The sequence below is a fragment of the Clarias gariepinus genome, unplaced genomic scaffold (assembly GCF_024256425.1).
Source record: "Clarias gariepinus isolate MV-2021 ecotype Netherlands unplaced genomic scaffold, CGAR_prim_01v2 scaffold_29, whole genome shotgun sequence".
Lineage (NCBI taxonomy): Eukaryota > Metazoa > Chordata > Actinopteri > Siluriformes > Clariidae > Clarias > Clarias gariepinus.
The window spans coordinates 1,093,388-1,223,568 of NW_026520996.1; the positions used below are offsets into that span (position 1 = coordinate 1,093,388).

At 41.7% G+C, this 130,181-nt stretch overlaps 2 protein-coding genes and 35 non-coding genes across 37 annotated transcripts; 16 read left to right on the forward strand and 21 right to left on the reverse strand.

Moving 5' to 3' along the window:
- Nucleotides 1-9,137: 9,137 nt before the first annotated feature.
- LOC128516589 (hatching enzyme 1.2) lies at nt 9,138-29,543 on the forward strand. The gene is made up of 8 exons (XM_053490570.1): nt 9,138-9,191; nt 9,288-9,339; nt 9,526-9,588; nt 9,780-9,929; nt 10,076-10,193; nt 10,384-10,562; nt 17,163-17,244; nt 29,401-29,543. The coding sequence occupies exons 1-8, from the start codon at nt 9,138-9,140 to the stop codon at nt 29,528-29,530; spliced, it is 828 nt and encodes a 275-aa protein (XP_053346545.1). The 3' UTR covers nt 29,531-29,543.
- Nucleotides 29,544-59,154: 29,611 nt separating this feature from the next.
- Nucleotides 59,155-61,139, reverse strand: LOC128516584 (zinc finger BED domain-containing protein 4-like). Its single transcript, XM_053490566.1, has 2 exons — nt 59,937-61,139; nt 59,155-59,703 (listed from the first exon to the last, which is right to left on the reverse strand). The coding sequence occupies exons 1-2, from the start codon at nt 60,971-60,973 to the stop codon at nt 59,160-59,162; spliced, it is 1,581 nt and encodes a 526-aa protein (XP_053346541.1). The 5' UTR covers nt 60,974-61,139; the 3' UTR covers nt 59,155-59,159.
- A 4,235-nt stretch (nt 61,140-65,374) lies between these two features.
- Nucleotides 65,375-65,448, reverse strand: trnai-aau (transfer RNA isoleucine (anticodon AAU)). Its single transcript has one exon. It is a non-coding gene; the product is annotated as a tRNA-Ile (tRNA).
- Nucleotides 65,449-66,642: 1,194 nt separating this feature from the next.
- trnaa-agc (transfer RNA alanine (anticodon AGC)) lies at nt 66,643-66,715 on the forward strand. The gene has a single exon. It is a non-coding gene; the product is annotated as a tRNA-Ala (tRNA).
- Nucleotides 66,716-68,009: 1,294 nt separating this feature from the next.
- Nucleotides 68,010-68,083, reverse strand: trnai-aau (transfer RNA isoleucine (anticodon AAU)). The gene has a single exon. It is a non-coding gene; the product is annotated as a tRNA-Ile (tRNA).
- A 1,070-nt stretch (nt 68,084-69,153) lies between these two features.
- Nucleotides 69,154-69,227, reverse strand: trnai-aau (transfer RNA isoleucine (anticodon AAU)). The gene has a single exon. It is a non-coding gene; the product is annotated as a tRNA-Ile (tRNA).
- An 847-nt stretch (nt 69,228-70,074) lies between these two features.
- Nucleotides 70,075-70,147, forward strand: trnaa-agc (transfer RNA alanine (anticodon AGC)). The gene has a single exon. It is a non-coding gene; the product is annotated as a tRNA-Ala (tRNA).
- A 150-nt stretch (nt 70,148-70,297) lies between these two features.
- Nucleotides 70,298-70,371, reverse strand: trnai-aau (transfer RNA isoleucine (anticodon AAU)). Its single transcript has one exon. It is a non-coding gene; the product is annotated as a tRNA-Ile (tRNA).
- Nucleotides 70,372-71,218: 847 nt separating this feature from the next.
- On the forward strand, nt 71,219-71,291 carry trnaa-agc (transfer RNA alanine (anticodon AGC)). Its single transcript has one exon. It is a non-coding gene; the product is annotated as a tRNA-Ala (tRNA).
- A 1,294-nt stretch (nt 71,292-72,585) lies between these two features.
- trnai-aau (transfer RNA isoleucine (anticodon AAU)) lies at nt 72,586-72,659 on the reverse strand. The gene has a single exon. It is a non-coding gene; the product is annotated as a tRNA-Ile (tRNA).
- A 1,070-nt stretch (nt 72,660-73,729) lies between these two features.
- Nucleotides 73,730-73,803, reverse strand: trnai-aau (transfer RNA isoleucine (anticodon AAU)). The gene has a single exon. It is a non-coding gene; the product is annotated as a tRNA-Ile (tRNA).
- A 1,062-nt stretch (nt 73,804-74,865) lies between these two features.
- Nucleotides 74,866-74,939, reverse strand: trnai-aau (transfer RNA isoleucine (anticodon AAU)). The gene has a single exon. It is a non-coding gene; the product is annotated as a tRNA-Ile (tRNA).
- A 1,283-nt stretch (nt 74,940-76,222) lies between these two features.
- trnai-aau (transfer RNA isoleucine (anticodon AAU)) lies at nt 76,223-76,296 on the reverse strand. Its single transcript has one exon. It is a non-coding gene; the product is annotated as a tRNA-Ile (tRNA).
- A 1,013-nt stretch (nt 76,297-77,309) lies between these two features.
- Nucleotides 77,310-77,383, reverse strand: trnai-aau (transfer RNA isoleucine (anticodon AAU)). The gene has a single exon. It is a non-coding gene; the product is annotated as a tRNA-Ile (tRNA).
- Nucleotides 77,384-78,019: 636 nt separating this feature from the next.
- On the forward strand, nt 78,020-78,092 carry trnaa-agc (transfer RNA alanine (anticodon AGC)). Its single transcript has one exon. It is a non-coding gene; the product is annotated as a tRNA-Ala (tRNA).
- Nucleotides 78,093-84,017: 5,925 nt separating this feature from the next.
- trnaa-agc (transfer RNA alanine (anticodon AGC)) lies at nt 84,018-84,090 on the forward strand. Its single transcript has one exon. It is a non-coding gene; the product is annotated as a tRNA-Ala (tRNA).
- Nucleotides 84,091-84,240: 150 nt separating this feature from the next.
- Nucleotides 84,241-84,314, reverse strand: trnai-aau (transfer RNA isoleucine (anticodon AAU)). Its single transcript has one exon. It is a non-coding gene; the product is annotated as a tRNA-Ile (tRNA).
- A 1,070-nt stretch (nt 84,315-85,384) lies between these two features.
- trnai-aau (transfer RNA isoleucine (anticodon AAU)) lies at nt 85,385-85,458 on the reverse strand. Its single transcript has one exon. It is a non-coding gene; the product is annotated as a tRNA-Ile (tRNA).
- Nucleotides 85,459-86,528: 1,070 nt separating this feature from the next.
- trnai-aau (transfer RNA isoleucine (anticodon AAU)) lies at nt 86,529-86,602 on the reverse strand. The gene has a single exon. It is a non-coding gene; the product is annotated as a tRNA-Ile (tRNA).
- An 847-nt stretch (nt 86,603-87,449) lies between these two features.
- trnaa-agc (transfer RNA alanine (anticodon AGC)) lies at nt 87,450-87,522 on the forward strand. Its single transcript has one exon. It is a non-coding gene; the product is annotated as a tRNA-Ala (tRNA).
- Nucleotides 87,523-87,672: 150 nt separating this feature from the next.
- trnai-aau (transfer RNA isoleucine (anticodon AAU)) lies at nt 87,673-87,746 on the reverse strand. The gene has a single exon. It is a non-coding gene; the product is annotated as a tRNA-Ile (tRNA).
- Nucleotides 87,747-89,029: 1,283 nt separating this feature from the next.
- trnai-aau (transfer RNA isoleucine (anticodon AAU)) lies at nt 89,030-89,103 on the reverse strand. The gene has a single exon. It is a non-coding gene; the product is annotated as a tRNA-Ile (tRNA).
- A 1,013-nt stretch (nt 89,104-90,116) lies between these two features.
- Nucleotides 90,117-90,190, reverse strand: trnai-aau (transfer RNA isoleucine (anticodon AAU)). Its single transcript has one exon. It is a non-coding gene; the product is annotated as a tRNA-Ile (tRNA).
- Nucleotides 90,191-90,826: 636 nt separating this feature from the next.
- trnaa-agc (transfer RNA alanine (anticodon AGC)) lies at nt 90,827-90,899 on the forward strand. The gene has a single exon. It is a non-coding gene; the product is annotated as a tRNA-Ala (tRNA).
- A 2,419-nt stretch (nt 90,900-93,318) lies between these two features.
- Nucleotides 93,319-93,391, forward strand: trnaa-agc (transfer RNA alanine (anticodon AGC)). Its single transcript has one exon. It is a non-coding gene; the product is annotated as a tRNA-Ala (tRNA).
- A 150-nt stretch (nt 93,392-93,541) lies between these two features.
- On the reverse strand, nt 93,542-93,615 carry trnai-aau (transfer RNA isoleucine (anticodon AAU)). The gene has a single exon. It is a non-coding gene; the product is annotated as a tRNA-Ile (tRNA).
- Nucleotides 93,616-94,675: 1,060 nt separating this feature from the next.
- Nucleotides 94,676-94,748, forward strand: trnaa-agc (transfer RNA alanine (anticodon AGC)). Its single transcript has one exon. It is a non-coding gene; the product is annotated as a tRNA-Ala (tRNA).
- A 1,071-nt stretch (nt 94,749-95,819) lies between these two features.
- On the forward strand, nt 95,820-95,892 carry trnaa-agc (transfer RNA alanine (anticodon AGC)). Its single transcript has one exon. It is a non-coding gene; the product is annotated as a tRNA-Ala (tRNA).
- Nucleotides 95,893-96,042: 150 nt separating this feature from the next.
- On the reverse strand, nt 96,043-96,116 carry trnai-aau (transfer RNA isoleucine (anticodon AAU)). The gene has a single exon. It is a non-coding gene; the product is annotated as a tRNA-Ile (tRNA).
- Nucleotides 96,117-98,115: 1,999 nt separating this feature from the next.
- trnaa-agc (transfer RNA alanine (anticodon AGC)) lies at nt 98,116-98,188 on the forward strand. Its single transcript has one exon. It is a non-coding gene; the product is annotated as a tRNA-Ala (tRNA).
- A 150-nt stretch (nt 98,189-98,338) lies between these two features.
- trnai-aau (transfer RNA isoleucine (anticodon AAU)) lies at nt 98,339-98,412 on the reverse strand. Its single transcript has one exon. It is a non-coding gene; the product is annotated as a tRNA-Ile (tRNA).
- A 636-nt stretch (nt 98,413-99,048) lies between these two features.
- On the forward strand, nt 99,049-99,121 carry trnaa-agc (transfer RNA alanine (anticodon AGC)). The gene has a single exon. It is a non-coding gene; the product is annotated as a tRNA-Ala (tRNA).
- A 1,294-nt stretch (nt 99,122-100,415) lies between these two features.
- On the reverse strand, nt 100,416-100,489 carry trnai-aau (transfer RNA isoleucine (anticodon AAU)). Its single transcript has one exon. It is a non-coding gene; the product is annotated as a tRNA-Ile (tRNA).
- Nucleotides 100,490-102,488: 1,999 nt separating this feature from the next.
- On the forward strand, nt 102,489-102,561 carry trnaa-agc (transfer RNA alanine (anticodon AGC)). The gene has a single exon. It is a non-coding gene; the product is annotated as a tRNA-Ala (tRNA).
- A 150-nt stretch (nt 102,562-102,711) lies between these two features.
- On the reverse strand, nt 102,712-102,785 carry trnai-aau (transfer RNA isoleucine (anticodon AAU)). Its single transcript has one exon. It is a non-coding gene; the product is annotated as a tRNA-Ile (tRNA).
- A 636-nt stretch (nt 102,786-103,421) lies between these two features.
- On the forward strand, nt 103,422-103,494 carry trnaa-agc (transfer RNA alanine (anticodon AGC)). Its single transcript has one exon. It is a non-coding gene; the product is annotated as a tRNA-Ala (tRNA).
- An 11,649-nt stretch (nt 103,495-115,143) lies between these two features.
- trnaa-agc (transfer RNA alanine (anticodon AGC)) lies at nt 115,144-115,216 on the forward strand. Its single transcript has one exon. It is a non-coding gene; the product is annotated as a tRNA-Ala (tRNA).
- The last annotated feature ends 14,965 nt before the right edge of the window (nt 115,217-130,181 follow it).

Here is a 130,181-nt window from a genome sequence, read left to right on the forward strand (position 1 = left end):
CAACTCAGTTCAGGTGTAAGTAAATGGATAGAAGGTAAATGTCTGTGCTGTTTGGGGGAGGGACGTGCTAATGATTTGGTCGGCTCTGTGTGTGTGTGAGAGAGAGAGAGGGGTGTCGCGGTCGTTTTCAGTGAAACAAAGGCTCAGCTGAAAAATGTTAGGCACATCAGTCACTTAACCCCCAATAAAAGGTATTTGAGTGTTATGATAGTTGTAATATAACAGATGCGCACTGAATACTAAACCCAAACCAGGCACGGAGATTAATGAACCAAGATAGCCCCCATACCCGTTTAAAAAAAAAAAAAATAATAATAATAATATTGTGTATAGACTGATTAAAAACCATGCAATTTATGCTATCATAAGGAAAATAAGTTCTTCCATTCCAATGATTAAAAAAGGTAACAATGTCAACTTTAGAATCTAGAATCCAGGAGATTAAAATTACACAAATTGAAATCACTGAAAGTCTCCAGAAGAGCCTCAGATTCAAGAGGTTTTTAAAGTGGGGAGAAGTGCATTTCAGTTCCTCTGAATGTATAGGTGAGAACAGCCGATTCACACCTGGGGAGGGTGAATCATTTGTATTTGAATGTTGTCTGGCATTGTAAAGCACTATAATGACACTAAAAGAACAACCCAGGATTAATAGGAATTCTTATACTGCATAAACATTATTTAGCACAAAAAACTTCCTCGCGCTCGGGAAAACTATGCGTGCGGTTGAGCGCTGGTTAGACTATAGGGATATACTATTAAATCGGAGGGTTTTTATTTAGACTATTAACAAAATAAGGCGTGCCAGCTGCCACTTTTTAGTTAGAAGTTTTCACAAAGCTTATAATGCCCACATGACATGACGGAATAAGGCACGGCTGGTGATGATTGGGGTTTGTTGGGTTACAGTGGATTTTACTACGCGGTGTGAGTGCAATGGCCATCCGTCTGCTCGCGCTGACTCTGCTCTCCGCGGATGGCCGTACCGCCCCCCTCCCTCCTCTCGCTCCTTTGAAGTCCCCGGGGCGCGTTCCATTTGCCCTGCTTGCATGCCGCACTTCCGCGTTGTTGCACGCGCGCTGCATACACAGCGCGTAGTAAAATCCACTGTAGCCCAACAAACCCCGAGTATTTTATAGCGCGGGGTGCAAGCCCGGGCAACGATAGCAATGATAGCTCACCAGTCGTGTGTAATTCTGCGGTCCCGCTGCTTCGCATGTCTGAAGGGGAGGACGCCTAACTAGTGAGCGAGGAGCGATATTGATTTGGGCGCACGCCGTGACAGGCTGAAAAAACTGTCAGATTAATGTGCAAAAACTATATAATAAAACTATATAAGACTACATGCCTTTATAAGAATCAACTTTTATTTAAGCGCACTCACAATAACGAAAAAACTTTGTGATTTTGTAAGTGTTGTGATTTTGTTAGTGTTGTAAGCTGCGCTGCTCTGTATTGTTTTTGGTGAACTTTCAGCGCGTCAGAAAATGAACTCAAACGTTTTTTTAAATGGTCAGAGTCAGTCTGCTTGCTGTTTTCCCGACGCGTTCATATTCATTAGTCTACTTCTGCCGGTGCGCTCTGGAAAACTCCATGCATGCGGCTGAGCACTGATTAAAACTATTGAGTAAATTAAAGAGGAGAATCACGATGCTGAGTCGAAGTCCTGAGCCCAAACCTCATTTAAATTAAATTAACAAATATTATAAGTAAAAAAACAAAAGCCCACGTTTAGAAACCGTTTATAAATTCTTTCCGACATTGGGCCGGTGTTATGCGCAGAGCGCCGGGAGATTTTCTGAAGCTCAGAAATCACTGGGCATGTTTTCTAAATAGCCGCTATCTTTAATAACTGATGGAGGTTTTGAGCTGTATACACACGCATTCCTGCCTAAACAACTCTTAAAACTACACCTGTAACACAATAAACAGTAATATTTCAAACATTCTGCAGGCTGATATTTGGAGAAAGGAAAGAATAATGAATAAACCAGTTGTTGGGTCAAAATAATCCAACCAGGTGTTCATTTGTAAACTACATCTCATATGAGCCAACATGAGCAACCCAACAATGTGTTTAAAGTACCTGAAATAATCCAGAACTTAAATAACAATAAACAGATACAGAGATACGCTGTATAACGGTCACTGTTGTATTTACGGCAACGAGCGAAAATGTCACTTTGCGCCACCTGGCGGCCATTTTACGAATGACTTTGAAATGCAACTGATTTATTTTGGCCGCTGACGTTTTTACGCGGCGGTGAGCGCGACGGTAATAACCATTCCAATTGATCAACTACTGTATACAAAATATATACAAATATAAACAATGTGTATGGTGTATGCGGGTGTGTGAGTGCGTGTATGATTGTCCAGAGTCAATGTTATTGCAGTGTGTGAAATGATGCACGGGAGAGATTGGCTCGGCCTCACCGGTATTGATGACAAATCTGGGAGCTCGAGCAACGGAACGAGAGGTGAATTGTTAGTGTCTATGAGGAATAATCCGACCGGGGAAAAGTACTCCTTCAGAACCATCCAACAAACTCTCTCTCAGAAAAAACAGCGCGCTAGGTAAATCTCTCCGTCCCGAGCCACTTGCCGGTTCCGGCTTTATACCGGCACACGTGACCCGACTCCGCTTCCGGGTTCTCTCGCGCTGCGATCGCGCATGCTCGCGGGAGCTTACCCTGTGACCAACACTGTCAATGGGGACAAATAAAACCAGATCGGGCAATTTTACGAGCACAGGTGAGCAGCATTAGCTCCTTAATCCATTTCCCTGTTAGTTAAAATGCCCTTTTATGTGGCTGCGCTACATAGACCCCCCCCCCCCCCAAGCCTCCGGCGTCTGAGGAGAACGTCCGTAAAAGCGCTTCAGATTAACCACGATAATTATATCAGTTTTTTGTGGATTTCCCCAAGACACAGTGTAGTTAATTGGTCCCTTTTTGTTTTTTATTTCTGCTGGTCCCTCCCACTTGGGCGCTAGCTTGGCAGAAAATCTTTTCGCTGCGGAGGAGAGTGGGTGAGTTTTTATCCAAACTAGATTTCCCGGTTTAAAGTGCGCATCTTTTCTCCGAGCATTGTAGTATCTAGCTTGTTTGGACTATTGTTGTTTTACTCTTTGTCTCACCTCCTCCATGATAAGTCGTTGTCTGTCCAGTAGTGAGTAGGCGGTGTGATCAGGTGTTCGAGGGTGATTCATGAGCCTTTCGAGTGGCCCTTTTAGTTGCCGACCCAGTGTGAGTTCTGCAGGCGTCTTTCCAGTAGTTTCCTGTTGGGCTGTATTGATGGCGAATCTGAGCTCTGGTAACCATGGGTCCCAGTTTTGGTGATGGTCCCCGACGTATGAAGCGATCATTGTCTTCAGAGTTCGGTTAACTCGTTCCGTCAGGTTCGTTTGTGGGTGGTAGCTCGTAGTTAGCTTTTGGACGCTCCCCCAGGTTTGGCAGAGGTGTGCCAGTAGCTGAGACGTAAACTGGGGACCTCGATCGGAAACTAGATATTTGGGGACTCCCCATCTAGTAAAGATCTCCTCTCTTAGGACCTTCACCAGTTTTGGCGTCTTTACATCCCTGAGGGGAAACATCTCCACCCATTTGGTGAAATAATCTACCACAACTAAAAGATATTCATTTTGCCTTTTACTTCGGGGAAAAGGACCCATGATGTCCAATCCCACGGTGTGTCCTGGCTCTGGAACCTCCGTGCTCTGTAGTAGCCCACTAGGTCTAGTGTTTTCTGTTTTATACTGTTGACACATGCTGCAAGTTCTCACATAGTGCCAGACGTCTTTCCGCACCGTAGGCCACCATGCTACATCTAGTAACCTCAGCAGGGTTTTTAGTTGCCCCAGGTGTCCTCCCAAGGGATTGTCATGATAGTAGTGTAAAAAGTTTTTTATTAATGACTGGGGGACAACTAGTTGAAATTTTTCTCCGTGTCTTACCGGTACCCGGCGATATAACGCCCCTTGGTGATGTTCGAAAGAGACCCTCTGCTCTCTTGTGCTTCGTGGCTGGTCTTTCGAGAGCAGCTTCGTGATGGTGGGGTCCTCATGTTGGGCTTGAGTTATCTCGCACAGGTCGTTTGGTAAGTCGGATGAACATTTAGAGGTTGTGATGGCAAGACATGGAGCGGTGCCCACTTTTATCGGCGGGGGCGCCCGGGATAGTGCATCTGGTCCCAGATTTAAGCAGCCTTTTCTATGATGTACTGTAAAAACGAACTGTTGTAGGCGTAACGTCCATCGGGTGAGACGAGAGCTGGTTTTCGGGCAGTTGAAGGCCCATGACAGGGCGGCATGGTCGGTAAAGACCTCGAAAGCGCGACCTTCTAGATAGTGCCTCCATTTTTCTACAGCCCAGACCACGGCCAAACACTCCTTTTCTGACGTGGAGTAATTCTGCTCAGCTCCTCTCAACATTCGTGAGGCGTAAGCTACTGCTCGTTCTCCTTCTGCTGAAGTTTGGGTGAGGATGGCTCCCAGGCCCACTTTGCTGGCGTCGGTGTGCAATTGGAATGGCAGATTTAGGTTCGGTTGTATTAGTACTGGTGGGTTTTGAAGTGCGTGTTTGATGACATCCATACTGTTCTGGCATTCTTCGGTCCACTCCCATTTTACTCCCTTCCTTTTTAAATTATTTAATGGAGCTGTTATGTCGGCAAAGTGGGGAATGAACTTGTGATACCAGCCGGCGAGACCCAGAAAACGTTGAAGAGATTTTAAGTCTTGAGGAGGAGGATATTCTGCCACCGCCTTTGTTTTCTCCGGGTCTAACTGCACACCTTCTTCAGAGATGACATGACCAAGGAACTTCAGCCGCCTTTTGAAGAAATGACACTTCTTCATGTTGAGGGAGAGATTGGCTTGGGTGAGTCTGGAAAATACTGCGTTGAGATGCATCCTATGTTGTTCTAGTGATTGTGAGTAGATAATGATGTCATCTATATAGACAAAGCAATATTTTCCTCTTAGATCCGCCAAAACTTTCTCCATCAGTCGTTGGAACGTTGCAGCTGCGTTTCTGAGTCCGTAGGGCATGGACCGGAATTGAAACAGACCTTTGGTAGTGATGAAGGCGGTCTTCTCACAGCTGTCTCTCTCCATCTCCACCTGCCAGTAACCAGATTGCAGATCCAACGTTGAGAACCAGGAGGCGCCATCCAGTGATTCAATGATGTCGTGTATTAAAGGCATTGGATATGCATCAGGTTTGGTCTTGCTGTTCAATTTTCTAAAATCTACACAGAAACGGTAAGTCCCATCGGGTTTAGGTACTAAAACAACAGGTGACGACCATGACGAACATGAAGGTTCGATGATGTTGTCCTTCAGCATCTGGTCGACTTGATCTTCTATAATCTTTTTCTTTAAGGGTGATACTCGGTACGCTCTGGATCTAAATGGGGAGTCGTCATATAAAGTGATTTTGTGTCTCTCTAATGCTGTTTTGCCCAAGAGGTTGGAGGTGGTGCGGGGCCAAGCGGCCATTAGTTTCAGCAGCTCCTCTTCATTGTCGGTGTCCCATGATGTCACACTTTTTGAGTTTTCCTCCGCACATAGGAGATCATCAGGAGTCACAGGTAAGGCTAGATACAGGTTAGCTGTAGCTGGGAGATGAGTGTGTCTCCTTTGAGCAGACTTAGATGGCGCAGAGTGGGGTTGGGACATTATGAAGGGATGATAAGTGACTCCCTTCTCTGTTTTCAGCCCGTACTCCCCGCGTGCGACGTTCAAGGTGGCTCCTGTGGCTTTTAAGAAGTCCAGCCCCACGATCAGAGGGAAAGCCAGGTGAGAGTTGCTCATGACGTATGTGTCCAGCTCCCACTCGATAGTGTGCCAGATGTAATGAAGCCTTCTCTGGGTTTGCGCCTAGTGTGTTTTCCCATCAGCCATAACAAACTTCTGAGGAGAAGGAACATCACACCTGACTTCCTGTTCGCAGAGCTGCCTCCATAGATGTTCCCTCATCAGCGTGTAGGAGCTTCCTGTATCGACCACAGCATTCACCTTCCTTCCTTGCACTGTTACTGGAACCAGGAGAAGCGAAGGAGTTGCCAGAGGTTGAGCAATGGAGAGTCCCGCTGCGTGCTTTGAAAGAACTCGCTCACCTGCCTTCTTATGACTCTTTTCCTTGTTGTGCTGGGAGTCCACCTTCTGCCAGTAGTCTTTGGAGCTCTTGCAGTCTTTTTCCACCCTAGAACCTATCTTCACCAGCTGTTCCACGGTGTTCACTGTTCCTCTCAGACATCCTGCCACTCTTGGGTTGATGTTGTTCAGGATTCGACCCACTAGTTCTTCCTCGGAGATATCAGGCTTCCACTTCATACAGAGGGCGCGGTAGTCATAGGCGAAGTCTCTAAGGCGTTGACTGGGCTGCTGTACCAGAGACCTTAAGTTTTCTTCCACTTCTGTGAGGTAGTCATCCGGTAAGAAAGCCGCCATAAATGCCTGTTTAAAAGACTTCCAGTCCTTCACCTTGCCTTTCTCTGCCTTCCACCAGCTCACAGCAGGTCCTCGTAGCACCGTGCTGAGGGTTCCTAACAGTTCTGGGCTGGGCAGTGGTCTGATCTCCAGATAGTTTTCACACTGTTCGATGAAGTTAAGAACATCCGCCGTCTCTGAAGCGTCGCCAAAGGCTGGAAACTCCAGGCGGATGGGTGGTCGGCCATAAAAGGAAGAAGAAGAGGGTGAAACTGAGGAGGTAAGCTGAGCAGAAGCGTGTGGTTGTACACAAGGAGGAATGTTGTATGTTTCATGACTGCTTATGTGCTGTACCTTTGCTGTAGATGCTGTGATTGCAGTGCTGGGAGAATGTAGAACAGGAGATTGGGGAGATGCAGGGGTGTAGGCCTTTAACCTTTGGATGGTGGGCGTACTTGTAAGCCGTAGTTTTTTCACCTGGTTTTCCCAGATTACGTCACGTCGCAGAAAACAGTCAGTGACAGCTCTTTCCAGTTTCTCCAGGGCCTCTTGGCAGTAGCGCTCCAGCCCTTCTAGGCTAGCGTCCACTGCGTCCCGAAAACTGCTTTCTCTGTTCAGACTGCTGTTTACGGATTGTCTAAAATCCTGCTCCAACGTGTTCACTTTGTCAGTAAGCTCCCCCATATCCTCCTTGCATTGATTCAGTTCAGTTTGCAATGTATGCACAACATTAATATCAGACACAACATCATCATCATCATCATGTCTGTCAGATATATATAGTGAACTAATCAATGAGGTTATTTCTGCTGTAGGGTTACGGCGTGTAACAAATGCATCATCTACATCCTCCAGCACATTATTAGCTACAGCAAGGTCGGCCTGCACGGCACCACTAGCATTAGCATTAGCAATGTTAGCATCCATTTTGTTCTGCCAAGACACACAAAACCGGAAAATACCCGAAAATACCGATTCCCCGTACGTACGGGCCACCACTATGTAACACTTGGATTTAATTAAACCACTAGTTACTTTGCTACGGGGTCGAGAATCAAAATACGGGTTTTTAAACAACACTTCCGGTATTGCGCAATCAAGACAGGACAAGTAAAGACGCGACACAATAACTATGTATAAACCAAAACAAAGTGTATTAAACCAAACAAACCAACAAACAAACAAACAAGGTGCACCAAAACCAATATATACAAAATATATACAAATATAAACAATGTGTATGGTGTATGCGGGTGTGTGAGTGCGTGTATGATTGTCCAGAGTTAATGTTATTGCAGTGTGTGAAATGATGCACGGGAGGGATTGGCTCGGCCTCACCGGTATTGATGACAAATCTGGGAGCTCGAGCAACGGAACGAGAGGTGAATTGTTAGTGTCTATGAGGAATAATCCGACCGGGGAAAAGTACTCCTTCAGAACCATCCAACAAACTCTCTCTCAGAAAAAACAGCGCGCTAGGTAAATCTCTCCGTCCCGAGCCACTTGCCGGTTCCGGCTTTATACCGGCACACGTGACCCGACGCCGCTTCCAGGTTCTCTCGCGCTGCGATCACGCATGCTCGCGAGAGCTTACCCTGTGACCAACACTGTCAATGGGGACAAATAAAACCAGATCGGGCAATTTTACGAGCACAGGTGAGCAGCATCAGCTCCTTAATCCATTTCCCTGTTAGTTAAAATGCCCTTTTATGTGGCTGCGCTACAGGTTTAATCACATTCATTGAGTAAAAATGTTCAAAGTACTTCTCAAGTTTAAACTTAAGAAAACTTGTACTTTTGGGATCATATAATGTCTAATTATTGTTCAAGTAAAACATTTAGATTGTAAACTTGTATTTACAGTGATTCTGGTTGTGCATTAATTTTAGTGTATGTTATTGTATGTTAGATCATCTTAGCAATAAACACAATACATAGTATCTAAGTCATAAGTATTTAATAACACTGTGAGTTTCAGGAAAAAATACTAATAGAGGGAATACTAGAGGGGTAACTAATAGAGGAGTTACCGGAGTTACAGCCCTGAAGGTGAATATTTCCATATAACAGCAATATTTGTACTAATATATAATACTTCTTGAAATTAACCCTTTACAGGGTACTCATTGAAATACTTGAAAATTAAAATTTTCTACATTTCAACACTTACCCACCCCCAATATATTTTTTATACTTATTTTCTACAAATGTTTTTTTTTTTTTTTTTTTTGTATGGTACCATGGACAACTACTGCAGAAGCTACCAAATGTGGTCGTTTGCCTGAGTTAGGGTTAAAAAGAACAAAATCACAGCTTGTCATGTTACTAAAAAATGGCCTCTGTTAAAAAGCACTGAAAGTGGAGACTCTGGAGAAATTTCATATCAGTGATAAAACTTTTTCTGATTAGACCCAGAATTCTATTGAATAATAAACTGATTCAAGTACATAAAACATTAACACATTTTACAGACATAACAACACTCTAAAACCCTAAAATCTAAAGTGCAAGACTCCATTTGCTGTATGTTATTTTAGTTGTCTACAGAGTTGCCTGGTATTTGCTTATGGAACGTTTAGGTAATTCAGACACACTAATAGCAGGTTATTAGGGACATTATGAACCTAATAATCAGGTTGTAGTAAAAACCTTTAATAGCAGATTATAAAGTGAAGCTGCACGCAGGAGTGGATGTTTACTCATCATGAGACACGCAGAGATCATCCTCCTGTTACAGGGGTTTATGCTGCTCCTTCAGGTACAATCTTATTTTAAACAAAAGTTTATTATTTTTATGTTTTTTTCCAATTTGTTCAGTAATTGATTGGAAAGGAAACTGGTTTGAACATTACAGCATGCCACCGGATCCGAGTTCAGAAATGTGAGATACAGAAGTAGTTATGCAGGTATTTTTACTTTCTGCCATATTTTACCAAATATTTACCAGCAGATCTGTAATTATATTTTTACAATATACTGGATGTAGGTTTATATTTAATACAGATGTTCAGATTCATGCATTAAGGCTGAATATTCACAATATTTTCTCATAATGCTGGATTGTAAACTCTTTTTCATGAGTTTATCTTCAGATTATGTACAAGAAAATGCAAGAACAGCAATGGACACAATTATGGACATCAATGACTATGAAGGTAAAGTAAATATTAGTTTTAATGATGAAGCTTCTATAATAATGTAGCTGTATTGTACATTATGAAGGGGTTTTATAGGTTTAAACAATGTGGTGTAGGTTTAGCTTTATCCAAGATTATCAAAGAAGTCATGATGATCATTCTCTACAAAATATCTAGCTGAAATAACTTGTTTTTACTGCTTGTTGTAGCAGTGAATGCGGCGGATGGAGTGAAACTCAGAGAGGGAGATATTGCCGTGTCGAGCAGAAGTGAGAAAAGCTGCTTTGCCCAAAGCTGTTTATGGTCCAGATCTGTAGATGGACACATTTACATTGCATACACACTCTCATCTGAGTACAGTAAGTTTGGTTTTATTGTGCACACACACACACACACACACACACACACACACACACACACACACACACACACACAGACACACACATGCAAACAAACAAACAAAAAAAAAACACACTCTACATCACATTTTCTACATTTTCTTTAGCTGAAGTGGATCGTCAAACGATAAAACAAGGTATGAGACTGATTCAGAGAAACACGTGTGTGCGCTTTGTGCCCAGAACACACCAAAGAGACTTCTTGGACATTCAGCCTAAAACTGGGTAAGAAAATAAATTATCATTAAAATGCATGGTATCGTACAATAATTATCATACATGATGAAGAAAAAACTGCATGTAAGGCAAATAAACCTGAATAGTTTATAGTAAATTGTGATCATACATAAAGCCGAAAGTAAAAAGCAGAGGCCCTCTCATGTTCAGTCATGTTAAGTGTTAGTGTTTATTGCAGGTGTTGGTCATATTTGGGTTCAAGCGGAGGCAGGCAGACTCTCTCCTTGCAAAGTCCTGAGTGTGTGAGCTCTGGAGTTGTGTCTCATCAGCTCATGCATGCGCTTGGATTTGTACATGAACAGTCGCGTCCTGACCGTGATCAATATGTCACCATCATGTGGTCCAAAATTGGGAAAGGTAAATACACACACACACACACACACACACACACACACACACACACACAGAGCTCTTATAAACATATAAACAGTATATTTAACTATATATTATTGTATTTAATTATGTATTCATAATACATAATTAAATACTAAAATTAAATATTATTAAATGTTGCAAATATTGCTTTGCAACAATAACCATTGTTCAATTACATTCACAAACTGAATTGACTTGAAATGGATAACATAATTAACAAATTAACAGAGATTTTGTTAATACTGCCCATAATTCAATTCAATTTTGTTTATATAGTGCTTGTAACAGTGGTCATTGTTACAAAGCTGCTTTACAGAATCAAACGAGTCAAATAAAGTAGGCTTTTATTGTAATTTTAACCAAGTACACAACAAAACGTTTCTCCAGGACCAAGGTACAGCTAATTTTTTTCTCACTCATATACACTTCCATAAATTTTCTTTTCATTTTGTAAAGCTGCTTTGAGACAATGACAATTGTTAAAAGCGCTATATAAATAAAATTGAATGGAATATGTTCTAAATTCAAGATAAATTAATTCAATTCAATTCAATTTTTTATTCAATTTTATTTGTATAGCGCTTTTAACAATTGTCATTGTCGCAAAACAGCTTTACACAATAAAAATAATTATTTAAGTTTGTATGGAATGTGAATGTGTATGAATCAGAATTAACAACATAACCCTTTCATACATGGGGTCACTACAGTGGGCAGCTATTCAAAAGCTGTTCTCTTGTGTATACAGGGAGTGCGCCATACCATACACTGTCACCTATTGGCCAATCATGATAAGTGCAATTTACTTTTCTTCCAACCCAAATCCAAGATGGCCAACAGGAAGTCAGAAATGCAATTAAGTTTATCTCCACTAAATTGGACGCAAGTATCACTGGCTGTGTTTTAACTGCAATTTATACTATTACTGTCACTTCATTGTTCTTTATAATTCAAATTCAAATTTTATTTGTCACATACACAGTCATACACAGTACGAAATGTATTGAAATGCTTATACGACTGCCAGTGACCCTAAAAGAGAATTAAAGTTTACAATAAGAAATAAATATGAATAAAAGAAATACGATAGAAAAATTAAATAGAAAAATTTAATTAAACTAGGAAAAATAGAACTAAAAATAAAAATAAAAATATGCTAGGAAAAATAGAACCAAAAATAAAAATAGAAATATAATGTACATAAAATAGAAATATACTGTACAAATTGAAATATACTGTACTGGGTGTGCAAATATGCATAAAACAAAGTGTCTTTGTGCAAAGGTTATTAAAGTGTCTTTGTGCACTGGTCCAGGATGTAAACGTAAACATGTAGTGTAGTTGGGAAGGTAGGTTTGCAAAGTTATTAAAGTGTCATTGTGCAATGTTCCAGGATGTAAACGTACAACATGTAGTGTAGATATAAAGGAAGATGTGCTTGTAATTGTCCATAGTGTCCATGGATGTAAAAAGATTGATTGATTGATCAATTATGAAAAGATTATGTTAGTTCTGCATAGTGGTGTAGTTGAGAGACCTTATCGCCTGCGGGAAGAAGCTCCTCCTCGGTCTCTCTGTGTTGGCCCTTAGGGAGCGGAATCGCTTCCCAGACCGCAACAGAGTGAACAGTCCGTTGTTGGGGTGGCTGAGGTCCTTCACAATCTTCCTGGCCTTGGTCAAGCACCGCTTGCTGTAGATCGAGTCCAGGTCAGGGAGCTCGATGCGGATGATGCGCTCAGCTGATCGCACCACTCTCTGTAGAGCTCGTCTGTCCTGCATGGTGCTGTTCCCGAACCAGGTCGTGATATTTTTTCGTCAGGATGCTCTCTATGGTGCATGCTGCTTTGCGGCAATGAAAATTGCTAAAAGCGCTATACAAATAAAATTGAATTGAATTGAATTGAATAGCCTTCCAAATAGTGTTCGGGACTCAGACACAGTCTCAGTGTTTAAGTCCAGGCTAAAAACCTATTTATTTAGCCAAGCATTTTTATAAATAGATTAGCCTTAGGTAAAGGAGCAGATCTGGGGGACTCATGGACGTAGAGTATGACAATAAACTGGTATGTTTAGATGCTGTCTTCCCCACTCTCATTGATCACTTAGGTTTGTTGATGGTGAGGTAATCGTTTGCTTTACATCTCAGGGAGCCCTCATGTCTGTGTTTCCTTCTGGCCTTCCCTTTTAGTTATGCTGTTATATTTAGTTCTGCCAGAGTCTCTGCTTGCACTCTACACTAAATATACATTCACATTATACATTACAGTGGAACCTCGGATTATGAGCATAATTCGTTCCGGAAGTGGGCTTGTATACCAAAACACTCGTAAACCAAATAAAATTTTCCCATAAGAAATAATGGAAACCTAAATTATTCATTCTACAGCCCAAACTCAATATCACGTAAAAATAAAACAAATTAACCTGCAACTTAACTTTCAAAAAAGTAAAAAATAAATCCCGGCAGATAAGTGATCTGAAACCCTTTTTGCAAGCAGGCGCTGTGGCCTGTGTGTGTGTGAGAGAGAGAGAGAGGCTGGAGTAAGTGGAGACTCTTGCTTTCAGCCCCTCCTGTCTCCAGCCTCCTCATCTTACACATTAAAACTTTCTCCTCTCGTTTAAACACACTTACACACACATTAACGAAAAGACTGTTGTTCTCTCTTAATGTTGCTTGCGACAGGGTAACAGCCCATCAATTTATGCCTGTTTAATGATGAGATGGACAAACTGGTCGATGCCCGTTCTTTTATTTTCTGCATTGCTGGTTATAGTACACACTTTCGGGTGCATTTAAATCCATCTAAAAAACTACTGAAGAACAAAACTCAGGCTTTATATCCTAGCTTACATCTCGCATTCGTGTTCACACACACCGGACTGCATTACCCACAATGCATCTCCCGCACTGGACTACACTTCCGTATACAGCGGTCATAAATTAACGTCTCTTACCTGCTACACTGTTTTTTATCTGAAATTAGCAGTAAACATCGCTAAAGACACTTGTGTGAGCGCAAACTAACAGAATCACTGCTGTAAAGTAAAACAAACAAATGAAACAGCCCCTTACCTCTGAAAAGATTTGTGACAGAGTTTCTTTGGAGAGCAAAGTGTGTGTCTCTGTGCGCATGTGTGTGTTTGTGAACACACAGCCAGCACAGTGTCAAATTACGCTCGCGTGCACACATTCACACCGCAATGAGGAAGAAAAAAGATTTTTAACCTCTGTATTGAGAATTTCTTTTGCCTTACTCGCGCGCACACATGTGTGTTATAAGAAACAGTACCCGCGCTGTACACACGCACTTCCGAACACAAAATAAAATATGTTTTACACACACGGGGTTACAGTGTTATAGTAAACAGTACATGCGTGCACGGATGTTGATTATACCAGTAGGAGACGAGCACTAAGACCCAGCAGGGGAGACGATTTCGCAGCGCAAGAGAGAGAAAAACCGTTGGCTCAGTTGTGATCATGTGATGCTCTGCGTCAAAACAAGAAGCACATGTCATTCTTGAGCTGGCTTGCTCGGCTTGCTCACCAGGGACAAACTGACCGTTTTGATTCATACACATTCACATTTCATACAAACTTAAATAATTCTTTTGATTGTGTAAAGCTGCTTTGCGGCAATGAAAATTGCTAAAAGCACTATACAAATAAAATTTAATTGAATTGAATCAGCAAACTTGATGGTGTTGGTAGAGTTGGTAATGGCCATGCAGTCGTGGGTGTAAAATGAGTACAGCAGGGGACTCCAGTGCTGAGGGTTAGGGCGGCTGACACATGTCTGCCCATCCTTACTGCCTGTGGCCTGCAATTTAGAAAAGTCCACTGCCACAGAGATGTTCCTAGGTGCTCTGGAGTGTGGAAGGAATTATAGTGTTAAACGCTGAGCTGTAGTCGACAAAGAGCATTTTACCATAATTTCCATTTCCAGTCTCCAGGTGGATAAGTGATGTATGAAGGAGGTAGGAAATGGCATCATCAGTTGAACTGTTGAGACGGTATGCAAACTTTAGTATATTCAGTATGTCATAGTGAAGAGATGATAATGTCTCTGACAAGCTGTTCAAAGCACTTCATCACTACTGAGGTCAAGCCTACAGGGTGGTAGTCATTGAGGAAAGCAGGATGGGGACTCTTTTTACTTTTTTTTTGGGGGGGGGTGGATTCCCAACTGGGTTAAGAAGAGGTTGAATATTTCTGTGAACACAGGTGCAGCGTGTGCAGGCCAGAGATATGTCCGTGTTTGTCATATGTCGTGGATGGTTTTATCCACCCACAACCGCTTCCATAACATATTGATGTCTTCAGAGCTGCGCCAGAAAATGGTCCTGTCTGCATCATCGAGTGTGTCCTGTAAAGCAGCCACCAATTGGTCCGTCCAGCGCGTGACTTCCCTCTGACTTGGAACTTTCAGCTTGAGCCTTTGTTTATATTTTTGCATAAAAAAGATGGCCAAGTGGTCAGATTGCGCAAACAGGGAACAAGATTGGGCCTTAATTGACAATGGTCCAGTGTCTTTTTACCCCTGGCGGGGCAGGTGATGTGCTGATAAAAGTTTGGTGCTGCACGTTTGAGGTTAGAGCTGTTAAAGTCCCCCACAACAATAAGAACAGTGTCCCGGTATTGTGTGTGGTGCTGTGTGAGTGCCTCGTGCAGCTCAAATAAGGAAGTGACTGTGTCAGTCTAAGGTGGAATATAAACTATTTTAATTATTACAAATGTAAGCTCCAGAGGAAGGTAAAAAGGATGACATTTGATAGGCAGTTGGGTAAGCAGAAACAATGCTTGCGCTGTTGCACTAGCTGCACACGCCACTTCGCCTTGACTTCCCGGAGTCCTGTGTTCTGTCCTTGTGGTAAACTGAGAAAAACACAGCCGGCTGGATGGCGTGGTCCAGCACCGCAGGGTTCAGCCATGTCTCAGTGAAGTGGAGGAAATTCCAGTCCCAAATGTCTTTCTGGAACTTTACCTGAGGTCATCAAGCTTGTTTTCCAGCAACTGGATGAAACCTTGAGAGGAACCAGACTCAACAGGGAACCCATCCTAATTGAAGTGATATGGATAGCAGGGATTGATCTGCAGTCATACTGTGTTAGGCCGCTGGCAGTTCAACATAACAGTTGATGTCTTTAAGTTAATATGTCCTGTTTGTTATTGAAGCCTCAGGTAGACTTGTAGGAAATTCTAGTTCTGAACTATCGAGCGACTACAGTCACAAGTCTTCAGAGAACAGATGTCTGCATCAACCGAGGCCAGGACCATCTTCGTGCTAAAGTGGAACCACCCCAGTCACCACATGCATCGCGGTCAACAGGGGCATCCATGAGACGAGTTCTCCAACCAGAAGCGGGGCACCAGAACAAGTAATACAGGTCCAGAGTGCAGAGGGGGTCTTGATCACTGGCAGCTTGGGAGCTACATGTGTAGCTTGACAGGGAGAGGGAAAGAGAGAGAGGGAGAGAGGAGATGTCTGTAAGAACAGCTGTTCAATCTCTGAGCACACTGCCAGGGATATTGTCAGGTCCAGCTTATTTACGTGGGTTTAGCTTTACATTAAGACCACATTACGTGGCCACTTTGTCCCCCACTCTGAAAGTGGGGTCTCGGGTCTTCAGACGTGCACGCATCTCTGCAGTAATCCACAGTTTCTGGTTGGGGCATGAGATGATGTTTATGGCGACAGTGATGTTATTGATGCATTTGTTGATATAGCTGGCCACTTATGGCATGTACTTCTACAAGTTGTTAAAGATGCTGTAAGGTGCAGCCTCCCTTAACATGGTCTTCTTAAACAGTCCTGAAGTTGAGTTCGGCCTTTATTCATCACATACATTACTGCACGGTAAAATTATTTATCTCCTTTAGGGGTCAGAACGCAGGGTCAGCCATTTCACGGCACCCCTGGAGCAGGCAGGGGTAAGGGTTATAGTGTTAAGGACCCAACAGCGGCAACCTGCCGGAGCTGCGGCTCGAACTGCAGATTTTCCAGTCTGATTTTCTGGCCTTAACACACTGAGCCAACACTGCCCCCACCATAGCTCCTGCTGGTCAGGTTTTCTGCCTCAGAACTGGTTTTGATCATTTCATCAGTGGTCTGTATGCTAAAATTAACATAACAGAGATGTGGTCTGAGTAGCCGGTGGTGAGGGTGGGGCTCTGCCTAATATGTGCCAGGGATGTTTATGTAAACAAGATCCAGCGTGTTTTATCCTTATGTTGCAAAGTCCACATACTGATGAAATCCTTTGTACATGGGCATACTTTTCTTGTGGACAGACATTATTTTATTAATTGAATCAGTATTTTAAATTAAAGTCTTGTAAAACTGTCTACATGTTTTACACAAAGTATAATTTCTTGTCTTTAGTATCTTGTGGCTTTATATAGTTGTGTGCACAACAAGTACCTCTTGGGTATGAAATGAAATGTGATAAAATAATAGATTTTTTGATAAGTGATTATTGTAATAATTACAAATAGGACTTGATTGGCAGGAATATATTTACCACGTAATGGACTCCTAAACAACTTCTATAAGGTGCTGAATAATATGTTTGGGTTTGCAGATCATTTGAGGAACTTTGCGAAGTTTAAGATGAACAACATGGACATGCCTTACGACTATGGCTCCATCATGCACTTTGGAAAGTATGTTATTTATTTTAATGTTATTTACTTGTATATTATTAAATTTGTTAATCACCCCTTTAAACAATTTTAACACACTATTATTTACCATAATATAACAAAAAGATTTTTTCTGTAACATTACATTTCGTATACTGGAGGACCCGAAACCAGTCTCAGACAATTTTCTGTCTGTCTGTATGTCTGTCCAGCCAGATCTGCTCACAGCATCACAAAAAAACTGGCTAGACAGAATTTAATGAAACTTTTGCTGTACTTGGATATCTGCCTGATAAGCACACCATAAATGAAATCAAAATATTGAGTAAAAACCATGTTATAAACAGTTATGTGTCAGATTTAATAATCTACTCTAAAATAAGCTACTAATAATATTTGCTCAATGTAAAAAAAACAATCTGCACCAATAGATATTGATTAGAAAATTAAAATGGAATATTTTACCAGGATTAGTTAAAATGTTCACCACTAAAATAACAGCACTGGAGTGGTAAAATTTTTTGGTAAAAGAGTAAATATAGGACAAATTTTAATCTCAATTTTAATTTTAATCTCCAATCCACTTTTTAAATTTCACCCTTCGATTACCAAATAGGGAGTGTATTTGGCTAATGATGAAAGAAGTACATCTTAGGGCAAAGATGGCACAAACAAACTTTTCTATATTCTCTTTTTCCTATTGATTTTAATAAAATGAAATGACAGTAATTACAGATAAAAAAAAGATATTGAACTTTGCTGCAGGCAGACATCGGCTTCACCCTTAAATGATGATATCACTGATTACATTAAAGCTGATTAGCTTATTTTTTGCATTTATTAGTTTCTACAAACTTTTTTTCTTAGGCTTGTACAATTACACTTTGGATTATGAGCATCTCGGGTTACTTTGCTGTGACCCTGTTCCCTGAAAAAGCGGGAACGAGATGCTGCGCGACAGCGCTATGGGAAACGATTCCTCGTGACCGGTTCTGACTCGAGGACCTGCGAGCCTGGCATCCTCCTATGAAGCCTGACCGATGTCTTGCCGCATGCCATGCTTGGAAGCCCCTCTTGCTGGAGCAATAGATGAGGCAAGCTTCCTGGTCGAACGGCCCTAATCACTAGAGGCGAAGTATGCCACGCACCTTATAGGCTAGAGCACTAGCATCTCTAACCCAACTCGTCTAATGGCGGCTGCCCTTCGGCCGCGGGCCCAAGACGTATGAAACCCTGCTCTAGTTTATGGCCCTGGCTAATGCGGAGGTGCACTGTAAATTGAAGAGCATGAGTTGGGCACAGCGAATGAAGTCTTAATGCTCCGGAGCTAATGGCGGAGGACAGAAGGCTTCAACTGTGGAAGATAGTTGGGTAAGAATGCAGAACAGCTTTTCCTAGCCTGTTGGCAAAGCCTAAGCACACTAAGGGGTGCTTTTCACCAGCCCTCTCAGTCAGGATGTAGGCGAGAAGTGGCTACGTATGTTCTGAGTGTAAAAGGGCAAAAGCCCGAGGTCAGCTTTCTTACAGAAGCTCCAGCACTGAAGCGGTTCGACAGTGGACTGGGTCTGCATGTTTCGCCATGTCCTAGAATGTAAATGATCTTGAAGGACAGAATTTGTCCTGTCCTCAAAACAGAACCTAGTGCGCTAGTCTTCCTAGCGGCGCGAGCTTAGTCTGCCCAGGCAATATTTACAAGACTGCCGTAGTGTCTGCGCTAGGACATGATAACCTCTTGACTGCTGGAGGGAGTATTTCAGGGCCAGAAATAGAGTCATCTTTTCGGGACAATTGATGTGCCACACGAGAAAATGACCTCTCCAGATCTCTTGGGCTGGGCGGCCATCTAAGGCCGCACTCCGGCCCCTAAGGGGAAAACGTCTGCCGTTAGCAACTTGCGACTCACAGGACGGACCTAGAGTGGGACCCAGGGTCAAGGATGAGGCTCTGAACCACATAAAAAGGGTACGAAGCTCCCGGCGCATATCCCTTATTACCTCTGGGCATTGGCCCTTGGATAAAATCCCCAGGCACTTAGCCACCACAGAAGCGGTGAAAGTTATTTCCTGCTTAGCTTAAACTCCTTTAGAGTGTTCAAAATGGACTCGACGCGCGCAGGAGACAGCTGTGCCCGCATTGCGGTCGGATCTCACATGACACTCAATGTATGCTTTGTGTAGGAAAGAGAACGCTTTCCGTGGCGTTAAGACTCGATCCTAAAGAAAACGAGGTAAGCTACAACAACATGTCAATGTTGAGGCGCTAGCTCCATGGAGAGGGTACGAAGCTCTCAGCGCGTAACCCCTGTTGCCTCTCAGTTGCTGGAGGGAGTATTTCAGGGCCAGAAATAGAGTCATCGTTTCGGGGCAATTGATGTGCCACACAAGAAGATGACCTCTCCAGCTCCCTTGGGCTGGGTGGCCATCTAAGGTCGTGCTCCAGCCCCTAAGGGAAAAACGTCTGCTGTTAGCAACTCGCGACGACAGCATTTACCTAGAGTGGGACCTAAAGTCAAGGACGAGGGTCTGAACCACATAGAAAGGATACGAAGCTCCTAGCGTGTAACCCTTGTTGCCTCTGGGCATTGGCCCTTGGATAAAATCCCCCGGCATTAGAACATAGAAGGAAGGGACCGAACACCTAACGATTCACTGGAGACCGCTGCTCTCTGAAACACCAGTGGTGGCGGAGATTGAACCACGGCCTCCTAAGGATGCTGGTCCTCTTCATTGCTCCATACCTAAAAAGACATAGCTGGCAGTAGGTTCCCCGCTGCCGGCCTCTCTAAGAGGTGCAGCTCTCAGTAGGTCAGTCTGGTATGCCTGCAAAGCCATTGTGTGCAGGGCTGCACCAGGCTGACCCGCTGCCTGAAAAATCTTCTCCCACCAACGAAGATGTTAGTCTACACGCTTGGTGGGGAGTGGGGATTTTTCCCAAGAGGATGAGCTTCCAGGAGAGAGATAGCCCGTGGCGTCTCTCTGATTATATCATCATAAAGGACCGCGCTTTCATCCATGACATTGGAACAAATACAATGTCAATAGCACAAAAATACAGGATAAATACGGCTTATTTTTCATCATTGAGGCCCTCCTCCTCCGGCCACCCGACAGGCACCTGTCAGCTGACCTTGAGCGTTTGGGAAATTTATTTTATTTATTTATTTTTACCGCGAATCGAGGTGTACGCGTTAGACCGCGCGTTACCATCTTTAACATTAACTAACACACTGGCTCATCACTAGAGGAGCGCTTTGAAGTGATAGTTTCCATCTCCGCTGAAAGCGCACTGGAGAAGTGGAAGGTAAAAGACTTATGATCCGGCGAGAGAGCGAGAGGAAAGGAAAATACTGTCTCGTGCGCCTCCGGCAGATTTGCACGCAAGAAATCGCTGCGGGTCGCGGTTTCGCTTTAAGACGGCGAACCCGAGCGCGCGGGACTTTAATAGGGAAAAAATCGCAATACTTACCTGCTCCCTGAAGCCCCAGGATAGCGTGCTCTTCCCCCAAACACTCAAACAGAAAATGCGAAGATCGCCCTCAGCGAGATATTCTTCTACACGGAGGGACGGACTCGTGTCTATCCCTGCCATCTTTCTGGTGAGTAGTAAGACACTTTCTATTTTTCGCTTTCTGTTAAAAAATGAACACGAACACACACAACATGGATCCTGAAGAGAAAATGATCTGAGGGTGTTTCCGGTTCATGCCTATTTATAACCTCCAGGTGCACCTCATCGGTTGACGTCACCTGCCTGAGTTTATACATTCCAAAATATTTGGCTTGTTTGACACACACGTGTTTCACAACCGGTCACGAGAAATCATTTCCCATAGCGCTGTCGCGCAGCATTGAGTGTAGCTTTTGAAAGGGAACATAAATTATTCCTCAAGCGTGCTTGTATATCAAAACACTCATATATTAAAGAGAATTTCCCCTGATGATTCATTAAACAACCCAAAAGTATTCATATAAAAATAATGAAAACTAAATTAAACTAAATGTACGTGCATGTTATTCACAAGTTCTGACGCATCTTTCGTTACACAGTTTCACTGACGACCCCAGACGTTTCGTTGATTTCTTTGTCTCTTGTTTATTTTCAACATCAAAGTACAACGGTTGTTACAGTCTCTTGCATAAATCCACTGTAGTCACGACAAGTCGCTTGCTGTGTTCTGTAGCTTCGATAGATTACAGTTACAACAACTCTTTTTACTGTATTCCTTTTACCTTACTGTCTCACGGTCAAAAGCTTGTGTGCTCCACACCTTTCTGTATCCTTCCATGTCTTAACAACAACAACAACTTACGTGCGTGATAGACATGAAACTGCATAACTGTGGGATGATGTCACAGAACAACTCATGAAATGATGTCACAATACAAATTATGGGTATGATACTTAATGCTTAATGCTTAACTAATAAACTGAAATAATATAAACATAACAACAAATCACAAGAATGAAATATGGCCCTTACATTTCCAGCCCCTAATTGACAGGCAGGAAGACTGACAATTACACACATTTTTTTGTTTTGTTGTTTTTTCCTTTTTTTTATAGTTGGGCCACAACATTTACTATTGGATTAAAATTTGAATTAACTTTCTTAACACTTTAAACATTTGTTAACGGTTTAACTTAAGGTATTCATATCGCTGCGTACCAAATGAAAGGAACATGACTACTTTATAAGGTAATTAACAGGCCATTTCACATATGAGTCACAGCTTATCGATGGGTTTTTTAAGGGTGCTGGTTTTAGTTTTGACCAGTACACGTCTCACAAGTCCTTTTTTATCAGGGAACACTTTCGTGATCCGTCCGACGACCCATGAATTTCTTGGAGAAGACTCATCAATTATTAGAACTACGTCTCCAATCGAGAGGTTTTTTCTCACCTGAGACCATTTTTGGCGCTCCTGAAGCAAGGGCAAGTATTCACGCACCCATCGCTTCCAGAATAGGTCGGCAAGGTACTGACTTTGCCTCCACTTGCGACGTGCGTAAGTTTCCTCCTTTTTGAAAAGTCCAGGAGGCAAGTTTCAGGGGCTCCAGGTCTGTGGGATCGTTTGTAGCAGTGGTAAGGGGACGGTCATTCATTATAGCTTCCACCTCACACAGGAATGTATGCAAGCTTTCATCGTTTAGTGTTTGTTCTTTTAGTACGGACCTCAAGATTTTTTTAACTGATCTTATCTGCCTTTCCCATATTCCACCGAAGTGAGACCCAGCAGGAGGATTAAATATCCATTGTATCTCCTTTTGCATGAGGACGCCTTCAATTTTAGACTGATTCCACTGTTGGATAGCTTTACGTAATTCAGTCTCAGCGCCTATGAAGTTTGTTCCATTATCACTTCTCATAACTGACACCTGGCCTCTTCTGCACATGAAGCGTCGAATAGCATTTAAGCAGGAGTCTGTATCTAAAGACTGCGCGACTTCAATGTGCACGGCTCTTGTTGTCAGACAAGTAAACAATACGCCATATCTTTTAACATTACTTCTACCCCGTTTGACCTCGAAGGGTCCAAAATAGTCTACCCCTACTTTAGTAAACGGTGGATGATCTGGTGTTATTCTATCACGTGGCAGTTCTGACATTTTTTGTTCACTATTCTTTGCTCTGATCTTTCTGCATGTCACGCAACTGGACAGAAACTTTCTCACAAGGGAATTTGCAGTCGGAATCCAGTATTTCTGCCGCAATTTTGAAAGCATATAATTCCTTCCACAATGTCCAACCTGTTCGTGAATGTTTCTTAAGATTAAAGTTGTAATGTGTGAGTCTTTGGGTATAATGACAGGGTGTTTTGCATGCTCAGGCATTGCAGACCTACCAAGACGTCCTCCAACTCTTAGCACTCCATCCTGCAGTACTGGATGTAGTTTGGAGAGACAACTGTTTCTTTTTACGGATGCATTACCCTTTTGTAACATGGAAATTTCATCTTTGAATTTTTGGTTTTGAACGAACTTAATAACTTCGTTTTCTGCCATTGAATTCTGCCCTTAATCCTTTTTGTTCTCTGTTTCAGCATGTCTTTAACGCAAAGAATCCAGGCAATGGATATTTTCAGCTTGTACCAGTAAGAGTGATAGTTAATTAATTTACTCACGGCATCTGTGCTCTCTGTAGTCTTTACGAGATTCACTGAGGCTGAGTGTTTAATCTTAATGTCATCCTCTTGCGTCGACAGATCAGTCACAGTGTGTGAGTCCATCAGCATGTACTAACTTAATATATGAGACAACTCCATATCCCATTTCACTTGCATCTGAGAAGTGGTGCAGTTGTGCTGTATTTGTAACTCCAAAGTCAACTGGTTTTACGCATCTTGCTACACTAAACTCAGACAATTGATGCAACTCTTGTAGCCAGGCCCTCCATCTTTTTATAAATTGTTCAGGAATGTCATCGTCCCACGCGAGTCTCTCTTTACACAACTGCTGCATTAAGATCTTAGCTGGCAGTATGACTGGTGCAAGGAAGCCTAAGGGGTCATAAATTGAACTAGTGACTGACAAGATTCCTCTTCTAGTCACAGGCGGCTCTTTTAAACTAATCTTAAACTTGAGCGTGTCTGAATTAATAGACCACAACACCCCTAGAGCTCTCTCAACAGGGAGTGCGTCTTTACTCAACTCTAAGTCCCTCATGTACCCTTAGCTTTTTCTTTTGAGGATGGTATACACCATGGTGAGGTATATACCACACTTGCCCGTCCTGTCAACTTAGGTGAGATGTGGGGACCTTGACTGCATGACCCTTTTCAAACATGTCGTTCATGAAGTTTGAATACTGAAAGGAGCGGTTATTTTTAAACTTCCGTTGGAGGTTCAGTGCGCGCTGCATGGCTGCGCTTCGGTTGTTGGGCATTTGAATAGCTGCTTTCTTAAATGGTAGGCTAATGTAGAAGTGATTGTCAGTGAACTGCAGGGAGTTAGTTACATAGTCTAAAAACTGATAATCCTCTTGTGACAACTCAGCTTTGTCATCACAGTTCCGTTCAGGAAAATCGTGGTTGTACTGTTGTATCAGCATTTGTTCTACACTGTCGATGGAAACTCTGTTGACTGCAACGCTCACTTGCTCATTGTCACACGTGCCTTCCTTGACCGACTCTCGAAAAAGTCCATTTATGGTCCGTCCAAGAGCGGTCTTTACTGCATATGGCCCATTGTGCCTGCTGTTGATTACTCGCCATGGTTCTAGGAGCCTATGCTCTTTGTTACCTATGAGAATTTTAACTCTAGCATTAATCTGAGGCAATTTTACTTTGCTGAGGTATGGCCACTTATCAATGTCGTGCTGTTGTGGAATGTTTTCCACTGAGACAGGGATACTCTTTTGTGTGAACACTTTGGGGAGTTCAACAAAGGTGTTTTCTTCCAGACCACTAACCTCTAAGTCAGTAAGCACGTAACTTTCTACTTGTTTCCTCGCATTCATGGTGCTTAACATGATGTCAATTTTTTTACGTGTACGTTTAATCGCCTCGCTAATGACTCTGTACAAAAAGTAGCAGAACTACCTGGGTCCATAAAGGCGTACACTTCTACTGTCTTATTACCTTTCTTGGACTTTATTTTAACAGGTACTATGGAGAGAATACAGTCATCTCCAGCCCCAGTACACGTGCTCGTTTCATGACTCACTGTAACAGGCAGTGTTTTAACTGGTACAGTTTCGTCGGCTTTTACGATCGCTTGAGCTGTGTCTTGTGCTGCAATATGTAGCATGCGAGGATGTTTCTTTGAGCACAACTGACATGTGATTTTCTTTGTGCAGTCTCTGCTTAGGTGTCCTTTTACTAAACAACCAAAGCAGAATCCATTCCTTTTCAAAAAGTCCAATTTGTCCCTATATGTCTTATCGTTAAACTGGTAGGGCATTCCTCTAGGGTATGATCTTTCATGCAGAATGCACAAGGTTTAGTGAAGGTACTAATAACTAATGCACTACTACTCTTTACTGTAGTTAAGTCTTTGTGATTTTCACCAACCTGTTTAATGCCGGTTGCAAAGCTGCTACCCCTTTTTCCTTCCCTTTTTTGCTTGAATCCTGGACGGGATTTGTTGCGGTGTTTTTTATCACTAGTCGAAACGTTCAGGTCTCCATTAAAGTGGATTGGACATTACCTTTGCTTCTCGTTCTACGAATTTCATCAGCTGCACAAACTTAGCTCTTTTCTGATTGCGCTCCTCGTACTCGTATACATGGCTTCTCTATTTTTCACGCAATTTGTAGGGCAGTTTTAAGGCAATACCCTTCAAGTTGGTAGCATTGTCTAGCTCATCCATGTAATCGATGCTTGACAAGGTATTGTAACACTTTACTAGAAACAGGGAGAAAGTTGTCAGCGACTTTCCGTCCTCTGACTTTATTTCCGGCCAGTTGAGTGCCTTTTGCATTAGCGTTGTAGCGTTTATTTGTTTGTTTCCAAACTTGTCATGTAACAGCCTCATAGCTTCTGCATAGCCGCGATGTTCTGGCATGAGCTGGCAGCTTGTTACAAGGTCCCTAGGCTGTCCTTTAGTATACTGCTCAAGAAAGAACAGCCCATCCAGATTGTTATCGGTTTTGGTTTGGATGACATGTTTAAAGGCTCTTACAAAGGACGTGAACTCAAGAGGGTCACCATCAAATGAAGGAATGTCGCGCGGAGGTAAGGAAAGTTGCCTCTGACTCTTCGCAAACATTTCTGTAAGATCTGCCTGAAGTAGCATCCTACCCTGAGGCTCCACTATGTCAGTGTTGTAAAGTGAGTGTTCGTTACCTTGGGTAGGCCGTTCCATTAGGGTGCTTGACAATATGGGTTTGGCACTCACGGGCATGCTTAAATGGGTTGCTCGGAGGTGTGATGGCAGTTCAAGGTATTCCGTTGTCGAACTGTGGTCGTAGTGGTCGGGGGGGCATGCACCACTCATTTCGACGACCACGCTCCGTCTTGTAGGATGTTGTTTTTTACGGTTCTGGTAAGAATTTAGTTTAGCTTCGGCTATTGCAAGCGCCGTTTCCATTTCCAGCCTTTCCTTTTGTGCCTTTAATTGTGCTTGTTTAGCCTTTAGTTGTGCTTCCTCCAGTTCCAGCGCCTGCCAATTTCTCAAAGTTGCTGCTTTAGCCAGCAAAGCTGCTCTGTTGGCTTCTGCTCTTTGTAGTCTAGCTTCGGATGCTGCTGACGTTAAGGACCTCTTGGATGCCGCTGACGTTACGCTTCCGTGCCTTTGGGGGGCGGGCGTCTTGTGCTCCAGCATTGACACACTGTCATTTGGCGAAACTCTATCGTCAACTGTTTGGGGCAACTTAAAGCGATTACTAGTTTCTGCGATCCACAACTTCACTCTTACCATGAACTCTGAGCAGCGCGTCAATCTAGGGTAGTACCAGTGGTGCTGATCGGTTTCATGCTCTTCATCCTTTGCGCACGATCGCACTGTTACATTGCTTTCAATAAAGTCATTGAGCAGCCCTTCGTATTGGCGGCGCTTGGCTTTAACGTCATGCAAATTACAAGCATTGTCCATAAGCGCCTCTAGTTCATTTATAATACAGTCAACTGACTCCACTTGCCTTCTCTGGCATTCTTCAGTTTGTGAAGCTTGTCTGGAGAATCGTTTTCGTCAAGCACCATCACCCGCTCAGATTCGACGTTAGCGACGTTGTCCTCGCCGTGTGACATGGTGAAGTTTAAAGCAGGCAAGTCCTCTTGTCGCTTTCGTTTTCAGTTGCTCGTTGGCAGTCGATGCGCGTTTTTAAAATCGCACGCGTGCTCTTCACTCCACGTTCACACTCTTAAATCACTTATCTTCATTTTTGCAGCTGAGCAAGCTTTTGACTTTACATGTACGTGCATTTTATTCACAAGTTCTGACGCGTGTCTTTCGTTACACAGTTTCACTGACGACCCCAGACGTTTTGTTGATTTCTTTGTCTCTTGTTTATTTTCAACATCAAAGTACAACGGTTGTTACAGTTTCTTGCATAAATCCACTGTAGTCACGACAAGTCGCTTGCTGTGTTCTGTAGCTTCGATAGATTACAGTTACAACAACTCTTTTTACTGTATTCCTTTTAGCTTACTGTCTCACGGTCAAAAGCTTGTGTGCTCCACACCTTTCTGTATCCTTCTTAACAACAACAACAACTTACATGCGTGATAGACATGAAACTGCATAACTGTGGGATGATGTCACAGAACAACTCATGAAATGATGTCATAATACAAATTATGAGTATGATACTTAATGCTTAATGCTTAACTAATAAACTGAAATAAGATAAACATAACAACAAATCACAAGAATGAAATATGGCCCTTACACTAAATTTAATTGCAAGCAATGATGATGGGCCCAAACACCCTGTGCCATCGCCAACCTGGGGGCACCGCATAACCTGTGTGTTATTTAAGGGTGTTAAGGCCTCAAAAAAAAAAGCCATCGCTACCGGTTGCACCGCACAACTTGCACAAATCACAGACTATACAGGGCTAACGTCAGTTTGAACCCTAACTATTTGTTGAGTGCGCTAGTGTGTGTGTGTGCGTGAGTGAGAGAGTGAGAGAGAGAGGTGTGTGTGTATTTGTGTGTGACGAGTAAATATGTTTTTGCATGTTTGTGTGTGTGGTGTGTGTTTGTGTTAACATTTGTGATGTGTGTGTTAGTATGTGTGTGATGTCTTTGTGTGTGTGTTTTTGTAATTTGTAATGTGTGATATATGAGTGAATTTGTTCATATGTGCGTGCATGCATCTGTGTGTGTGTGTGTGTGTGTGTCTGTTAACATTTGTGATTTGTATGTGTGTTGAATAGGCCACAAATGCTGGAAAATTAACATCACACTATGATGTTACTCAATGTGATGTCACTGAACGTGATGTCACTGAACGTGATGTCACTGAATATAATGTCAATCAATCCAAGGCCACACAGAAAGTTATTAATCATTTTTTAGCATAAGTTTAAGCATATCACAGCTGACCAGTTTAAGATATCAAAAATCCCTCTGCAATTTTGTGTCTTCAGTGTCTTAAGATCACATCGGCCCAGTTAAGTGGCGATTCTATAAATTTCCTAGGAGGAGTATACCAAAATCTATTGGGTGCGTTTTTGCAAACAACCCTAAATAACCTCCTAGCCTCCTAGGTTTAGCCTAGGACATGCAGTGCGAGAGTTGTTCAGACTCTCAGGCATCCGAATGGCAGCAGATTCCAACCTGTCTGCCAATTTTCATGAGTTTTTGCCCTCAAATGCTCAAAAGGTTGAAAAAAAAGCTTAAGAAAACAAGAGGGTCCTGCGCACCCTATAGTGCTTGGGCCCTAATTAACCTGCATTTTACCTTTGAAAAAAATCATGGCTGTAGTAATTAAGAACAGAGGGAAAAGAAGAGGGGGGGCTGCTATGTAAGACTAACACACACACACACACACACACACTAGTTTATTGATAGACTCTTACTCAACCAAGCGCGCACGCACACATGGAAACACACACCAACTAGCCTGCAAACAGGGGGGTTCTATTTGGTAAACTGGTGTTTGTGAAAATTGTATTACACACACATACAAACACAAAACAAAATATGCTTTATGCACACACACACACACGCACGGTCACAATGTTATAGTGAAAACAGTGCATGCACGCACAGATGTTAATTATACAAGTGAGAGACGCGCACAAAGACCGAGCATGGAAGACAAATACCCACAATTCCGCAGGGTGAAAGAGAGAAGAACCATTGGCTCGGTGTCAAAGCAAGAAGCGCATGCGTGCCACATGATACTCGATGATACTTGGTACTTATTTTCAAGTCAAAATTTATTGAAAAGCTTTGCTCGTCTTGCGGAATGCTTGCAAACCGGGTTACATACAATCCGAGGTTTCACTGTAATAAAAAAAATTTAAGTTATATAATGAAACTTTAAGATTGATCTACTAGTTTTAAGTTGGGAATAACGGACAGCATTTTGTTATTACACACCATTCAATGTTTTTTTTAATGCACTTCACGCAGGATTTGACATGCATTTCAATACATCATTTGGTGAATCCATTTAATCTTAATAACTACTGTGAAAAAATTAAATCAAGTAAAGAACATGTCTTAAAAATTATTTATATTTTATAGTAAACGAGTGAATAAGGGATCAAATTTTTTATGTGTTTGCAGGTATGCCTACTCTAAGGATGGTGATGCTACTATTGTGCCAAAACGAAGCTGGAATATTAAACTGGGACAAAGATTTGGTCCAAGTGAACTTGATCTCATAAAAATCAACAAAATTTACAAATGTTCCTAAAAAATCTTTTGAAGCATTTTTTAGGCATTAAAAAAAAAATGCTTAGCACAATTCATACCTAATTTATTAGCATTTACATTTAGGTGCATCAAGAATGAAAACTTAACACCATCCATTGAAGAACTTAAAACTTTATATATAAACAATTTATCTACACATACATAAATTAATTAATTAATTGTATTTTATGAATAAATAAATCTGTTCTCTTATACAGTGTTACAGTGTGGTTTGTAAATCCAAAAACACATTTTTTCTAAAAATGATCATGATCAGAGGTTATGATTGTGCCATAATTATTTAAGTTGGGATCAACTGTCAGTCATTTCAGGCTTCATTTAAAGCAGATGGGCGCAGTTTTATTTAATTTTATCATTGAAGGTTTTCAGTCCAACTGTTGGAACAGCAGAAAACACACATGGCTATGAGTGAGAGCCCGAATAAAAATGGGGCCCATGGTTTGATCATGAATTGAACATGAGTTTTTCCTTCTTCTTCTTTGTCTTTCGGCTGTTTCCTTTCAGGGTCGCCACAGCAAATCATTTGCCTCCATCTTACTCTATCCTCTTTGGATCTCCTCTTTGGCCTTCCTCTTGACCTCCTGTCTGGCAGTTCCAACCTTAGCATCCTTCTACCGATATGCTCACAATCTCTCCTCTAAACATGTCCAAACCACCTTAATCAGGCCTCTCTGACTTATCTTCAGAACATCTAACATGGGTTGTCCCTTTGATAAATTCATTCTTGATCCTATCCATCCTTGTCACTCCCAAAGAGAACCTCAACATCTTCAGTTCTGCTACCTCCAGCTCTGCCTCCTGTCTTTTCTTTAGTGCCACTGTCTCTAAGCTGTAGAACATTGCTGGTCTCACCACTGTCCTGTACACCTTTCCTTTTATTCTCACTGATACTCTTGTCACATAATGCACCTGACACCTTTATCCACTCTTTCCAACCTGCCTGTACCCACCTTTTCACCTCCTTTCCACACTCTCCATTGCTCCTGGATCGTTGACCCTAAGTACTTAAGGGGTCATATAGGCATACATGCACTTTTTAAAGCTGTTTGGACTGAACCATGTGTTTGGAGAGTGTGTACACAACCACTCTACGATGATAAAGAGCCGCCCAGTGGTTTTCTTTTCATTTATTACAATAACATGCCCCTTCTGAAATCAGGCCAATCGCAAATGCCTGTCGATGTGACGCCACACCACAAGAGGCCGCTCCTACACTAGTTGATTGACACTGGTGTTTTAGCAAAGACCCGCCCCGAGTGAGAAGAAGCTGTCGGCCATTGTTTTTTCGCCGCTGGAGCAAAATGGCGCCTAAGCGAGTGTGGTGTACAGTTGTTTGGTGTAATAGCGAACACAGCAGTCGTCATTCACTACCTAGGGTTAGTGACCTAGGGTACCTACCTAGGGTTAGGTATCTGAGCCACTGAGGACGCAGTGGCTGAATTTAGTTTTTAAAGCTAACGTCCCCGCCGATTTACCTAAATGCGTTCATGTTTGCGATAATCATTTTTCACCAGACTGCTTTATAAACGCGGGTCAATATAAAGCAGGTTTTACTAGGAAGCTGCTCCTAAAAAATGGATCTGTACTAACGCTTCGTGTTCCTGCTTCATCTTCACCAGGCTCGGTGAGTGTAATTTATTTTTCTATGACTCTTTGCAGATCGCCTTTTCTAATAATCACGATATATGCGGAGTGTAAGTTAACTTATACTCTCATAGAACATGGTTATGGCTTCTTCTCTGTGTACATCCGTCTCTATATAATCCCTAATCGCCCTTTTATAATAAACAATGCATTAAGGTGATTGTCTAGTTGCAAACTGTGTACGTAGTAGGAAAACTATATTATGCTTACCTTTGTTACGTTAGATGGTTTATAACGATGTCTGCCGAAGATTAAGAAGTCATGTAAACACATCAGTAAACACATCGCGTCCGTATCTCTCTCAGTAAGATGTCACTAACATAGAGATTTTAACTCAAAGTGATGATATCACAGATCATCACCTCCTGATATATACTCTACCCGTAGAACAGATTAGCTGTGTCTCTCCACGTTATCGATTTGTTAGAAATATGAATCCGACTACTAAAGACAGATTCACAAGTAATCTACCGGATCTGTCCCAAATTCTTATTAGACCCCTAAATGCAGACGATCTAGACGAAGTGACCAGCAGCATGGGTACTATTTTTAGCAGTACATTAGACACTGTTGCTCCCATCAGATTAAAAAAAGTCAGAGATAAAACACTTGCTCCTTGGTACAATAGTCATACTCGCGCCCTAAAGAGAGCAACCCGTAACCTTGAGCGAAAATGGAGAAAAACTAAATTAGAAGTTTTTCGAATTGCGTTTAAAGACAGTATGTGCAGCTATAGACGGGCTCTAAAAACCGCTAGGACCGAGCATCTTAGCCAACTGATAGCAAGAAACCAAAACAATCCCAAGTTCTTATTTAGTACAGTAGCCTGCCTAACAAAACCTAAGATGCCTGCAGAGAGTACTCCACAACATTTTAGTAGTGAAGATTTTATGGACTTCTTTAATGAAAAAATCGATAGCATAAGGAAGAAAATAACAGAGGTTCAACCTCTAATAGCATCTCATGATCTAGTTCAGCCAAGAGCTTCACATTTAGATTTTCAGTGCTTTACAGGTATAGGACAGGAAGAGCTGTATAAACTTATCACCTCAGCTAAATCAACAACATGCCTGTTAGACCCAATACCAACCAGATTTTTAAAAGAAGTGATGCTTACAGTTGGAGAGCCAATTCTAAACATTATTAATTCTTCATTATATCTAGGTCACGTCCCTAAACCTTTGAAGCTGGCAGTTATTAAGCCGCTTCTTAAAAAATCTAATTTGGACGCGAATGAAATAACAAATTATAGACCGATTTCAAACCTTCCGTTCATATCAAAAATATTAGAAAAAGTAGTATCAGCTCAAATATGCACATTCTTGCAGGAAAACAACATCCTAGAAGAATTTCAGTCAGGTTTCAGGCCACATCATAGTACAGAAACTGCACTAGTTAAGATTGCAAACGACTTGTTTTTAGCTTCAGACCAAGGCTGCATCTCAATATTAGTCTTACTTGATCTAAGTGCTGCATTCGACACCATAGATCATAATATTCTCATAGACCGCCTACAAAATCATATAGGTATTCAGGGGCAGGCATTAAAATGGTTTAGATCATACCTGTCTGATCGATACCATTTTGTAGATCTAAATGGAGTACCGTCCGATGTAATGCCAGTGAAATATGGTGTCCCACAAGGGTCAGTTTTAGGACCTCTCCTGTTCTCAATTTACATGCTTCCCCTGGGAAACATCATTAGAAGGCATGGGATTAGTTTCCATTGTTATGCTGATGATACCCAATTATACATCTCAACAAAACCAGATGAAATACCCAAGTTGTCTAGATTAACAGAGTGTGTCCAGGACATAAAAGATTGGATGACCAATAACTTTCTTTTACTAAATTCAGATAAGACAGAGATATTGCTCATCGGCCCAAAAACCAGCACACAACAGCTTTCACAATTCAGCCTGCGTTTAGAAGGATGTACTGTTACTACTAGCTCAACAGTAAAAGACCTGGGCGTGATATTAGACAGCAACTTGTCTTTTGAAAATCATATTTCCAATATCACAAAAACAGCCTTTTTCCATCTTAGAAATATTGCCAAACTTAGGAGTATCCTATCCGTATCTGATGCAGAAAAGCTAGTTCATGCATTCATGACCTCCAGACTGGACTATTGTAATGCACTACTAGGTGGTTGTCCTGCATCCTCAATAAACAAGCTACAGTTAGTCCAAAATGCAGCCGCCAGGGTTCTCACTAGATCCAGAAAATATGATCATATAACACCTATATTATCATCCCTGCACTGGCTACCTGTTCAATTTAGAATTAATTACAAAATAGTACTACTTACATACAAGGCTTTAAATGGTTTAGCTCCCTCATACCTAACCAGTCTTTTGATACGCTATAATCCACCACGTCCCTTAAGATCACAAAACTCCGGACTTCTGGTAATTCCCAGAATTTTAAAATCTACAAAAGGGGGCAGGGCATTTTCATATTTGGCTCCAAAGCTTTGGAATAGCCTTCCAGACACTGTTCGGGGAGCAGACACGGTTTCCCAATTCAAAAGTAGGCTCAAGACGCATCTCTTTAATCTGGCATACGCGTAACTCAACCCATAACCTCATACTCCATTACACTTATCCTGAATGGCAACTACGCTAATTCTCTCCATCTTTTCTGTATTTTTCTACCCATCCTGAGACATCTGGAGATTGTGCCAGCTTCAGTAGACAAAGGCCAACCCTGCGAGGTTTCTAAAGCATCTTGAGAAGGACCTGCTCCAGCTAGATTCTGCTTTATGATGGCTGGAGCTACACATCCTGCTCCTGTGCTTGCAGTGATCTGACCCCATCTGCCCTCTGCACCTACTGCTGAACTGAATCTACACAACTTTTGATATATTGAACTTTCACCTGCACAACACACTTGATGTTATTTCTATCTGTTATCACCCAGATGAGGATGGGTTCCCTGTTGAGTCTGGTTCCTCTCAAGGTTTCTTCCTATTGCCATCTCAGGGAGTTTTTCCTTGCCACTGTCGCCGTCACCCTTGGCTTGCTCATCAGAGACATTTCATTCATCATTCATTCATTTAATTATTATCTAGACACATTTTTCTCACACATACACACTTCCAAATATTTTCTTTTCTTTTCTTTCTTAAAAAAAAAAAAAAAAAAAAACTTTCATTTTTTTTTCTTGTGAAGCTGCTTTGGGACAATGACCATTGTTAAAAGCGCTATATAAATAAAATAAAATTGAATTGAATTGAATTGAGTAAGCTTCTCCGCTTTATGTTGTTGTTGCTCGCGGCAGCGCAACAGCCCGTTAATTCATGCCCATGCAGTGATGAGAAAGACAAATCGAGTCGATGCATGTCCATTCTTTTAATTTCTGCATTGTCAGGCGATAATACAAACTTCCGCGTAGGTTCCGTACTTAAATCAAACCAAAAACGACTGAAGAAAACAGGCTCAGGCTCCATATTCCAGCGTTTTCCAGTTTGGACTGCGTTGTGGGCAATGCTTTGTGGGTAATGCAGTCCAAAGCATTGCCCGCACTGGACTACACTTCCGTGGCTATACGGTTGTGAAGACACGCCCCACAGAACTGGGGGGGGCGGGCTCAGCAGAGGTCATGAGCATTTAAATTAGCATGTACTGAAACAGGTTGCTGAGAACAGAGCTAGTTTTTACCAGGTAAAAGTAGTGTTTTTTTTACACAATCCTTTTGAATTTTTAATTAACGTATAATATAAACTTTTCATTAGGACCCTAAAGATCATATTAACATTTAATGAAAAATGGGATGTGTAGGACCTTTAAAGTCCTGTACCTTCTTTACCTCTGCTCCCTGTAACCTTACCGTTCCACTTAGGTTCCTCCCATTCACATACATGTATTCCGTCTTGCTATGGCTAACCTTTTGCTTTGAGACAATGACCATTGTACCTCCACCTCTCTAGATTTTCTTCCACCTGTTCCCTGCTCTCGCTACAAAGCACAATGTCATCAGCAAACATCATAGTCCATAGAGACTCCTATCTAACCTCATCTGTCATCCTGGCCATCACCAGAGCAAACAAGAAGGGGCGCAGAGCCGATCCTTGATGCAGACCCACCTCCACCATGAATTCTTCTGTCACACCTACCGCACATCTTACCACTGTCTTACAGCTCTCATACATGTCCTGCACCACTCTACAAGGACACAATGCAACTCCATATTACCTTCTCTGTACTTCTTCACCAGCATCCTCAATGCAAATACTGCATCTGATGTACTCTTTCTAGGCATGAAACCATATTTCTGCTCACAAACGCTAACCTCTGTCCTTAACCTACTGTAGGTGGACAAGCGGTATTCAACTTTTACCGTCGCGGCGCATGGCGACAGCATTTGGGTTTGTGCGTTTGCTGGCTTTTCCCACTGAGTGGCGCTATATAACTACAGACTGACGCCTCAGGCCTTAGTTCGTCCTATCCAGGATTAATGAGTCGCAGCTCGGCTAGAGCTGCATGTAGTTCAAGTAAACCATTGTATTTAAACAAATTCAGGATCACAGTAGTAACATTACAGTACAAATTTATAATTTAAATTAAATTAAATATTTTTAGCATCGAATTTAAGCAATGTACTAAATGTGAGCCTTTAGATTTTATGTGTAATTAAAAAAACTATGCGTGCATGGTCTTGTCATCTTATATTTTGTGTCCTTTAAATTTGTTGTAGATTTATTAACTGAAATAAATGAAACCAACTGACCATAAAATAAAAAAAATTGTCAGATTAATGTAAAGTAAAACTATATAAGCCACATAGCCTTTATAAGAGACTACTTTTATTTAGATGCGCTCACAATGATGAAATGATTATGATTTTGATTATGATTTTGTAAAATAAAAAAAGTAAACAGGGTGCGCTAATCTGTATTGTTTTCGGTGAACTTGAGCACGTCAGAAAATGAACCGAAACTCTGTGTATGCTCGCCTTACAGACGTGAAAAATCTATACTTATAAGACTGCTTTTATATAAAATAATGAAAAACGACGGATGGAGACAACAAGATGACATTCAATTCAATTTTATTTGTATAGCGCTTTTAACAATTGGCAAAGCAGCTTTACACAATCAAAATAATTATTTAAGTTTGTATGGAATTTGAATGTGTATGAATCAAAATGGTAAGATAGTCCCTGGTGAGCAAGCCGAGGGCGACAGTGGCAAGCAAAAACTCCCTGAGATGGTAGTAGAAGGAAACCTTGAGAGGAACCAGACTGAACAGGGAACCCATCCTCATTTGGGTAAGAGAGCAGGAATTGATCTGCATTCATACTGTGTGTTAGTTGGCAGGCAGTTCAGCATAACAGTTGATGTTAATTTATGTTAATATGGAGTCCAGTTAGTTATTGAAATCCAGGTAGACTTGTATGAAGTTCCAGTCCTGAACCATCGAACGGTCAAGTCCTCAGAGAAACAGCTGCCAACACCAGTCGTGGCCAGAACCGTCTTCTAGGTATAGAGAACCATCCCCAGACACAAGACGCATCCCAAAGAGACACACAGGGCATCCATGTGACGAGATCTCCAACCAGAAGCGGGACACCAGGATGGGTCAGACAGGTCCGGAGGGCAGAGGGAGTCTGGATCACTGGCAGCTCAGGAACGTCATGTGTAGCTCGACAGAGAGAGGGAAAGAGAGGGGGAGAGAGGGAAGAGAAAGAGCAGGAGAGATAGCAGTAAAGAAGTGATAACAGTTAGGTCTGGTCACAGTCATATAATGTATAATGTAAATGTATATTTACTGTAGAGTGCAAGTAGAGACTCCGGCAGGACTAACTATGACAGCATAACTAAAAGGGAGAGCCAGAAGGAATCATATGAGGGCTCCCTGAGATGTAAAGCAAACAATTACCTCACCGTCAACAAACCTGAGTGATCAATGAGAGTGAGGAAGACAGCATCTAAACATACCAGTTCACCATAATACTCTACATCCATGAGTCCCCCAGATCTGCTCCTTTACCTAAGGTTAATCTATTTATAAAAATGCTTGGCTAAATAAATAGGTTTTTAGCCTGGACTTAAACACTGAGACTGTGTCTGAGTCCCGAACACTATTTGGACTATTCCATAATTTTGACATTATCACCTTCAGCACCGCCGAAACCAAAGAAATCACAAATTTTTATTTATTAAAATTGTCAGAGTGAGTTTCCTTGCTGTTTTCCCGACGCATTCATAATCATTACTCTACTTCTGCCGGTGCGCTCTGGAAAACTTTATTCGTGTGGGTGAGTGCTGATTAGGCTACGTAGGAAATTAAAGAGCAGGATCACGATGCTCAACGCCCCGAGCCCAAACCTCATTTAAACTAAATTAACAAATTTTTGAAGTAGATAACAATAGCCCACATTATTAAAAGCATTTTTATTTAGACCATAAAAAATAATCCTGCATTTATTTTTAGGTGTGCCAGCTGCCACTGTTCTTATACGGCTCTTTATCAGAGTAAATCATTCAGTAACAAGGCTGTAACTTTCCATGTAAAACAGCTACATTTGTATAAATAAATTGTTGTGTCATGTGTCATATTGATCAGTGATTTATGTAAACGACTCAGTTTAGATGTAAGTAAATACTCATTGCTGCGCTATTTGGGGGAGGGACATGCTTTCGTTGTGTGTTTGTGTGTGTGTCTGTGTGTGTTGAGAGGTGTTAATAGCAGATTATTCAGTGAAACAGAAGCTCTGCTAAAAAAAGTTAGGCACATCAGTCACTTTACCCCAAATAAAAGGGGGTAAAATGAATAAACCGAGATGCATGTTTCTTAGCCCCACCCCTAAGTTCTCTGCGTATTCAGAGAAAAGCATGCCCATGAGAGGTTGTGCACGGACCACTCAGCTTCTGCAGATTTTAAAATTGACATTGTTACTGTTTTTTAATTGCTGGAATGGAAGAGATAGGAAGTTTTCTCATTATAACATGCCTTGTATTGTTTTTAATCACAACCCGGGATTTTGATGCTATTCTAGAGATGGGAAATACAAATGGAATCTTTTTTTTATTTTAATTTTTTATAAAATATTAACTTTCAATACTTTATAAAAACACCAAAGAAAATGATTGTGTATGGAGTGATTACAACCAGTACAATTTCTGTTATGATAAGGAAAATCTCCATTTATTCTATTCCAGTAAAACAGTAATTATGTCAATTTTAAAATCTAGAAACCAGAAGATGAAATTTGCAGAAATTTAAAAAGAGGCCTGAATAACTGCAGGTCTTCAGAATCCAGGTCTTAAAGTGGGGAGGGGTGCATTTCAGTTTCTCCGAATGTATAGGTGAGAACAGCTGATTCACACCTGGGGAGGGAGAATAATTTGCATTTGAGTGTTGTCTGCCATTGTAAAGCACACACAGTAACACTAAAAGAACAACATCCCAGGACAAATAGGAATAACCCTAACCCTAAGAGCCCCTGATTATAGGGCATAAATATAATTAAATTAAATATTACAACAACATTCCTCCACGCTTGGGAAAACTTTATGCGTGCGGTTGAGCACTGATTAGACTTTATAGGACATTAAAGAGGAGATCAAACAACAATAGCCCACATTTAGAAAAGCAGTTTTATTAAGACTATATAAAATAATCCTGCATCTATTTTTAGGCATCACAATGACGAAAAAAAAATTATGATTTTGTAAAATAAGTAAAGCAAACAGGGTGCACTATTCTGTATTGTTTTCGGGGGAACTTGAGCGCGTCAGAAAATGAACCGAAACTCTGTGTATACGTGAATTATTAAAATGGTCAGAGTCAGTCTCCTTGCTGTTTTTTCCCTAAGGAAGGGGAAGTACGTGATGCAGTGGAGCAGGACAGAGTGACATGCGAGTGGGGCGATGTGACGCGCCCCAGGGACTTCCAGGGACTGGAATTCCGCCCATTGTTCCTTGTGCAGACGCGCTGCCTCTGTGTCCTCCGTTCTGCCACTCTGCCCACCGCCACCTTTCGCCAGCTGTGTGCCTGAGCCAAATAGGCTGTAACCCGTTACAGATACTAATCCCAATCCCAAACCTAATTTAAATTTAATTAACAAATATTGTAAGTAAACAACAATAGCCCATGTTTAGAAATTCTTTCCGAGGCTGCATTGGGCTGGTGTTATGCGCAGAGTGCCGGGAGATTACCTGAAGCTCAAATCAAAAACTACACTTGTGGAGCAAGCTACAGCTCCGTGCGCCGTCAGCCGGCGAAGCGACCTGCAGCTGTGCATACCTTTTGTAGAACTGTAGAAATGCAGCTCCTGTGCGGCTACATCCGAGATCCCTTGCATAAGCCTAACAAAAGCTGCGTGAGATGGCCGATTTGGGCGTCATAGAGCCAGCGTCCGGACCATGGTCTTCACCGGTTGTGCTCGTGCGTAAAAAGGACGAGTCGTGGCGGTTTTGTGTTTTTTATCGGCGGATAAACGAGGTAACCCGTAGGGTTCTTATCCGTTACCGCAAATAGATGATGCGCTGGAACACGTTGCGGGCCCTGACCACCACGGCTTGAGTGCTGGTGGATAAAGTGTTCAGCCGATTCGGCGCCCCGGAGCAGTTACATAGCGTTCAGGGGCGCAACTTCGAGGCCGAGGTGTTTGCGGCGGTGTGCAAGCACCTCGGGGTAAAAAAGACCCGCACCACGCCCCTTCACCCGCAAAGTGACAGCCTCGTGGAACGTTTTAATCGGACACTCACCACACAACTCACCATGCTTACCAGCGACCGGGAGAAGGATTGGGATGAACATTTGCCTCTCGTGCTATGGGCATATCACACAGCAGTGCAGGAGTCCTCACAGCTGACGCCAGCTGCCATAATGTTCGGCCGCGAGTTGCGCACTCTTGTGGATTTTGTGTTCGGGCCACCTCCACAATTGGATTTACCCACCGAAGCCTGGGTTGGATAATTTTTGTTCCTTAAAAGACCAGTTGTTCCGTGTTCATGAGTTGGTGCGTAAACACTTGGTGGACGCCGGGTTTAAGCAGCGCCGTGTGTATGATACTCACAGCCGGGGGCGAGACTTTGCTACTGGGGAGCAGGTTTGGGTGTATTCCCCCGGAAGGAAAAGGGGGCTCTCACCTAAGCTTATGTCTCACTGGGTGGGCCCCTGCATGGTAATTGCCCAGCTATCCGATATAGTCTACCGGGTGCAGTTGACGGGGCGGTCGCGAGTGGTCGTGCTCCACCGGGACCGTCTCGCTCCCTATCAGCCCCACGCCAGCGAAACATCGAACTCTGTGGAGTCTGGTCCACCTCAGGGAGAGGGTTGCGCCCCTCCTTCCCCTGCAAAAAGACTCCGGCGTTCACAACGCCAGCGCCGACCACCATCAAGCCTCCAAGACTGAGTTTGTCATGGTGACCGGGGACGTTCACAGCTCGGGTGGGGGCAGTGTGGTGTGGGCGGGGTTTCGACTGGCAACCATCATGCTTTGCGGGAGGGGTTGCTGTGTGTTTACCCTGTTGGGAAAATGTGTTTGAGTTAGTGGCTTCGGTCATGTTGTGTGTGTGTGTGTTAGGTGTGTGTGTTCTATTGAATGTTGATTTATTGCTGAGGCTAAAGTTAATGTGGTTCATGCTATACAGTGCTGTGCTCAATAAAGTACTCCCAGCCATTTGCATTGGGCAGCAAGGAAGCTCACTCGTCTCTCCAAGTTCTTAGCAGTAAAAAAACGCTACAGTATTTTTAAAAATAACAATAAACAGATACAAACAGAGATATAACAGTTCATTCTTTGTACAAATAAACTTATCAGCTAGTGAACTTGATCATCTGTCCAAACAACATTTAACAAATGTTTTTTTTTTTACTCATTGTTATACAATAAAATATCAATATCTCTGGTTTAGATTTTTCATTTTCGCTGTATAAAGATGTTCTCAGATGTGAAAATTACAGTCACTGGAGTATTTCTTTGATACAACATATTGTTAAGACTTTTTTATGATTTAATTATATTTAAGTGAAAAATGTCACTTTGCGCCACCTGGCGGTCATTTCACAAATGACTTCAAAATGCAACTGATTTATTTTGGCTGCTGCTGTTTTCCCACAGCGGTGTGTGCGACGATAATAGGCATTCTGGTTGTCTACCTACTGTAGCTTCCACTACTCTTTCTCAAAGCTTCATTGTATGGCTTATTACAGATCTGGCCTTTAAAAACGCACGTTTTTCGGAAAAGGGATCCCACGACTTGCCGCGAGTGCGCGCGGCAAGCTGTGAAAATGCCCTTCAATACCTGTAGGGGGCAGTCGTGTTTCAGTCTAAAGTATTGTGTGTCTACTGAAGCCGAAAAATGTTATGTCTCTTAGGCGCCCATTGACGGCAAGCGACAGAGCTCATAAACGTGTCAAGCTCAAACTGATATGTATTTATTCTTCATTTTCATTCAGAATTATTATTATTAGTAGTAGTAGTTCTCCAAATTTATTATTATTATTATTATTATTGTATGACATTAGCCTATAAACGCTTTAAACGCAGACGGGTAATGGTGGCTCAGTGGTAGGTGATTCGCCCGCCATGCGCGAGACCCGGGTTCGATTCCCGGCCAGTGCTTAAAATTCGCTAAAATACCGTGATATAGCCATTACATTATCAAGTTATGCTTCAGTACTAAATGCATGTTTGCAATTGAGAATTTTTTTTTCTTAAGCTATGAAACACATTAGCACTCACCTCACAGTTGCTGTAATTTAATGATTATCATAAGCAAAAAGTGTAAAACAAAGGATTCACATTTATTACATTTTCACCCAGAGCGGGATTCGAACCAGGGTCTGGACGATTTTATAGGATATACGGATATTATACAGATATTATTTAAGCAACGCCACACCACGTGGAAAGCAACAAAAATGCTTCAATTTCATTGGCTGTCACTGAGTGTCAGCTATTCACGACTGGCCCCCCGCGGAACACAGAATCCCCGGGCTTTGACTGCGCTTTCTCCATTCGTTATTACAGGGGCGGACTGGGACCAAAAAGTGGCCCTGGACTTCCTGGCCCATAGCAGCCCACACCATAATACATTGGCTCATTAATGTAGAGATACATTTTTAACACCAGTTACTAGTATAATATAACACAATCCAGAAATCAATGCTATTTAAACATCTTATTTGAAGTATCACTGAACATATATTGGGTCAAAGAAACGAAAAAAAAAGAACATCAAGACAAACATCTATCTATAAAGACAATATTTTAAAAGGAATGGCAATAAAACTGAACAGGTAAGCTGAAATAAAATCAGTAGCAGCAGTAGCTCACGCTAGTAAACTAGTTACTTATTTTAATTATTAGGGTAGTCAATATTAACACGAAATAATGCTGAGAAACATTATTTCAATCAATATTGACCACCATTATAATAACTAGCACAAGTTAGTGCTGCTACTAATTTTATTCTGTTTGATTGCCATTCTTTTTACTTGGCTCTGGTAGATCAGGGGTACGGAAGCTCATTGCATTCACAAAAGAAAAAAAAAATCACGGGACTATGTCATAATTATGACTTAATATCTCATAATTATGACATCCTGATCTCATAATTATGACTTACTAACTCATAATTATGACTTACTAACTCATAATTATGACTTAATATCTCATAATTATGAGATAATATCTCATAATTATGACTTACTATCTCATAATTATGACATCCTGATCTCATAATTATGACTTACTAACTCATAATTATGACTTAATATCTCATAATTATGACATCCTCATCTCATAATTATGACTTACTATCTCATAATTATGACTTACTATCTCATAATTATGACATCCTGATCTCATAATTATGACTCACTAACTCATAATCATGACTTACTAACTCATAATTATGACTTAATATCTCATAATTATGACATACTGATCTCATAATTATGACTTACTAACTCATAATTATGACTTAATATCTCATAATTATGACTTAGTATCTCATAATTATGACTTATTATCACATATAATTATTGGGGTTAGGTCATTGCTTCTGAGAAGACAGGGACAATGGAACAAATATTGCCAAATTTAATTCGCTTTTATTTCTTTCTTGGATTGAGACACTGGGAGATATTAATGTCATTGAGTAATTTGGATGATATTATCATTAGTATGTCAACACTGCGTAGGTATCTAAAGTGCTTAGGACTGTTCAGGAGGAAAGCACATTCTGACCTTCTCGAAGTGGCTCTCTTCCTTCAGGAGCAGCTAAACCAATATGGAATGCTTCATGGATACAAAATCATGCATTTGAAATGCATCCAAGCTGGCTTTGTGGTATCTCAGAGAACTATCAGGCACTTGCTTAAAATTCTGGATCCTCGTGGAGTTCACCTGAGGCGCCGAAATCGTCTAAGACGACGTCTTTACAGAAACCCAGGCCCCAACTTTTTGTGGCACCTAGATTTCTACGATAAACTCAAACCATATGGAATATGTATTAATGGCGCAATTGATGGGTTTTCACGCATGATTATATGGCTCCATGCTTACTCCACAAATAGCAATCCGAAAGTTATTGCTGGTTATTTCATTGATGAAGTAGAAAATAGGAAGGGCACTGCTATACGAATCAGGGCAGACTTGGGAACAGAAAACTGTTTAGTCGAACAGATGCAGTTATTTTTAAGAGGTAACCATGATGATGTGTTTTCAGAGAGATGCTACATTACTGGCTCAAGTAATCATAACCAAAGGATTGAACAGTGGTGGGGATTTTTAAGAAAACAGCATGCACAGTACTGGATGAATGTCTTCTAAGATTTAAAGGACATGGATTACTTCTCAGGGGACATCCTTGACAAAAATCTAATACAGTTTACATGTCTGGAAATAATTGAGGTAAGACTTCTTTATTTTTATTTTAATTAAGAAAACTTCTTGAATTCATAACAGTGTGTTTTATGGGATGGCACTGTGGTTTAGTGGTTAGCACTGTCACTTTGCACTTCCAAGGGTGATGGTTCAATTCCCACCGCAGTTTTGTGTCCATGGAGGTTGCATGTTCTCCCCATGCATGGTGGGTTTCCTCCAGGTGCTCCGATTTCTTCCCACAGTCCAAAGACATGCATATTAGGCTAATTGGCATTCCCAAATTACCTATAGTGTGTTAATGAGCATGTGAATTATATATATATGTGTGTGTGGCCTGCGATGGATTGGCACCCTGTCCAGGGTGTACCCCGTCTGGATAGTCTACAGGCCACCTGTGACCCTGTATACAGGATAAAGCAGTTTAGAAGATGAGTCTATGAGTAAGTGGGTGGGTGTTTTTATGATTATGTGCGTTTTTCATTGGTTAAAGGCTACTTCGAGTGTTTTGTTTTCAGTCATTACTATTCATACCCATGGTTGCATACTGGAATAGAATAGCTATTGGATGCTTAATCATTCTTACTGTTCATATTGTCCTTATTTTCTGACGCAATTGTAATGTAAGTAATAAGCACCAACAGTGCAATTAATTTACAAAAATAAATTCCATGGTTCATCGGAAGCTAAAAGAGACTTCAGTGGTTTTTAAGACAAATCAAGTAGTTGTTCTTTTGTACGTTTCTACAGTATTTCCAATGTTTTGCTGGAATTATTAGTATATTGATCTTATTTGCTTGTTTGCTGAATTATCTATGTTTTAATGTCTCTTGTCTCTCTGCCTCTTAATTTGTGTGACTTTTCTAATCTCTTAAACATTCCCATTTTTTTCCTCCAGAGGGAGCTGCATGAAGTTGCTTATCTGTGGAACTGCCACAGAATTCGCCCCAGCAGGAATGCAGTTTCTCCAAGTGGACGACCACTAATGATGTACACACTTCCTCGCCTCTTTGGCACTACAGACTACCTGAAGACTGTATCACATCAACAAGTACAGGCTTGTAGAGAGGAATGCCTGCCAAGAGGGCCAAATCCATGTGATGAGACTGTTTTTGACATTTGTTGCCTAGTAATGTCAGAAAATTATCTAAACCCACCCACTACTCCAGAAGAAGCAATTGAACTTTACCTTTTTTTACGAGCCTACCTGCATATTCTTTTAGAGCTTTAACAATAAGTGCTCATACTCATGAGTACCAAAGGCTGCCTGTCCTTTCCCACAAATCCCACTGTGTGCTGACACTGGATCCTTTAGGTTGTGGGATAGGGGCTCTGTGGCTCAGACTTGTTTGTTGTGTTGTGGTTGATTAATGTGTGTGTATATATACACTGTATACAGTATATACAGTACCAGTCAACAAAGTTTGTACACACCTTCTAATTCAGTGTTTTTACTTTAGTGTTTTCTTTTCTATATTCTGGAACAATACTGGAGATTTAAAAAATATAAAATAACACATATGGCATTAGGTAATTAAGTAACAACAACAACAACAGTCAGTTGTTATTTTAAGACATTAAGGTCAGCTGTTCTGGAACAGTTCTTACAAGAACAATGTTGTGTCAAGTGTATTTGTAAAACCCATCAAGCTCCATGATGAAACTGTCTCTCATGAAGACCTTCCCAGGAAATCAAGACCAAAACGTTATCTCTGCTGCAGAGGAGTTCATTTAAAGTCACCAGCCTCAGAAATCACAAATTAACAACCAGCACCTCAGATTAGATCTGTTATGAAGCTTTACAGAGCAGAAGTAGCAGATATACATCTCAATATCAACTGTTCAAAGGAGATTATTTTGTATTTTGCATGCCTTTAGCATTGTTTCTCTTTTTTTTAAAGAAATAAAAAATAGGAAAGACCATGGAATTAGAAGCTGTGTCTCAACTGTTGACTGATGTGTGTGTGTGTGTGTACGTATGTGCGTGTATATATACTGTGTATATATATATATACACACCTAAATAATTATACAGTAATGTATAAGAGTACCTATTTTAAGTGAGTGTTTTAAAGTGGGATTTTCACCCATAAAAAATTATCCTTTTGAAGTATGTTTTATATTAGCTTAATACATACATATATTAACTAAAATACCGGTTGCCCACACGACAGTGAATTTACACAAACTGCAAATAAGACAGGACTTTTATTATATAACAGTTCACTTAACCAGCAGTGAAACATAACATTATTTTTGGAACCTTTTACAGCAACCACTGCAATATTCGCCTTACATATGACAATTTTACATTTAAAAAACCTTTTGCCTAGACACAGTGAACACAAACTTAACACCCAAGTAACAATGACCTCTCCAAGATTATATATATAAACATTAGTATCTAACATTTCTGTTGCTCGTAAATCTTAATGAAAATAGAGGCGAAAGTATAAACAGAAAATTAAGTCATTGTTATTGATCTATGCACTGCTGGGTCTTCTTAAGTGATGAAGTGATGCTAGCCATCTCAACTGGACACCGCCATCACCTCACTACACAGATTACTACAACCCCCCCAAAAAAAAACTCTGTGGAAATCTGTGGAAAACTTTAAAGACATGCATCTACTTTTATCATGCTGCTGTATCTCTAAGAAATAAAAATATAAACTATGATTGTAGTGCTAACATTAACTATATTTACATATGCTACTCTTTTTGGAATTTAAGAGCTATTTCAGGCAAATGAATCCTTGTTTGCAACACTGTTCTTTTTACTTATACTATACTGTTTAAATGATTATCTATATGACTGGAAATTGTTTCTGTAAATAATGTAAATAAAATTGCCTTTGTGCATAAATGAACTTCGTTTTAAAATTTTTAACTAATGTTTCACAACAAACTATGAAAAAAACAAAACAAAATAAACAGTTGTTCTTTGGAAGTAGCTACATGCAATGTGCAATGATAATTAATTGTGTTACTTCCAGAAATTACTGGTACCACAAATGCTATAATACTACTTTTGGAAACATGAGCAATTCTGACTTATATCAAACAAGTTTGTCCAAGCAAACTCAGCATAACATTTTAAATCCACTTCTACCTAATCTTACAAATATTTAAGAGTTAAAACATTCAAAATTGTACAGCTACTTCCTGCTGTGTACTGTATGTGCATTGTCTCACTACACAATATCCATAGTGTAGTAGTTGCTGGTTAGTACATTCTCCATTTCTACACATAGCTCTGGGTAGGAGTTGTATGTACAAGATAACTCCAAAACAGCTCCACAGGTGTGTGCAACTGGTCGACGTGCAAGTCCATCCAAAGTTGTAAATACAACTTGAATTTTTGTAACACAGATGACATCTGACCCTGTCACAAATCTCAGCATTCTTCTAAGACCCACCTGATCCAATCCACGTATGTACTGCTGTAGAAATTTGAAGGCTTGGTTCTCAGCTGGTGTTGTTGGACTTGCTTCAATCAGCTTTAGGACTTTTCTGGAAGTTGGTTTCTTGTCATCATACATGGTCTGTATCTTTGCTGGTGTGGTCAGTGTGGTCCTCAGGGGTTGGGCTGCAACTGCTGACATGTTATCGAGAGCATATTTAGGTTGCTGAATTATTTGTTTGTGTGCTACTTGAATTAGGACTGATTTAAGGTTATCTTGTGATGGGACTGTTTTTACTCCTAGGCGATCCAGCAGATCTAATAACTCATCCTGACCATCACTGTCAAGGTCCTGCTGTAAAGCAGTAGTTATTAGATCTCTCTCACATTGACTCAGATACAACAGCAATGACTGATACAGTAAATCAGTAGATACAGCATGTTCTCCGAAAATCAGTGCAGTGGTAAATGCTGGGGCAATGCGCAATGGAAAGTAGCCTTGGTCTAGGAAACCCTTGGCCAATATTTTCCCCACAGCTTTCCATTCATCCTCTTGCCATTTTGGTGACAGAGATGGCACTCTCATTTCTGCCCCCTCGGCTGCACAATCTAAAAATTCTGTCCAAAATGCAGCATAGACATCCCTCGACACACCGTCTGCATCATGGCCTTTTTCATTAATAAAGCTGTACTTTAAGGGGTAGTTAAGAATTAACTCATCTTTGAATTGACAAATCATTTCCTCTAACAGATTTACTCTATAAAGTTTGATACTCATTGTAAGTAGCTCATAGTTTGCATCAATGTTTGAACGAGCAATGTCATCCTCTACAAAAAGAGTGGACGTGGATGGGACAATACTGATAACTTCCTCTGTGGGAGAGAAAACTTGAAAAGGCTCAATCAGATGGGTTTCAGAAAGCAGCTCATAGTCTGCATTGCCAATTGAACGGATATTACGTTCAACATGATCTACTAATACAGGAGTGGAGGTAGACAAGGCAACATTAATGACTTCTGTGGATGAAGCAATTGGAACAGTGTCATCTAGAGGGCTTGCAGATGATACATCTTCTATGCCACCTACGATCACCTCTGAATCATACGATAGAGAAGTAAGATCAATGACACCAACAACAGATAAATGGGCACTGGAGGTTTCATGGTTACACTGTTTAACTGTATCAGATGGTTTGGTTTGTGGATTATTTACACCAAGAGGCTTTTCTAGGTGTTGATCATGATTAATGCACTGTGCTGTCTTCTGCTGCTCTCCTAGAGAGCCACTATGTCTGTCCTTTTCATTGTCCACTTCTGTGTCAGATTTGTCTATGTGCCACGTCGTATGTAAATAAAAGCGTAAAATACCAAATTTTGAGAGTGTGTACAGCTCACCAACAGTAACGCTGTCTTCAAGTTCTGATTTCGTAAAGTCATAAATACTATGAGTGAATTCTTCCCATTTTCCTTTTTTTGATTCACCGTGTGGAAAAAATAGTTCCTTGGCATGAGACATAAGGTCTTTCTTGGTTGAGTCCTTGGATATATCAAGAATTCTGGTTCCCCCACCACAGCGTTTCCTGACTTGCTTTCCCTCATGAATCCACCCCAATTCGATTTTTCTTGAAGACTTGGTAGCATTTCTTTTATAGCTTCCTTTTTTCGTTGGCCTACTTTCCTCTGTAGTTTCCTCATCAAGGCTTGTTGTTGTTGTCCTCATTTTCTTTCTCAGTTTTTCAAGAAGGGACATCTTCGAGCAGTTATCTTCTTTTCGTTTTTGTTTGTCCAGACAGTACCGCCTTGTAGCAATCCTGTCTCCATACAGTGGTATGTAGCGTGCAAGACAGGCGTCATCTAGTTCTCTGACAACTGCTGTATCAATCTGTAAATTAAAAACTTAGCAAAGTTAGTTTTAAAGGAATGTGTCAGTTTGTTTTGAAGTATACTTTACAATGTTTATAATAATGGCTTTTGCTATTTTTTTTCTACAATTACATTTCACAATTTTACCAAAAAAAGAAGCCTATGTAGGTGAGATACCTTAGAAATTTACATGTAAGTAAACCAAAAGGAAAAGTAAAACATAAAATTTCATATTCTTTAGCAAAAAAACAAAAAAAAAAGGTAAATGAATTGTATTGAGCCCTTATTAAACTGTATTGTCTCTTTAATACTGACAGTATGTACAGTATGTATTTATCTAAATTTGAGTCTTGAGAACCTTATTACTGAGAACACTGGCAGTGCCGATGTCAATGTACAGGACAGTTGATTGATTCTTTGTAGTGGATTATGTAATTGTACGTACAATATACAATAATAATTACTAGTGTTTTTAATACATAATACTTTGGGACTATTTTTGTCACAAAATTACCCTGTCCTGTTGCATTTGGTCAATATGTTCTTCAGGAACACCCCTCTTACGAAGAAAATCCCACAGACCAGCATCCTCATTAGTATGTTGCTGATGTGGAGCTAGAGCTGTCATTTCCTCCAATTCCAGTTGCAGTGAACACACTGGAAAAAGGATAACAGTTACAGTTACACCAAAAATTCTTGCAAAGTAAGCATGTGTTAGCTTCCATAACATCGCAGGGCACACACTCACATGCTCATTCACATATATGGGCAATTTGGAGATGCCAGTTTACCTAATCAGCATGTCTTTGGTCTGTGGGCGGAAACTGAAATACCCAGAGGAAACCCACCAAGCACAGGGGGAACATGTAAACTCCAAGCACACAGATGCTGAGGCAGGAATCAATCCCAGAACTTGGAGGAGCAATATGACAGTGCTAAGCACTAAGCCACCCTTCATGTTTTTTGTTTGGGTTGCCATGTTGCCTGGCAAGTGGTGACAGTTGGTGCTCATTTATAAATGATAATTTTACAAAGCTCACACCTGTTTGGTGGTGGGAAGTTACTTAGGAAGTTACTTACTTGGAAAGATTAAAAGGACAAACAACAAACAGTGGAGTGTGTGTCTGCATGCGTGTGTCAGGGGAATGGAGAGATTTTTAAAGTGGGGGACTAAGCTTTGACAAATGTTCATAATTCGGCTATGACATGGCTATGACATAATGTAGGCTAATGGTTTAACACTGTTTAAGATCATGGTCAAGGTCAAGGTTTGAGTTTTTATAAGCCATGAACAATCAAGTCAGCACTGGTCAACACATGCCTAATTTACATGATTAGCACTTGTCATCATACAGTACATGATCAAATTTGTACTTTATTACTGGTATGGAGTAGCACAGTTACAACCTAAACAACAATGAAAGAGGACATATTAACTTAAACACCTTCCCCATTATAATTATAATTTATACATGCTACAGATTCCTTATTTTGATTATGTTAGGACACAGTGATATATCTATTTCTTTATTTTAACAAGGATATACTTTTATACTTTTTATATGATTTTTTCAGACTGTACAGGTATTTATTGTGATTAAATCTGTGACAGGCACAATTGTTTAGTTTCCAGCTTCAAGTTATTGCCCAAAACAGAAGAGGCATACAGTATTCAGAGAAGCAACATTTAGGCCTACATGTTTTAATATAAGCTATTTAATAAATGTTCTAAAAATTATATTACGTGAGTTGTTTATTCGTGTTTGCATTGGTAAGAAAATATTTAGGTAATAACAGTGCGTACAGTCCACAGTGTGTAGAGAAAGGAAGAGCAGGCGGACTTTACCGACGCGAGTAGACTAGTTCATGAGATGCTACAGTACATATCCCCCGCCATCTGCTGTGTGTGTGTGTGTGTGTGTGTCAGTTAAAATCGCTGAGAAGTGAATGCGGTGCGGGGAAAAGTAAAAAGCCCGAATCATTTAAAATATTGTTTTCCACAGAGCTATCCTTGTTATATTGTGATTTAATATATTTAGGTGATAAATCTATTTTATAAAGTTGTGAGATCAATACTGTATCCACTATTGCAGTAAGTTAATTACTGATATGTCCACTTTTCACATTATTAACGGTTGTAATGAGCACATCGGGAGCGCTGTATTGGTCCGACCTGCCGAGAGATTATTTCAGCCAGCAGCCCAATGAATAACTCGAATTTTGATCAAGTTGATGTGCAGTCCGAATGTGTAACATATATTAGTACTAAATGTTTAAATATAACAACAACAACAAATACGATTTTATGCCCCGTATCTATAAATTAAAGCAAAACTTACCTTAACTGAATAGCAGGAGGGGCAGGTCAGTAAGGAAATGTTCAGTAGTTAATTCACCTACTGTACAATCATCGAGCTAAACAATAGGATGGTACTACATCTCCATGGGTCTGCATTGAGGCGCTTCCGAGCAAAAGGACGCAGTAACTTTCGTTTCCGATGTCATGTGCTAAAATGGCCCCCGCCACAAACTGCTCCCCCTTATCTCATAATTATGAGATAGTAAGTCATAATTATGAGATAAGGATGTCATAATTATGAGATAGTAAGTCATAATTATGAGATCAGGATGTCATAATTATGAGATACTAAGTCATAATTATGAGATAAGGATGTCATAATTATGAGATAGTAAGTCATAATTATGAGTTAGTAAGTCATAATTATGAGATCAGGATGTCATAATTATGAGATAGTAAGTCATAATTATGAGATATTAAGTCATAATTATGAGATAAGGATGTCATAATTATGAGATAGTAAGTCATAATTATGAGATATTATCTCATAATTATGAGATATTAAGTCATAATTATGAGATAAGGATGTCATAATTATGAGATAGTAAGTCATAATTATGAGATCAGGATGTCATAATTATGAGATCAGGATGTCATAATTATGAGATATTATCTCATAATTATGAGATAGTAAGTCATAATTATGACATAAGTCCCGTGATTTCTTTTTCTTTTGTGAATGCAATGAGCTTCCGTACAGGGGAGACGTGTTGGTCATCATCAGCATGTATTATGATGTGGGATGTGGTGCGCTGCTGGGTCCAGCCTCACTGTCCCTGACCTGTTATAGGCAGAATCTGTTCATTTGAAGCATTTTCCACATTTACCTCTAAAGCTTTTTCTTATTTTCGCGTAACCTTTTCTTCTTCCTGCTTTTCATTCATGGAAATTATTATTAATTTGCTCAGAAAATTCGCTGCATCGAGAAAGGATCAATATCTAAAAATTTAAAGATGCCCACATGTGTGGACAAAGAATACAAGAGTGTATAATCTTTAATAAAGTTAGCCTAATACAATATTGTTTCCAATGCTGAAGCAAACATGATTTTGTTTTAGTCTATTCATTGAATACAACGCGACAGCGCGTGAAGCGCACCCACAGTTACTGTAATCCCCCATCTCACCTTTACAACAGGTGTGAAGTCATCAAACTGGTTTCGCTGCTGGGGGAATTCACAGAATTGGGGGTTTTAAAACAAATTAACAAGACCAAGCAGACTTCAGACAGGGGGTTTGGTTGGTTAGAAGTGGCGCTGACGGGGGGCGGGAGGGAGTCTCGCCCGCGGAGCAATTCAGTGTAGACCCGCGACTGCCTATTTTCCACCACATCACGTACTTCCCTGATCTCCATCTCCGCGCTTTGCTTTTATAATGTGGAGCAAGCCCGAGATCATATTAACGTAGAATTCATCATTCAAAGTTATTCATATCAGTGTATAGTAAGTGTGATTTAAAAAGTGCTATAACTCCACCTGCTACAGTTTCAGCCCAGTGGAACAATCTGACTACATGTGAAGTGCCATGAAAAAGTATTTGCCCCTTCCTATTTTTTTTCTTTGCATATTTGTCACACTTGTATAGGTGGAATTTTACCTAAACACTTTAGGTGAGAACGTATAGGTTAATATGTATAGGTGAGAACAGCTGATTCACAATTGGGGAGAGTGAATAATTTGCATTTGAATGTTGTCTGGCATTGTAAGCACACGCAGTGACACTAAAAGAACAATAGGATTAATAGGAATAGGAGGCACTAAAGAGGAGGATTTTAATTTAGACTATAAAAAAATTAACCTGCGTCTATTTTTAGGCGTGCCAGCTGCCACTTTTTAGTCTTATAATGCCCACATGACATGCTGGTACAGAGCTGGACATAGCTCATCCATGCCAATGATCTCGGGCTTGCACCCTGCGCTATAAAATACGAATACGACGGCCATCCGCGGACAGCAGCTCCTGCCTCCGTCCGCTTGCGCTTGCTCTTCTTTGAAGTCCCTGGGGCGCGTTCCAATTGCCCCGTTTGCATGCCGCACTTCTGCGTTGTGTGCGCGCGTCTCACTCACACCGCGTAGTAAAATCCACTGTAAACCAACAAACCCCGAGTATTTTATAGCGCGGATTGGAGACCCGTGATCTTTAGCAAGGAGAGCTCTTCTTCACGATTCGTGCCTAATTCTGCAGCCCTGCTTCTTTGCATATCTGAAGGAGAGGCCGCCTAACTAGTGAGCGAGGAGCGATATTGATTTGGGCGCACGCCGTGACAGGCTGAAAAAAACTATTGTCCTCAAAAATGTAACAGATGAGGACTCTGATTAATGTGCAAAAACTATATAATAAAACTATATAAGACTACATGCCTTTATAAGACTCAACTTTTATTTAAGCGCACTCACAATAACAAAAAAACGTGATTTTATAAATGTTTGAAAGCAAATAAGCTGCGCTGCTCTGTATTGTTTTTGGTGAACTTGAGCGCGTCAGAAAATGAACGCAAACGTTTTTTTAAATGGTCAGAGTCAGTCTGCTTGCTGTTTTCCCGACGCGTTCATAATCATTAGTCTACTCCTGCCAGTGCGCTCTGGAAAACTCTATGCATGCGGCTGAGCGCTGATTAAAACTATGTAGTAAATTAAAGAGGAGAATCACAATGCCGAATCGAAGTCCTGAGCCCAAACCTCATTTAAATTAAAATATTATAAGTAAAAAACAATAGCCCACATTTAGAAACAGTTTATAAATTCTTTTCGACATGAGTTGGCCTGGTGTTATGCGCAGAGCGCCGGGAGATTTCCTGAAGCTCTGAAATCACTGGGGCATTTTTTCTAAATAGATGCTATTGTTAATAACTGATGGAGGTTTGGGGCTGTATAAACACACATTTTTGAGGGGTTTAAAACGAATTAGTCCGAGCAGACCTACATGAAAGGTGAGAAGTGAGTAACTGCGCGCGCTGTCGCGGTGTATATACTGTACAACACACGTTTATCAACCTACATAAAAACGCTGCCTTTAAAAAACGCTTTATAAAAATGCTGCCTTTTGTAAAGTGAAAGTACTTTAGAAAAGACAAACTGCTTTATTTCAGTCATGAATTCACAATCACATCACATTCCAGCTATTATTTCCAGCCGTGGTTAAATAATGTATGAAATAATTATTAAATGCTGGACACAAACAGCAAATATGATGATTATTATAAAATGCCAGAAGAAGCTCGTGGTCATAAAATAATATTTACTTAATAATATAATATATATATTTCATTCATGTCTTCTGATGATGTCGACACATTTTTTACGTTTTAAATAAGATATGTTGGCATATTCACGAATCAGGACATTCGCATAGTTAAGACTATCAGATAGCCTACTATCAGGAAATTAAATTAATTTCAACACCATGTAAACCGAGACATTGCCATGTCTTTTACTGTTTTGTCCCTGTTAAAACATTACAAAAAATATATAAGAAACTTATTAAGAATTTTAAAGCACGAATTTGGGCATCTCATTTCATCATTATGAAAAAAATATGAAGCACATATACACACATTTATCATGAAAGATCTGTTGTAAAGCAAAATAAAATTCATGTTTGCTTCAGCATTGGGAACAATATTGTTTTAGACTAAATAATTATACACAATTCTTCGTTGTACAATACTTGGTCCAGCATTTAAATAAAGTCCTTCCATGCGCCATCTGGCGGATATTCAGTGAAGCACAACACATTTATTTAAATTCCTGAATGTAGCTTACGGCAAGTCGCGGCGCGCCGCGCGCTAAATTGAGGCATCCCGCGGGAAAACACGCGCAGTCTTAATGACCACATCTGTAGCTTTATTCCTCTGTAGTTGCCACAGCTCTGCACATCTCCCTTGTTCTTAATGATCTGCACTAATACACATCTCCTCCATTCCTCTGGGATCCTCTCACTCTTCAAAATATTGTACTTCTACTCTTCGTTCTCTTTCATTTTCCTCATTCATCAACTCTTCATTTTCCCATCACCCTCCTGGCACCTGTCTCTTTGCTTCGTCAACCTGTACAGGTCTACAGATCCTCATAGCCTTTTTTGTTTGGCCTTTTCCACATCTACAGTAGTTAGTCAAGGGGAATGTCTATTACCGCCACGCTCTCTGTGGCGGCAAAACGGCAACGTGCAAAATAAATCAGTCTCATTTTGTGTCATTCATGAAACGATCGCCAGGTGGCGCAAAATGAAATTTTCATTCTTTGCAGTTTTTAAGTATGATTTGAGCTTAAGTCATAAAAAAGTCATATTTTGTATCCAGAAATACTAGTGATTGTAATTTCAACATCAGAGTACTTTATACTGCAAACATGAAAAATTAGTACCAGGTTTATTCACATTTATTGTACAATAATGAGTTTTTAAAAAATGGTTAAATTTTGTTTAGACAAACAAGTTTACTAGCTAACAATTTTATTTGTACAAAGAATTAACTGTTATATAGCCTCTATTTGTATCAGTTTATTGTTAGTATTTTTTTAAACATATGTTGCATTTTAAGACATCAAACTTTAAATATAGAAGAAAATGGAAAAATAGACTTTCAGAACAAAACATTAGAATAACTCAAAGAATACACTTTAAAAAAATGCTGGGTTGTTCTGGTTGGGTTATTTTGACCCAACAACTGTTTTATTCTTTATTCTCTAGTTTCTCCAAACATCCTGCAAAATGTTAAAAACATTACTGTTATTGTGTCACAAAGTGTAGATTTAAGAGTTGTTTTTTTGTGAGAATGCATGTGTGTACAGCTTAAAAGCTCCATTGGTTATTAAACATAATACAAAAGCAAGAGAGAAAAACCTCCCATTGACTTCCACACTGTAACAGTGTGCGTGTAACAATAAACACAGTATATTAAAAAACTCACAGTACAAAATAATGTTTCCTGATAATGGCAGAGTTTAAACGAGATGTCCCTCCGTGTGTATAATCCATATCGGAGGGCGATCTCTACACTTTACTGCTTCAATTAAGTGCTACGCGCGCGCCTCGCATTTCTTGAGAAGCGTTGAGTCGCAGCGCATTCCTGGGGCTTGAACTCGTGCATCCGGCAGAGCAGTGAGAGACGGATTTAAAAACTTCTTTCTTTCGCGTTCTCATCGGATCGGGAAATTCCTCTGTCCTCTCTCAAGCGCACCCTGGCGCTTCTTGTGAATGGGCAAGGATAAACATCCTTCTCTGCTTCCGCGGAGATGGTAATAGCCTCTAAGCACTTAAAAATAAATAAATTAAAATAAATAAATAAAAACATAGACGACAGATTCTGTCGGGTGGCCGGGGGGCGGAGCCTCAACGATGCTCTCTCCCCTTTCTTAGCAATCTCCATATGAGTTAACCCTTTCATGGAGTAAGCTGTATTTATCCTGTGTTTTCTTGCCATCAACTTATTTATTTATTTAAATATAGTTGAGGTAGAAGCGCGGAGTTATATCATGACACCCAAATAGAAGAGACGCTTTCAGGCTATCTCTCTTCTGGGACATCATCCTTCCTGAAAAGCTATTACTTCCTTTTAAGCTGTGTAGACTTTTTATCTTCCCTGGAGGGAAAAGCTTTTCAGGCAGCAGGTCAGGTTGGTGCTCCATTGCACACCATGGCGGTTTTGCACGCCTACCAGGTTGACCTGCTGAGAGACTTGAGTACTGGCGGGGCTCTGCAAGGTAAGGCGTATTGGACTTACGCCGGGCCACAGACTTGTCTCTTCGTGCAACAAAGCAGACGGCTCGTGCTATCGGCCATTTTATGCCTGCTATGGTCTCCGCGGAGAGGCACTTGTGGTTGAATCTCAGGGTCATCAAGGAGAAGAATCGTGTATTCGTCCTTGATGCCCCATCTCGCCTCCCGGCCTATTTGGCGATGTCGTTAACTCGGTCGCCACTAGGTTCATGAGGCGAAGTTATATAACAAGCCTTCGGGAAGTTCCTTCCTTGCTCAAGAGTCGGGACTGTCGGCCACCCAGTCTCGACCGGTTATGACTGTTGCGAGGCGTGAAACACACAAGGAGAGTGTTTTTGAGCTGGGCACCCCCTCGCAAGATTGGGGTGCGTCACGCAATCCGCCTCAAAAGAGGTCAGACTGGCATATTGTCTTCACAAAGAAGCCCTGAGGTTCATGTGCCCAGGACCGTGGGGGGTGGCCCCCCAATGGGGAGAGGCACGCAGAATTCCTTTTAAAGAATGAAGTGTTCTCCCTGGCACCCCCAGGAGGTTGGTGTTCTTGCTCCGCCACCACTGGTGTTTCGAGCAACTCCAGTCTCCAATAAAATGTTAGTTCTTCTGTTTTTTTCCTGCCATGTTTCAGGATGCCGAACATCTAACATCCCCCCCGTTTAACCAAGCCGATAGCCTTTGCCCCTTTCTGAGAAACTGGCAGCGTGGAAGCTACTGCCAAGTATATCTCCTTGGGTACTAAGCACTGTACAGAGAAACTACAGGATTCAGTTCTTACATCACCCTCCGCGTTTCAATGGCGTGGTCTCCACTTCCATGAAACCGTAAAGTGCAAGAGGAACGGGGGGGTGCGTCCAATTTTTTAGATTTTGCGGGCTTACCGCTATCTAAAAATAAATCAATAGAAATATTGCCACAACACAGAAGGTTCCTGAGGTTCGCTTTCGGGGGCGAAGCTTACCAGTATTGTAGGGCTGTTTTCGACTAAGGATTTTTATAGTCAAATCTGATTCGTTCGATTTTGCCGTAGTCGACTGATAGTCAAAACTTTTTTTTTTTTTTTTTTAGATAGCAGCTAGATTTTTTCCATTTCTAACAAAAGAGTTAAAAAAAACTAAAAGAAAAACATGGTGTGTAACAAATACCTTTTATTCATTTATAGCTAGATGAACAAAACATATCACACATATATCAAACATCAGAAAAGTTAAAATAGGAAAAAAAAATTTCAAAAACAACAACGTGCCAAAACATGCCTTTATCTCTCACTTATGAACCTATTTCTTGGCTTTTAATTCACAGTTCACACTCGGGAATCGGGATAAAATAAATAAATAAAATTAAACTTAGCGCAACAGCCTGGCACTAGTCCAAAATGTCATAAACTTTTTTCAAAATACAATGAACCTGTCTGAATAAATAAAAACAATACCACAACAACGAAAATAAACATAGGCCACAGTTCACACTCGGGAATCGGGATAAAATAAATAAATAAAATTAAACTTAGCGCACCACCTGGCACTAGTCCAAATTCAAAATGTCATAAACATTTTTCAAAATACAATAAACCTGCCTGAATAAATAAAAACAATTACACAACAACGAAAATAAATATAGGTCTAATAAGTCATAATCGAATGGGCTTCAGAAAGTGCAAATGCAGCAAAAAAAAGAAAAAAAGGAAAAGGAAAAGATGTCTTCGTTGCTGCGCTTCGCGCGCAGCCTTCACATTGTCCCAAAAGAAAAAGAAAAAAAAATAACTTCTTCACATATGAAACGTGTTCTAGGCTACAGCACCTGTGGTTGTCTAATTCTTCTGAAGTTGTGTGCAAGGAAAACCAGCTTGTTCACGTTGGTCGGGAAAAGGGCGCTCCTTGATTTATTGGCAATGAAACCCGCCTTTGAAAAAATCCTCTCTGATGGCGTGGAAGTGGAGGGGATGCTGTGAAATCTCTTAGCAACTCTTGACAACTTGGGATATCTATCCTTGTTTTTCTTCCACCATTCCAGGGGGCCTCCGTTGCATTTAGTGAAGTCCTTCAAATAGACCTTCATCTCGCTCGTCTCATCTTGTTCCTCCTCATCTTCATCACTGGCCAGCAGCATAGCCATTACAGCGTCCTGTTTTGGGGCAGTAGGCCCAGGATCCACCGTGTCACTTTCCTCCTGGCAAGACCTGTCAGTTAGACTTTCAGCTAGTTCTGCCACCACTGAATATGCCTCATCTCTTTGGTCATCGGAGAGAAAGGAGAGCTTCTTGAAGCGCGGGTCAAGCACCGCTGCACTGATGTAAACACTTATTTCCAGTCCTGGCCCTTTAAGCTCCCATCGCCTGTCATCTCATCGGACAGCGTAGTCTTGATGATCTTTGTGGTTCGACTGTCGTCCTCATGCACCACCAAATGTCTTTTTTTAATATTCATAAGCATGGGGACAGTGGCAGACAGGGATGCATTATTTTCTTGGGACAAAAGCTCTGTCAGAGTGATCATCGGTTTAAGAACAGCGACAATTTCCTCTGCTGTGCGCCACTGTGATGTGGATAGCTCCAGGTCACGATCGGACCGTTTGCTCACACTCTCATTTGTGAGCACGGCTGAAACTGGCCCCTTCTGTTCTATCAAGCGATCGAGCATCAAATAAACAGAGTTCCAACGGGTAACAACATCCTGCACCAGTTTATGCTGGGGCACATTCTGTTGTTTCTGTTGATCTTGTAGTGCTGTGGTGGCCTTTGCGCTTTTTTTAAAATAAGAAACCAAGCGCCTTGCTGCAGCAACGGTGCGGCAAATGGGGTCCTGCTTCAGAGCGCTGTTTATGCAAAGTTGTAATGTGTGGCCCGCGCAGCGCACTCCTTTCATCTTTCCCCAGCGGGGCTGCTGGACCAACTGGTTGGTGCACGCAACCATGTTTGCTGCGTTATCATGAACCACAGAAACGATCTTGCTACTTGGAATGTCCCACTCACAAATGATCTCCGTCAGTTCTCGTGCAATGTGATCAGCTGTGTGACTGTCCTCCATTTTTTTTGTTTCTAAAACGAAACTCTCCAGTCGCCAGTCTCCGGTGATGAAATGTGACGTGACTGTGAGATAAGCCTCCATCTGAAGTGAGGTCCAGATATCAGTTGTGAAACTGACAGCTTCACAGTCCTGTATAGCCATGTAAATGTCTGACCGTATCGATAGATATTTTGTGTGCACGACATCCATCACTGTAGCTCTTGTAGGGACGGTGTAGCCTGGCTCAAGTGTGCGCAAGAGTTCTTTAAATCCCTCACCCTCAACAATGCGCACGGGCCTCATATCAAGTGCCACAAACTCCGCAATCTTTTCAGTAATTTCCTTTTTTCTCTTCTCTGAAAGTGGTGGTCTCAAATCAATTTTTTTTTGCGTTAATCTCGGGGCCGCCGCTGATGCAGACGTGCTGCCTGAGCTGTCGTCATGAAACTGCGGGTGTAACCGTTTCAAATGATAAGCCATGTTGGTTGTCGTCGTGTGATATGAAAGAAGCTGCTGACACAACTTGCACTTAACTTTCTTTGGGTCATCTTTAACCTTCTCGAAATACTCCCACACTTTTGATGATTTTTTAGAAGCCATTGTGAGCCAATAAATCCGTAAATGCTAACAAATGCGGTCCGGACGTTACAGGCCTGTAGTGTGCTGCTTCTCATTGGTTACATAACACTTTCCTACTATTCGACTATGAGGTTCATAGTCGAATCAGACGTCTACGAATCGAATCGTCGAATCCTCGACTATTAGAAGTCAGCCCAACAGTATTGGGTCCTTCCAATTGGTCTGGCTTTTTTGCCCGCACATACACAAAATTCATGGATGTAGTTCTGGCTCTTACGACTCCAGAGCATCCGTATTGAATTACATGACTGGCTGGCCCAGTCTCAGTAGCTAGCGCTTTAACATCGGCATGTCGTCCTAGCTAATCTTTGTTTCCTAGGATTGAGATCCAATGCCATGAAAGCATGCTCTTTCCTGTTTAAAGGACAACAATTTTGGGTGTCACAAGGAATTTAAGCGTAAGCGGGCACAGCTGTCTCCCGCTCGTGTCGAATCCATTCTCAACACCGTCAAAGAAATCAAGCTAGACCAGAAAGTGACCATCACTTTCAGAGATCTTAGCTCTCATGGCAGCTGCGGGTGGACACCTAAGGAACATCACCTAGTCCTGCATTTTCACAAGGGGATCAAATGACCACCAATATGAACATAACTAGTCTATGAACTACACTAGAAGTAATTGACCTTACTTGCTAGAATAGTCCACTATTAAGCAACCTTTAACCAACTGTTCTACCTCAACAACCAAACATCTTGAACAAAAGCATTAAAAAATTCCACCTTCTCATATTTTGACACACTGACATGAAAATTCCACAGTCAGTTCTAAAAGTGTGAACCATGCTGTAAGCTCCTGAGCCTCCCTCCTGTTTCTGTTACAATTGGGGTGTCAAAACCCAAGTATCTGCTAGAATAGACCACTGTTAAGCAACCTTTAACCAACGGTTCTACCTCAACAACCAAACATCAAATTGCTGCAACTGAAGAGGGGGTTGAAGGGCATGCAGTTAGATGAGGTCATTTGTAGGAGTCAAATTCGAGTGAACATGTAATCTTAGTCTTACACTTGAGTATTAAAGTTGCATGATCTGCTCTTGAAGAGCACTGTTAACCACAGTCAGTTCTAAAAGTGTGAGCTATGCTGTAAGCTCCTGAGCTTACCTACTGTTGCTGTTACAATTGGGGTGTCAAAACCCAAGCATCTGCTAGAATAGTCCACTATTAAGCAACCTTTAACCAACTGTTCTACCTCAACAACCAAACATTATGAACAAAAGCATTAAAAATTCCACCTTCTCATATTTTGACACACTGACATGAAAATTCCACAGTCAGTTCTAAAAGTGTGAACCATGCTGTAAGCTCCTGAGCCTTCCTCCTGTTTCTGTTACAATTGGGGTGTCAAAACCCAAGCATCTGCTATAATAGACCACTGTTAAGCAACCTTTAACCAACGGTTCTACCTCAACAACCAAACATCAAATTGCTGCAACTGAAGAGGGGGTTGAAGGGCATGCAGTAGGACTCAAATTCGAGTGAACATGTAATCTTAGTCTTACACTTGAGTATGAAAGTTGCATAATCCGCTCTTGAAGAGCACTGTTAACCTTGTCTAATGCACTGCTTGTCTAATGCACAGAATAAAAACTTTTAGAACCCATGGAGCCAGCGTGCTAAGGGGAATTAGCTCCAGTGGTAGAGAGCTCGCTTAGCATGCGAGAGGTAGCGGGATCGATGCCCACGTTCTCCAGTGTGACCACACAGCCAGACGCTGGGTGCTGTCTATTGTTTTCAGCAGTGACTGGGTTATAGCCCTCCTCTTAGGGAGCAAAAACATATTTTCAACTGCAGTTTGAAAATTTTTGAAAAAAGTTCAATGTTAGCATCTTTCTTGCTAACATTGAAAACTGTGGCTATAGCCCGTACGGGGATCGAACCAGCGACCTTGGCGTTATGAGCACCACGCTCTAACCAGCTGAGCTAACCGGCCAAGACAATGAACCCATGGTTTTTCTCAGATCACAAATTACCTAAGGAACATCACCTAGTCCTGCATTTTCACAAGGGGATCAAATGACCACCAATATTAACATAACTAGTCTATGAACTACACTAGAAGTAATTGACCTTACTTGCTAGAGTAGTCCACTATTAAGCAACCTTTAACCAACTGTTCTACCTCAACAACCAAACATCTTAAACAAAAGCATTAAAAAATCCACCTTCTCATATTTTGACACACTGACATGAAAATTCCACAGTCAGTTCTAAAAGTGTGAGCCATGCTGTAAGCTCCTGAGCTTACCTACTGTTGCTGTTACAATTGGGGTGTTAAAAACCCAAGCATCTGCTAGAATAGTCCACTATTAAGCAACCTTTAACCAACGGTTCTACCTCAACAACCAAACATTATGAACAAAAGCATTAAAAATTCCACCTTCTCATATTTTGACACACTGACATGAAAATTCCACAGTCAGTTCTAAAAGTGTGAACCATGCTGTAAGCTCCTGAGCCTCCCTCCTGTTTCTGTTACAATTGGGGTGTCAAAACCCAAGCATCTGCTAGAATAGACCACTGTTAAGCAACCTTTAACCAACGGTTCTACCTCAACAACCAAAGATGAAATTGCTGCAACTGAAGAGGGGGTTGAAGGGCATGCAGTTAGATGAGGTCATTTGTAGGAGTCAAATTCGAGTGAACATGTAATCTTAGTCTTACACTTGAGTATGAAAGTTGCCTGATCCGCTCTTGAAGAGCACTGTTAACCTTGTCTAATGACCTGCTTGTCTAATGCACAGAATAAAAAATTTTACAACCCACGGAGCCAGCGTGATAAGGGGAATTAGCTCAAGTGGTAGAGCGCTCCCTTAGCATGCGAGAGGTAGCGGGATCGATGCCCGCATTCTCCAGTGTGACCACACAGCCAGACGCTGGGTGCTGTCTATTGTTTCCAGCAGTGACTGGGTTATAGCCCTCCTCTTAGGGAGCAAAAACATATTTTCAACTGCAGTTTAGGTCAGGAGCACCATCTTTCTTGCTAACATTGTAAACTGGGGCAATGGCCCGTACGGGGATCGAACCAGCGACCTTGGCGTTATTAGCACCACGCTCTAACCAGCTGAGCTAACCGGCCAAGACAATGAACCCATGGTTTTTATCAGATCACAATTTACCTAAGGAACATCACCTAGTCCTGCATTTTCACAAGGGGATCAAATGACCACCAATATTAACATAACTAGTCTATGAACTACACTAGAAGTAATTGACCTTACTTGCTAGAATAGTCCACTATTAAGCAACCTTTAACCAACTGTTCTACCTCAACAACCAAACATCTTGAACAAAAGCATTAAAAAATCCACCTTCTCATATGTGTATGACACACTGACATGAAAATTCCACAGTCAGTTCTAAAAGTGTGAGCCATTCTGTAAGCTCCTGAGCTTCCCTACTGTTTTGTTACAATTGGGGTGTCAAAACCCAAGCATCTGCTAGAATAGTCCACTATTAAGCAACCTTTAACCAACTGTTCTACCTCAACAACCAAACATTATGAACAAAATCATTTAAAATTCCACCTTCTCATATTTTGACACACTGACATGAAAATTCCACAGTCAGTTCTAAAAGTGTGAGCCATTCTGTAAGCTCCTGAGCTTCCCTACTGTTTTGTTACAATTGGGGAGTCAAAACCCAAGCATCTGCTAGAATAGTCCACTATTAAGCAACCTTTAACCAACTGTTCTACCTCAACAACCAAACATTATGAACAAAATCATTAAAAATTCCACCTTCTCATATTTTGACACACTGACATGAAAATTCCACAGTCAGTTCTAAAAGTGTGAGCCATTCTGTAAGCTCCTGAGCCTCGCTCCTGTTTCTGTTACAATTGGGGTGTCAAAACCCAAGCATCTGCTAAAATAGACCACTGTTAAGCAACCTTTAACCAACGGTTCTACCTCAACAACCAAACATCATATTGCTGCAACTGAAGAGGGGGTTGAAGGGCATGCAGTTAGATGAGGTCATTTGTAGGACTCAAATTCGAGTGAACATGTAATCTTAGTCTTACACTTGAGTATGAAAGTTGCATGATCCGCTCTTGAAGAGCACTTTTAACCTTGTCTAATGCACTGCTTGTCTAATGCACAGAATAAAAAAATTTACAACCCACGAACCCAGCGTGCTAAGGGGAATTAGCTCAAGTGGTAGAGCGCTTGCTTAGCATGCGAGAGGTAGCGTGATCGATGCCCGCATTCTCCAGTGTGACCACACAGCCAGACGCTGGTTGCTGTCTATTGTTTCCCGCGGTGACTGGGTTATAGACCTTCTCGTAGGGAGCAAAAACATATTTTCAACTGCAGTTTAGGTCAGGAGCACCATCTTTCTTGCTAACATTGAAAACTGTGGCAATGGCCCGTACGGGGATCGAACCCGCGACCTTGGCGTTATTAGCACCACGCTCTAACCAGCTGAGCTAACCGGCCAAGACAATGAACTGTTGGTTTTTCTCAGATCACAAATTACCTAAGGAACATCACCTAGTCCTGCATTTTCACAAGGGGATCAAATGACCACCAATATTAACATAACTAGTCTATGAACTACACTAGAAGTAATTGACCTTACTTGCTAGAGTAGTCCACTATTAAGCAACCTTTAACCAACTGTTCTACCTCAACAACCAAACATCTTGAACAAAAGCATTAAAAAATCCACCTTCTCATATTTTGACACACTGACATGAAAATTCCACAGTCAGTTCTAAAAGTGTGAGCCATTCTGTAAGCTCCTGAGCTTCCCTACTGTTTTGTTACAATTGGGGTGTCAACACCCAAGCATCTGCTAGAATAGTCCACTATTAAGCAACCTTTAACCAACTGTTCTACCTCAACAACCAAACATTATGAACAAAATCATTTAAAATTCCACCTTCTCATATTTTGACACACTGACATGAAAATTCCACAGTCAGTTCTAAAAGTGTGAGCCATTCTGCAAGCTCCTGAGCTTCCCTACTGTTTTGTTACAATTGGGGAGTCAAAACCCAAGCATCTGCTAGAATAGTCCACTATTAAGCAACCTTTAACCAACTGTTCTACCTCAACAACCAAACATTATGAACAAAATCATTAAAAATTCCGCCTTCTCATATTTTGACACACTGACATGAAAATTCCACAGTCAGTTCTAAAAGTGTGAGCCATTCTGTAAGCTCCTGAGCCTCCCTCCTGTTTCTGTTACAATTGGGGTGTCAAAACCCAAGCATCTGCTATATTCTATTCTATTCTATTTTCACTGACATGAAAATTCCACAGTCAGTTCTAAAAGTGTGAACCATGCTGTAAGCTCCTGAGCCTCCCTCCTGTTTCTTTTACAATTGGGGTGTCAAAACCCAAGCATCTGCTAGAATAGACCACTGTTAAGCAACCTTTAACCAACGGTTCTACCTCAACAACCAAACATCAAATTGCTGCAACTGAAGAGGGGGTTGAAGGGCATGCAGTTAGATGAGGTCATTTGTAGGACTCAAATTTGAGTGAACATGTAATCTTAGTCTTACACTTGAGTATGAAAGTTGCATGATCCGCTCTTGAAGAGCACTGTTAACCTTGTCTAATGCACTGCTTGTCTAATGCACAGAATAAAAAATTTTACAACCCACTGAGCCAGTGTGCTAAGGGGAATTAGCTCAAGTGGTAGAGCGCTCGCTTAGCATGCGAGAGGTAGCGGGATCGATGCCCGCATTCTCCAGTGTGACCACACAGCCAGACGCTGGGTGCTGTCTATTGTTTCCAGCAGTGACTGGGTTATAGGCCTCCTCTTAGGGAGCAAAAACATGTTTTCAACTGCAGTTCAGGTCAGGAGCACCATCTTTCTTGCTAACATTGAAAATTGTGGTAATGGCCCGTACGGGGATCGAACCCGCGACCTTGGCATTATTAGCACCACACTCTAACCAGCTGAGCTAACCGGCCAAGACAATGGACAGTTGGTTTTTCTCAGATCACAAATTACCTAAGGAACATCACCAAGTTCTGCATTTTCACAAGGGGATCAAATGACCACCAATATTAACATAACTAGTCTAGGAACTACACTAGAAGTAATTGACCTTACTTGCTAAAGTAGTGCACTATTAAGCAACCTTTAACCAACTGTTCTACCTCAACAACCAAACATTATGAACAAAATCATTTAAAATTCCACCTTCTCATATTTTGACACACTGACATGAAAATTCCACAGTCAGTTCTAAAAGTGTGAGCCATTCTGTAAGCTCCTGAGCTTCCCTACTGTTTTGTTACAATTGGGGTGTTAAAACCCAAGCATCTGCTAGAATAGTCCACTATTAAGCAACCTTTAACCAACTGTTCTACCTCAACAACCAAACATCATGAACAAAAGCATTTAAAATTCCACCTTCTCATATTTTGACACACTGACATGAAAATTCCACAGTCAGTTCTAAAAGTGTGAACCATGCTGTAAGCTCCTGAGCCTCCCTCCTGTTTCTTTTACAATTGGGGTGTCAAAACCCAAGCATCTGCTAGAATAGACCACTGTTAAGCAACCTTTAACCAACGGTTCTACCTCAACAACCAAACATCAAATTGCTGCAACTGAAGAGGGGGTTGAAGGGCATGCAGTTAGATGAGGTCATTTGTAGGACTCAAATTTGAGTGAACATGTAATCTTAGTCTTACACTTGAGTATGAAAGTTGCATGATCCGCTCTTGAAGAGCACTGTTACCCTTGTCTAATGCACTGCTTGTCTAATGCACAGAATAAAAAATTTTACAACCCACTGAGCCAGTGTGCTAAGGGGAATTAGCTCAAGTGGTAGAGCGCTCGCTTAGCATGCGAGAGGTAGCGGGATTGATGCCCGCATTCTCCAGTGTGACCACACAGCCAGACGCTGGGTGCTGTCTATTGTTTCCAGCAGTGACTGGGTTATAGCCCTCCTCTTAGGGAGCAAAAACATGTTTTCAACTGCAGTTTAGGTCAGGAGCACCATCTTTCTTGCTAACATTGAAAACTGTGGTAATGGCCCGTACGGGGATCGAACCCGCGACCTTGGCGTTATTAGCACCACGCTCTAACCAGCTGAGCTAACCGGCCAAGACAATGGACTGTTGGTTTTTCTCAGATCACAAATTACCTAAGGAACATCACCTAGTCCTGCATTTTCACAAGGGGATCAAATGACCACCAATATTAACATAACTAGTCTATGAACTACACTAGAAGTAATTGACCTTACTTGCTAGAGTAGTCCACTATTAAGCAACCTTTAACCAACTGTTCTACCTCAACAACCAAACATCTTGAACAAAAGCATTAAAAAATCCACCTTCTCATATTTTGACACACTGACTTGAAAATTCCACAGTCAGTTCTAAAAGTGTGAGCCATTCTGTAAGCTCCTGAGCTTCCCTACTGTTTTGTTACAATTGGGGTGTTAAAACCCAAGCATCTGCTAGAATAGTCCACTATTAAGCAACCTTTAACCAACTGTTCTACCTCAACAACCAAACATTATGAACAAAAGCATTTAAAATTCCACCTTCTCATATTTTGACACACTGACATGAAAATTCCACAGTCAGTTCTAAAAGTGTGAACCATGCTGTAAGCTCCTGAGCCTCCCTCCTGTTTCTTTTACAATTGGGGTGTCAAAACCCAAGCATCTGCTAGAATAGACCACTGTTAAGCAACCTTTAACCAACGGTTCTACCTCAACAACCAAACATCAAATTGCTGCAACTGAAGAGGGGGTTGAAGGGCATGCAGTTAGATGAGGTCATTTGTAGGACTCAAATTTGAGTGAACATGTAATCTTAGTCTTACACTTGAGTATGAAAGTTGCATGATCCGCTCTTGAAGAGCACTGTTAACCATGTCTAATGCACTGCTTGTCTAATGCACAGAATAAAAAAATTTACAACCCACTGAGCCAGTGTGCTAAGGGGAATTAGCTCAAGTGGTAGAGCGCTCGCTTAGCATGCGAGAGGTAGCGGGATTGATGCCCGCATTCTCCAGTGTGACCACACAGCCAGACGCTGGGTGCTGTCTATTGTTTCCAGCAGTGACTGGGTTATAGCCCTCCTCTTAGGGAGCAAAAACATGTTTTCAACTGCAGTTTAGGTCAGGAGCACCATCTTTCTTGCTAACATTGAAAACTGTGGTAATGGCCCGTACGGGGATCGAACCCGCGACCTTGGCGTTATTAGCACCACGCTCTAACCAGCTGAGCTAACCGGCCAAGACAATGGACTGTTGGTTTTTCTCAGATCACAAATTACCTAAGGAACATCACCTAGTCCTGCATTTTCACAAGGGGATCAAATGACCACCAATATTAACATAACTAGTCTATGAACTACACTAGAAGTAATTGACCTTACTTGCTAGAGTAGTCCACTATTAAGCAACCTTTAACCAACTGTTCTACCTCAACAACCAAACATCTTGAACAAAAGCATTAAAAAATCCACCTTCTCATATTTTGACACACTGACTTGAAAATTCCACAGTCAGTTCTAAAAGTGTGAGCCATTCTGTAAGCTCCTGAGCTTCCCTACTGTTTTGTTACAATTGGGGTGTTAAAACCCAAGCATCTGCTAGAATAGTCCACTATTAAGCAACCTTTAACCAACTGTTCTACCTCAACAACCAAACATTATGAACAAAAGCATTTAAAATTCCACCTTCTCATATTTTGACACACTGACATGAAAATTCCACAGTCAGTTCTAAAAGTGTGAACCATGCTGTAAGCTCCTGAGCCTCCCTCCTGTTTCTTTTACAATTGGGGTGTCAAAACCCAAGCATCTGCTAGAATAGACCACTGTTAAGCAACCTTTAACCAACGGTTCTACCTCAACAACCAAACATCAAATTGCTGCAACTGAAGAGGGGGTTGAAGGGCATGCAGTTAGATGAGGTCATTTGTAGGACTCAAATTTGAGTGAACATGTAATCTTAGTCTTACACTTGAGTATGAAAGTTGCATGATCCGCTCTTGAAGAGCACTGTTACCCTTGTCTAATGCACTGCTTGTCTAATGCACAGAATAAAAAATTTTACAACCCACTGAGCCAGTGTGCTAAGGGGAATTAGCTCAAGTGGTAGAGCGCTCGCTTAGCATGCGAGAGGTAGCGGGATCGATGCCCGCATTCTCCAGTGTGACCACACAGCCAGACGCTGGGTGCTGTCTATTGTTTCCAGCAGTGACTGGGTTATAGCCCTCCTCTTAGGGAGCAAAAACATGTTTTCAACTGCAGTTTAGGTCAGGAGCACCATCTTTCTTGCTAACATTGAAAACTGTGGTAATGGCCCGTACGGGGATCGAACCCGCGACCTTGGCGTTATTAGCACCACGCTCTAACCAGCTGAGCTAACCGGCCAAGACGATGGACTGTTGGTTTTTCTCAGATCACAAATTACCTAAGGAACATCACCTAGTCCTGCATTTTCACAAGGGGATCAAATGACCACCAATATTAACATAACTAGTCTATGAACTACACTAGAAGTAATTGACCTTACTTGCTAGAGTAGTCCACTATTAAGCAACCTTTAACCAACTGTTCTACCTCAACAACCAAACATCTTGAACAAAAGCATTAAAAAATCCACCTTCTCATATTTTGACACACTGACATGAAAATTCCACAGTCAGTTCTAAAAGTGTGAGCCATTCTGTAAGCTCCTGAGCTTCCCTACTGTTTTGTTACAATTGGGGTGTTAAAACCCAAGCATCTGCTAGAATAGTCCACTATTAAGCAACCTTTAACCAACTGTTCTACCTCAACAACCAAACATTATGAACAAAAGCATTTAAAATTCCACCTTCTCATATTTTGACACACTGACATGAAAATTCCACAGTCAGTTCTAAAAGTGTGAACCATGCTGTAAGCTCCTGAGCCTCCCTCCTGTTTCTTTTACAATTGGGGTGTCAAAACCCAAGCATCTGCTAGAATAGACCACTGTTAAGCAACCTTTAACCAACGGTTCTACCTCAACAACCAAACATCAAATTGCTGCAACTGAAGAGGGGGTTGAAGGGCATGCAGTTAGATGAGGTCATTTGTAGGACTCAAATTTGAGTGAACATGTAATCTTAGTCTTACACTTGAGTATGAAAGTTGCATGATCCGCTCTTGAAGAGCACTGTTACCCTTGTCTAATGCACTGCTTGTCTAATGCACAGAATAAAAAATTTTACAACCCACTGAGCCAGTGTGCTAAGGGGAATTAGCTCAAGTGGTAGAGCGCTCGCTTAGCATGCGAGAGGTAGCGGGATCGATGCCCGCATTCTCCAGTGTGACCACACAGCCAGACGCTGGGTGCTGTCTATTGTTTCCAGCAGTGACTGGGTTATAGCCCTCCTCTTAGGGAGCAAAAACATGTTTTCAACTGCAGTTTAGGTCAGGAGCACCATCTTTCTTGCTAACATTGAAAACTGTGGTAATGGCCCGTACGGGGATCGAACCCGCGACCTTGGCATTATTAGCACCACGCTCTAACCAGCTGAGCTAAACGGCCAAGACGATGGACTGTTGGTTTTTCTCAGATCACAAATTACCTAAGGAACATCACCTAGTCCTGCATTTTCACAAGGGGATCAAATGACCACCAATATTAACATAACTAGTCTATGAACTACACTAGAAGTAATTGACCTTACTTGCTAGAGTAGTCCACTATTAAGCAACCTTTAACCAACTGTTCTACCTCAACAACCAAACATCTTGAACAAAAGCATTAAAAAATCCACCTTCTCATATTTTGACACACTGACATGAAAATTCCACAGTCAGGTCTAAAAGTGTGAGCCATTCTGTAAGCTCCTGAGCTTCCCTACTGTTTTGTTACAATTGGGGTGTTAAAACCCAAGCATCAGCTAGAATAGTCCACTATTAAGCAACCTTTAACCAACTGTTCTACCTCAACAACCAAACATTATGAACAAAAGCATTTAAAATTCCACCTTCTCATATTTTGACACACTGACATGAAAATTCCACAGTCAGTTCTAAAAGTGTGAACCATGCTGTAAGCTCCTGAGCCTCCCTCCTGTTTCTTTTACAATTGGGGTGTCAAAACCCAAGCATCTGCTAGAATAGACCACTGTTAAGCAACCTTTAACCAACGGTTCTACCTCAACAACCAAACATCAAATTGCTGCAACTGAAGAGGGGGTTGAAGGGCATGCAGTTAGATGAGGTCATTTGTAGGACTCAAATTTGAGTGAACATGTAATCTTAGTCTTACACTTGAGTATGAAAGTTGCATGATCCGCTCTTGAAGAGCACTGTTACCCTTGTCTAATGCACTGCTTGTCTAATGCACAGAATAAAAAATTTTACAACCCACTGAGCCAGTGTGCTAAGGGGAATTAGCTCAAGTGGTAGAGCGCTCGCTTAGCATGCGAGAGGTAGCGGGATCGATGCCCCCATTCTCCAGTGTGACCACACAGCCAGACGCTGGGTGCTGTCTATTGTTTCCAGCAGTGACTGGGTTATAGCCCTCCTCTTAGGGAGCAAAAACATGTTTTCAACTGCAGTTTAGGTCAGGAGCACCATCTTTCTTGCTAACATTGAAAACTGTGGTAATGGCCCGTACGGGGATCGAACCCGCGACCTTGGCATTATTAGCACCACGCTCTAACCAGCTGAGCTAACCGGCCAAGACGATGGACTCTTGGTTTTTCTCAGATCACAAATTACCTAAGGAACATCACCTAGTCCTGCATTTTCACAAGGGGATCAAATGACCACCAATATTAACATAACTAGTCTATGAACTACACTAGAAGTAATTGACCTTACTTGCTAGAGTAGTCCACTATTAAGCAACCTTTAACCAACTGTTCTACCTCAACAACCAAACATCTTGAACAAAAGCATTAAAAAATCCACCTTCTCATATTTTGACACACTGACATGAAAATTCCACAGTCAGTTCTAAAAGTGTGAGCCATTCTGTAAGCTCCTGAGCTTCCCTACTGTTTTGTTACAATTGGGGTGTTAAAACCCAAGCATCTGCTAGAATAGTCCACTATTAAGCAACCTTTAACCAACTCTTCTACCTCAACAACCAAACATCATGAACAAAAGCATTTAAAATTCCACCTTCTCATATTTTGACACACTGACATGAAAATTCCACAGTCAGTTCTAAAAGTGTGAACCATGCTGTAAGCTCCTGAGCCTCCCTCCTGTTTCTTTTACAATTGGGGTGTCAAAACCCAAGCATCTGCTAGAATAGACCACTGTTAAGCAACCTTTAACCAACGGTTCTACCTCAACAACCAAACATAAAATTGCTGCAACTGAAGAGGGGGTTGAAGGGCATGCAGTTAGATGAGGTCATTTGTAGGACTCAAATTTGAGTGAACATGTAATCTTAGTCTTACACATGAGTATGAAAGTTGCATGATCCGCTCTTGAAGAGCACTGTTACCCTTGTCTAATGCACTGCTTGTCTAATGCACAGAATAAAAAATTTTACAACCCACTGAGCCAGTGTGCTAAGGGGAGTTAGCCCAAGTGAGAGAGCGCTCGCTTAGCATGCGAGAGGTAGCGGGATCGATGCCCGCATTCTCCAGTGTGACCACACAGCCAGACGCTGGGTGCTGTCTATTGTTTCCAGCAGTGACTGGGTTATAGCCCTCCTCTTAGGGAGCAAAAACATGTTTTCAACTGCAGTTTAGGTCAGGAGCACCATCTTTCTTGCTAACATTGAAAACTGTGGTAATGGCCCGTACGGGGATCGAACCCGCGACCTTGGCGTTATTAGCACCACGCTCTAACCAGCTGAGCTAACCGGCCAAGACAATGGACTGTTGGTTTTTCTCAGATCACAAATTACCTAAGGAACATCACCTAGTCCTGCATTTTCACAAGGGGATCAAATGACCACCAATATTAACATAACTAGTCTATGAACTACACTAGAAGTAATTGACCTTACTTGCTAGAGTAGTCCACTATTAAGCAACCTTTAACCAACTGTTCTACCTCAACAACCAAACATCTTGAACAAAAGCATTAAAAAATCCACCTTCTCATATTTTGACACACTGACATGAAAATTCCACAGTCAGTTCTAAAAGTGTGAGCCATTCTGTAAGCTCCTGAGCTTCCCTACTGTTTTGTTACAATTGGGGTGTTAAAACCCAAGCATCTGCTAGAATAGTCCACTATTAAGCAACCTTTAACCAACTGTTCTACCTCAACAACCAAACATCATGAACAAAAGCATTTAAAATTCCACCTTCTCATATTTTGACACACTGACATGAAAATTCCACAGTCAGTTCTAAAAGTGTGAACCATGCTGTAAGCTCCTGAGCCTCCCTCCTGTTTCTTTTACAATTGGGGTGTCAAAACCCAAGCATCTGCTAGAATAGACCACTGTTAAGCAACCTTTAACCAACGGTTCTACCTCAACAACCAAACATCAAATTGCTGCAACTGAAGAGGGGGTTGAAGGGCATGCAGTTAGATGAGGTCATTTGTAGGACTCAAATTTGAGTGAACATGTAATCTTAGTCTTACACTTGAGTATGAAAGTTGCATGATCCGCTCTTGAAGAGCACTGTTACCCTTGTCTAATGCACTGCTTGTCTAATGCACAGAATAAAAAATTTTACAACCCACTGAGTTAAGGGGAGTTAGCCCAAGTGGTAGAGCGCTCGCTTAGCATGCGAGAGGTAGCGGGATCGATGCCCGCATTCTCCAGTGTGACCACACAGCCAGACGCTGGGTGCTGTCTATTGTTTCCAGCAGTGACTGGGTTATAGCCCTCCTCTTAGGGAGCAAAAACATGTTTTCAACTGCAGTTTAGGTCAGGAGCACCATCTTTCTTGCTAACATTGAAAACTGTGGTAATGACCCGTACGGGGATCGAACCCGCGACCTTGGCGTTATTAGCACCACGCTCTAACCAGCTGAGCTAACCGGCCAAGACAATGGACTGTTGGTTTTTCTCAGATCACAAATTACCTAAGGAACACCACCTAGTCCTGCATTTTCACAAGGGGATCAAATGACCACCAATATTAACATAACTAGTCTATGAACTACACTAGAAGTAATTGACCTTACTTGCTAGAGTAGTCCACTATTAAGCAACCTTTAAACAACTGTTCTACCTCAACAACCAAACATCTTGAACAAAAGCATTAAAAAATCCACCTTCTCATATTTTGACACACTGACTTGAAAATTCCACAGTCAGTTCTAAAAGTGTGAGCCATTCTGTGAGCTCCTGAGCTTCCCTACTGTTTTGTTACAATTGGGGTGTTAAAACCCAAGCATCTGCTAGAATAGTCCACTATTAAGCAACCTTTAACCAACTGTTCTACCTCAACAACCAAACATCTTGAACAAAAGCATTAAAAAATCCACCTTCTCATATTTTGACACACTGACATGAAAATTCCACAGTCAGTTCTAAAAGTGTGAGCCATTCTGTAAGCTCCTGAGCTTCCCTACTGTTTTGTTACAATTGGGGTGTTAAAACCCAAGCATCTGCTAGAATAGTCCACTATTAAGCAACCTTTAACCAACTGTTCTACCTCAACAACCAAACATCATGAACAAAAGCATTTAAAATTCCACCTTCTCATATTTTGACACACTGACATGAAAATTCCACAGTCAGTTCTAAAAGTGTGAACCATGCTGTAAGCTCCTGAGCCTCCCTCCTGTTTCTTTTACAATTGGGGTGACAAAACCCAAGCATCTGCTAGAATAGACCACTGTTAAGCAACCTTTAACCAACGGTTCTACCTCAACAACCAAACATCAAATTGCTGCAACTGAAGAGGGGGTTGAAGGGCATGCAGTTAGATGAGGTCATTTGTAGGACTCAAATTTGAGTGAACATGTAATCTTAGTCTTACACTTGAGTATGAAAGTTGCATGATCCGCTCTTGAAGAGCACTGTTACCCTTGTCTAATGCACTGCTTGTCTAATGCACAGAATAAAAATTTTTACAACCCACTGAGCCAGTGTGCTAAGGGGAATTAGCCCAAGTGGTAGAGCGCTCGCTTAGCATGCGAGAGGTAGCGGGATCGATGCCCGCATTCTCCAGTGTGACCACACAGCCAGACGCTGGGTGCTGTCTATTGTTTCCAGCAGTGACTGGGTTATAGCCCTCCTCTTAGGGAGCAAAAACATGTTTTCAACTGCAGTTTAGGTCAGGAGCACCATCTTTCTTGCTAACATTGAAAACTGTGGTAATGGCCCGTACGGGGATCGAACCCGCGACCTTGGCGTTATTAGCACCACGCTCTAACCAGCTGAGCTAACCGGCCAAGACAATGGACTGTTGGTTTTTCTCAGATCACAAATTACCTAAGGAACATCACCTAGTCCTGCATTTTCACAAGGGGATCAAATGACCACCAATATTAACATAACTAGTCTATGAACTACACTAGAAGTAATTGACCTTACTTGCTAGAGTAGTCCACTATTAAGCAACCTTTAACCAACTGTTCTACCTCAACAACCAAACATCTTGAACAAAAGCATTAAAAAATCCACCTTCTCATATTTTGACACACTGACTTGAAAATTCCACAGTCAGTTCTAAAAGTGTGAGCCATTCTGTAAGCTCCTGAGCTTCCCTACTGTTTTGTTACAATTGGGGTGTTAAAACCCAAGCATCTGCTAGAATAGTCCACTATTAAGCAACCTTTAACCAACTGTTCTACCTCAACAACCAAACATTATGAACAAAAGCATTTAAAATTCCACCTTCTCATATTTTGACACACTGACATGAAAATTCCACAGTCAGTTCTAAAAGTGTGAACCATGCTGTAAGCTCCTGAGCCTCCCTCCTGTTTCTTTTACAATTGGGGTGTCAAAACCCAAGCATCTGCTAGAATAGACCACTGTTAAGCAACCTTTAACCAACGGTTCTACCTCAACAACCAAACATCAAATTGCTGCAACTGAAGAGGGGGTTGAAGGGCATGCAGTTAGATGAGGTCATTTGTAGGACTCAAATTTGAGTGAACATGTAATCTTAGTCTTACACTTGAGTATGAAAGTTGCATGATCCGCTCTTGAAGAGCACTGTTAACCTTGTCTAATGCACTGCTTGTCTAATGCACAGAATAGCACTCGCTTAGCATGCGAGAGGTAGCGGGATCGATGCCCGCATTCTCCAGTGTGACCACACAGCCAGACGCTGGGTGCTGTCTATTGTTTCCAGCAGTGACTGGGTTATAGGCCTCCTCTTAGGGAGCAAAAACATGTTTTCAACTGCAGTTCAGGTCAGGAGCACCATCTTTCTTGCTAACATTGAAAATTGTGGTAATGGCCCGTACGGGGATCGAACCCGCGACCTTGGCGTTATTAGCACCACGCTCTAACCAGCTGAGCTAACCGGCCAAGACAATGGACAGTTGGTTTTTCTCAGATCACAAATTACCTAAGGAACATCACCTAGTTCTGCATTTTCACAAGGGGATCAAATGACCACCAATATTAACATAACTAGTCTAGGAACTACACTAGAAGTAATTGACCTTACTTGCTAAAGTAGTGCACTATTAAGCAACCTTTAACCAAATGTTCTACCTCAACAACCAAACATCTTGAACAAAAGCATTAAAAAATCCACCTTCTCATATTTTTTCACACACTGACATGAAAATTCCACAGTCAGTTCTAAAAGTGTGAACCATGCTGTAAGCTCCTGAGCCTCCCTCCTGTTTCTGTTACAATTGGGGTGTTAAAAACCAAGCATCTGCTAGAATAGACCACTGTTAAGCAACCTTTAACCAACGGTTCTACCTCAACAACCAAACATCAAATTGCTGCAACTGAAGAGGGGGTTGAAAGGCATGCAGTTAGATGAGGTCATTTGTAGGACTCAAATTCGAGTGAACATGTAATCTTAGTCTTACACTTGAGTATGAAAGTTGCATGATCCGCTCTTGAAGAGCACTGGTAACCTTGTCTAATGCACAGCTTGTCTAATGCACAGAATAAAAAATTTTACAACCCACTGAGCCAGTGTGCTAAGGGGAATTAGCTCAAGTGGTAGAGCGCTCGCTTAGCATGCGAGAGGTAGCGGGATCGATGCCCGCATTCTCCAGTGTGACCACACAGCCAGACGCTGGGTGCTGTCTATTGTTTCCAGCAGTGACTGGGTTATAGCCCTCCTCTTAGGGAGCAAAAACTTGTTTTCAACTGCAGTTTAGGTCAGGAGCACCATCTTTCTTGCTAACATTGAAAACTGTGGCAATGGCCCATACGGGGATTGAACTTGCGACCTTGGTGTTATTAGCACCACGCTCTAACCAGCTGAGCTAACCGGCCAAGACAATGGACTGTTGGTTTTTCTCAGATCACAAATTACCTAAGGAACATCACCTAGTCCTGCATTTTCACAAGGGGATCAAATGACCACCAATATTAACATAACTAGTCTATGAACTACACTAGAAGTAATTGACCTTACTTGCTAGAGTAGTCCACTATTAAGCAACCTTTAACCAACTGTTCTACCTCAACAACCAAACATCTTGAACAAAAGCATTAAAAAATCCACCTTCTCATATTTTGACACACTGACATGAAAATTCCACAGTCAGTTCTAAAAGTGTGAGCCATTCTGTAAGCTCCTGAGCTTCCCTACTGTTTTGTTACAATTGGGGTGTTAAAACCCAAGCATCTGCTAGAATAGTCCACTATTAAGCAACCTTTAACCAACTGTTCTACCTCAACAACCAAACATCATGAACAAAAGCATTTAAAATTCCACCTTCTCATATTTTGACACACTGACATGAAAATTCCACAGTCAGTTCTAAAAGTGTGAACCATGCTGTAAGCTCCTGAGCCTCCCTCCTGTTTCTTTTACAATTGGGGTGTCAAAACCCAAGCATCTGCTAGAATAGACCACTGTTAAGCAACCTTTAACCAACGGTTCTACCTCAACAACCAAACATCAAATTGCTGCAACTGAAGAGGGGGTTAAAGGGCATGCAGTTAGATGAGGTCATTTGTAGGACTCAAATTTGAGTGAACATGTAATCTTAGTCTTACACTTGAGTATGAAAGTTGCATGATCCGCTCTTGAAGAGCACTGTTACCCTTGTCTAATGCACCTGTTGTCTCCAGGGCCGTACTCGCAATTTCTTAGTGAATTTGCAGATTTCCTCTCAAACCTAGTCGTTTCTGTAGACAAAATGTTAATTGCTGGAGATTTTAATATTCATTTTGAAAACCCAGAAGACCCTCTGAGAACTGCATTTATGTCTATACTGGACTCGGTAGGAGTAAATCAGTGTGTAGTAGGACCCACTCATAAAGCAGGTCACACTTTAGATTTAATAATATTATTTGGATTAAGTATAAAAAATTTATTCACAATACCACTATCTGAAGTTATCTCAGATCACTATCTTGTCTCAATTCAAGTGTGTCACAATAATAATGTACACACAGCGCCGCGCTACCGTATAAAACGTACATTCACATCAACTACCAAACAGAGTTTTATCAGTAATCTCCCAGAGTTCCCAACTACAATTAGATCACCGTCTGACCCCACAGAACTCGATCAGGCGACTGAATATTTAGAGTCGACATTTCGCTATACCCTAGATAATGTAGCTCCAGTTAAGAGAAAAATTATTAGAGATAAAAAACTTGCTCCCTGGTATAACGATCACACGCGCACTCTAAAACAGACCGCTCGGAAATTAGAACGTAAATGGCGTCAAACTAAATTACTAGTATTTCAAATAGCATGGAAGGAGAGCATCCTGAACTATAGAAAAGCTCTTAGTGTAGCTAGATCAACATATCTCTCCACTCTTATAGAAAATAACAAAAATAATCCTAGATTCTTATTTAATGCTGTAGCCAAATTAACCAGAAATAAGACCACTGCAGAAATCTCCACAACAACATCATGCAATAGTGAGGACTTCATGAACTTTTTTAATAATAAAATTGTAAATATTAGGCATAAAATTGAGGTTTTGAAACCGAACAATGTAATTGATGCAGATGTTAATCTAGCCATGTCAGACCAGAACCTAGAATACTTTACTCCCCTTGAAGAGAATGAACTAATTTCACTCATCTCTTCTTCAAATTCATCAACCTGTATATTAGATCCTGTACCGACACATTTTCTTAAACAGATAGTACCAGCAATAATAGAACCCCTGTTGAGAATAATTAATTCTTCACTCAGCATTGGATATGTTCCAAAATCTTTTAAATTAGCAGTTATCAAACCAATAATTAAGAAACCTGACCTCGACCCCTGTCAGCTGTCCAGTTACAGACCAATATGAAACCTCCCCTTTATCTCTAAGATCCTGGAAAAGATAGTAGCGGAGCAGCTATGCTCATATATACATAGAAATGGCATACATGAACTGTATCAGTCAGGATTTAGGCCTCATCACAGTACAGAGACAGCGCTCGTTAAAGTAGTAAATGACATTCTATTGGCCTCTGATCAGGGTTGTGTAACTATGCTTGTATTACTTGACCTCAGTGCAGCTTTTGACACTGTTGATCACGCTATTCTTCTTCACAGATTAGAAAATGTAGTGGGAATTAAGGGTACAGCCCTCTCCTGGCTCAGATCCTATCTGACCCATCGTTATCAGTATGTAGACTTAAATGGTGATTATTCTGCATGTTCTCTAGTGGAGTTTGGCGTTCCGCAGGGTTCAGTTTTAGGTCCACTGCTTTTTTCCCTTTACATGCTTCCTCTGGGCAACATAATCCGTAAGCATGGTATTAGTTTTCATTGTTATGCTGACGATACACAGTTATATGTCTCAGCAAAACCTGATGAGAAAAAACAGCTTACTAAAATTGAGCAATGTGTGCAGGACATAAGAAATTGGATGCTAATTAACTTCCTTCTGCTAAATCCGGATAAGACAGAAGTTCTAGTCATAGGACCGCATACAGCTAGGAGTAAAATTTTAGATCACACCGTAACTTTAGATGGCCTTTCTGTTCCATCAAATGCAACAGTGAAAGACCTTGGTGTGATTATTGATTCCAGCCTTTCATTTGAAGCACATGTAGATAATATTACCAGGATAGCATTCTTTCACCTCAGAAATATTGCCAGAATAAGAAATTTATTGTCGCCAAACGACGTAGAAAAACTAGTTCATGCTTTTATCACCTCTAGGTTGGACTATTGTAATGCCTTACTGTCTGGTTGTTCAGCTAGATGCATAAATAAGCTTCAGCTAGTCCAGAATGCAGCAGCGAGAGTCCTCACCAGAACCAGAAGATATGAGCACATCACCCCTATCTTATCTTCACTCCATTGGCTCCCTGTGAAATTTCGCATTGATTTTAAAATACTACTCTTGACATATAAAGCATTAAATGGTCTCGCGCCGCAGTACCTGAGCGAAATGCTAGTGTCTTACGATCCGCCACGCCTACTTCGATCAAAGGATGCAGGCTGCTTGTCAGTACCGCGTATTATGAAAAATACAGCTGGGGGCAGAGCTTTTTCTTATAAAGCCCCAAAGTTATGGAATAGTCTTCCAAATAGTGTTCGGGACTCAGACACAGTCTCAGTGTTTAAGTCCAGGCTAAAAACCTATTTATTTAGCCAAGCATTTTTATAAATAGATTTGCCATAGGTAAAGGAGCAGATCTGGGGGACTCATGGACGTAGAGTATTATGGTGAACTGGTATGTTTGGATGCTGTCTTCCTCACTCTCATTGATCACTCAGGTTTGCTGACGGTGAGGTGATTGTTTGCTTTACATGTCAGGAAGCCCTCATGTTTGTGTTTCCTTCTGGCTCTCCCTTTTAGTTATGCTGTCATAGTTAGTCCTGCCGGAGTCTCTGCTTGCACTCTACAGTTAATATACATTCACATTATACATTGTGTGACTGTGACCATACCTAACTGCCATCTCTCCTCTTCTTCTCTTTCCCCCCCTCTTTCTTTTTCCTCTCTCCTCCTGTCCCCCCCTTTCACTCTTTCTCTCTCTCTCTGTCGAGCTACACATGTCGTTCCTGAGCTGCCAGTGATCCAGACTCCCTCTGCCCTCCGGACCTGTCTGACCCATCCTGGTGCCCCGCTTCTGGCTGAAGATCTCGTCACATGGATGCCCCGTGTGTCTCTCTGGGATGCGTCTGGTGTCTGGGAATGATTCTCTCCACCTAGAAAATGGTTCTGGCCTTGACTGGTGTTGGCAACTGTTTCTCTGGGGACTTGACAGTTCGATAGTTCATGACTGGAACTTCTTACAAGTCTACCTGGGTCTTCAATAACTACCTGGACTCCATATTAACATCAATTAACATCAGCTATTATAGCTGAACTGCCTCCCACCCTACACACTGTATAAATGCAGATCATTTACTCTTTCTGTTTCACCCAAATGAGGATGGGTTCCCTGTTGAGTCTGGTTCCTCTCAAGGTTTCTTCCTATTACAATCTCAGGGAGTTTTTCCTTGCCACTGTCGCCCTCGGCTTGCTCACCAGGGACAAACTGACCATTTTGATTCATACAAATTCACATTTCATACAAACTTAAATAATTCTTTTGACTATGTAAAGCTGCTTTGCGGCAATGAAAATTGCTAAAAGCGCTATACAAATAAAATTGAATTGAATTGAATTAATGCACAGAATAAAAAAATTTACAACCCACTGAGCCAGTGTGCTAAGGGGAATTAGCCCAAGTGGTAGAGCGCTCGCTTAGCATGCGAGAGGTAGCGGGATCGATGCCCGCATTCTCCAGTGTGACCACACAGCCAGACGCTGGGTGCTGTCTATTGTTTCCAGCAGTGACTGGGTTATAGCCCTCCTCTTAGGGAGCAAAAACATGTTTTCAACTGCAGTTTAGGTCAGGAGCACCATCTTTCTTGCTAACATTGAAAACTGTGGTAATGGCCCGTACGGGGACCTTGGCGTTATTAGCACCACGCTCTAACCAGCTGAGCTAACCGGCCAAGACAATGGACTGTTGGTTTTTCTTAGATCACAAATTACCTAAGGAACATCACCTAGTCCTGCATTTTCACAAGGGGATCAAATGACCACCAATATTAACATAACTAGTCTATGAACTACACTAGAAGTAATTGACCTTACTTGCTAGAGTAGTGCACTATTAAGCAACCTTTAACCAACTGTTCTACCTCAACAACCAAACATCTTGAACAAAAGCATTAAAAAATCCACCTTCTCATATTTTGACACACTGACATGAAAATTCCACAGTCAGGTCTAAAAGTGTGAGCCATTCTGTAAGCTCCTGAGCTTCCCTACTGTTTTGTTACAATTGGGGTGTTAAAACCCAAGCATCTGCTAGAATAGTCCACTATTAAGCAACCTTTAACCAACTGTTCTACCTCAACAACCAAACATCTTGAACAAAAGCATTTAAAATTCCACCTTCTCATATTTTGACACACTGACATGAAAATTCCACAGTCAGGTCTAAAAGTGTGAGCCATTCTGTAAGCTCCTGAGCTTCCCTACTGTTTTGTTACAATTGGGGTGTTAAAACCCAAGCATCTGCTAGAATAGTCCACTATTAAGCAACCTTTAACCAACTGTTCTACCTCAACAACCAAACATCTTGAACAAAAGCATTAAAAAATCCACCTTCTCATATTTTGACACACTGACATGAAAATTCCACAGTCAGTTCTAAAAGTGTGAGCCATTCTGTAAGCTCCTGAGCTTCCCTACTGTTTTGTTACAATTGGGGTGTTAAAACCCAAGCATCTGCTAGAATAGTCCACTATTAAGCAACCTTTAACCAACGGTTCTACCTCAACAACCAAACATCAAATTGCTGCAACTGAAGAGGGGGTTGAAGGGCATGCAGTTAGATGAGGTCATTTGTAGGACTCAAATTTGAGTGAACATGTAATCTTAGTCTTACACTTGAGTATGAAAGTTGCATGATCCGCTCTTGAAGAGCACTGTTACCCTTGTCTAATGCACTGCTTGTCTAATGCACAGAATAAAAAATTTTACAACCCACTGAGCCAGTGTGCTAAGGGGAATTAGCTCAAGTGGTAGAGCGCTCGCTTAGCATGCGAGAGGTAGCGGGATCGATGCCCGCATTCTCCAGTGTGACCACACAGCCAGACGCTGGGTGCTGTCTATTGTTTCCAGCAGTGACTGGGTTATAGCCCTCCTCTTAGGGAGCAAAAACATGTTTTCAACTGCAGTTTAGGTCAGGAGCACCATCTTTCTTGCTAACATTGAAAACTGTGGTAATGGCCCGTACGGGGATCGAACCCGCGACCTTGGCGTTATTAGCACCACGCTCTAACCAGCTGAGCTAACCGGCCAAGACAATGGACTGTTGGTTTTTCTCAGATCACAAATTACCTAAGGAACATCACCTAGTCCTGCATTTTCACAAGGGGATCAAATGACCACCAATATTAACATAACTAGTCTATGAACTACACTAGAAGTAATTGACCTTACTTGCTAGAGTAGTCCACTATTAAGCAACCTTTAACCAACTGTTCTACCTCAACAACCAAACATCTTGAACAAAAGCATTAAAAAATCCACCTTCTCATATTTTGACACACTGACATGAAAATTCCACAGTCAGTTCTAAAAGTGTGAGCCATTCTGTAAGCTCCTGAGCTTCCCTACTGTTTTGTTACAATTGGGGTGTTAAAACCCAAGCATCTGCTAGAATAGTCCACTATTAAGCAACCTTTAACCAACTGTTCTACCTCAACAACCAAACATCATGAACAAAAGCATTTAAAATTCCACCTTCTCATATTTTGACACACTGACATGAAAATTCCACAGTCAGTTCTAAAAGTGTGAACCATGCTGTAAGCTCCTGAGCCTCCCTCCTGTTTCTTTTACAATTGGGGTGTCAAAACCCAAGCATCTGCTAGAATAGACCACTGTTAAGCAACCTTTAACCAACGGTTCTACCTCAACAACCAAACATCAAATTGCTGCAACTGAAGAGGGGGTTGAAGGGCATGCAGGTAGATGAGGTCATTTGTAGGACTCAAATTTGAGTGAACATGTAATCTTAGTCTTACACTTGAGTATGAAAGTTGCATGATCCGCTCTTGAAGAGCACTGTTACCCTTGTCTAATGCACTGCTTGTCTAATGCACAGAATAAAAAATTTTACAACCCACTGAGCCAGTGTGCTAAGGGGAGTTAGCCCAAGTGGTAGAGCGCTCGCTTAGCATGCGAGAGGTAGCGGGATCGATGCCCGCATTCTCCAGTGTGACCACACAGCCAGACGCTGGGTGCTGTCTATTGTTTCCAGCAGTGACTGGGTTATAGCCCTCCTCTTAGGGAGCAAAAACATGTTTTCAACTGCAGTTTAGGTCAGGAGCACCATCTTTCTTGCTAACATTGAAAACTGTGGTAATGGCCCGTACGGGGATCGAACCCGCGACCTTGGCGTTATTAGCACCACGCTCTAACCAGCTGAGCTAACCGGCCAAGACAATGGACTGTTGGTTTTTCTCAGATCACAAATTACCTAAGGAACACCACCTAGTCCTGCATTTTCACAAGGGGATCAAATGACCACCAATATTAACATAACTAGTCTATGAACTACACTAGAAGTAATTGAACTTACTTGCTAGAGTAGTCCACTATTAAGCAACCTTTAACCAACTGTTCTACCTCAACAACCAAACATCTTGAACAAAAGCATTAAAAAATCCACCTTCTCATATTTTGACACACTGACATGAAAATTCCACAGTCAGTTCTAAAAGTGTGAGCCATTCTGTAAGCTCCTGAGCTTCCCTACTGTTTTGTTACAGTTGGGGTGTTAAAACCCAAGCATCTGCTAGAATAGTCCACTATTAAGCAACCTTTAACCAACTGTTCTACCTCAACAACCAAACATCATGAACAAAAGCATTTAAAATTCCACCTTCTCATATTTTGACACACTGACATGAAAATTCCACAGTCAGTTCTAAAAGTGTGAACCATGCTGTAAGCTCCTGAGCCTCCCTCCTGTTTCTTTTACAATTGGGGTGTCAAAACCCAAGCATCTGCTAGAATAGACCACTGTTAAGCAACCTTTAACCAACGGTTCTACCTCAACAACCAAACATCAAATTGCTGCAACTGAAGAGGGGGTTGAAGGGCATGCAGTTAGATGAGGTCATTTGTAGGACTCAAATTTGAGTGAACATGTAATCTTAGTCTTACACATGAGTATGAAAGTTGCATGATCCGCTCTTGAAGAGCACTGTTACCCTTGTCTAATGCACTGCTTGTCTAATGCACAGAATAAAAAATTTTACAACCCACTGAGCCAGTGTGCTAAGGGGAGTTAGCCCAAGTGGTAGAGCGCTCGCTTAGCATGCGAGAGGTAGCGGGATCGATGCCCGCATTCTCCAGTGTGACCACACAGCCAGACGCTGGGTGCTGTCTATTGTTTCCAGCAGTGACTGGGTTATAGCCCTCCTCTTAGGGAGCAAAAACATGTTTTCAACTGCATTTTAGGTCAGGAGCACCATCTTTCTTGCTAACATTGAAAACTGTGGTAATGGCCCGTACGGGGATCGAACCCGCGACCTTGGCGTTATTAGCACCACGCTCTAACCAGCTGAGCTAACCGGCCAAGACAATGGACTGTTGGTTTTTCTCAGATCACAAATTACCTAAGGAACATCACCTAGTCCTGCATTTTCACAAGGGGATCAAATGACCACCAATATTAACATAACTAGTCTATGAACTACACTAGAAGTAATTGACCTTACTTGCTAGAGTAGTCCACTATTAAGCAACCTTTAACCAACTGTTCTACCTCAACAACCAAACATCTTGAACAAAATCATTAAAAAATCCACCTTCTCATATTTTGACACACTGACATGAAAATTCCACAGTCAGTTCTAAAAGTGTGAGCCATTCTGTAAGCTCCTGAGCTTCCCTACTGTTTTGTTACTATTGGGGTGTTAAAACCCAAGCATCTGCTAGAATAGTCCACTATTAAGCAACCTTTAACCAACTGTTCTACCTCAACAACCAAACATCATGAACAAAAGCATTTTAAATTCCACCTTCTCATATTTTGACACACTGACATGAAAATTCCACAGTCAGTTCTAAAAGTGTGAACCATGCTGTAAGCTCCTGAGCCTCCCTCCTGTTTCTTTTACAATTGGGGTGTCAAAACCCAAGCATCTGCTAGAATAGACCACTGTTAAGCAACCTTTAACCAACGGTTCTACCTCAACAACCAAACATCAAATTGCTGCAACTGAAGAGGGGGTTGAAGGGCATGCAGTTAGATGAGGTCATTTGTAGGACTCAAATTTGAGTGAACATGTAATCTTAGTCTTACACTTGAGTATGAAAGTTGCATGATCCGCTCTTGAAGAGCACTGTTACCCTTGTCTAATGCACTGCTTGTCTAATGCACAGAATAAAAAATTTTACAACCCACTGAGCCAGTGTGCTAAGGGGAATTAGCTCAAGTGGTAGAGCGCTCGCTTAGCATGCGAGAGGTAGCGGGATCGATGCCCGCATTCTCCAGTGTGACCACACAGCCAGACGCTGGGTGCTGTCTATTGTTTCCAGCAGTGACTGGGTTATAGCCCTCCTCTTAGGGAGCAAAAACATGTTTTCAACTGCAGTTTAGGTCAGGAGCACCATCTTTCTTGCTAACATTGAAAACTGTGGTAATGGCCCGTACGGGGATCGAACCCGCGACCTTGGCGTTATTAGCACCACGCTCTAACCAGCTGAGCTAACCGGCCAGGACAATGGCCTGTTGGTTTTTCTCAGATCACAAATTACCTAAGGAACATCACCTAGTCCTGCATTTTCACAAGGGGATCAAATTACCACCAATATTAACATAACTAGTCTATGAACTACACTAGAAGTAATTGACCTTACTTGCTAGAGTAGTCCACTATTAAGCAACCTTTAACCAACTGTTCTACCTCAACAACCAAACATCTTGAACAAAAGCATTAAAAAATCCACCTTCTCATATTTTGACACACTGACTTGAAAATTCCACAGTCAGTTCTAAAAGTGTGAGCCATTCTGTGAGCTCCTGAGCTTCCCTACTGTTTTGTTACAATTGGGGTGTTAAAACCCAAGCATCTGCTAGAATAGTCCACTATTAAGCAACCTTTAACCAACTGTTCTACCTCAACAACCAAACATCTTGAACAAAAGCATTAAAAAATCCACCTTCTCATATTTTGACACACTGACATGAAAATTCCACAGTCAGTTCTAAAAGTGTGAGCCATTCTGTAAGCTCCTGAGCTTCCCTACTGTTTTGTTACAATTGGGGTGTTAAAACCCAAGCATCTGCTAGAATAGTCCACTATTAAGCAACCTTTAACCAACTGTTCTACCTCAACAACCAAACATCATGAACAAAAGCATTTAAAATTCCACCTTCTCATATTTTGACACACTGACATGAAAATTCCACAGTCAGTTCTAAAAGTGTGAACCATGCTGTAAGCTCCTGAGCCTCCCTCCTGTTTCTTTTACAATTGGGGTGACAAAACCCAAGCATCTGCTAGAATAGACCACTGTTAAGCAACCTTTAACCAACGGTTCTACCTCAACAACCAAACATCAAATTGCTGCAACTGAAGAGGGGGTTGAAGGGCATGCAGTTAGATGAGGTCATTTGTAGGACTCAAATTTGAGTGAACATGTAATCTTAGTCTTACACTTGAGTATGAAAGTTGCATGATCCGCTCTTGAAGAGCACTGTTACCCTTGTCTAATGCACTGCTTGTCTAATGCACAGAATAAAAATTTTTACAACCCACTGAGCCAGTGTGCTAAGGGGAATTAGCCCAAGTGGTAGAGCGCTCGCTTAGCATGCGAGAGGTAGCGGGATCGATGCCCGCATTCTCCAGTGTGACCACACAGCCAGATGCTGGGTGCTGTCTATTGTTTCCAGCAGTGACTGGGTTATAGCCCTCCTCTTAGGGAGCAAAAACATGTTTTCAACTGCAGTTTAGGTCAGGAGCACCATCTTTCTTGCTAACATTGAAAACTGTGGTAATGGCCCGTACGGGGATCGAACCCGCGACCTTGGCGTTATTAGCACCACGCTCTAACCAGCTGAGCTAACCGGCCAAGACAATGGACTGTTGGTTTTTCTCAGATCACAAATTACCTAAGGAACATCACCTAGTCCTGCATTTTCACAAGGGGATCAAATGACCACCAATATTAACATAACTAGTCTATGAACTACACTAGAAGTAATTGACCTTACTTGCTAGAGTAGTCCACTATTAAGCAACCTTTAACCAACTGTTCTACCTCAACAACCAAACATCTTGAACAAAAGCATTAAAAAATCCACCTTCTCATATTTTGACACACTGACTTGAAAATTCCACAGTCAGTTCTAAAAGTGTGAGCCATTCTGTAAGCTCCTGAGCTTCCCTACTGTTTTGTTACAATTGGGGTGTTAAAACCCAAGCATCTGCTAGAATAGTCCACTATTAAGCAACCTTTAACCAACTGTTCTACCTCAACAACCAAACATTATGAACAAAAGCATTTAAAATTCCACCTTCTCATATTTTGACACACTGACATGAAAATTCCACAGTCAGTTCTAAAAGTGTGAACCATGCTGTAAGCTCCTGAGCCTCCCTCCTGTTTCTTTTACAATTGGGGTGTCAAAACCCAAGCATCTGCTAGAATAGACCACTGTTAAGCAACCTTTAACCAACGGTTCTACCTCAACAACCAAACATCAAATTGCTGCAACTGAAGAGGGGGTTGAAGGGCATGCAGTTAGATGAGGTCATTTGTAGGACTCAAATTTGAGTGAACATGTAATCTTAGTCTTACACTTGAGTATGAAAGTTGCATGATCCGCTCTTGAAGAGCACTGTTAACCTTGTCTAATGCACTGCTTGTCTAATGCACAGAATAGCACTCGCTTAGCATGCGAGAGGTAGCGGGATCGATGCCCGCATTCTCCAGTGTGACCACACAGCCAGACGCTGGGTGCTGTCTATTGTTTCCAGCAGTGACTGGGTTATAGGCCTCCTCTTAGGGAGCAAAAACATGTTTTCAACTGCAGTTCAGGTCAGGAGCACCATCTTTCTTGCTAACATTGAAAATTGTGGTAATGGCCCGTACGGGGATCGAACCCGCGACCTTGGCGTTATTAGCACCACGCTCTAACCAGCTGAGCTAACCGGCCAAGACAATGGACAGTTGGTTTTTCTCAGATCACAAATTACCTAAGGAACATCACCTAGTTCTGCATTTTCACAAGGGGATCAAATGACCACCAATATTAACATAACTAGTCTAGGAACTACACTAGAAGTAATTGACCTTACTTGCTAAAGTAGTGCACTATTAAGCAACCTTTAACCAAATGTTCTACCTCAACAACCAAACATCTTGAACAAAAGCATTAAAAAATCCACCTTCTCATATTTTTTCACACACTGACATGAAAATTCCACAGTCAGTTCTAAAAGTGTGAACCATGCTGTAAGCTCCTGAGCCTCCCTCCTGTTTCTGTTACAATTGGGGTGTTAAAAACCAAGCATCTGCTACAATAGACCACTGTTAAGCAACCTTTAACCAACGGTTCTACCTCAACAACCAAATATCAAATTGCTGCAACTGAAGAGGGGGTTGAAGGGCATGCAGTTAGATGAGGTCATTTGTAGGACTCAAATTCGAGTGAACATGTAATCTTAGTCTTACACTTGAGTATGAAAGTTGCATGATCCGCTCTTGAAGAGCACTGGTAACCTTGTCTAATGCACAGCTTGTCTAATGCACAGAATAAAAAATTTTACAACCCACTGAGCCAGTGTGCTAAGGGGAATTAGCTCAAGTGGTAGAGCGCTCGCTTAGCATGCGAGAGGTAGCGGGATCGATGCCCGCATTCTCCAGTGTGACCACACAGCCAGACGCTGGGTGCTGTCTATTGTTTCCAGCAGTGACTGGGTTATAGCCCTCCTCTTAGGGAGCAAAAACTTGTTTTCAACTGCAGTTTAGGTCAGGAGCACCATCTTTCTTGCTAACATTGAAAACTGTGGCAATGGCCCATACGGGGATTGAACTTGCGACCTTGGCGTTATTAGCACCACGCTCTAACCAGCTGAGCTAACCAGCCAAGACAATGGACTGTTGGTTTTTCTCAGATCACAAATTACCTAAGGAACATCACCTAGTCCTGCATTTTCACAAGGGGATCAAATGACCACCAATATTAACATAACTAGTCTATGAACTACACTAGAAGTAATTGACCTTACTTGCTAGAGTAGTCCACTATTAAGCAACCTTTAACCAACTGTTCTACCTCAACAACAACCAAGCCAGGGGTAGCTCAGTGGATAAGGCATTGGACTACGGTTCGGAAGATCCCAGGTTCAAACCCCATGACCAACAAGCTGCCACTGTTGGGCCCTTGAGCAAGGCCCTTAACCCTCAACTGCTCAGATGTGTAATGAGTTAAAAAAAAAAAAAAATGTAAGTCGCTCTGGATAAGAGCGTCTGCCAAATGCCTAAATGTAAATGTAACAACCAAACATCTTGAACAAAAGCATTAAAAAATCCACCTTCTCATATTTTGACACACTGACATAAAAATTCCACAGTCAGTTCTAAAAGTGTGAGCCATTCTGTAAGGTCCTGAGCTTCCCTACTGTTTTGTTACAATTGGGGTGTTAAAACCCAAGCATCTGCTAGAATAGTCCACTATTAAGCAACCTTTAACCAACTGTTCTACCTCAACAACCAAACATCATGAACAAAAGCATTTAAAATTCCACCTTCTCATATTTTGACACACTGACATGAAAATTCCACAGTCAGTTCTAAAAGTGTGAACCATGCTGTAAGCTCCTGAGCCTCCCTCCTGTTTCTTTTACAATTGGGGTGTCAAAACCCAAGCATCTGCTAGAATAGACCACTGTTAAGCAACCTTTAACCAACGGTTCTACCTCAACAACCAAACATCAAATTGCTGCAACTGAAGAGGGGGTTAAAGGGCATGCAGTTAGATGAGGTCATTTGTAGGACTCAAATTTGAGTGAACATGTAATCTTAGTCTTACACTTGAGTATGAAAGTTGCATGATCCGCTCTTGAAGAGCACTGTTACCCTTGTCTAATGCACTGCTTGTCTAATGCACAGAATAAAAAAATTTACAACCCAGTGAGCCAGTGTGCTAAGGGGAATTAGCCCAAGTGGTAGAGCGCTCGCTTAGCATGCGAGAGGTAGCGGGATCGATGCCCGCATTCTCCAGTGTGACCACACAGCCAGACGCTGGGTGCTGTCTATTGTTTCCAGCAGTGACTGGGTTATAGCCCTCCTCTTAGGGAGCAAAAACATGTTTTCAACTGCAGTTTAGGTCAGGAGCACCATCTTTCTTGCTAACATTGAAAACTGTGGTAATGGCCCGTACGGGGACCTTGGCGTTATTAGCACCACGCTCTAACCAGCTGAGCTAACCGGCCAAGACAATGGACTGTTGGTTTTTCTCAGATCACAAATTACCTAAGGAACATCACCTAGTCCTGCATTTTCACAAGGGGATCAAATGACCACCAATATTAACATAACTAGTCTATGAACTACACTAGAAGTAATTGACCTTACTTGCTAGAGTAGTCCACTATTAAGCAACCTTTAACCAACTGTTCTACCTCAACAACCAAACATCTTGAACAAAATCATTAAAAAATCCACCTTCTCATATTTTGACACACTGACATGAAAATTCCACAGTCAGTTCTAAAAGTGTGAGCCATTCTGTAAGCTCCTGAGCTTCCCTACTGTTTTGTTACAATTGGGGTGTTAAAACCCAAGCATCTGCTAGAATAGTCCACTATTAAGCAACCTTTAACCAACTGTTCTACCTCAACAACCAAACATCATGAACAAAAGCATTTAAAATTCCACCTTCTCATATTTTGACACACTGACATGAAAATTCCACAGTCAGTTCTAAAAGTGTGAACCATGCTGTAAGCTCCTGAGCCTCCCTCCTGTTTCTTTTACAATTGGGGTGTCAAAACCCAAGCATCTGCTAGAATAGACCACTGTTAAGCAACCTTTAACCAACGGTTCTACCTCAACAACCAAACATCAAATTGCTGCAACTGAAGAGGGGGTTGAAGGGCATGCAGTTAGATGAGGTCATTTGTAGGACTCAAATTTGAGTGAACATGTAATCTTAGTCTTACACTTGAGTATGAAAGTTGCATGATCCGCTCTTGAAGAGCACTGTTACCCTTGTCTAATGCACTGCTTGTCTAATGCACAGAATAAAAAATTTTACAACCCACTGAGCCAGTGTGCTAAGGGGAATTAGCTCAAGTGGTAGAGCGCTCGCTTAGCATGCGAGAGGTAGCGGGATCGATGCCCGCATTCTCCAGTGTGACCACACAGCCAGACGCTGGGTGCTGTCTATTGTTTCCAGCAGTGACTGGGTTATAGCCCTCCTCTTAGGGAGCAAAAACATGTTTTCAACTGCAGTTTAGGTCAGGAGCACCATCTTTCTTGCTAACATTGAAAACTGTGGTAATGGCCCGTACGGGGATCGAACCCGCGACCTTGGCGTTATTAGCACCACGCTCTAACCAGCTGAGCTAACCGGCCAGGACAATGGACTGTTGGTTTTTCTCAGATCACAAATTACCTAAGGAACATCACCTAGTCCTGCATTTTCACAAGGGGATCAAATGACCACCAATATTAACATAACTAGTCTATGAACTACACTAGAAGTAATTGACCTTACTTGCTAGAGTAGTCCACTATTAAGCAACCTTTAACCAACTGTTCTACCTCAACAACCAAACATCTTGAACAAAAGCATTAAAAAATCCACCTTCTCATATTTTGACACACTGACTTGAAAATTCCACAGTCAGTTCTAAAAGTGTGAGCCATTCTGTGAGCTCCTGAGCTTCCCTACTGTTTTGTTACAATTGGGGTGTTAAAACCCAAGCATCTGCTAGAATAGTCCACTATTAAGCAACCTTTAACCAACTGTTCTACCTCAACAACCAAACATCTTGAACAAAAGCATTAAAAAATCCACCTTCTCATATTTTGACACACTGACATGAAAATTCCACAGTCAGTTCTAAAAGTGTGAGCCATTCTGTAAGCTCCTGAGCTTCCCTACTGTTTTGTTACAATTGGGGTGTTAAAACCCAAGCATCTGCTAGAATAGTCCACTATTAAGCAACCTTTAACCAACTGTTCTACCTCAACAACCAAACATCATGAACAAAAGCATTTAAAATTCCACCTTCTCATATTTTGACACACTGACATGAAAATTCCACAGTCAGTTCTAAAAGTGTGAACCATGCTGTAAGCTCCTGAGCCTCCCTCCTGTTTCTTTTACAATTGGGGTGACAAAACCCAAGCATCTGCTAGAATAGACCACTGTTAAGCAACCTTTAACCAACGGTTCTACCTCAACAACCAAACATCAAATTGCTGCAACTGAAGAGGGGGTTGAAGGGCATGCAGTTAGATGAGGTCATTTGTAGGACTCAAATTCGAGTGAACATGTAATCTTAGTCTTACACTTGAGTATGAAAGTTGCATGATCCGCTCTTGAAGAGCACTGGTAACCTTGTCTAATGCACAGCTTGTCTAATGCACAGAATAAAAAATTTTACAACCCACTGAGCCAGTGTGCTAAGGGGAATTAGCTCAAGTGGTAGAGCGCTCGCTTAGCATGCGAGAGGTAGCGGGATCGATGCCCGCATTCTCCAGTGTGACCACACAGCCAGACGCTGGTTGCTGTCTATTGTTTCCAGCAGTGACTGGGTTATAGCCCTCCTCTTAGGGAGCAAAAACTTGTTTTCAACTGCAGTTTAGGTCAGGAGCACCATCTTTCTTGCTAACATTGAAAACTGTGGCAATGGCCCATACGGGGATTGAACTTGCGACCTTGGCGTTATTAGCACCACGCTCTAACCAGCTGAGCTAACCGGCCAAGACAATGGACTGTTGGTTTTTCTCAGATCACAAATTACCTAAGGAACATCACCTAGTCCTGCATTTTCACAAGGGGATCAAATGACCACCAATATTAACATAACTAGTCTATGAACTACACTAGAAGTAATTGACCTTACTTGCTAGAGTAGTCCACTATTAAGCAACCTTTAACCAACTGTTCTACCTCAACAACCAAACATCTTGAACAAAAGCATTAAAAAATCCACCTTCTCATATTTTGACACACTGACATGAAAATTCCACAGTCAGTTCTAAAAGTGTGAGCCATTCTGTAAGCTCCTGAGCTTCCCTACTGTTTTGTTACAATTGGGGTGTTAAAACCCAAGCATCTGCTAGAATAGTCCACTATTAAGCAACCTTTAACCAACTGTTCTACCTCAACAACCAAACATTATGAACAAAAGCATTTAAAATTCCACCTTCTCATATTTTGACACACTGACATGAAAATTCCACAGTCAGTTCTAAAAGTGTGAACCATGCTGTAAGCTCCTGAGCCTCCCTCCTGTTTCTTTTACAATTGGGGTGTCAAAACCCAAGCATCTGCTAGAATAGACCACTGTTAAGCAACCTTTAACCAACGGTTCTACCTCAACAACCAAACATCAAATTGCTGCAACTGAAGAGGGGGTTGAAGGGCATGCAGTTAGATGAGGTCATTTGTAGGACTCAAATTTGAGTGAACATGTAATCTTAGTCTTACACTTGAGTATGAAAGTTGCATGATCCGCTCTTGAAGAGCACTGTTACCCTTGTCTAATGCACTGCTTGTCTAATGCACAGAATAAAAAATTTTACAACCCACTGAGCCAGTGTGCTAAGGGGAATTAGCTCAAGTGGTAGAGCGCTCGCTTAGCATGCGAGAGGTAGCGGGATCGATGCCCGCATTCTCCAGTGTGACCACACAGCCAGACGCTGGGTGCTGTCTATTGTTTCCAGCAGTGACTGGGTTATAGCCCTCCTCTTAGGGAGCAAAAACATGTTTTCAACTGCAGTTTAGGTCAGGAGCACCATCTTTCTTGCTAACATTGAAAACTGTGGTAATGGCCCGTACGGGGATCGAACCCGCGACCTTGGCATTATTAGCACCACGCTCTAACCAGCTGAGCTAACCGGCCAAGACGATGGACTGTTGGTTTTTCTCAGATCACAAATTACCTAAGGAACATCACCTAGTCCTGCATTTTCACAAGGGGATCAAATGACCACCAATATTAACATAACTAGTCTATGAACTACACTAGAAGTAATTGACCTTACTTGCTAGAGTAGTCCACTATTAAGCAACCTTTAACCAACTGTTCTACCTCAACAACCAAACATCTTGAACAAAAGCATTAAAAAATCCACCTTCTCATATTTTGACACACTGACATGAAAATTCCACAGTCAGTTCTAAAAGTGTGAGCCATTCTGTAAGCTCCTGAGCTTCCCTACTGTTTTGTTACAATGGGGGTGTTAAAACCCAAGCATCTGCTAGAATAGTCCACTATTAAGCAACCTTTAACCAACTGTTCTACCTCAACAACCAAACATCATGAACAAAAGCATTTAAAATTCCACCTTCTCATATTTTGACACACTGACATGAAAATTCCACAGTCAGTTCTAAAAGTGTGAACCATGCTGTAAGCTCCTGAGCCTCCCTCCTGTTTCTTTTACAATTGGGGTGTCAAAACCCAAGCATCTGCTAGAATAGACCACTGTTAAGCAACCTTTAACCAACGGTTCTACCTCAACAACCAAACATCAAATTGCTGCAACTGAAGAGGGGGTTGAAGGGCATGCAGTTAGATGAGGTCATTTGTAGGACTCAAATTTGAGTGAACATGTAATCTTAGTCTTACACATGAGTATGAAAGTTGCATGATCCGCTCTTGAAGAGCACTGTTACCCTTGTCTAATGCACTGCTTGTCTAATGCACAGAATAAAAAATTTTACAACCCACTGACCCACTGAGCCAGTGTGCTAAGGGGAGTTAGCCCAAGTGGTAGAGCGCTCGCTTAGCATGCGAGAGGTAGCGGGATCGATGCCCGCATTCTCCAGTGTGACCACACAGCCAGACGCTGGGTGCTGTCTATTGTTTCCAGCAGTGACTGGGTTATAGCCCTCCTCTTAGGGAGCAAAAACATGTTTTCAACTGCAGTTTAGGTCAGGAGCACCATCTTTCTTGCTAACATTGAAAACTGTGGCAATGGCCCATACGGGGATTGAACTTGCGACCTTGGCGTTATTAGCACCACGCTCTAACCAGCTGAGCTAACCGGCCAAGACAATGGACTGTTGGTTTTTCTCAGATCACAAATTACCTAAGGAACATCACCTAGTCCTGCATTTTCACAAGGGGATCAAATGACCACCAATATTAACATAACTAGTCTATGAACTACACTAGAAGTAATTGACCTTACTTGCTAGAGTAGTCCACTATTAAGCAACCTTTAACCAACTGTTCTACCTCAACAACCAAACATCTTGAACAAAAGCATTAAAAAATCCACCTTCTCATATTTTGACACACTGACATGAAAATTCCACAGTCAGTTCTAAAAGTGTGAGCCATTCTGTAAGGTCCTGAGCTTCCCTACTGTTTTGTTACAATTGGGGTGTTAAAACCCAAGCATCTGCTAGAATAGTCCACTATTAAGCAACCTTTAACCAACTGTTCTACCTCAACAACCAAACATCATGAACAAAAGCATTTAAAATTCCACCTTCTCATATTTTGACACACTGACATGAAAATTCCACAGTCAGTTCTAAAAGTGTGAACCATGCTGTAAGCTCCTGAGCCTCCCTCCTGTTTCTGTTACAATTGGGGTGTTAAAAACCAAGCATCTGCTACAATAGACCACTGTTAAGCAACCTTTAACCAACGGTTCTACCTCAACAACCAAACATCAAATTGCTGCAACTGAAGAGGGGGTTGAAGGGCATGCAGTTAGATGAGGTCATTTGTAGGACTCAAATTCGAGTGAACATGTAATCTTAGTCTTACACTTGAGTATGAAAGTTGCATGATCCGCTCTTGAAGAGCACTGGTAACCTTGTCTAATGCACAGCTTGTCTAATGCACAGAATAAAAAATTTTACAACCCACTGAGCCAGTGTGCTAAGGGGAATTAGCTCAAGTGGTAGAGCGCTCGCTTAGCATGCGAGAGGTAGCGGGATCGATGCCCGCATTCTCCAGTGTGACCACACAGCCAGACGCTGGGTGCTGTCTATTGTTTCCAGCAGTGACTGGGTTATAGGCCTCCTCTTAGGGAGCAAAAACATGTTTTCAACTGCAGTTCAGGTCAGGAGCACCATCTTTCTTGCTAACATTGAAAATTGTGGTAATGGCCCGTACGGGGATCGAACCCGCGACCTTGGCGTTATTAGCACCACGCTCTAACCAGCTGAGCTAACCGGCCAATACAATGGACAGTTGGTTTTTCTCAGATCACAAATTACCTAAGGAACATCACCTAGTTCTGCATTTTCACAAGGGGATCAAATGACCACCAATATTAACATAACTAGTCTAGGAACTACACTAGAAGTAATTGACCTTACTTGCTAAAGTAGTGCACTATTAAGCAACCTTTAACCAAATGTTCTACCTCAACAACCAAACATCTTGAACAAAAGCATTAAAAAATCCACCTTCTCATATTTTTTCACACACTGACATGAAAATTCCACAGTCAGTTCTAAAAGTGTGAACCATGCTGTAAGCTCCTGAGCCTCCCTCCTGTTTCTGTTACAATTGGGGTGTTAAAAACCAAGCATCTGCTAGAATAGACCACTGTTAAGCAACCTTTAACCAACGGTTCTACCTCAACAACCAAACATCAAATTGCTGCAACTGAAGAGGGGGTTGAAGGGCATGCAGTTAGATGAGGTCATTTGTAGGACTCAAATTCGAGTGAACATGTAATCTTAGTCTTACACTTGAGTATGAAAGTTGCATGATCCGCTCTTGAAGAGCACTGTTAACCTTGTCTAATGCACAGCTTGTCTAATGCACAGAATAAAAAATTTTACAACCCACTGAGCCAGTGTGCTAAGGGGAATTAGCTCAAGTGGTAGAGCGCTCGCTTAGCATGCGAGAGGTAGCGGGATCGATGCCCGCATTCTCCAGTGTGACCACACAGCCAGACGCTGGGTGCTGTCTATTGTTTCCAGCAGTGACTGGGTTATAGCCCTCCTCTTAGGGAGCAAAAACTTGTTTTCAACTGCAGTTTAGGTCAGGAGCACCATCTTTCTTGCTAACATTGAAAACTGTGGCAATGGCCCATACGGGGATTGAACTTGCGACCTTGGCGTTATTAGCACCACGCTCTAACCAGCTGAGCTAACCGGCCAAGACAATGGACTGTTGGTTTTTCTCAGATCACAAATTACCTAAGGAACATCACCTAGTCCTGCATTTTCACAAGGGGATCAAATGACCACCAATATTAACATAACTAGTCTATGAACTACACTAGAAGTAATTGACCTTACTTGCTAGAGTAGTCCACTATTAAGCAACCTTTAACCAACTGTTCTACCTCAACAACCAAACATCTTGAACAAAAGCATTAAAAAATCCACCTTCTCATATTTTGACACACTGACATGAAAATTCCACAGTCAGTTCTAAAAGTGTGAGCCATTCTGTAAGGTCCTGAGCTTCCCTACTGTTTTGTTACAATTGGGGTGTTAAAACCCAAGCATCTGCTAGAATAGTCCACTATTAAGCAACCTTTAACCAACTGTTCTACCTCAACAACCAAACATCATGAACAAAAGCATTTAAAATTCCACCTTCTCATATTTTGACACACTGACATGAAAATTCCACAGTCAGTTCTAAAAGTGTGAACCATGCTGTAAGCTCCTGAGCCTCCCTCCTGTTTCTTTTACAATTGGGGTGTCAAAACCCAAGCATCTGCTAGAATAGACCACTGTTAAGCAACCTTTAACCAACGGTTCTACCTCAACAACCAAACATCAAATTGCTGCAACTGAAGAGGGGGTTAAAGGGCATGCAGTTAGATGAGGTCATTTGTAGGACTCAAATTTGAGTGAACATGTAATCTTAGTCTTACACTTGAGTATGAAAGTTGCATGATCCGCTCTTGAAGAGCACTGTTACCCTTGTCTAATGCACTGCTTGTCTAATGCACAGAATAAAAAAAATTACAACCCACTGAGCCAGTGTGCTAAGGGGAATTAGCCCAAGTGGTAGAGCGCTCGCTTAGCATGCGAGAGGTAGCGGGATCGATGCCCGCATTCTCCAGTGTGACCACACAGCCAGACGCTGGGTGCTGTCTATTGTTTCCAGCAGTGACTGGGTTATAGCCCTCCTCTTAGGGAGCAAAAACATGTTTTCAACTGCAGTTTAGGTCAGGAGCACCATCTTTCTTGCTAACATTGAAAACTGTGGTAATGGCCCGTACGGGGATCGAACCCGCGACCTTGGCATTATTAGCACCACGCTCTAACCAGCTGAGCTAACCGGCCAAGACGATGGACTGTTGGTTTTTCTCAGATCACAAATTACCTAAGGAACATCACCTAGTCCTGCATTTTCACAAGGGGATCAAATGACCACCAATATTAACATAACTAGTCTATGAACTACACTAGAAGTAATTGACCTTACTTGCTAGAGTAGTCCACTATTAAGCAACCTTTAACCAACTGTTCTACCTCAACAACCAAACATCTTGAACAAAAGCATTAAAAAATCCACCTTCTCATATTTTGACACACTGACATGAAAATTCCACAGTCAGTTCTAAAAGTGTGAGCCATTCTGTAAGCTCCTGAGCTTCCCTACTGTTTTGTTACAATGGGGGTGTTAAAACCCAAGCATCTGCTAGAATAGTCCACTATTAAGCAACCTTTAACCAACTGTTCTACCTCAACAACCAAACATCATGAACAAAAGCATTTAAAATTCCACCTTCTCATATTTTGACACACTGACATGAAAATTCCACAGTCAGTTCTAAAAGTGTGAACCATGCTGTAAGCTCCTGAGCCTCCCTCCTGTTTCTTTTACAATTGGGGTGTCAAAACCCAAGCATCTGCTAGAATAGACCACTGTTAAGCAACCTTTAACCAACGGTTCTACCTCAACAACCAAACATCAAATTGCTGCAACTGAAGAGGGGGTTGAAGGGCATGCAGTTAGATGAGGTCATTTGTAGGACTCAAATTTGAGTGAACATGTAATCTTAGTCTTACACATGAGTATGAAAGTTGCATGATCCGCTCTTGAAGAGCACTGTTACCCTTGTCTAATGCACTGCTTGTCTAATGCACAGAATAAAAAATTTTACAACCCACTGACCCACTGAGCCAGTGTGCTAAGGGGAGTTAGCCCAAGTGGTAGAGCGCTCGCTTAGCATGCGAGAGGTAGCGGGATCGATGCCCGCATTCTCCAGTGTGACCACACAGCCAGACGCTGGGTGCTGTCTATTGTTTCCAGCAGTGACTGGGTTATAGCCCTCCTCTTAGGGAGCAAAAACATGTTTTCAACTGCAGTTTAGGTCAGGAGCACCATCTTTCTTGCTAACATTGAAAACTGTGGCAATGGCCCATACGGGGATTGAACTTGCGACCTTGGCGTTATTAGCACCACGCTCTAACCAGCTGAGCTAACCGGCCAAGACAATGGACTGTTGGTTTTTCTCAGATCACAAATTACCTAAGGAACATCACCTAGTCCTGCATTTTCACAAGGGGATCAAATGACCACCAATATTAACATAACTAGTCTATGAACTACACTAGAAGTAATTGACCTTACTTGCTAGAGTAGTCCACTATTAAGCAACCTTTAACCAACTGTTCTACCTCAACAACCAAACATCTTGAACAAAAGCATTAAAAAATCCACCTTCTCATATTTTGACACACTGACATGAAAATTCCACAGTCAGTTCTAAAAGTGTGAGCCATTCTGTAAGGTCCTGAGCTTCCCTACTGTTTTGTTACAATTGGGGTGTTAAAACCCAAGCATCTGCTAGAATAGTCCACTATTAAGCAACCTTTAACCAACTGTTCTACCTCAACAACCAAACATCATGAACAAAAGCATTTAAAATTCCACCTTCTCATATTTTGACACACTGACATGAAAATTCCACAGTCAGTTCTAAAAGTGTGAACCATGCTGTAAGCTCCTGAGCCTCCCTCCTGTTTCTGTTACAATTGGGGTGTTAAAAACCAAGCATCTGCTACAATAGACCACTGTTAAGCAACCTTTAACCAACGGTTCTACCTCAACAACCAAACATCAAATTGCTGCAACTGAAGAGGGGGTTGAAGGGCATGCAGTTAGATGAGGTCATTTGTAGGACTCAAATTCGAGTGAACATGTAATCTTAGTCTTACACTTGAGTATGAAAGTTGCATGATCCGCTCTTGAAGAGCACTGGTAACCTTGTCTAATGCACAGCTTGTCTAATGCACAGAATAAAAAATTTTACAACCCACTGAGCCAGTGTGCTAAGGGGAATTAGCTCAAGTGGTAGAGCGCTCGCTTAGCATGCGAGAGGTAGCGGGATCGATGCCCGCATTCTCCAGTGTGACCACACAGCCAGACGCTGGGTGCTGTCTATTGTTTCCAGCAGTGACTGGGTTATAGGCCTCCTCTTAGGGAGCAAAAACATGTTTTCAACTGCAGTTCAGGTCAGGAGCACCATCTTTCTTGCTAACATTGAAAATTGTGGTAATGGCCCGTACGGGGATCGAACCCGCGACCTTGGCGTTATTAGCACCACGCTCTAACCAGCTGAGCTAACCGGCCAATACAATGGACAGTTGGTTTTTCTCAGATCACAAATTACCTAAGGAACATCACCTAGTTCTGCATTTTCACAAGGGGATCAAATGACCACCAATATTAACATAACTAGTCTAGGAACTACACTAGAAGTAATTGACCTTACTTGCTAAAGTAGTGCACTATTAAGCAACCTTTAACCAAATGTTCTACCTCAACAACCAAACATCTTGAACAAAAGCATTAAAAAATCCACCTTCTCATATTTTTTCACACACTGACATGAAAATTCCACAGTCAGTTCTAAAAGTGTGAACCATGCTGTAAGCTCCTGAGCCTCCCTCCTGTTTCTGTTACAATTGGGGTGTTAAAAACCAAGCATCTGCTAGAATAGACCACTGTTAAGCAACCTTTAACCAACGGTTCTACCTCAACAACCAAACATCAAATTGCTGCAACTGAAGAGGGGGTTGAAGGGCATGCAGTTAGATGAGGTCATTTGTAGGACTCAAATTCGAGTGAACATGTAATCTTAGTCTTACACTTGAGTATGAAAGTTGCATGATCCGCTCTTGAAGAGCACTGTTAACCTTGTCTAATGCACAGCTTGTCTAATGCACAGAATAAAAAATTTTACAACCCACTGAGCCAGTGTGCTAAGGGGAATTAGCTCAAGTGGTAGAGCGCTCGCTTAGCATGCGAGAGGTAGCGGGATCGATGCCCGCATTCTCCAGTGTGACCACACAGCCAGACGCTGGGTGCTGTCTATTGTTTCCAGCAGTGACTGGGTTATAGCCCTCCTCTTAGGGAGCAAAAACTTGTTTTCAACTGCAGTTTAGGTCAGGAGCACCATCTTTCTTGCTAACATTGAAAACTGTGGCAATGGCCCATACGGGGATTGAACTTGCGACCTTGGCGTTATTAGCACCACGCTCTAACCAGCTGAGCTAACCGGCCAAGACAATGGACTGTTGGTTTTTCTCAGATCACAAATTACCTAAGGAACATCACCTAGTCCTGCATTTTCACAAGGGGATCAAATGACCACCAATATTAACATAACTAGTCTATGAACTACACTAGAAGTAATTGACCTTACTTGCTAGAGTAGTCCACTATTAAGCAACCTTTAACCAACTGTTCTACCTCAACAACCAAACATCTTGAACAAAAGCATTAAAAAATCCACCTTCTCATATTTTGACACACTGACATGAAAATTCCACAGTCAGTTCTAAAAGTGTGAGCCATTCTGTAAGGTCCTGAGCTTCCCTACTGTTTTGTTACAATTGGGGTGTTAAAACCCAAGCATCTGCTAGAATAGTCCACTATTAAGCAACCTTTAACCAACTGTTCTACCTCAACAACCAAACATCATGAACAAAAGCATTTAAAATTCCACCTTCTCATATTTTGACACACTGACATGAAAATTCCACAGTCAGTTCTAAAAGTGTGAACCATGCTGTAAGCTCCTGAGCCTCCCTCCTGTTTCTTTTACAATTGGGGTGTCAAAACCCAAGCATCTGCTAGAATAGACCACTGTTAAGCAACCTTTAACCAACGGTTCTACCTCAACAACCAAACATCAAATTGCTGCAACTGAAGAGGGGGTTAAAGGGCATGCAGTTAGATGAGGTCATTTGTAGGACTCAAATTTGAGTGAACATGTAATCTTAGTCTTACACTTGAGTATGAAAGTTGCATGATCCGCTCTTGAAGAGCACTGTTACCCTTGTCTAATGCACTGCTTGTCTAATGCACAGAATAAAAAAAATTACAACCCACTGAGCCAGTGTGCTAAGGGGAATTAGCCCAAGTGGTAGAGCGCTCGCTTAGCATGCGAGAGGTAGCGGGATCGATGCCCGCATTCTCCAGTGTGACCACACAGCCAGACGCTGGGTGCTGTCTATTGTTTCCAGCAGTGACTGGGTTATAGCCCTCCTCTTAGGGAGCAAAAACATGTTTTCAACTGCAGTTTAGGTCAGGAGCACCATCTTTCTTGCTAACATTGAAAACTGTGGTAATGGCCCGTACGGGGACCTTGGCGTTATTAGCACCACGCTCTAACCAGCTGAGCTAACCGGCCAAGACAATGGACTTTTGGTTTTTCTTAGATCACAAATTACCTAAGGAACATCACCTAGTCCTGCATTTTCACAAGGGGATCAAATGACCACCAATATTAACATAACTAGTCTATGAACTACACTAGAAGTAATTGACCTTACTTGCTAGAGTAGTGCACTATTAAGCAACCTTTAACCAACTGTTCTACCTCAACAACCAAACATCTTGAACAAAAGCATTAAAAAATCCACCTTCTCATATTTTGACACACTGACATGAAAATTCCACAGTCAGGTCTAAAAGTGTGAGCCATTCTGTAAGCTCCTGAGCTTCCCTACTGTTTTGTTACAATTGGGGTGTTAAAACCCAAGCATCTGCTAGAATAGTCCACTATTAAGCAACCTTTAACCAACTGTTCTACCTCAACAACCAAACATCTTGAACAAAAGCATTTAAAATTCCACCTTCTCATATTTTGACACACTGACATGAAAATTCCACAGTCAGGTCTAAAAGTGTGAGCCATTCTGTAAGCTCCTGAGCTTCCCTACTGTTTTGTTACAATTGGGGTGTTAAAACCCAAGCATCTGCTAGAATAGTCCACTATTAAGCAACCTTTAACCAACTGTTCTACCTCAACAACCAAACATCATGAACAAAAGCATTTAAAATTCCACCTTCTCATATTTTGACACACTGACATGAAAATTCCACAGTCAGTTCTAAAAGTGTGAACCATGCTGTAAGCTCCTGAGCCTCTTTCCTGTTTCTTTTACAATTGGGGTGTCAAAACCCAAGCATCTGCTAGAATAGACCACTGTTAAGCAACCTTTAACCAACGGTTCTACCTCAACAACCAAACATCAAATTGCTGCAACTGAAGAGGGGGTTGAAGGGCATGCAGTTAGATGAGGTCATTTGTAGGACTCAAATTTGAGTGAACATGTAATCTTAGTCTTACACTTGAGTATGAAAGTTGCATGATCCGCTCTTGAAGAGCACTGTTACCCTTGTCTAATGCACTGCTTGTCTAATGCACAGAATAAAAAATTTTACAACCCACTGAGCCAGTGTGCTAAGGGGAATTAGCCCAAGTGGTAGAGCGCTTGCTTAGCATGCGAGAGGTAGCGGGATTGATGCCCGCATTCTCCAGTGTGACCACACAGCCAGACGCTGGATGCTGTCTATTGTTTCCAGCAGTGACTGGGTTATAGCCCTCCTCTTAGGGAGCAAAAACATGTTTTCAACTGCAGTTTAGGTCAGGATCACCATCTTTCTTGCTAACATTGAAAACTGTGGTAATGGCCCGTACGGGGACCTTGGCGTTATTAGCACCACGCTCTAACCAGCTGAGCTAACCGGCCAAGACAATGGACTGCTGGTTTTTCTTAGATCACAAATTACCTAAGGAACATCACCTAGTCCTGCATTTTCACAAGGGGATCAAATGACCACCAATATTAACATAACTAGTCTATGAACTACACTAGAAGTAATTGACCTTACTTGCTAGAGTAGTGCACTATTAAGCAACCTTTAACCAACTGTTCTACCTCAACAACCAAACATCTTGAACAAAAGCATTAAAAAATCCACCTTCTCATATTTTGACACACTGACATGAAAATTCCACAGTCAGGTCTAAAAGTGTGAGCCATTCTGTAAGCTCCTGAGCTTCCCTACTGTTTTGTTACAATTGGGTTGTTAAAACCCAAGCATCTGCTAGAATAGTCCACTATTAAGCAACCTTTAACCAACTGTTCTACCTCAACAACCAAACATTATGAACAAAAGCATTTAAAATTCCACCTTCTCATATTTTGACACACTGACATGAAAATTCCACAGTCAGTTCTAAAAGTGTGAACCATGCTGTAAGCTCCTGAGCCTCCCTCCTGTTTCTTTTACAATTGGGGTGTCAAAACCCAAGCATCTGCTAGAATAGACCACTGTTAAGCAACCTTTAACCAACGGTTCTACCTCAACAACCAAACATCAAATTGCTGCAACTGAAGAGGGGGTTGAAGGGCATGCAGTTAGATGAGGTCATTTGTAGGACTCAAATTTGAGTGAACATGTAATCTTAGTCTTACACTTGAGTATGAAAGTTGCATGATCCGCTCTTGAAGAGCACTGTTAACCTTGTCTAATGCACTGCTTGTCTAATGCACAGAATAAAAAATTTTACAACCCACTGAGCCAGTGTGCTAAGGGGAATTAGATCAAGTGGTAGAGCGCTCGCTTAGCATGCGAGAGGTAGCGGGATCGATGCCCGCATTCTCCAGTGTGACCACACAGCCAGACGCTGGGTGCTGTCTATTGTTTCCAGCAGTGACTGGGTTATAGCTCTCCTCTTAGGGAGCAAAAACATGTTTTCAACTGCAGTTTAGGTCAGGAGCACCATCTTTCTTGCTAACATTGAAAACTGTGGTAATGGCCCGTACAGGGATCGAACCCACAACCTTGGCGTTATTAGCACCACGCTCTAACCAGCTGAGCTAACCGGCCAAGACAATGGACTGTTGGTTTTTCTCAGATCACAAATTACCTAAGGAACATCACCTAGTCCTGCATTTTCACAAGGGGATCAAATGACCACCAATATTAACATAACTAGTCTATGAACTACACTAGAAGTAATTGACCTTACTTGCTAGAGTAGTCCACTATTAAGCAACCTTTAACCAACTGTTCTACCTCAACAACCAAACATCTTGAACAAAAGCATTAAAAAATCCACCTTCTCATATTTTGACACACTGACATGAAAATTCCACAGTCAGTTCTAAAAGTGTGAGCCATTCTGTAAGCTCCTGAGCTTCCCTACTGTTTTGTTACAATTGGGGTGTTAAAACCCAAGCATCTGCTAGAATAGTCCACTATTAAGCAACCTTTAACCAACTGTTCTACCTCAACAACCAAACATCATGAACAAAAGCATTTAAAATTCCACCTTCTCATATTTTGACACACTGACATGAAAATTCCACACTCAGTTCTAAAAGTGTGAACCATGCTGTAAGCTCCTGAGCCTCCCTCCTGTTTCTTTTACAATTGGGGTGTCAAAACCCAAGCATCTGCTAGAATAGACCACTGTTAAGCAACCTTTAACCAACGGTTCTACCTCAACAACCAAACATCAAATTGCTGCAACTGAAGAGGGGGTTGAAGGGCATGCAGTTAGATGAGGTCATTTGTAGGACTCAAATTTGAGTGAACATGTAATCTTAGTCTTACACTTGAGTATGAAAGTTGCATGATCCGCTCTTGAAGAGCACTGTTACCCTTGTCTAATGCACTGCTTGTCTAATGCACAGAATAAAAAATTTTACAACCCACTGAGCCAGTGTGCTAAGGGGAATTAGCCCAAGTGGTAGAGCGCTCGCTTAGCATGCGAGAGGTAGCGGGATCGATGCCCGCATTCTCCAGTGTGACCACACAGCCAGACGCTGGGTGCTGTCTATTGTTTCCAGCAGTGACTGGGTTATAGCCCTCCTCTTAGGGAGCAAAAACATGTTTTCAACTGCAGTTTAGGTCAGGAGCACCATCTTTCTTGCTAACATTGAAAACTGTGGTAATGGCCCGTACGGGGACCTTGGCGTTATTAGCACCACACTCTAACCAGCTGAGCTAACCGGCCAAGACAATGGACTGTTGGTTTTTCTTAGATCACAAATTACCTAAGGAACATCACCTAGTCCTGCATTTTCACAAGGGGATCAAATGACCACCAATATTAACATAACTAGTCTATGAACTACACTAGAAGTAATTGACCTTACTTGCTAGAGTAGTGCACTATTAAGCAACCTTTAACCAACTGTTCTACCTCAACAACCAAACATCTTGAACAAAAGCATTAAAAAATCCACCTTCTCATATTTTGACACACTGACATGAAAATTCCACAGTCAGGTCTAAAAGTGTGAGCCATTCTGTAAGCTCCTGAGCTTCCCTACTGTTTTGTTACAATTGGGGTGTTAAAACCCAAGCATCTGCTAGAATAGTCCACTATTAAGCAACCTTTAACCAACTGTTCTACCTCAACAACCAAACATTATGAACAAAAGCATTTAAAATTCCACCTTCTCATATTTTGACACACTGACATGAAAATTCCACAGTCAGTTCTAAAAGTGTGAACCATGCTGTAAGCTCCTGAGCCTCCCTCCTGTTTCTTTTACAATTGGGGTGTCAAAACCCAAGCATCTGCTAGAATAGACCACTGTTAAGCAACCTTTAACCAACGGTTCTACCTCAACAACCAAACATCAAATTGCTGCAACTGAAGAGGGGGTTGAAGGGCATGCAGTTAGATGAGGTCATTTGTAGGACTCAAATTTGAGTGAACATGTAATCTTAGTCTTACACTTGAGTATGAAAGTTGCATGATCCGCTCTTGAAGAGCACTGTTACCCTTGTCTAATGCACTGCTTGTCTAATGCACAGAATAAAAAATTTTACAACCCACTGAGCCAGTGTGCTAAGGGGAATTAGCCCAAGTGGTAGAGCGCTCGCTTAGCATGCGAGAGGTAGCGGGATCGATGCCCGCATTCTCCAGTGTGACCACACAGCCAGACGCTGGGTGCTGTCTATTGTTTCCAGCAGTGACTGGGTTATAGCCCTCCTCTTAGGGAGCAAAAACATGTTTTCAACTGCAGTTTAGGTCAGGAGCACCATCTTTCTTGCTAACATTGAAAACTGTGGTAATGGCCCGTACGGGGACCTTGGTGTTATTAGCACCACGCTCTAACCAGCTGAGCTAACCGGCCAAGACAATGGACTGTTGGTTTTTCTTAGATCACAAATTACCTAAGGAACATCACCTAGTCCTGCATTTTCACAAGGGGATCAAATGACCACCAATATTAACATAACTAGTCTATGAACTACACTAGAAGTAATTGACCTTACTTGCTAGAGTAGTGCACTATTAAGCAACCTTTAACCAACTGTTCTACCTCAACAACCAAACATCTTGAACAAAAGCATTAAAAAATCCACCTTCTCATATTTTGACACACTGACATGAAAATTCCACAGTCAGGTCTAAAAGTGTGAGCCATTCTGTAAGCTCCTGAGCTTCCCTACTGTTTTGTTACAATTGGGGTGTTAAAAACCAAGCATCTGCTAGAATAGTCCACTATTAAGCAACCTTTAACCAACTGTTCTACCTCAACAACCAAACATTATGAACAAAAGCATTTAAAATTCCACCTTCTCATATTTTGACACACTGACATGAAAATTCCACAGTCAGTTCTAAAAGTGTGAACCATGCTGTAAGCTCCTGAGCCTCCCTCCTGTTTCTTTTACAATTGGGGTGTCAAAACCCAAGCATCTGCTAGAATAGACCACTGTTAAGCAACCTTTAACCAACGGTTCTACCTCAACAACCAAACATCAAATTGCTGCAACTGAAGAGGGGGTTGAAGGGCATGCAGTTAGATGAGGTCATTTGTAGGACTCAAATTTGAGTGAACATGTAATCTTAGTCTTACACTTGAGTATGAAAGTTGCATGATCCGCTCTTGAAGAGCACTGTTAACCTTGTCTAATGCACTGCTTGTCTAATGCACAGAATAAAAAAATTTACAACCCACTGAGCCAGTGTGCTAAGGGGAATTAGATCAAGTGGTAGAGCGCTCGCTTAGCATGCGAGAGGTAGCGGGATCGATGCCCGCATTCTCCAGTGTGACCACACAGCCAGACGCTGGGTGCTGTCTATTGTTTCCAGCAGTGACTGGTTTATAGCCCTCCTCTTAGGGAGCAAAAACATGTTTTCAACTGCAGTTTAGGTCAGGAGCACCATCTTTCTTGCTAACATTGAAAACTGTGGTAATGGCCCGTACAGGGATCGAACCCGCGACCTTGGCGTTATTAGCACCACACTCTAACCAGCTGAGCTAACCGGCCAAGACAATGGACTGTTGGTTTTTCTCAGATCACAAATTACCTAAGGAACATCACCTAGTCCTGCATTTTCACAAGGGGATCAAATGACCACCAATATTAACATAACTAGTCTATGAACTACACTAGAAGTAATTGACCTTACTTGCTAGAGTAGTCCACTATTAAGCAACCTTTAACCAACTGTTCTACCTCAACAACCAAACATCTTAAACAAAAGCATTAAAAAATCCACCTTCTCATATTTTGACACACTGACATGAAAATTCCACAGTCAGTTCTAAAAGTGTGAGCCATTCTGTAAGCTCCTGAGCTTCCCTACTGTTTTGTTACAATTGGGGTGTTAAAACCCAAGCATCTGCTAGAATAGTCCACTATTAAGCAACCTTTAACCAACTGTTCTACCTCAACAACCAAACATTATGAACAAAAGCATTTAAAATTCCACCTTCTCATATTTTGACACACTGACATGAAAATTCCACAGTCAGTTCTAAAAGTGTGAACCATGCTGTAAGCTCCTGAGCCTCCCTCCTGTTTCTTTTACAATTGGGGTGTCAAAACCGAAGCATCTGCTAGAATAGACCACTGTTAAGCAACCTTTAACCGACGGTTCTACCTCAACAACCAAACATCGGCCAAGACAATGGACTGTTGGTTTTTCTCAGATCACAAATTACCTAAGGAACATCACCTAGTCCTGCATTTTCACAAGGGGATCAAATGACCACCAATATTAACATAACTAGTCTATGAACTACACTAGAAGTAATTGACCTTACTTGCTAGAATAGTCCACTATTAAGCAACCTTTAACCAACTGTTCTACCTCAACAACCAAACATCTTGAACAAAAGCATTAAAAAATCCACCTTCTTATATTTTGACACATTGACATGAAAATTCCACAGTCAGGTCTAAAAGTGTGAGCCATTCTGTAAGCTCCTGAGCTTCCCTACTGTTTTGTTACAATTGGGGTGTTAAAACCCAAGCATCTGCTAGAATAGTCCACTATTAAGCAAACTTTAACCAACTGTTCTACCTCAACAACCAAACATTATGAACAAAAGCATTTAAAATTCCACCTTCTCATATTTTGACACACTGACATGAAAATTCCACAGTCAGGTCTAAAAGTGTGAGCCATTCTGTAAGCTCCTGAGCTTCCCTACTGTTTTGTTACAATTGGGGTGTTAAAACCCAAGCATCTGCTAGAATAGTCCACTATTAAGCAACCTTTAACCAACTGTTCTACCTCAACAACCAAACATCAAATTGCTGCAACTGAAGAGGGGGTTGAAGGGCATGCAGTTAGATGAGGTCATTTGTAGGACTCAAATTTGAGTGAACATGTAATCTTAGTCTTACACTTGAGTATGAAAGTTGCATGATCCGCTCTTGAAGAGCACTGTTACCCTTGTCTAATGCACTGCTTGTCTAATGCACAGAATAAAAAATTTTACAACCCACTGAGCCAGTGTGCTAAGGGGAATTAGCCCAAGTGGTAGAGCGCTCGCTTAGCATGCGAGAGGTAGCGGGATCGATGCCCGCATTCTCCAGTGTGACCACACAGCCAGACGCTGGGTGCTGTGTATTGTTTCCAGCAGTGACTGGGTTATAGCCCTCCTCTTAGGGAGCAAAAACATGTTTTCAACTGCAGTTTAGGTCAGGAGCACCATCTTTCTTGCTAACATTGAAAACTGTGGTAATGGCCCGTACGGGGACCTTGGCGTTATTAGCACCACGCTCTAACCAGCTGAGCTAACCGGCCAAGACAATGGACTGTTGGTTTTTCTTAGATCACAAATTACCTAAGGAACATCACCTAGTCCTGCATTTTCACAAGGGGATCAAATGACCACCAATATTAACATAACTAGTCTATGAACTACACTAGAAGTAATTGACCTTACTTGCTAGAGTAGTGCACTATTAAGCAACCTTTAACCAACTGTTCTACCTCAACAACCAAACATCTTGAACAAAAGCATTAAAAAATCCACCTTCTCATATTTTGACACACTGACATGAAAATTCCACAGTCAGGTCTAAAAGTGTGAGCCATTCTGTAAGCTCCTGAGCTTCCCTACTGTTTTGTTACAATTGGGGTGTTAAAAACCAAGCATCTGCTAGAATAGTCCACTATTAAGCAACCTTTAACCAACTGTTCTACCTCAACAACCAAACATTATGAACAAAAGCATTTAAAATTCCACCTTCTCATATTTTGACACACTGACATGAAAATTCCACAGTCAGTTCTAAAAGTGTGAACCATGCTGTAAGCTCCTGAGCCTCCCTCCTGTTTCTTTTACAATTGGAGTGTCAAAACCCAAGCATCTGCTAGAATAGACCACTGTTAAGCAACCTTTAACCAACGGTTCTACCTCAACAACCAAACATCAAATTGCTGCAACTGAAGAGGGGGTTGAAGGGCATGCAGTTAGATGAGGTCATTTGTAGGACTCAAATTTGAGTGAACATGTAATCTTAGTCTTACACTTGAGTATGAAAGTTGCATGATCCGCTCTTGAAGAGCACTGTTAACCTTGTCTAATGCACTGCTTGTCTAATGCACAGAATAAAAAAATTTACAACCCACTGAGCCAGTGTGCTAAGGGGAATTAGATCAAGTGGTAGAGCGCTCGCTTAGCATGCGAGAGGTAGCGGGATCGATGCCCGCATTCTCCAGTGTGACCACACAGCCAGACGCTGGGTGCTGTCTATTGTTTCCAGCAGTGACTGGTTTATAGCCCTCCTCTTAGGGAGCAAAAACATGTTTTCAACTGCAGTTTAGGTCAGGAGCACCATCTTTCTTGCTAACATTGAAAATTGTGGTAATGGCCCGTACAGGGATCGAACCCGCGACCTTGGCGTTATTAGCACCACGCTCTAACCAGCTGAGCTAACCGGCCAAGACAATGGACTGTTGGTTTTTCTCAGATCACAAATTACCTAAGGAACATCACCTAGTCCTGCATTTTCACAAGGGGATCAAATGACCACCAATATTAACATAACTAGTCTATGAACTACACTAGAAGTAATTGACCTTACTTGCTAGAGTAGTCCACTATTAAGCAACCTTTAACCAACTGTTCTACCTCAACAACCAAACATCTTGAAGAAAAGCATTAAAAAATCCACCTTCTCATATTTTGACACACTGACATGAAAATTCCACAGTCAGTTCTAAAAGTGTGAGCCATTCTGTAAGCTCCTGAGCTTCCCTACTGTTTTGTTACAATTGGGGTGTTAAAACCCAAGCATCTGCTAGAATAGTCCACTATTAAGCAACCTTTAACCAACTGTTCTACCTCAACAACCAAACATTATGAACAAAAGCATTTAAAATTCCACCTTCTCATATTTTGACACACTGACATGAAAATTCCACAGTCAGTTCTAAAAGTGTGAACCATGCTGTAAGCTCCTGAGCCTCCCTCCTGTTTCTTTTACAATTGGGGTGTCAAAACCGAAGCATCTGCTAGAATAGACCACTGTTAAGCAACCTTTAACCAACGGTTCTACCTCAACAACCAAACATCGGCCAAGACAATGGACTGTTGGTTTTTCTCAGATCACAAATTACCCAAGGAACATCACCTAGTCCTGCATTTTCACAAGGGGATCAAATGACCACCAATATTAACATAACTAGTCTATGAACTACACTAGAAGTAATTGACCTTACTTGCTAGAGTAGTCCACTATTAAGCAACCTTTAACCAACTGTTCTACCTCAACAACCAAACATCTTGAACAAAAGCATTAAAAAATCCACCTTCTCATATTTTGACACACTGACATGAAAATTCCACAGTCAGGTCTAAAAGTGTGAGCCATTCTGTAAGCTCCTGAGCTTCCCTACTGTTTTGTTACAATTGGGGTGTTAAAACCCAAGCATCTGCTAGAATAGTCCACTATTAAGCAACCTTTAACCAACTGTTCTACCTCAACATCCAAACATTATGAACAAAAGCATTTAAAATTCCACCTTCTCATATTTTGACACACTGACATGAAAATTCCACAGTCAGTTCTAAAAGTGTGAACCATGCTGTAAGCTCCTGAGCCTCCCTCCTGTTTCTTTTACAATTGGGGTGTCAAAACCCAAGCATCTGCTAGAATAGACCACTGTTAAGCAACCTTTAATCAACGGTTCTACCTCAACAACCAAACATCAAATTGCTGCAACTGAAGAGGGGGTTGAAGGGCATGCAGTTAGATGAGGTCATTTGTAGGACTCAAATTTGAGTGAACATGTAATCTTAGTCTTACACTTGAGTATGAAAGTTGCATGATCCGCTCTTGAAGAGCACTGTTAACCTTGTCTAATGCACTGCTTGTCTAATACACAGAATAAAAAAATTTACAACCCACTGAGCCAGTGTGCTAAGGGGAATTAGCTCAAGTGGTAGAGCGCTCGCTTAGCATGCGAGAGGTAGCGGGATCGATGCCCGCATTCTCCAGTGTGACCACACAGCCAGACGCTGGGTGCTGTCTATTGTTTCCAGCAGTGACTGGGTTATAGCCCTCCTCTTAGGGAGCAAAAACATGTTTTCAACTGCAGTTTAGGTCAGGAGCACCATCTTTCTTGCTAACATTGAAAACTGTGGTAATGGCCCGTCGGGGATCGAACCCGCGACCTTGGCGTTATTAGCACCACGCTCTAACCAGCTGAGCTAACCGGCCAAGACAATGGACTGTTGGTTTTTCTCAGATCACAAATTACCTAAGGAACATCACCTAGTCCTGCATTTTCACAAGGGGATCAAATGACCACCAATATTAACATAACTAGTCTATGAACTACACTAGAAGTAATTGACCTTACTTGCTAGAGTAGTCCACTATTAAGCAACCTTTAACCAACTGTTCTACCTCAACAACCAAACATCTTGAACAAAAGCATTAAAAAATCCACCTTCTCATATTTTGACACACTGACATGAAAATTCCACAGTCAGGTCTAAAAGTGTGAGCCATTCTGTAAGCTCCTGAGCTTCCCTACTGTTTTGTTACAATTGGGGTGTTAAAAACCAAGCATCTGCTAGAATAGTCCACTATTAAGCAACCTTTAACCAACTGTTCTACCTCAACAACCAAACATTATGAACAAAAGCATTTAAAATTCCACCTTCTCATATTTTGACACACTGACATGAAAATTCCACAGTCAGTTCTAAAAGTGTGAACCATGCTGTAAGCTCCTGAGCCTCCCTCCTGTTTCTTTTACAATTGGGGTGTCAAAACCCAAGCATCTGCTAGAATAGACCACTGTTAAGCAACCTTTAACCAACGGTTCTACCTCAACAACCAAACATCAAATTGCTGCAACTGAAGAGGGGGTTGAAGGGCATGCAGTTAGATGAGGTCATTTGTAGGACTCAAATTTGAGTGAACATGTAATCTTAGTCTTACACTTGAGTATGAAAGTTGCATGATCCGCTCTTGAAGAGGACTGTTACCCTTGTCTAATGCACTGCTTGTCTAATGCACAGAATAAAAAATTTTACAACCCACTGAGCCAGTGTGCTAAGGGGAATTAGCTCAAGTGGTAGAGCGCTCGCTTAGCATGCGAGAGGTAGCGGGATTGATGCCCGCATTCTCCAGTGTGACCACACAGCCAGACGCTGGGTGCTGTCTATTGTTTCCAGCAGTGACTGGGTTATAGCCCTCCTCTTAGGGAGCAAAAACATGTTTTCAACTGCAGTTTAGGTCAGGAGCACCATCTTTCTTGCTAACATTGGAAACTGTGGTAATGGCCCGTACAGGGATCGAACCCGCGACCTTGGCGTTATTAGCACCACGCTCTAACCAGCTGAGCTAACCGGCCAAGACAATGGACTGTTGGTTTTTCTCAGATCACAAATTACCTAAGGAACATCACCTAGTCCTGCATTTTCACAAGGGGATCAAATGACCACCAATATTAACATAACTAGTCTATGAACTACACTAGAAGTAATTGACCTTACTTGCTAGAGTAGTGCACTATTAAGCAACCTTTAACCAACTGTTCTACCTCAACAACCAAACATCTTGAACAAAAGCATTAAAAAATCCACCTTCTCATATTTTGACACACTGACATGAAAATTCCACAGTCAGGTCTAAAAGTGTGAGCCATTCTGTAAGCTCCTGAGCTTCCCTACTGTTTTGTTACAATTGGGGTGTTAAAACCCAAGCATCTGCTAGAATAGTCCACTATTAAGCAACCTTTAACCAACTGTTCTACCTCAACAACCAAACATTATGAACAAAAGCATTTAAAATTCCACCTTCTCATATTTTGACACACTGACATGAAAATTCCACAGTCAGTTCTAAAAGTGTGAACCATGCTGTAAGCTCCTGAGCCTCCCTCCTGTTTCTTTTACAATTGGGGTGTCAAAACCCAAGCATCTGCTAGAATAGACCACTGTTAAGCAACCTTTAACCAACGGTTCTACCTCAACAACCAAACATCAAATTGCTGCAACTGAAGAGGGGGTTGAAGGGCATGCAGTTAGATGAGGTCATTTGTAGGACTCAAATTTGAGTGAACATGTAATCTTAGTCTTACACTTGAGTATGAAAGTTGCATGATCCGCTCTTGAAGAGCACTGTTAACCTTGTCTAATGCACTGCTTGTCTAATGCACAGAATAAAAAAATTTACAACCCACTGAGCCAGTGTGCTAAGGGGAATTAGATCAAGTGGTAGAGCGCTCGCTTAGCATGCGAGAGGTAGTGGGATCGATGCCCGCATTCTCCAGTGTGACCACACAGCCAGACGCTGGGTGCTGTCTATTGTTTCCAGCAGTGACTGGGTTATAGCCCTCCTCTTAGGGAGCAAAAACATGTTTTCAACTGCAGTTTAGGTCAGGAGCACCATCTTTCTTGCTAACATTGAAAACTGTGGTAATGGCCCTTACAGGGATCGAACCCGCGACCTTGGCGTTATTAGCACCACGCTCTAACCAGCTGAGCTAACCGGCCAAGACAATGGACTGTTGGTTTTTCTCAGATCACAAATTACCTAAGGAACATCACCTAGTCCTGCATTTTCACAAGGGGATCAAATGACCACCAATATTAACATAACTAGTCTATGAACTACACTAGAAGTAATTGACCTTACTTGCTAGAGTAGTCCACTATTAAGCAACCTTTAACCAACTGTTCTACCTCAACAACCAAACATCTTGAACAAAAGCATTAAAAAATCCACCTTCTCTTATTTTGACACACTGACATGAAAATTCCACAGTCAGGTCTAAAAGTGTGAGCCATTCTGTAAGCTCCTGAGCTTCCCTACTGTTTTGTTACAATTGGGGTGTTAAAAACCAAGCATCTGCTAGAATAGTCCACTATTAAGCAACCTTTAACCAACTGTTCTACCTCAACAACCAAACATTATGAACAAAAGCATTTAAAATTCCACCTTCTCATATTTTGACACACTGACATGAAAATTCCACAGTCAGTTCTAAAAGTGTGAACCATGCTGTAAGCTCCTGAGCCTCCCTCCTGTTTCTTTTACAATTGGGGTGTCAAAACCCAAGCATCTGCTAGAATAGACCACTGTTAAGCAACCTTTAACCAACGGTTCTACCTCAACAACCAAACATCAAATTGCTGCAACTGAAGAGGGGGTTGAAGGGCATGCAGTTAGATGAGGTCATTTGTAGGACTCAAATTTGAGTGAACATGTAATCTTAGTCTTACACTTGAGTATGAAAGTTGCATGATCCGCTCTTGAAGAGGACTGTTACCCTTGTCTAATGCACTGCTTGTCTAATGCACAGAATAAAAAATTTTACAACCCACTGAGCCAGTGTGCTAAGGGGAATTAGCTCAAGTGGTAGAGCGCTCGCTTAGCATGCGAGAGGTAGCGGGATTGATGCCCGCATTCTCCAGTGTGACCACACAGCCAGACGCTGGGTGCTGTCTATTGTTTCCAGCAGTGACTGGGTTATAGCCCTCCTCTTAGGGAGCAAAAACATGTTTTCAACTGCAGTTTAGGTCAGGAGCACCATCTTTCTTGCTAACATTGGAAACTGTGGTAATGGCCCGTACAGGGATCGAACCCGCGACCTTGGCGTTATTAGCACCACGCTCTAACCAGCTGAGCTAACCGGCCAAGACAATGGACTGTTGGTTTTTCTCAGATCACAAATTACCTAAGGAACATCACCTAGTCCTGCATTTTCACAAGGGGATCAAATGACCACCAATATTAACATAACTAGTCTATGAACTACACTAGAAGTAATTGACCTTACTTGCTAGAGTAGTGCACTATTAAGCAACCTTTAACCAACTGTTCTACCTCAACAACCAAACATCTTGAACAAAAGCATTAAAAAATCCACCTTCTCATATTTTGACACACTGACATGAAAATTCCACAGTCAGGTCTAAAAGTGTGAGCCATTCTGTAAGCTCCTGAGCTTCCCTACTGTTTTGTTACAATTGGGGTGTTAAAACCCAAGCATCTGCTAGAATAGTCCACTATTAAGCAACCTTTAACCAACTGTTCTACCTCAACAACCAAACATTATGAACAAAAGCATTTAAAATTCCACCTTCTCATATTTTGACACACTGACATGAAAATTCCACAGTCAGTTCTAAAAGTGTGAACCATGCTGTAAGCTCCTGAGCCTCCCTCCTGTTTCTTTTACAATTGGGGTGTCAAAACCCAAGCATCTGCTAGAATAGACCACTGTTAAGCAACCTTTAACCAACGGTTCTACCTCAACAACCAAACATCGGCCAAGACAATGGACTGTTGGTTTTTCTCAGATCACAAATTACCTAAGGAACATCACCTAGTCCTGCATTTTCACAAGGGGATCAAATGACCACCAATATTAACATAACTAGTCTATGAACTACACTAGAAGTAATTGACCTTACTTGCTAGAGTAGTCCACTATTAAGCAACCTTTAACCAACTGTTCTACCTCAACAACCAAACATCTTGAACAAAAGCATTAAAAAATCCACCTTCTCATATTTTGACACACTGACATGAAAATTCCACAGTCAGTTCTAAAAGTGTGAGCCATTCTGTAAGCTCCTGAGCTTCCCTACTGTTTTGTTACAATTGGGGTGTTAAAACCCAAGCATCTGCTAGAATAGTCCACTATTAAGCAACCTTTAACCAACTGTTCTACCTCAACAACCAAACATTATGAACAAAAGCATTTAAAATTCCACCTTCTCATATTTTGACACACTGACATGAAAATTCCACAGTCAGTTCTAAAAGTGTGAACCATGCTGTAAGCTCCTGAGCCTCCCTCCTGTTTCTTTTACAATTGGGGTGTCAAAACCCAAGCATCTGCTAGAATAGACCACTGTTAAGCAACCTTTAACCAACGGTTCTACCTCAACAACCAAACATCAAATTGCTGCAACTGAAGAGGGGGTTGAAGGGCATGCAGTTAGATGAGGTCATTTGTAGGACTCAAATTCGAGTGAACATGTAATCTTAGTCTTACACTTGAGTATGAAAGTTGCATGATCCGCTCTTGAAGAGCACTGTTAACCTTGTCTAATGCACTGCTTGTCTAATGCACAGAATAAAAAAATTTACAACCCACTGAGCCAGTGTGCTAAGGGGAATTAGCTCAAGTGTTAGAGCGCTCGCTTAGCATGCGAGAGGTAGCGGGATCGATGCCCGCATTCTCCAGTGTGACCACACAGCCAGACGCTGGGTGCTGTCTATTGTTTCCAGCAGTGACTGGGTTATAGCCCTCCTCTTAGGGAGCAAAAACATGTTTTCAACTGCAGTTTAGGTCAGGAGCACCATCTTTCTTGCTAACATTGAAAACTGAGGTAATGGCCCGTCGGGGATCGAACCCGCGACCTTGGCGTTATTAGCACCACGCTCTAACCAGCTGAGCTAACCGGCCAAGACAATGGACTGTTGGTTTTTCTCAGATCACAAATTACCTAAGGAACATCACCTAGTCCTGCATTTTCACAAGGGGATCAAATGACCACCAATATTAACATAACTAGTCTATGAACTACACTAGAAGTAATTGACCTTACTTGCTAGAGTAGTCCACTATTAAGCAACCTTTAACCAACTGTTCTACCTCAACAACCAAACATCTTGAACAAAAGCATTAAAAAATCCACCTTCTCATATTTTGACACACTGACATGAAAATTCCACAGTCAGTTCTAAAAGTGTGAGCCATTCTGTAAGCTCCTGAGCTTCCCTACTGTTTTGTTACAATTGGGGTGTTAAAACCCAAGCATCTGCTAGAATAGTCCACTATTAAGCAACCTTTAACCAACTGTTCTACCTCAACAACCAAACATCATGAACAAAAGCATTTAAAATTCCACCTTCTCATATTTTGACACACTGACATGAAAATTCCACAGTCAGTTCTAAAAGTGTGAACCATGCTGTAAGCTCCTGAGCCTCCCTCCTGTTTCTTTTACAATTGGGGTGTCAAAACCCAAGCATCTGCTAGAATAGACCACTGTTAAGCAACCTTTAACCAACGGTTCTACCTCAACAACCAAACATCAAATTGCTGCAACTGAAGAGGGGGTTGAAGGGCATGCAGTTAGATGAGGTCATTTGTAGGACTCAAATTTGAGTGAACATGTAATCTTAGTCTTACACTTGAGTATGAAAGTTGCATGATCCGCTCTTGAAGAGCACTGTTACCCTTGTCTAATGCACTGCTTGTCTAATGCACAGAATAAAAAAATTTACAACCCACTGAGCCAGTGTGCTAAGGGGAATTAGATCAAGTGGTAGAGCGCTCGCTTAGCATGCGAGAGGTAGCGGGATCGATGCCCGCATTCTCCAGTGTGACCACACAGCCAAACGCTGGGTGCTGTCTATTGTATCCAGCAGTGACTGGGTTATAGCCCTCCTCTTAGGGAGCAAAAACATGTTTTCAACTGCAGTTTAGGTCAGGAGCACCATCTTTCTTGCTAACATTGAAAACTGTGGTAATGGCCCGTACGGGGACCTTGGCGTTATTAGCACCACGCTCTAACCAGCTGAGCTAACCGGCCAAGACAATGGACTGTTGGTTTTTCTTAGATCACAAATTACCTAAGGAACATCACCTAGTCCTGCATTTTCACAAGGGGATCAAATGACCACCAATATTAACATAACTAGTCTATGAACTACACTAGAAGTAATTGACCTTACTTGCTAGAGTAGTGCACTATTAAGCAACCTTTAACCAACTGTTCTACCTCAACAACCAAACATCTTGAACAAAAGCATTAAAAAATCCACCTTCTCATATTTTGACACACTGACATGAAAATTCCACAGTCAGGTCTAAAAGTGTGAGCCATTCTGTAAGCTCCTGAGCTTCCCTACTGTTTTGTTACAATTGGGGTGTTAAAAACCAAGCATCTGCTAGAATAGTCCACTATTAAGCAACCTTTAACCAACTGTTCTACCTCAACAACCAAACATTATGAACAAAAGCATTTAAAATTCCACCTTCTCATATTTTGACACGCTGACATGAAAATTCCACAGTCAGTTCTAAAAGTGTGAACCATGCTGTAAGCTCCTGAGCCTCCCTCCTGTTTCTTTTACAATTGGGGTGTCAAAACCCAAGCATCTGCTAGAATAGACCACTGTTAAGCAACCTTTAACCAACGGTTCTACCTCAACAACCAAACATCAAATTGCTGCAACTGAAGAGGGGGTTGAAGGGCATGCAGTTAGATGAGGTCATTTGTAGGACTCAAATTTGAGTGAACATGTAATCTTAGTCTTACACTTGAGTATGAAAGTTGCATGATCCGCTCTTGAAGAGCACTGTTAACCTTGTCTAATGCACTGCTTGTCTAATGCACAGAATAAAAAAATTTACAACCCACTGAGCCAGTGTGCTAAGGGGAATTAGATCAAGTGGTAGAGCGCTCGCTTAGCATGCGAGAGGTAGCGGGATCGATGCCCGCATTCTCCAGTGTGACCACACAGCCAGACGCTGGGTGCTGTTTATTGTTTCCAGCAGTGACTGGGTTATAGCCCTCCTCTTAGGGAGCAAAAACATGTTTTCAACTGCAGTTTAGGTCAGGAGCACCATCTTTCTTGCTAACATTGAAAACTGTAGTAATGGCCCGTACAGGGATCGAACCCGCGACCTTGGCGTTATTAGCACCACGCTCTAACCAGCTGAGCTAACCGGCCAAGAGAATGGACTGTTGGTTTTTCTCAGATCACAAATTACCTAAGGAACATCACCTAGTCCTGCATTTTCACAAGGGGATCAAATGACCACCAATATTAACATAACTAGTCTATGAACTACACTAGAAGTAATTGACCTTACTTGCTAGAGTAGTCCACTATTAAGCAACCTTTAACCAACTGTTCTACCTCAACAACCAAACATCTTGAACAAAAGCATTAAAAAATCCACCTTCTCATATTTTGACACACTGACATGAAAATTCCACAGTCAGTTCTAAAAGTGTGAGCCATTCTGTAAGCTCCTGAGCTTCCCTACTGTTTTGTTACAATTGGGGTGTTAAAAACCAAGCATCTGCTAGAATAGTCCACTATTAAGCAACCTTTAACCAACTGTTCTACCTCAACAACCAAACATTATGAACAAAAGCATTTAAAATTCCACCTTCTCATATTTTGACACACTGACATGAAAATTCCACAGTCAGTTCTAAAAGTGTGAACCATGCTGTAAGCTCCTGAGCCTCCCTCCTGTTTCTTTTACAATTGGGGTGTCAAAACCCAAGCATCTGCTAGAATAGACCACTGTTAAGCAACCTTTAACCAACGGTTCTACCTCAACAACCAAACATCAAATTGCTGCAACTGAAGAGGGGGTTGAAGGGCATGCAGTTAGATGAGGTCATTTGTAGGACTCAAATTCGAGTGAACATGTAATCTTAGTCTTACACTTGAGTATGAAAGTTGCATGATCCGCTCTTGAAGAGCACTGTTAACCTTGTCTAATGCACTGCTTGTCTAATGCACAGAATAAAAAAATTTACAACCCACTGAGCCAGTGTGCTAAGGGGAATTAGATCAAGTGGTAGAGCGCTCGCTTAGCATGCGAGAGGTAGCGGGATCGATGCCCGCATTCTCCAGTGTGACCACACAGCCAGACGCTGGGTGCTGTCTATTGTTTCCAGCAGTGACTGGGTTATAGCCCTCCTCTTAGGGAGCAAAAACATGTTTTCAACTGCAGTTTAGGTCAGGAGCACCATCTTTCTTGCTAACATTGAAAACTGTGGTAATGGCCCGTACAGGGATCGAACCCGCGACCTTGGCGTTATTAGCACCACGCTCTAACCAGCTGAGCTAACCGGCCAAGACAATGGACTGTTGGTTTTTCTCAGATCACAAATTACCTAAGGAACATCACCTAGTCCTGCATTTTCACAAGGGGATCAAATGACCACCAATATTAACATAACTAGTCTATGAACTACACTAGAAGTAATTGACCTTACTTGCTAGAGTAGTCCACTATTAAGCAACCTTTAACCAACTGTTCTACCTCAACAACCAAACATCTTGAACAAAAGCATTAAAAAATCCACCTTCTCATATTTTGACACACTGACATGAAAATTCCACAGTCAGTTCTAAAAGTGTGAGCCATTCTGTAAGCTCCTGAGCTTCCCTACTGTTTTGTTACAATTGGGGTGTTAAAACCCAAGCATCTGCTAGAATAGTCCACTATTAAGCAACCTTTAACCAACTGTTCTACCTCAACAACCAAACATCATGAACAAAAGCATTTAAAATTCCACCTTCTCATATTTTGACACACTGACATGAAAATTCCACAGTCAGTTCTAAAAGTGTGAACCATGCTGTAAACTCCTGAGCCTCCCTCCTGTTTCTTTTACAATTGGGGTGTCAAAACCCAAGCATTTGCTAGAATAGACCACTGTTAAGCAACCTTTAACCAACGGTTCTACCTCAACAACCAAACATCAAATTGCTGCAACTGAAGAGGGGGTTGAAGGGCATGCAGTTAGATGAGGTCATTTGTAGGACTCAAATTTGAGTGAACATGTAATCTTAGTCTTACACTTGAGTATGAAAGTTGCATGATCCGCGCTTGAAGAGCACTGTTACCCTTGTCTAATGCACTGCTTGTCTAATGCACAGAATAAAAAATTTTACAACCCACTGAGCCAGTGTGCTAAGGGGAATTAGCCCAAGTGGTAGAGCGCTCGCTTAGCATGCGAGAGGTAGCGGGATCGATGCCCGCATTCTCCAGTGTGACCACACAGCCAGACGCTGGGTGCTGTCTATTGTTTCCAGCAGTGACAGGGTTATAGCCCTCCTCTTAGGGAGCAAAAACATGTTTTCAACTGCAGTTTAGGTCAGGAGCACCATCTTTCTTGCTAACATTGAAAACTGTGGTAATGGCCCGTACGGGGACCTTGGCGTTATTAGCACCACGCTCTAACCAGCTGAGCTAACCGGCCAAGACAATGGACTGTTGGTTTTTCTCAGATCACAAATTACCTAAGGAACATCACCTAGTCCTGCATTTTCACAAGGGGATCAAATGACCACCAATATTAACATAACTAGTCTATGAACTACACTAGAAGTAATTGACCTTACTTGCTAGAGTAGTCCACTATTAAGCAACCTTTAACCAACTGTTCTACCTCAACAACCAAACATCTTGAACAAAAGCATTAAAAAATCCACCTTCTCATATTTTGACACACTGACATGAAAATTCCACAGTCAGTTCTAAAAGTGTGAGCCATTCTGTAAGCTCCTAAGCTTCCCTACTGTTTTGTTACAATTGGGGTGTTAAAACCCAAGCATCTGCTAGAATAGTCCACTATTAAGCAACCTTTAACCAACTGTTCTACCTCAACAACCAAACATTATGAACAAAAGCATTTAAAATTCCACCTTCTCATATTTTGACATACTGACATGAAAATTCCACAGTCAGTTCTAAAAGTGTGAACCATGCTGTAAGCTCCTGAGCCTCCCTCCTGTTTCTTTTACAATTGGGGTGTCAAAACCCAAGCATCTGCTAGAATAGACCACTGTTAAGCAACCTTTAACCAACGGTTCTACCTCAACAACCAAACATCGGCCAAGACAATGGACTGTTGGTTTTTCTCAGATCACAAATTACCTAAGGAACATCACCTAGTCCTGCATTTTCACAAGGGGATCAAATGACCACCAATATTAACATAACTAGTCTATGAACTACACTAGAAGTAATTGACCTTACTTGCTAGAGTAGTCCACTATTAAGCAACCTTTAACCAACTGTTCTACCTCAACAACCAAACATCTTGAACAAAAGCATTAAAAAATCCACCTTCTCATATTTTGACACACTGACATGAAAATTCCACAGTCAGTTCTAAAAGTGTGAGCCATTCTGTAAGCTCCTGAGCTTCCCTACTGTTTTGTTACAATTGGGGTGTTAAAACCCAAGCATCTGCTAGAATAGTCCACTATTAAGCAACCTTTAACCAACTGTTCTACCTCAACAACCAAACATCATGAACAAAAGCATTTAAAATTCCACCTTCTCATATTTTGACACACTGACATGAAAATTCCACAGTCAGTTCTAAAAGTGTGAACCATGCTGTAAGCTCCTGAGCCTCCCTCCTGTTTCTTTTACAATTGGGGTGTCAAAACCCAAGCATCTGCTAGAATAGACCACTGTTAAGCAACCTTTAACCAACGGTTCTACCTCAACAACCAAACATCAAATTGCTGCAACTGAAGAGGGGGTTGAAGGGCATGCAGTTAGATGAGGTCATTTGTAGGACTCAAATTCGAGTGAACATGTAATCTTAGTCTTACACTTGAGTATGAAAGTTGCATGATCCGCTCTTGAAGAGCACTGTTAACCTTGTCTAATGCACTGCTTGTCTAATGCACAGAATAAAAAAATTTACAACCCACTGAGCCAGTGTGCTAAGGGGAATTAGCTCAAGTGTTAGAGCGCTCGCTTAGCATGCGAGAGGTAGCGGGATCGATGCCCGCATTCTCCAGTGTGACCACACAGCCAGACGCTGGGTGCTGTCTATTGTTTCCAGCAGTGACTGGGTTATAGCCCTCCTCTTAGGGAGCAAAAACATGTTTTCAACTGCAGTTTAGGTCAGGAGCACCATCTTTCTTGCTAACATTGAAAACTGAGGTAATGGCCCGTCGGGGATCGAACCCGCGACCTTGGCGTTATTAGCACCACGCTCTAACCAGCTGAGCTAACCGGCCAAGACAATGGACTGTTGGTTTTTCTCAGATCACAAATTACCTAAGGAACATCACCTAGTCCTGCATTTTCACAAGGGGATCAAATGACCACCAATATTAACATAACTAGTCTATGAACTACACTAGAAGTAATTGACCTTACTTGCTAGAGTAGTCCACTATTAAGCAACCTTTAACCAACTGTTCTACCTCAACAACCAAACATCTTGAACAAAAGCATTAAAAAATCCACCTTCTCATATTTTGACACACTGACATGAAAATTCCACAGTCAGTTCTAAAAGTGTGAGCCATTCTGTAAGCTCCTGAGCTTCCCTACTGTTTTGTTACAATTGGGGTGTTAAAACCCAAGCATCTGCTAGAATAGTCCACTATTAAGCAACCTTTAACCAACTGTTCTACCTCAACAACCAAACATCATGAACAAAAGCATTTAAAATTCCACCTTCTCATATTTTGACACACTGACATGAAAATTCCACAGTCAGTTCTAAAAGTGTGAACCATGCTGTAAGCTCCTGAGCCTCCCTCCTGTTTCTTTTACAATTGGGGTGTCAAAACCCAAGCATCTGCTAGAATAGACCACTGTTAAGCAACCTTTAACCAACGGTTCTACCTCAACAACCAAACATCAAATTGCTGCAACTGAAGAGGGGGTTGAAGGGCATGCAGTTAGATGAGGTCATTTGTAGGACTCAAATTTGAGTGAACATGTAATCTTAGTCTTACACTTGAGTATGAAAGTTGCATGATCCGCTCTTGAAGAGCACTGTTACCCTTGTCTAATGCACTGCTTGTCTAATGCACAGAATAAAAAAATTTACAACCCACTGAGCTAAGGGGAATTAGATCAAGTGGTAGAGCGCTCGCTAGCATGCGAGAGGTAGCGGGATCGATGCCCGCATTCTCCAGTGTGACCACACAGCCAAACGCTGGGTGCTGTCTATTGTATCCAGCAGTGACTGGGTTATAGCCCTCCTCTTAGGGAGCAAAAACATGTTTTCAACTGCAGTTTGGGTCAGGAGCACCATCTTTCTTGCTAACATTGAAAACTGTGGTAATGGCCCGTACGGGGACCTTGGCGTTATTAGCACCACGCTCTAACCAGCTGAGCTAACCGGCCAAGACAATGGACTGTTGGTTTTTCTTAGATCACAAATTACCTAAGGAACATCACCTAGTCCTGCATTTTCACAAGGGGATCAAATGACCACCAATATTAACATAACTAGTCTATGAACTACACTAGAAGTAATTGACCTTACTTGCTAGAGTAGTGCACTATTAAGCAACCTTTAACCAACTGTTCTACCTCAACAACCAAACATCTTGAACAAAAGCATTAAAAAATCCACCTTCTCATATTTTGACACACTGACATGAAAATTCCACAGTCAGGTCTAAAAGTGTGAGCCATTCTGTAAGCTCCTGAGCTTCCCTACTGTTTTGTTACAATTGGGGTGTTAAAAACCAAGCATCTGCTAGAATAGTCCACTATTAAGCAACCTTTAACCAACTGTTCTACCTCAACAACCAAACATTATGAACAAAAGCATTTAAAATTCCACCTTCTCATATTTTGACACGCTGACATGAAAATTCCACAGTCAGTTCTAAAAGTGTGAACCATGCTGTAAGCTCCTGAGCCTCCCTCCTGTTTCTTTTACAATTGGGGTGTCAAAACCCAAGCATCTGCTAGAATAGACCACTGTTAAGCAACCTTTAACCAACGGTTCTACCTCAACAACCAAACATCAAATTGCTGCAACTGAAGAGGGGGTTGAAGGGCATGCAGTTAGATGAGGTCATTTGTAGGACTCAAATTTGAGTGAACATGTAATCTTAGTCTTACACTTGAGTATGAAAGTTGCATGATCCGCTCTTGAAGAGCACTGTTAACCTTGTCTAATGCACTGCTTGTCTAATGCACAGAATAAAAAAATTTACAACCCACTGAGCCAGTGTGCTAAGGGGAATTAGATCAAGTGGTAGAGCGCTCGCTTAGCATGCGAGAGGTAGCGGGATCGATGCCCGCATTCTCCAGTGTGACCACACAGCCAGACGCTGGGTGCTGTTTATTGTTTCCAGCAGTGACTGGGTTATAGCCCTCCTCTTAGGGAGCAAAAACATGTTTTCAACTGCAGTTTAGGTCAGGAGCACCATCTTTCTTGCTAACATTGAAAACTGTAGTAATGGCCCGTACAGGGATCGAACCCGCGACCTTGGCGTTATTAGCACCACGCTCTAACCAGCTGAGCTAACCGGCCAAGAGAATGGACTGTTGGTTTTTCTCAGATCACAAATTACCTAAGGAACATCACCTAGTCCTGCATTTTCACAAGGGGATCAAATGACCACCAATATTAACATAACTAGTCTATGAACTACACTAGAAGTAATTGACCTTACTTGCTAGAGTAGTCCACTATTAAGCAACCTTTAACCAACTGTTCTACCTCAACAACCAAACATCTTGAACAAAAGCATTAAAAAATCCACCTTCTCATATTTTGACACACTGACATGAAAATTCCACAGTCAGTTCTAAAAGTGTGAGCCATTCTGTAAGCTCCTGAGCTTCCCTACTGTTTTGTTACAATTGGGGTGTTAAAAACCAAGCATCTGCTAGAATAGTCCACTATTAAGCAACCTTTAACCAACTGTTCTACCTCAACAACCAAACATTATGAACAAAAGCATTTAAAATTCCACCTTCTCATATTTTGACACACTGACATGAAAATTCCACAGTCAGTTCTAAAAGTGTGAACCATGCTGTAAGCTCCTGAGCCTCCCTCCTGTTTCTTTTACAATTGGGGTGTCAAAACCCAAGCATCTGCTAGAATAGACCACTGTTAAGCAACCTTTAACCAACGGTTCTACCTCAACAACCAAACATCAAATTGCTGCAACTGAAGAGGGGGTTGAAGGGCATGCAGTTAGATGAGGTCATTTGTAGGACTCAAATTCGAGTGAACATGTAATCTTAGTCTTACACTTGAGTATGAAAGTTGCATGATCCGCTCTTGAAGAGCACTGTTAACCTTGTCTAATGCACTGCTTGTCTAATGCACAGAATAAAAAAATTTACAACCCACTGAGCCAGTGTGCTAAGGGGAATTAGATCAAGTGGTAGAGCGCTCGCTTAGCATGCGAGAGGTAGCGGGATCGATGCCCGCATTCTCCAGTGTGACCACA

Bases quoted from the DNA above. Each gene is read 5' to 3' on its own strand.
- LOC128516589 (XM_053490570.1), top strand. From the start codon at position 9,138: ATGAGACACGCAGAGATCATCCTCCTGTTACAGGGGTTTATGCTGCTC. The intron at 9,340-9,525 runs GTATTTTTACTT...GTTTATCTTCAG, and splicing joins ATACAGAAGTAGTTATGCAG to ATTATGTACAAGAAAATGCA. The intron at 9,589-9,779 runs GTAAAGTAAATA...TGCTTGTTGTAG, and splicing joins GGACATCAATGACTATGAAG to CAGTGAATGCGGCGGATGGA.
- LOC128516584 (XM_053490566.1), bottom strand. From the start codon at position 60,973: ATGGCTTCTAAAAAATCATCAAAAGTGTGGGAGTATTTCGAGAAGGTT. The intron at 59,704-59,936 runs GTCCGATCGTGA...ATGAGATGACAG, and splicing joins AATGAGAGTGTGAGCAAACG to GCGATGGGAGCTTAAAGGGC.